Source organism: Ornithorhynchus anatinus, chromosome 3 (genome assembly GCF_004115215.2).
Source record: "Ornithorhynchus anatinus isolate Pmale09 chromosome 3, mOrnAna1.pri.v4, whole genome shotgun sequence".
NCBI classification, from domain to species: Eukaryota; Metazoa; Chordata; class Mammalia; order Monotremata; family Ornithorhynchidae; genus Ornithorhynchus; species Ornithorhynchus anatinus.
The window spans coordinates 18,085,821-18,228,989 of NC_041730.1; the positions used below are offsets into that span (position 1 = coordinate 18,085,821).

The 143,169-nt window shown below is 46.3% G+C and overlaps 4 protein-coding genes and 2 non-coding genes across 11 annotated transcripts; 2 read left to right on the plus strand and 4 right to left on the minus strand.

Annotated features, from left to right (window-relative positions):
• Nucleotides 1-20,458: 20,458 nt before the first annotated feature.
• On the minus strand, nucleotides 20,459-41,964 carry MS4A1 (membrane spanning 4-domains A1). 5 transcript variants are annotated; one of them, XM_039911401.1, is made up of 9 exons: nucleotides 41,799-41,964; nucleotides 30,431-30,603; nucleotides 30,097-30,216; nucleotides 26,818-26,874; nucleotides 25,281-25,292; nucleotides 25,074-25,178; nucleotides 22,558-22,659; nucleotides 21,409-21,466; nucleotides 20,459-20,830 (listed from the first exon to the last, which is right to left on the minus strand). In XM_039911401.1, the coding sequence occupies exons 2-9, from the start codon at nucleotides 30,587-30,589 to the stop codon at nucleotides 20,697-20,699; spliced, it is 747 nt and encodes a 248-aa protein (XP_039767335.1). In that variant the 5' UTR covers nucleotides 30,590-30,603; nucleotides 41,799-41,964; the 3' UTR covers nucleotides 20,459-20,696. The 5 variants fall into 5 exon arrangements, with proteins under 5 accessions (XP_039767335.1, XP_028915193.1, XP_028915195.1 ...); XM_029059360.1 differs by having other exon boundaries at nucleotides 25,074-25,292; XM_029059363.1 differs by having other exon boundaries at nucleotides 20,687-20,852; nucleotides 25,074-25,292.
• Nucleotides 41,965-48,809: 6,845 nt separating this feature from the next.
• LOC100682005 (membrane-spanning 4-domains subfamily A member 4A-like) lies at nucleotides 48,810-65,431 on the minus strand. 2 transcript variants are annotated; one of them, XM_007670605.3, is made up of 7 exons: nucleotides 65,161-65,431; nucleotides 62,567-62,738; nucleotides 60,997-61,110; nucleotides 55,954-56,010; nucleotides 54,514-54,633; nucleotides 53,121-53,222; nucleotides 48,810-49,058 (listed from the first exon to the last, which is right to left on the minus strand). In XM_007670605.3, exons 2-7 carry the CDS (start codon nucleotides 62,720-62,722, stop codon nucleotides 48,942-48,944), a joined length of 666 nt encoding a protein of 221 aa, XP_007668795.2. In that variant the 5' UTR covers nucleotides 62,723-62,738; nucleotides 65,161-65,431; the 3' UTR covers nucleotides 48,810-48,941. The 2 variants fall into 2 exon arrangements, with proteins under 2 accessions (XP_007668795.2, XP_007668796.2); XM_007670606.3 differs by lacking the exon at nucleotides 54,514-54,633.
• A 7,336-nt stretch (nucleotides 65,432-72,767) lies between these two features.
• On the minus strand, nucleotides 72,768-87,611 carry LOC114810187 (membrane-spanning 4-domains subfamily A member 4A-like). Its single transcript, XM_029060844.2, has 6 exons — nucleotides 87,445-87,611; nucleotides 85,848-85,961; nucleotides 83,794-83,847; nucleotides 80,683-80,808; nucleotides 77,251-77,340; nucleotides 72,768-73,057 (listed from the first exon to the last, which is right to left on the minus strand). The coding sequence occupies exons 1-6, from the start codon at nucleotides 87,598-87,600 to the stop codon at nucleotides 72,947-72,949; spliced, it is 651 nt and encodes a 216-aa protein (XP_028916677.1). The 5' UTR covers nucleotides 87,601-87,611; the 3' UTR covers nucleotides 72,768-72,946.
• LOC114810889 lies at nucleotides 73,468-73,600 on the minus strand. Its single transcript, XR_003758579.1, has one exon. It is a non-coding gene; the product is annotated as a small nucleolar RNA SNORA7 (small nucleolar RNA).
• Nucleotides 87,612-94,067: 6,456 nt separating the features above from the next.
• On the plus strand, nucleotides 94,068-94,205 carry LOC114810722. Its single transcript, XR_003758417.1, has one exon. It is a non-coding gene; the product is annotated as a small nucleolar RNA SNORA7 (small nucleolar RNA).
• Nucleotides 94,206-105,628: 11,423 nt separating this feature from the next.
• On the plus strand, nucleotides 105,629-113,919 carry LOC114810186 (membrane-spanning 4-domains subfamily A member 8-like). The gene is made up of 5 exons (XM_029060843.2): nucleotides 105,629-105,713; nucleotides 108,574-108,627; nucleotides 111,480-111,611; nucleotides 112,215-112,316; nucleotides 113,803-113,919. Exons 1-5 carry the CDS (start codon nucleotides 105,648-105,650, stop codon nucleotides 113,917-113,919), a joined length of 471 nt encoding a protein of 156 aa, XP_028916676.2. The 5' UTR covers nucleotides 105,629-105,647.
• The last annotated feature ends 29,250 nt before the right edge of the window (nucleotides 113,920-143,169 follow it).

Sequence of the window (143,169 nt, forward strand, 5' to 3'; positions counted from 1 at the left end):
GGCTTCAGAGGAAAACTGTGCTTTCTGACATGGCCCTTTCAAATACTTTTCTTCTAAAATCTGCACAATCATAAGGAAATTATGATATCTGTCAATTTATTACTGTGTGTAAGCACTGTGCTAAGCATTGGACTGGTCCAACCCGATTACCTTGAATCTATCCTAGCACTCAGAACAGTGCTTGGCGGATAGTAAGCGCTTAACAAATACCATTATTATTATTATTAGTTGAAATTTTCTGCAGCAGGCTAACTGCTGGAAGCAACACTGCCTCAATAGTGGTGGCTCAGCGGAAAGAGCACGGGCTTTGGAGTCAGAGGTCATGGGTTCAAATCCCGGCTCGGCCATTTGTCAGCTGTGTGACTTTGGGCAAGTCACTTCACTTCTCGGTGCCTCAGTTACCTCATCTGTAAAATGAAGATGAAGACCGTGAGCCCCACGTGGGACCACCTGATTCCCTTGTGTCTACCCCAGCGCTTAGAACAGTGCTTGGCACATAGTAAGCGCTTAACAAATACCAACATTATTATAGTGGTTCCTGCAGTGGAGTGTGAATATATGAATGTTTGTTATACCTGCCCAACTTCCCTCACACCTGACCACTTCCTCATACTCTGAGTTTCAGTCCCCGTGAGTGCTTTATGCCTTCATCATACCATCAGAAGACTAGTTTCAATTAAGGCAAAATTGACAGAAACAACATTAAGATCTGACGCTGGTTTTCTCCCACTCACCAACCCTTCATTTCCTGCCACCAGCAACGAGCAGATGAAAAGAAATGCCAAACTCTAAAAGACTGGATAGAATGACGCACAACGACCTGTACGTTTTTAACTTCTTTTTTTATGGCGTTTGTAAAGTGTTTACTATGTATTCATCATAATCAGGGGAAGCGGCATGGCTCGGTGGAAAGAGCCTGGGCTTCGGAGTCAGAGGTCATGGGTTCGAATCCCTGCTCTGCCACTTGTGGCTGTGTGACCGTGGGCAAGTCACTTAACTTCTCTGTGCCTCAGTTACCTCATCTGTCAAATGGGGATTAACTGTGAGCCTCTCGTGGGACAACCTGATGACCCTGTATCTACCCCAGCGCTTAGAACAGTGCTCTGCACATAGTAAGCGCTTAATACCGACATTATTACGTATCAGACAGTGTACTGAGCACTGGTGTAGATACAAGCTAATCGGATTGGACACCGTCTCATAGAGAAATTAAGTGACTTGCCCAGGGTAACACAGCAGATTAATTTCTCTATGTCTCGGTTTCCCCATCTATAAAATGGGGATTAAGACCATGAGCTCCGCATGAGACGGTGTCCAATCCGATTAGCTTGCCCAGGGTAACACAGCAGACAAGTGGCAGAGCCATGATTAGAACCCAGATCCTCTGACTCCCAGTCCTGTGCTTTACTCGCTAGGCCATGATGCTTCTCCAAACATTTAACGATAATGGTATTTTATGATGGTTTTTAAAAAGAGCTTATCTACTGAGTGTGGTGCTGGGGTAGATACAAGTTAGTTAATTTAGTCACAGTTCCCGACCCACAGGAGGCTCACAGCCTAAGAGGGAGGGGGAACAGGGATCTTATCCCCACTGTGCAGATGAGGAAACTGAGGCATAGACAGGTTAACTGTGGCAGAAGAGGAGACATCTCCAGAAGTTAGTGTTTTAATAATCCTGAGATGGATGAAGCGTCATTAAGCTCATCCGCTAAGTGATATGCAGTCAACCATTAGTAGGAAGAATCAGTCAATCAATCGGCGATATTTATTAGAGAAGCAGCGTGGCTCAGTGGAAAGAACACGGGCTTGGGAATCCCAAGTCATGGGTTCTAATCTCGGCTCCGCCACTTGTCATCTATGTGTCTTTGGGCAAGTCGCTTAACTTCTCTGGGCCTCAGTGACCTCATCTGTAAAAAGGGGATGAAGACTGTGAGCCCCACGTGGGACAACCTGATTACTTTCTATCTACCCCAGTGCTTAGAACAGGGTTTGGCACGGAGTAAGTGCTTAAGAAATACCACTATTATTATTATTATTGTTCTTAAGAGCTGACTGTGTGCACAAAACTGTATTAAGTGCTTGGGAGAGTCCAGTACAATAGAGTTGGTAGACATGATCCCCACTACGGGAGCTTACAGCCTAGAGGGGGACTCTAAAAGGAGAGAATAAAAATAATAGTTGTGTGGTATTTGTTAAGCACTTACTATGTGCCAGGCACTGTACTGAGCGCTGGGGTGGATAGAAGCAAATGGGGTTGTTGAAGTCCCCGTCCCTCAAGGGGCTCACAATCTCAATCCCCATTTTAAAGATGAGCTAACTGAAGCCCAGAGAAGTGAAATGACTTGGCCAAGGCTACACAGCAGACAAGTGACAGAGTCTATTTTAGAAGCCAAGGTCTTCTAATTCCCAGGCCTGTGCTCTATCGACAGAGCCATGTCGAGAAGCAGTGTGGCACAGTGGAAAGAGCACGGGCTTTGGAGTCAGGGCTCATGAGTTCAAATCCCAGCTCTGCCACTTGTCAGCTGTGTGACTGCGGGCAAGTCACTTAACTTCTCTGTGCCCCAGTGACCTCATCTGTAAAATGGGGATTAAGACTGTGAGCCCCACGTGGGACAACCTGATTCCCCTGTGTCTACCCCAGTGCTTAGAACAGTGCTCTGCACATAGTAAGCGCTTAACAAATACCAACATTATTATTATTATTATGTTGCCTCCACCTAGGAACCTCACTCCCTTTCCAGGAGCCCAAACACCTGATAATTTCTCTTGGGCAGAGGGAATCCAGTACAGGCAGTGAGAGACCCAGGATTGAGTTCCAAAACCATCCCCGAAGGCAGTTCATCGTGGTGAGAGCGGAAGCCATCCTCTGAGAAAATGGGATTTGGGCTGGAGGTATTGGCTGTACAGAGCCGGGCTTGATTCTTTAGTTAAAGATTTAGTTAAATCTTTAAAGATTTTGTTTAGTTTAACAAAAGGCACCCACCTGGCTGATCCGTGACTTTTGGACCCTGAGGTTCCCAGAGGGGACCACATACATGTATGGGATTTGGGCCACTTGGACCTAAAAAAATAAAAATAAAAGAAACCCTCATCCTCTTCGGATTCCGCTTCCATGGGATGCCATTCATTCATTCAATCCTATTTACTGAGCTCTTACTGTACTAAGCGCTTGGGAGTTGCAAAAATAAACAATGAGCTTACCGTCTTTTTTATGGTATTTGTTAAGTGCTTACTATGTGCAAAGCACTGTTCTAAGCACTGGGGGGCTACAAGGTGATCCACGTGGGGCTCGAAGTCTTAATCCCCATTTAACAGATGAGGTAACTGAGGCACAGAGGCACAGAGAAGTGAAGTGACTTGCCCAAAGTCACACAGCTGACAAGCGGCGGAGCCGGGATTAGAACCCATGCCCTCTGACTCCCAAGTCCGTGCTCCTTCCACTAAGCCATGCTGCAACTCCCAACCAAAGTAACAGAAGGGAAACTCTAGGAACAATCAATCAATCAATTGTATTTAATGAGTACTGAATAATAATGATAATAATAATGATGGTACTTGTTAAATAGTTACTATGGGCCAAGCACTGTTCTGAGCACTGGGTAGATACAAGTTAATCAGGTTGGACACAACCCCTCTCCCACATGGGGCATCCAGTCCTAATTGTATTAAATATTAAACGTAACAGAGTTGGAAGACATGTTTCCTGACCACAGGGACTGAATTCTAGGAGTGAGAAGATTAAGGGTGAAATTCCCTGCTTAGCAAACCGAATCCAGAAGGAAACACATACATATTAGCTCCCAGAAAGACTAGAACATGCCAACTTTAGGGAGAAGCATAAAGAATACTCTGACATTGCATGCCCGTCTAACTCTATTTAAATTATGAATCTCTCTAGCTAAATATATATCAATACAGAAAATAGATATAGATATATATTTGTGGGTGTATATATAAACGTAGCTTATATATAGCCATCTCAGTATTCAGTAAGCAGCTGGTCAAGCATTAACTTTCCAGTCTTCATTCCACATTTGACGACGTTATAGCCTGAAGTGTTTCAGTCTCGGCAGTCCTCAGCTGAGGGGAACTCCTCAGGCTCACCCTGAGGGGTTTGTTAGGGGTAAGGGACGCCAACTTCCTTAAGGATAAGTACCAGACCCCCTGCGTTATTATAACATATCATTTTTCCCCTTTCCCCAAGTACCCTTCCTTTCCAAACTCCTGGAGCGAGTTGTCTTCACTCGCTGCCTTGAATTCCTCTTCTCCACCTCTCTCATGGACCCCCTCCGATCCGCCTTCCGTCCCCCCCCCCACTCCACTGAAACCACCCTCTCAAAGGTCACCGCTGACCTCCTTCTTGCCAAATCCAATGGCTCCTACTCTATCCTAATCCTCCTCAGCTGCCTCTGTCACTGTTGATCATCCCCTTCTCCTCAACACATTATCCAACCTTGGCTACACGGACTCCGTCCTCTCCTGGTTCTCCTCTTATCTCTGACCTTTCTTTCAGTCTCCTTCATGGGCTCCTCCTCCTCTTCCCATCCCCTAGCTGTAAGGGTTCCTCAAGGGTCAGTTCTGGCCCCCCTTCCGTTCTCCATCTATACTCATTCGCTCCCACGGCTTCAACTATCGTCTCTACGTGGTTGACACCCAAATCTCCATCTCCTCCCCTGCTCTCTCCCCCTCCCTCCGGGCTCGCATCTCCTCCTGCTTTCAGGACGTCTCCACCTGGATGTCCTCCTGCCACCTGAAGCTCAACACGTCCGAGACTGAGCTCCTCATCTTCCCTCCCAAACCCTGTCCTCTCCCCGCCACCGTGGATGGCACTACCATCCTTCGCAACCCTGCAGCCTTGGTGTCACCCTTGACTCTGCTTTCTCATTCACCCCACGTATCCTATCCGTCAGGGTTTGGGAGGGAAACTAAGGAGCTCAATGAGCCCGTTGTTGGGCAGGGATTCGTTCAATCATTCAGTCGTATTTATTGAGCGCTTACTGTGTGCAGAGCACTGTACCAAGTGCTTTGAAAATAAAATTCGACAACAGAGACAATCCCTCTTGCCGAATTGTACTGTCCAAGTGCTTAGTACAGTGCTCTGCACACGGTAAGCTCTCAATAAATATGACTGAATGAATGAATGAAAGTGGGTAAGGGAGCAGCAGACGGTGAAGGCAGACGCCCAATCTGGTGACACCCAACGTCCTGTTAGTGGTTGAATCTGAGAGTGAGTTTTGATTCAAGAGGTATTAACCTGCTGGAAAATGGCTGTAGACTTTCCTGGAACCCTATGGGAACCCGGAGAATCCTTGTTCCTGCATCTCAAAGAGTAAGAAGTGTGTAAATTCAGTGGGAATTCCTAGTCCTGCCACTTCCTCCAGATTCATCTCCCGAATCACTGTGGGATTCCTTTTACAGGTTTCCAGAGGACCTGGCCCAGAGACCGGAAACCGCTGAGCATCTATGGGGTGTTTCTAAAGGAACAGTAGTCCCCCCTCACCCCGCCTGCTGGAACCAAAGTCTCAGGAACCCAGGAACGGAACCTTCCATCAGTACACGGAGTTATCGGGAACCGGAACATTGAAAACTGCGGAATAATAATAATGTTGGCATCTGTTAAGCGCTTACTATGTGCAGAACACCGTTCTAAGCGCTGGGGGAGATACAGGGCAATCAGGTTGTCCCGTGTGAGGCTCACAGTTAATCCCCATTTTACAGATGAGGGAACTGAGGCACAGAGAAGTGAAGTGACTTGCCCACAGTCACACAGCTGACAAATGGCAGAGGCGAGAGTCGAACTCAGGACCTCGGACTCCGAAGCCCAGGCTCTTTCCACCGAGCCACGGAATCGATATGGACATTCGCTCCTCTAGACTGTAAGCTCATTGTGGGCAGGGAATGTGTCTGTTCATTGTTTTAGTGGACTCTCCCAAGCAGTTACAGTGCTCTGCACACAGTAAGCACTCAATAGATATGATTGAATGAATGAATAAATGAACCAGGTCATAATAATCCTGTTTCTATCCTGAGTTGCTCTCTTCCGAATTGGCACCTTTTTGTGGAAGGAGAGTTTGCGTACACTGATGAAGTTCAGAGCTACGTCCCTGAGAGATACTCTCATGTTACGGTTACCCATAAAGGAAAGGTCTAAGATGAATAATAATAATAATGTTGGTATTTGTTAAGCGCTTACCATGTGCAGAGCACTGTTCTAAGCGCTGGGGTAGGCACAAGGGAATCAGGTTGTCCCACGTGGGGCTCACAGTCTTAATCCCCGTTTTACAGATGAGGGAACTGAGGCACAGAGAAGTGAAGTGACTTGCCCACAGTCACACAGCTGACAAGTGGCAGAGCCGGAATTCGAACCCATGATCTCATGGGTTCATGACCATGAAGCATCAGGCAAAGCCGATTCACCTGCGCTGGGCAGCAGCGGCATAGGAGAGCCAAAGGCGGATGATCAAGTGATCAAAGCGTTGATCGAATACAATGACAGAGACTCAAATTTTTACTCAGTGGAAGAGGACAATGGTAAACCACTTCCGTATTTCCACCAAGAAAACTCTATGGATACAAATAACAGAATGACTTTATGGCAGAGGACGGGATGTTCCGGAGAGGGTGTGTCCATGGAGTCGCTAAGGATCGGAAAAGACTCGACGGCATGGGAAGAAGGTCCCGATTGAGGGGAGGAGGAGCCTGGAAGGGTTGATGTCCTTTTCACAGGAAGGTTTAGAGCTTATAATAATAATAATGATGTTGGTATTTGTTAAGCGCTTATTATGTGCAGAGCACTGTTCCAAGCGCTGGGGTAGATATAGGGTAATCAGGTCATCCCACGTGAGGCTCACAGTTAATCCCCATTTTCCAGCTGAGGTAACTGAGGCGCAGAGAAGTTAAGTGACTTGCCCACGGTCACACAGCCGACAAGTGGCAGAGCCTGGATTCGAACCCATGACCTCTGACTCCCAAGCCCGAGCTCTTTCCACTGAGCCACGCTGCTTGAGTGGGCCGTCTCCTTTAATCTTCCCTGAGGGTAATTCGCCCTTCTCAGGCCTATCCCTCCACCTGAGACTCTGCCAGACCGTTTTTCTTCAGTAGCATGGGTCCTGGTTGGTAAGACCTCAGTCGAATCTGAGTTCAGTGACATCCCTGAAAGATCTGTAAATAGAGTGATTACTTTTCCTGGGGAGAGCAACCTCCCAAGGGAATGTTCAGATTTCATTCATTCATTCATTCAATAGTATTTATTGAACGCTTACTATGTGCAGAGCACTGTACTAAGCGCTCGGAATGGACAAGTCGGCAACAGATAGAGACGGTCCCTGCCCTTTGACGGACTTAAGGTCTAATCGGGGGAGACGGGCAGACGAGAACGATGGCAGTGAATAGAGTCGAGGGGAAGAACATCTCGTAAAAACAATGGCAACTAAACAGAATCGAGGCGATGTACATTTAACAAAATAAATAGGGTGATGAAAATACATACAGTCGAGCGGACGAGTACGGTGCTGAGGGGATGGGAAGGGAGAGGGGGAGGAGCAGAGGGAGATGGGGGGAGAAGAGGGTTTAGCTGCGGAGAGGTGAAGCGGGGGTGGTAGAGGGAGTAGAGGGAGAAGGGGAGCTCGGTCCGGGAAGGCCTCTCGGAGGAGGTGAGTTTTAAGTAGGGTTTTGAAGAGGGGAAGAGAATCGGTTTGGCGGAGGTGAGGAGGGAGGGCGTTCCGGGACCGCGGGAGGACGCGGCCCGGGGGTCGACGGCGGGACGGGAGAGACCGAGGGAAGGCGAGGAGGTGGGCGGCGGAGGAGCGGAGCGTGCGGGGTGGGCGGTGGAAAGAGGGAAGGGAGGAGAGGTAGGAAGGGGCGAGGTGACGTAGAGCCTCGAAGCCTAGAGTGAGGAGTTTCTGTTTGGAGCGGAGGTCGACGGGCAACCACCGGAGGTGTTCAAGAAGGGGAGTGACAGGCCCAGAGCGTTTCTGCGGGAAGACGAGCCGGGCAGCGGAGGGAAGAATAGACCGGAGCGGGGCGAGAGAGGAGGAAGGGAGATCAGAGAGAAGGCCGACACGGTAGTCTAGCCGGGATATAACGAGAGCCTGTAGCAGTAAGATTTGATGTTGGTAAGAATTATTTAATCTTGCTCTTTTCCCCATTCCACACACATGGCCTAACTGAAAGAGCACGGGCCTGGGAGTCAGAGAAAGTGGGTTCTAATCCCGGTTCCGCCAGGTGTCTGCTGTGTGACCTTGGTCACGTAACTTCACTTCTGTGAGGTGACTAGAGCAGCACAGAGCCCCTAGCACTCCCACCCTGGCTGTAGTTGTCCATGGCAGTGTAGTGCCTAGAGCATGGGCCTGGGAGTCAGAAGGTCCTGGGTTCTAATCCCAGCTCTGCCACTTGTCTGCTGTGTGACCTTGGGCAAGTCGCTTCATTTCTCCGCACCTCAGTTTCCTCCTCTTTCATAATGGGGATTGAGACTGGGAGCCCCCTGTGGGACAGGGACTGTGTCCAACCTAATTTGCCTGTATCCACCCCAGCGCTTAATACAGTGCTTGGCACATAGTAAGCACTTAACAAATACCGCTATTGATATTATTAATGGAGTGGGAAACTGAGCCAAAAGGTAGTCAGATCTGGAGTTGTTTTTGTGAATGAGGACAGTCTGGGGAGAAGAAGTGTAGCCCAGCGGAAAAAGCACAGGCCTGGGAGTCAGACGATCTGATTTCTATTCCTGGTTCTGACAACGTGCAGCCTGGATCAACCTGAGCAAGTCACTTAACTTCCCTGTGCCTCAGTTTCCTCATCTGTGAAATGGGGATTCAAAACCTCATCTCTCTCCTCCTTTGACCGTGAGCCCCATGTCAGTCAGGAACCGGGTCCGATCTGATTATCTGGTACCTACCCCGGCACACGGTACAGTGATCCACACACAGTAAGTGCTCAATAAACACCACCGATTGATTGAAAATGTGAAAACAAGTGAAAGGCGCGTTGACCTGGGAGTGAAGAGGTGAATGTGTTAGGCCCATCTTTGAAACAGGTGATTCATGATGATGAGGAGGGATTCTTTGAAGAGGCCAGATACTGGGAAAGTGACTGTAGTTATAAGAAATAACGTGACTATTAAATTGCCAGAGAAGAAGCCTGGCATTTTTTGAAAGATTTTCTCCCTTCTGCTATCAACACACTCGTGATAGCTAGAGCTATTGCAGGTGTTTCCTGTGAAACAACAAAGCTTGACTTTCCCAGTTTCATTTCCTGCCTGTTGCAAGAACATAAGGGGTTGGGGACGGGGGGGTGCTGGGAAGCTCTGTTCCCTCTGGGGTTAATGCGGGAAGGTACCCCGGACATTGTCCTGTTACTATTTGTCTCTGGGCTGCTGGTCCCCACTCACGCCCTCCCCTGAGCCATTCTAGTAGCATTTATCAAACACTTACTTTGTGCAGAGCCCTGTACTAAGCGTTGGGAAAGAGTATTCAGGTGGGAATAAACAATGGATCGTGGTATTTACTAATAATGTTGGTATTTGTTAAGCGCTTACTATGGGCAGGGCACTGTTCTAAGCACTGGGGTAGACACAGGGGAATCAGGTTGTCCCACGTGGGGCTCACGGTCTTCATCCCCATTTTACAGATGAGGGAACTGAGGCACAGAGAAGTGAAGTGACTTGCCCACAGTCACCCAGCCGACAAGTGGCAGAGCCGGGATTCGAACTCATGAGCCCTGACTCCAAAGCCCGTGCTCTTTCCACTGCGCCACGCTGCTTACTGAGTACTTTACGTGGGCAGAGCACCGTACTAAGCGCCTGGGAGGGTACATTACAGCAGATTTCCTAGGTCATCCTTGGAAGAAATCAGATCATAGCTTGGATATGGGGAACAGGCCACCAAGTCTCTTAAAATAGGCAAGAAAGCATAGTGAGGCTAACAATTGGGATAAGGACAGTAAGCGCTCAGTAAATACACTGATTGATTGAAATCAATCAATAACAAGAGAATGGCATGTAGACCTGGAAGGGGGTGGAGTGAAAGTTTAGTACGGCGAGCGCTCAGTAAATACGACTGATTGAATGAACGAATGAAACCGTCATCAGCGCATGAATTCTGCCTTGAAGATGAGCCTAACATGTTCATTCATTCACTCAATCATATTTCATTCATTCATTCAATTCAATAGTATTTATTGAGCGCTTACTATGTGCAGAGCACTGTACTAAGCACTTGGAATGGACAAATCGGTAACAGATAGACACAGTCCCTGCCCTTTGACGGGCTTACGGTCTAATCGGCTCAATATTTATTGAGCCCTTACTGTGTGCAGAGCACTGTACTGAGTGCTTGGAAAGTACAATTCAGCAATAAAGAGAGCCAATCCCTGCCCACAGCGGGCTTATATAAAGAGCAGTACATCTTAGCGGTGATCTTCTTGCCCCATGTACACACTACCTGAAATCCCTGGAAACTCTAGATCTGTTTGGGGTATTTATTCTAGAGGCTGTTCAATAGTCTGAAAATCCACGGAATGCCTCTGTGTATTGCCACTATAACAATCCAATAAGATTCAAAAGTGACCTTACTGAAAATGGGGTCTCATCAGTAGGGAAGAGTGTGACTGCCAAGACTGAACACGTCTGAGAAGACAAATCCTTACTTCGACCCAGCTGACACACTTTGCCCCTCTCTCCAACCTACTCACTGTACCTCGATCTGGTCTATTTCTTCCCCGACCCTTCGCCCGCATCTTCCTCTGGCCTGGCACTCCCTCCCACTCCGTATCTGACAGACGATCAGTTTCCCCACCTTCAAAGCCTTATAAAAAGCACATCTCCGTCAAGAGGCCTTCCCGGACCGAGCCCTCATTTCCCCTTCTCTTACTCCCTTCTGAATCACCCTTATACCTAGATTTGCACCCTTTATTCACCCCTCCCTCAGCCCCTCAGCACTTTACGCTCATAGCTGTAATTTCTCTATTTCTATTAATGCCCGTCTCCCCCCTCTGGACTGTAAGCTTGATGGATTGATTGATATTGGCACATTTAAAGATTAAACATTATTGCACGATCGCATTCACTGCAGACAGTTTCCAGGGCCAGTTTCCATTCAGCCTCCAGAAGACACAGTGTCCTCCAAAGCTTGACTCCAAGGCAGTCTCCTCATCGAGGAGCAGTGTCGCCTGGCGGTTAGAGCCGGGGCCTGGGAGTCAGAAGGATCTGGATCTTAATCCCGGCTCTGCTACGTGCCTGCCGGTCACTCAAGTTCTCTCTGCCTCAGTTACCTCGTCTGTAAAATGGGGATTTAATACCTGTTTCCCCCTCCTACTCGGACCGTGAGCCCTACGAGAGACAGGGACCGTGTCTGATTTGATTGTCTTGTACCTTTTCCAGCGTTTAGAATCAATCAGTTGTATGTATTGAGCGCTTACTGGGGGCAGAGCACTGTACTAAGAGCGTGGGAGAGTACAACAGGATTGGTAGACAGAGTGCTTGTCGCATAGTAAGCACTTAACAAATACCACAGTTACTTCTAATTGCCACGCAGCGGCCTGCTTTTCCGTCTTCGTTTCCCATCTCCGGTGTCTGGCCTGGGAGTGGGCTCTTGGGGGCTGCGGGGAGGTGGCGGGGTCAATTCCCTTTCAGTTTGAGATGTAGAATGGCCAGACCCCAGGCACTAGGCGGGGCATTTAATAATAATGTTGGTATTTGGTAAGCGCCTACTATGTGCAGAGCACTGTTCTAAGCGCTGGGGTGGATACAGGGTAATCAGGTCGTCCCACGTGAGGCTCACAGTTAATCCCCATTTTACAGATGAGGTACCTGAGGCACAGAGAAGTTAAGTGATTTGCCCACAGTCACACAGCTGACTCCCCAGCCCGGGCTCTTTCCACGCATTTCCAGAGGGACCTTCCATCCCAGCCTCTACGCCCTCCGAATCTGCATCCGCTCAGTTCTCCCCTATCAACGGCGAAGAATCCTCAGCCGGCGCCCGGAGATCTTGCGGCAGAGACCGAGTTCTCCTTCTCCATCTTGAAGTAACTGGTTCGTTGAACAAGACCGGTTTAAGAATTACAGAACACGTGGTTTGAGGTCATGAGTCACTGCTGGAATGACAATGTTTCAGTCCCCGCTAAAATGGAGGGGAAGTATTTGATAATCTGCCGAGAGTCTTGTGGTGAACTGACATTGCTAACTGACATTTCTGTTAGCTGGCCAACAGAGGAGGGGTGAGTCTGGGGCCACCGGCCATAATCGTAACTAATAATTGTGGTATTTAAGCGCTTACACTGTGCCAGGCACTGTACCAGGTCATGCCATCTTGCCCTCCTCCTGCTCTTCGCCAACTGCCCTCTGTGGTGAAGGTCTATTCAAGATGCTCAGCGAGGTGGGTAGGTCCAACAGATTAATCTAATTAACGAGGGTGGTGATGACCACAGGGATTACTAAAGCTGTACAACCTGGCACCGTACTGTCAGTTAATTCATTAACTGTGGTATTTGTTAAGCACCTACTCTGTGCCAGGCACCGTTCTAAGCACTGGGGTAGATACAAGTTGATGGGGTTGGACACAGGCCCTGTCCCATGTGGGGTTCACTGTCTTCATCCCCATTTTCCAGGGGAGGGAACTGAGGCACGGAGAAGTGACGTGACTTGCCCAAAGTCACCCATCAAACGAGTGGCGGAGCCGGGATTAGAACCCATGCCCTTTCAGGTCCTGAACGGGGACCTGAACAGAACCCTGGGGGAGAGATGAAGATTAATAATAGTATTTTCTTGATGGTAATGTTACGTGTTAAGTGCTTACTCTGTGCTGAGCACTCAGTAAGCACTGGGGTAGATACAAAATCACCAGGTTGGACACGGTCCCTGTCCCTCAGGGAGTTCACAATCTAAGGGGGAGAGAGAACACGTAGTGAATCACCATTTTACAGTTGGGGAAACTGAGGCCCAGAGCAGGTGACTTACCCAAGGTTGCACGATAAATCAGTGTCAGAGTCAGGATTAGAATCCACGTCCTCTGACTCCCAGGCCCAGAATCTTTCCGCTAGGTCCATGCTGCAATTCAAAGCACGATCAACACTCCACTTTAGATTCTGAGCCCCCTTAGGGCGAATCAGACGGGATCTAATTCTCACCTGTGGGTTTTTTTTCCCCAGAGCTTCGCACAATGTGCCGAGCACAATAAGTGCTTAATTAATACTCTTACTATAGTGTCACGGTTCTGCCAACCTCTCACACTAGAACCTGGCTCAACCACTCCTGGGGAAGAGGGAGGAAGAGAGAGAGGGGGATTTGGACGCCTCAGGTACGCAGAGTCAACTCTCACGGCATTTCCTGACCACGTACTGTGTGCAGAGCACTGTATTAAGTGCTTGAGAAAGTAGAATAATTACTTGACACATTCTCTGCTCTCCAGAAACTTAGAGTTTACCGTTTGCAGAGCAGTGTATTGGGGGCTTGAGAGAATAAGAGTCGGTAGGCAAAATTTCTGCTGTCAAACTTAAAATCTTATCATTCTCTAGCTCCTTTTGCTCAAGGCCATTCACATCCTTGAGTCGCATCCCTCTCCACAAGGAGGTGTGCGGAAGGTGGAGATAACTTTTACCCATTTGTACATTCCAAGCGCTTAGTACATAGCGCTCTGCACATAGTAAGTGCTCAATAAATACTCTTGAATGAATGAATGAATTTTTCTAGGCAGGATGCTTCTGGGAAAATCTCTAAGAGAAAATCATTAAGACTGACAAATATAACAGTCCTCAAGGCTAAACTGTCGTCGGCAGGGAATGTGTCTGCCGACTTTACTGTATTGTATTCTCCCAAATGCTAGGTCCGGTGCTCTGTGCACCATAAGCACTCGGTAAATACGGCCGATTAATCGACTGAATGATATAAGTCCTTAATATGTTGCGAATTCAACTTTGAACCCGCAGCTGCCTAAATGGAAAGGTGTATTTAAAGCGGATCGACCCTTCTCAACTGAAAGCGTCAGGCTAAAAGCTTAATTCATTCAGTCGTATTTACGGAGCGCTTAACTGTGTGCAGAGAACTGTACCAAGACCTTGGAAAGTACGATTCGGCGTCAAAGAGAGACAATCCCTGCCCACAACGGGCTCACAGTCTAGAAGCGGGGAGTGATACAGAAACTTCACCATTCTGTATTAAGATCACTTGTGCTTCCAGGTTGGAAGCTAAGTTAAATTGTTGATGACTGTGGTACTCGTTACTATGGGCCAGGTATTAAGCACTGGGGTGAATACAAGCAAATCAGGTTGGACACAGTCCTCGTACCACATGGGGCTCACAGTCTTAATCCCCATTTACAGATGAGGTAACTGAGGCACGGGGAAGTGAAGGGACTTGCCCAAAGGTCACACGGCAGGCAAATGGCAGAGACGGAATTAGAACCCAGGTCCTTCTGACTTCCAGACCCGTGTTCTATCCACTAGCCGAGCTGTTTCTGTGTGTGATGCGCTACCAACAGGTCATGACTCGATTTTCGAGCTGCTCTAATGCATCTTCGTCTCTTCTTTAATTTCTGCCTCAAGTGAAACCAAAACTTAGCAGCTGTTGGTAGCAGGTGTTGGTTGTTTAAGTTGACTTTTGCTCAAATTAGAAGGCTGTTTCCAGTCTTGGAGAAAGGAATGCTTGATACTTCATTGGTTCTACTTTTGGAATGTTAACATCAAGTCAAAGGACTCTCTTCTCCTTCCCTTCTCCCCACAAAGTCCCACTTTCTTCCCAACTCACGGAGATCTTCTTTTGTGTGTGTGAACTTAATAAAAGCGTTAGTTTGCAACCAGGAAACAGAATGAAACTACACATTATAGCAAGGGTTTACATAGTCCATTGGCTGCACAGGGAATCCTGACTTTAAACCTCGTGTCTGAGCGAATTTCCCTTCATTTTAATGCAGACCAGTTTAACCGGACTTCCGGGAATCCATTTCACTCTCTTTTCCTTTGGTAATTAGTTGGGTGGGCAATGATGAGGAAGCAATGTGACTGTGGGCAAGTCACTTAACTTCTTGGTGCCTCAGTTACCTCATCTGTAAATTGGGGAAAACGGTGAGCCTCACATGGGACAACCTGATGACCCTGTATCTCCCCCAGCGCTTAGAACAGTGCTCTGCACAGAGTAAGCGCTTAACAAATACCAACATCATCATCATCATCATCAGTGAGGCCGGATGGAAAGAGCCTGGGCCTGGGAATCAGAAGACCTGGGTTCTAATCCCAGCTCTGCCACTCACCTGCTGTGTGACCCTGGGCAAGTTACTTCATTTATCGGCGCCTCAGTTTCCTCATTTTAAAAAAAGGATTCCATATCTGTTTCCCTCCTTCTTAGATTGTAAACCCCATGTGGGACAGGTCCAAAGTGTTTATGTTGTATCAACCCCAGTGCTTAGTAGATTGCCTGGCACATAGTAAGCACTTAAATGCCACAGTTAAGTAGAGTGGATCTGCGGTGAAATCTCGTGAAGCAGAGTAATATCTTCAAAATAATGCAAACCTATTTATTCATTCCCTGGAGTGCACTGGACATGTGTTCTTCTTTGGAAATCCAGAGAGCAAAAGGCAGTTGGCTACCTGCAAGCGATTAGCTAGCCAGATGCCTGTGACTTGTATCTGACTCTCTGGGATGCATCTCACCTGGTTACCTGATACAGTAATAATAATTATGGTCTTTATTAAACGCTTACTATGTACCATGCACTGGACTAAGCGCTGGGGTGGATACAAGCAAATCTGGTTGGACACAGTCCTTGTTGCACGTGGGGCTCACGGTCTTAATCCCCATTTTACAGATGAGGGAACTGAGGCCCAGAGAAGTGACACACAGAAGACAAGTGGCAGAGCCAGGATTAGAACCCATGCCCTTCTGACTCCCAGGCCCACGTTCTATCCACTGTGCCATGCTGCTTCTCTATCTACCCCAGTACCTGGCACATACCTAGCACTTAAATATTATTATTATTATGTGACAAATAAGCGGTAAGCAGCGTGGCTCAGTGGAAAGAGCACGGGCTTAGGAGTCAGAGATCATGAGTTCGAATCCCGGCTCTGCCACCTGTCGGCTGTGTGACTATGGGCAAGTCACTTAACTTCTCTGTGCCTCAGTTACCTCATCTGTAAAATGGGGATTAACTGTGAGCCTCTTGTGGGACAACCTGACAACCTGATCAACGGACTATATCTACCCCAGGGCTTAGAACAGTGCTCTGCACATAGTGAGCGCTTAACAAATACCAACATTAGTACCTGCATCTCAATGGCCCCTGGTAACTCAGAGGATTCAGCAGAACTTGGATTTAAAACAGAGTCAGATTTCCATTTTGGGTACAACTAAAAGATAAATATGGAGGAATCTGACCCTGAACCACCACACCAACTTGTCAAATGGAGCCCCGATGAACTGAAAGAATCAGAGGAATAATAACAATCATCATTATTATGATATTTGTTAAACGCTCGCTATGTGCCAGGCACTGTACTAAGCACCAGGAGGAACGAGCGACTACTGAGATGCTCACAAAGAGGGCTGAACCTGGCCCGACCGCTACTTCAGGACGTTAGCAATGCCAATTTTTTGGTGACTCAGTTTTCTTCATCCTTAAAATGGGTATTACAATATATGAGGAATAACTACAGATTGGCCAATCCATTTCCAAACTATTTTTCCTGAGGTTCTCCCTGTATCGGGAGGGGATGGAGAATTACCGTATATCTGTAAGCGCTGGGATGGATACAAACAAATCGCGTTGGGCACTGTCCCTATCCCACATGGGGCTCACAGTCTTAGGTCCCATTTCCTAAATGAGGCCACCGAGGCACAGAAAAGTAAAGTGACTCGCTCAAGGTCACACGGCAGAGAAGTGGGGGGGCCAGTATTAGAACCCAGATCCTTCTGATTCCCAGTCCTGTGCTCTATCCACTAGGCCACGCTGCTTCTTTTAAATCAAGAAAGAAATTGGCAAGTGGGTGTTTATTAAGAGAAAAAGGGTTCACCCTCTTCCTCCTACCCCCAACCCCCTCCTATTCCCTTTCCCTCCTTCCCTCCTCTCTGCCTGTGGGAATAATTAACGTAGTTTTCTAAATGAACCGGCAGCGCGGTGCAAAGCAGTGTCCAAGCAATCAGCTAACCGACAGTATTTACTGAGCGCTCCCTTGGTACCGAGCACCGTACTAAGCACCAGGAATCAGGCAATCGGTGGTATTTATTAAGCTCTTAGTAGGGGCAGAGCACCCCAGTAAATGCTTGTGAGTGTACAACAGAGTTAGCTGATACATTCCCTGTCCACAGTGAGCTTCCGGACTAGAGGGGGAGACAGATAAATAATCTAGAATATAAATAATATATATAATTTCCAGATACGCAGGAAAAATAACAGTAAAGCGAATAGATACGTCGTCTGCCCTCGAGGAACTTGCTCAAGGAGACAGACTCCGAAATAAATTACAGGTAAGGGAAGCGATGGAGTATAGGGGCCCTAAAGCTGCCGGTCAAGGGTTTGCCATCTGAACTGAACCTGAAAGGACTTCCATTCGAAGTTTCATCGACAGCCATTCCGCAAAGCCGCTACCCAGCAAGGAGACCCCAGGTTGCCTAGCCGATTCTCCTTCTCTCTTTTACTCTCCCCCTTCCCGATCCCACTCATTCTCCTCCCTTTCCCCTGTCCTCCTCCCCAGCTGCACCCAGGGTGTACCGGGCCACGCACGGATAACCTCAAGAAAGAACTGCAGCAAGAAGGCAAACCCGGAGCCCGTGGTTGGGTAGGGGTCGTCTGTATCTGTCGCCGAATCGTGTGCTCCGCGCACAGCATGAGCTCAATAAATTCGACTGATGAATGAAAAGAAGAAATAGGAACTCAGGGGAGTGGCCTTCGGAGAGACATCCGAAACTCTGGGAGGAGTGGCGTCCTCCCCGCCCACGCAGAGCCAAGACAGAGCCATCCGTCCGGCTCTGGTCTCCGTGGGACCGTGCGGGGCCGAGGTGGTGAGGGTGGAGTTGCTAGGTCAGGCCGAGAGGCGTCCAGATGGCCAGATCGGAGACTGGTTCACGAGGTGCTGTTTCGAAAGGGGGGATAGGTGGTGTTGAGCAAGGGGCGCTCCGGGAAGGACGTGGGGACCTGCAGGGGATTTCAGGCCCTCCGCTTCGGTAGAGAACGAGTCCACTTAGGGGGTAGAGACGCGGACGGAAAGAGGGAGTGTGGCGACGTGGTCTGGTCAGGCCCGGCCTGACCCAGGGCAGACGGTGCCCTCCCACCTGGCCCGGAAGGCCCAGCGGCGGCTCGGTGCCGGGCGTCTCCTGCCTTCACGCCCGAGCAGAGCCCAGCTCGGGGCTACCAACCAGAGGCTCGTGGCCTGGCACCTTGTGGGGAGATCTGCCCCGGGGAGGAGAAAGCCCTGGCCCAGCCCTTGCCCCCTCCCTCCCCTCTCCATCCTGCTGGTCTTCCTCTCCCCCCAACATCACACTGCTGGTCCCCTTCCACCCCTACCCACAATGCCCCTGCCCAGCTTTTGCTCAGTAGTTGATAAGGATGAGGTTTTGCTCAGCCGATTCCCCCATTCACTCAGCATGGCATAATGGCAAGGGCTTGGGCGTCAGAGGTCACGGGTTCTAATCCGGGCCCCCCCCCCCCCGCCCACTTGTCCGCTGGGTGACCTTGTGCAAGTCACTTCACTTCTCTGGGTCTCAGTTACCTCATCTGTAAAATGGGGATCGAGACTGTGAGCCCCAAGTGGGACATGGACCGTGTCCAACTTGATTACCTTAGCACAGCGCTTGGCACTTAGTAAGCACTCAACAAATACCATAATTATTATAATTATCGTTATTAGGCTCATGGTACCAGCCATCTCCAGCGGCTAATACGGGGCCGCCCTCCACAGCCTTCCCTTCAGCCCCTCCGCCCCTGGGGAGGAAGAGGAGGGTGACACCATGAGAAGAGGAGAGAAAGATGGAAAGAACAAGACTGGAAGTCAGGGCTCCTGAGTTCGAATCACAACCCCAACGCTTGCCTGCCGTATTACCTTGGGCAAGTCACTTCTCCGGACCTCAATCTCCTCCTCTGCGGAAAGGGGGTCAATTAACTGTTCTCCACCCTAGACTGTGAGCCCCAGGAGGGACAAGGACTGTGTCTGATCTGACCGTACGGTATCTACCCCAGTGCTTGGCACACAGTAAGTGATTAACAAATACTGTTATTATTCTGTGCGTGTGGGTAAGTTGGAGAGCGGAGGAGAAGACCTGAACTTCCATTCCATCAGGGAAGCAGCATGGAACAGTGGATAGAGCACGGACCCGAGAGTCAGAAGGTCGTGGGTTCTAATCCCGGCTCTGCCACTTCTCTGCCGTGTGACCTTGGACCTGGACCTCAGTTACCTCATCTGTAAAATGGGGATTGAGACTGTGAGCCCCACGTGGGACACCCTGATTACCCTGTATCTATCCCAGTGCTTAGAACGGTGCTTGGCACATAATAAGCGCTTAACAAATACCATAATTATTATCCTTTTCTGTGCCCTAGTTATCTCATCTGTGAAACGGGGATTGAGACTGTGAACCCCACGTGGGGCAGGGACTGTATTCGACCCAATTTGTTTGAATCCACCCCTGTTCTTAGTACGGTCTCTGGCACAGAGTAAGCACTTAACAAACACCATTATCATTATTATTAACATTATGATTCTAAGTGACACAGTTCACTGAGCCCCGAACTCCACTTGAGGCAGTCCACACTAGCCTATTCAATCTTCAGATGAGCCTCCCAGCACAGTACTGGCCGTCCAGTAGTCAGGGACAGTGAATCTCACATCACTGTGACACATGATTTAGTGAAATAAAGTGAAAACACCAACTTCCACGAGAGATGCGTTCATCCTCTTCCAAAATAGAGAAAAACAGAACGAGTAGCATTTACCTATTAAGAAAAAACATCCCTCCTCACCCTGAATTCTGGGTTCCAGTTTGGTCAATGTGATGGCGACTCCCAACGTCCACTATTTAGAGAATGACGATCATCGCTAAGGTAACTATCGAACAGCATGAAACAGAATGAGTAGCATTTAGCCCTGAGGAAGACTTATTCCCTCCTAACCCTGAATCTTGGCTTCCCGTTTGGTCAATATGACGGTGACTCCCAATGCCCCACTGTGAAGACAATGATGATCATCACTAAAGTAATAGTAATAACAATATTGGTGTTTGTTAAGTGCTCACTATGTCCCAGGTACTGTACTAAGCCCTGGGTTGGGTAGAAGCAAATCGGGTTGGACCCGATCCCGGTCCCACGTGGGGCTTCACCGTCTCAATCCCCATTTTACAGATGAGGTAAGTGAGGCTCAGAGAAGTGAAGCGACTTGCCCAAGGTCACGCAGCAGACCTCGGCGGAGCCGGGATCAGAAGCCATGACCTTCTGGCCGGGGCTTACGCCATGCTGCTATCCATCGACGGTACGAAACCTCCGCGGTTCTTTTGGCACCCCTTGCCTTTTATTAGAGAAACCGACTCAAGACACCTGCCCTGAAAATACACTTGGCTGCAGGCACTGCTCCCTCTGCTACTGAGAAATGGCTCGGTGGCTCAGTCCCGCCGCTTCTCGGAGGCAGACGGGAGGGCGAAAGGAGAGGGATGAGGAGGGGGGAGCCTCGTCTCCCCGTTAGCAAGCTCCGACGCTAAACCCGAATCGGGGGCGCTGATGTCGTCTTTACTGCGGGGGTTCCGGGAAGCTTATTTCCGTATCTTCTTCCTGGGCCGTCAGGGTCGGCAGGGTTTCGGCCTCGCTTTCACTGTGTTGGGAGGGTAGGTTGTTTAACTGGACCGCCTGCTCCATCTTGTCTGCTGCTGACAGGAGAACCACATTCTGGAACACAAGGCAAATGGTCGCCCTTTGCCCCCCACCTCCCTCCTTCCTCCCCAGACACTACCCGCACACTTCGCTCTTCTGGTGCCATCCCTCTCGGCGCACCTCCATCTCGCTTATCTCACCACGGACCTCTCACCCCCTTCCGGCCTCGGGCCCGGAAGGTCCTCTCGCTTCATATCCGACAGACGATCGCTTTCCTCACCTTCGAAGTCTTAATGAAGGCCCATCTCCTCCAAGAGGCCTCCCCTGACTAAGCCCTCCTTTCCTCGTCTCCTACTCCCTTCCGTGTCGCCTTGGCTCCCTTTATTCATCCCCCACCCCCCGGCCCTTCAGCACTTATATACATATATGTAATTTAATTCCTTTACGTCAATGTCTATCTCCCCCTCTAGACGGTAGGCTCACTGGGGGTAGGGAATGTATCTGTTATATTGTTACATTCTACTCTCCCAAACGCTTAGTACAGTGTCCCGTATACAGTCAGCTCTCAGTAAATACAGTCGACTGACTGACTGCCTTTCTCTCCTGCAGCCTGCCTCCCGCCCCCATCAACCTTGTGGGTTAAACGGCACCGGACCGTGGCGGATCAGAGATCCGTGTCTTTTTTCAACCTGAAAGGGAAAAAGAAAGGCATCCCTTTTGACACGCTTCGCCGAATTCTGGTTTCACCTCCCAGGCTCATGGGAGGAATGAACTCAAAGGACAAATTAGGCCTTTGTCCTCCCTCCCCTCAACGTTCCTATTTTCCTACTCCTGCAATCGGCAATCTGTTCAGCATCACCTGTTTTTAGGACCGAGTCCCCGGCCCAGACTGCTGCCCCTCAGTCGATCAATCATTCAGCTGTATTTATGGAGCACTTAACGTACGTCCAGCATAATGCTAGACACCTGGGAGAGCACTGAGAAGCAGCGTGGCTTAGTGGAAAGAGCGCGGGCTTGGGAGTCAGAGGACTTGGGTTCTAATCCTAGCTCCGTCACTTGCCCGGTCTCTGACCTGGGGCAAGCCACTAACTTCCCTGTGCCTCAGTTACCCCATCTGTCAAAAGGGGGATTTAGACTGTGAGCCTCACGTGGGACAATCTGACTACCTTGTATCTACCCCGGCATTTAGAACAGTGCTTGGCACCTAGTAAGTGCTTAACAAATCCCATAATAATTACTGTTATTACGTAACAGAGTTGCTAGACAGGTGCCCTGCCCACAATCACTCGATCCATCAGGGGCTCTAATCCCTGCTCCACCACGTGTCTGCTGTGTGACCCTGGGCAAGTCACCTCACTTCTCTGTGCCTCAGTTATCTCATCTGTAAAATGGGGATTGAGACCGTGAGCTGCGTGGGGGACAGGGACTGAGTCCAACCCCATTTGCTTCTGTACACCCCAACATTTAATACAATGCCTAGCACATAGTAAGCACTTAACAAATATCACAATTATTATTATAACCAATGGTATTTATTGAGTGCTTACAGTGCACTGTATTAAGAGCCTGGGAGAGGACGATACAACGGAATTGGCGGGCCCGTTCCCTGACCGTAATGAGCTCACGCTCTAGAGGGGAAGACCCACAAGAAGCTTCCAGTCTAGAGAGGAGCTTCTGGTCTAGAAAGGAGCTTCCAATCTAGAGAGGAGCTTCCCGCCTAGAAGTTTCCACCTTCCTCCCTTCTCACTCCCCGCAGCTCTCAGGGCCGGCCGATACTCACCGTTCTAGCCGTGGAGCACAGACCCCTCCATTCGTTCTCGGTGATGCCAGCCACAACAAAGTTCTGAAGGAAGGTAAAGGTCAGCATCACTGACAAAATGCCCTGCATGCCATCAGGAGAAAGAGGAAGAGAAATCAGTGCCCGGGCAACCTTCAAAATACCATTATTTACTAGATGCCTGTTGAGCGCCAAGCTCTCCTGTAAGAGTTTGGTAAAGGACAACGGAATCTGAACACGTGATCTCTGCCTTCAAGGGGTATCACCTAAGTGGCATACAGAAATCTCTCCCCTCCCCGCCAAAAAACCCAAACAATTTCAGGTCATTTTGAAATGCAGGAGTACTGAAGCCTCTAACACTAAAAATCAGAAGGCCTGGATTCCAACTCCATTTTGGACTCGCTGAATCATCTTGGATAAGTCACCAACTTCCCTGTGCCTGAGACAAACTGTATTTTTCTCTGTGATTTTTACGTTTTCCCGTCCTTCAAGCCAAATTCTGAACGAAGTTAGGAATGACTAATTTTTCCATTATCAGAATTCCTTGGAAAAATCCTGGGTTGACTTTCACGAATCCCAAGCCCAGAGGTTGGGAAAACCTTGAACTCCCAAACCATTTGTTGGTGCCAGAACTGGACATGGCTTTCCCCCGCAACCTGCCCCATCTGCCCGCTGGGTCGCTCCATCTTTCCGTTTAAGGTTGGTTTGATCTTGATGTTAGAGAAGCAGCGTGGCCCAGTGGCACGAGCCCGGGCTTGGGAGTCAGGGGTCATGGGTTCTAATCCCCGCTCTGCCACTTGTCAGCTGTGTGACTTTGGGCGTGTCACTTCACTTCTCTGGGCCTCAGTGACCTCATCTGGAAAATGGGGATGAAGACTGGGAGCCCCACGTGGGACCACCTGATCACCTTGTATCCCCCGGCGCGTAGGACAATGCTTTGCACGTAGTAAGCGCTTAACAAATACCATCATCATCATTATTATTATTATTTTTATGTTGGCAGTCACACTGTGGCTGGACTCACAGTGGTTGTGGGCAGGGAATGTATCTGTTCTATTGTACGCTCCCAAGCGCTTAGTGCAGTGCTCTGCACAGAGTAAGCACTCAAGAAATACTATCGGGTGAGTGTCTGACTGGATGGATCCCTGTTGCTGCAGGAGAGAGACCAGGTTGTAACGTTTTCCCAACCAGGTGAAGACCAGATTCAGATATCAAGTTCCTAGGGCTTGGCTGGGGCCAGATCCACCAGTGCCATTCAGCCCCTGACAATCCCGTCACTTCATGAATTCAGATTAATCATGATCTTATTTATTCTGTGCTAAAATCTGTGGTAAAATCATGGCCTAATAGACAGAGCGTGGGCCTGGGAGTCAGAAGGACCTGGGCTCTTATCCCGCCTCCACCACCCGTGACTTTGGGAAAGTTACTTCACTTCTCTGGGCCTCAAGTTGCCTCATCTGTAAAATGGTGATTAATAATAATGTTGGTATTTGTTAAGCGCTCACTACGTGCCGAGCACTGTTCTAAGCGCTGGGGGCGATACAGGGTCATCAGGTTGTCCCACGTGAGGCTCCCGGTCTTCATCCCCATTTTAGAGATGAGGTAACTGAGGCACAGAGCAGTGAAGTGACTTGCCCAGAGTCGCACAGTTGACAAGTGGCGGGGCCGGGATTCGAACCCATGCCCTATGACTCCAAAGCCCGGACTCTTTCCACTGAGCCACGCTGCTTCTCTGAGATTAAGATTGAGAGCCCCATGTGGCCAACCTGATGACCTTGTATCCATCCCAGCACTTAGTGCAGTGCCTAGCACACAGTAAGTGCTTAACAAATATCCCAGTTATTATTATTATTACCCCGGGTCACAGTTCTAAGAGGGAGGGAAGGAAGGTGCTTTTCTTCCCATTTTAGAGAAGAGGAAACTCAGGCCTCAGATGAGGTGACTTATCCGAAGTCACACTGAAGACATGGGGTGGAGCTGGGACTCAAACCTGGGTCTCCTGTCTGTCAAACTGGTGTTCTTTCCACTAGGTCATGCTGTCTTTCTATATAATTATAATGAATAATAATAATAATAGCATTCGTTAAGCGCTTACTATGTGCCAGACACCGTTCTGAGTGCTGGGGTAGATTCGAGATAATCAGATTGGACGCAGTCCCTATCCCACACAGGGCTCACAGTGTGATTATTCACCGTCTAATTCATTCATCGAGGTCACCAGTCCGCAAGTGACAGGTGTCTCACAGTCTTAATCCCCATTTTATGGATGAGGAAACCGAGGCTCAGAGGAGTGAAGTGACTTGCCCCAGCTCACCCGGCAGAGTGGCGGAGCGGGGAGCAGGACCGCGGTCCTTCTGGCTCCCAGGCCCGTGCTCCATCCCCTGGGCCACGCTGCTTCGTCTGCGGTGCCCCAAGCAACCGAAAAGCAAAGCGGTCCATATCAGTCGGGGATCTTCCTCCCACGACGTGATCCCCGGGTGCCCGGGAAACCAGCGGATTCGCACCAACCGGGCACTTACCAAAAAGGCAGCCCTCATGCCAAGGCAGTACTGCTGAGAAATCCCACTCTGCTCACAGCTGTAGATGTTGATGTACGGCATGGAAGTCTTAGCAAGGTACAGGCTCTCCATTTTGAAAAAATGGGAGATGGTAATATTAAATACGTCCATGATCAGAATAATGATCCCAGTAATTGCGCTGAACAGGCTAATGACATTCATTCCCACCTTGGCTTTGGCCTAGAATAAAAACACAGAGAATGGATATCGTCGAGGTCCCTCCCGCGCAGGACGCCTAAACGCCTAGAAGGAGGAGAGGGAGGAAACCTGTCCCCAGGGAGGGCCGCGAATTTAGGGTGTGCAAATCCTGTCTTCCCAGCGAAGATGAGAACGAGAGCAGAAAGGGGAAAGTTGAAGGAGAGAGTCAGGCTTAACAGATCTTAAGAAGAGAAGCAGCGTGGCTCGGTGGAAGGAGCCCGGGCTTGGGGGTCAGAGGTCATGGGTTCAAATCCCCCATCCTCTGCTGTGTGACTTTGGGCAAGTCACTTCACTTCTCCGTGCCTCAGTTACCTCATCTGTAAAATGGGGATTAAAACTGGGAGCCCCACGTGGGACAACCTGATCACCTTGTATCCCCCCTCAGCGCTTAGAACAGTGCTTTGCACATAGTAAGTGCTTAACAAATTCCACCATTATTATAATAAAAATTATAATGTTGGCTTTTGTTATTCTTCTTCTTATTTTGGTACTTGTTAAGCGGTTACTATGTGCCAAGCACTGCTCTAAGCGCTGGCATAGATACAAATTAACCAGGATGGGCACAGTCCCTGTCGCCCGTGGGGCTCACATTCTTCATCCCCGCAGATGAGTTAACTGAGGCCCAGAGAAGTTAAGTGACTTCCCCAAGGTCACACAGCAGACATGTGGCAGAGCCACGATTAGAAGCCAGGACCTTCTGACTCCCAGGCCCGGATAAAAGATAATCAGTTTACGAGAAGCACGCTGGTGTAGCGGATGGAGCACGGACCAGGGAGTCAGATGGACCTGGGTCCTAATCCCGGCTCCACCTCTTGTCCGCCGTGTGACCTTAGGCAAGTCACTTCACTTCTCTGTGCCTCAGTAAACCTCATCTTTAAACGGGGATCGAGACTGTGAGCTACGTGTGGGACAGCGACTGTGTCCAACCCGATTGGCTTGTATCCACCCCAGCGCTTGGTACAGTGCCTGGCACACGGTAAGCACTTAACAAATACCACAGTTATTATTGTTAGGTCAGGCGCCATATTGAATCCCCCATTCTACAGATGAGGAAACTGAGACCCAGAGAAGTTAATTGACTTGTCCGAGGTCACTCAGCAGACAAGAGGCAGAACGGAGATTAGAACCCAGGTCCTGTGACTCCCAGGATGGCGACCTTCCCCCCAGGCCACGTCGTTAACTGATCCTTTTTATGCGTCGGTGCTATTCTTAACGTGCCACGGAGAAGGTGGTGGATAGAAGTGAACTTGGTCCGTTCAATTATCTGAGATCACCTCTCCCTTCGTCAGATTATTCTCCCGACTGGAGTGAACGAATGAAGTCCCAAACCCCTTTGGAGAGTTCTTTCTTCTGGGCTGCGGGGTAATTCAATCTTAGCCATTTCCTGGCTATCAAGACTTCTGCCTTTTCCTCCAGGTGTTCTGTGAGAGAATAGTTCATGGGCATACAGACAGAGCTAATCTGGGGCTATTTCTCAAGAATGGTAAAGAAGAACATTCTAACTTGCCAGAATATTAGAAGGAGAATTCTCAGCTGCCACCAGGAGCGACCCTGAGATGATGAACTGTGAGGAGAAAGCCAAAAAAAAAAAAATTACTCGTTAAATAGTTCAATAATAAACCTTCAAAAAAAATCCCTTTTCCCTTTCCCAACCCAAATACATTGACTTTTTTATGGCACACGCGAAGCACTTTCTATGTGCCGGGCACAGTACAAAGCAGTGAGGTAGATAGAAGCTAATCGGTTTGGACCCGGTCCGCATCCCAGCGTGGCTCAGTGGAAAGAGCGTGGGCTTGGGAGTCAGAGGTCATGGGTTCGAATCACGGCTCTGCCCCCTTGTCAGCTGTGTGACTCTGGGCAAGTCACTTAACTTCTCTGTGCCTCAGTGACCTCATCTGTAAAATGGGGATTAAGACTGTGAGCCTCACGTGGACAACCTGATTCCCCTGTATCTCCCCCAGCGCTTAGAACAGTGCTCTGCACATAGTAAGCGCTTGACAAATACCAACATTATTATCCCACATGGGGCTCATGGTCTTACTCCCCATTTTACAGATGAAGAAAAGTTAGGTGACTTGCCCCAGCTCAAACAGCAGACAATCGGCAGAGCAGGGATTAGAATCCAGGTGGATTAGACCGTAAGCCCGTCAAACGGCAGGGACCGTCTCTATCTGTTGCCGACTTGTTCATTCCAAGCGCTTAGTACAGTGCTCTGCACATAGTAAGCGCTCCATAAATACGACTGAATATTGAATGAAGGTCCTTCTAACACCCAAGCCTGTGCTCTAGCCACAAAACTGTATTGCTTGACTTACCCTAGCTATGCTCAATTCTTCAACCACCTGGTCTAATTCGTTCATTGAGGTCACCAGTTAGCAATATACCCATCTGTCTCTGTCCATTCAACCAAACCTAGAGGCCTTGGTAGAGTGGTTTGACAGGGAGAGTTGAAGCTGCCGTCCTGACCCCTGTCTATTATATTCCTGCCCTGGAATCTTTAGCGGAGTACTTGCCTTCATTTTTGCATTCTATAAAATGGGAGTGGGTGAGTTCTCCGTAGGGAGGACGCTGTGGAAGGTTTGCCAACTCTCCGCGTAAAGTCACCGGAAGGCCAATCCCTCGGTCAATCAATCCGTGGTACTTACTGAGTGTTTACTGTGTGCGGGGCACTGTACTGAGTGCTTGGGAGAGTTTCACACAGTAGAATTGGTAAGACACATTCCCCGCCCACAGCAAGTTTACAGACTAGAGGGATTGTAAGCTAACGCTATCCATCTCTCCTCTGCGATCCAAAAACCTTCTCCCCTCGGGGCTCAGCCACATGTCTGCTGTGTGACCTCGGGCAAGTCACTTTGCTTCTCTGGCCCTCAGTTTCCTCATCTGTAAAATGGGGATTTAGACTGTGAGCTCCATGTGGGACAGGGATTTGCTTGTATCCGTTTAGTACAGTGCCTGGCCCACAGGAAGCGCTTAACAAATACCACAGTTGTTACTATTATTATTACTGTGAGCAGAGAACTGTGTTAAGCACTGGGGAAAGTTTACTACAACAGAGCTGATAGTCACATTTCTTGCCCACGACGAGCTTACAGCCTAGAGGAGTGAGTTTTCTCCCAGATAGAATCTTTCAGAGTTGGGGGAAAGGAGGGAATAATTCCCGACCCAGATTAAGCTCTGCGAGAGATTGTTTAGACTTGGGTTTACTTAGGCTTATTCATTCATTCAATTGTATTTATTAAGCGCTTACTGTGTGCAGAGAACCGTACCAAGTGCTTGGGAAAGTACAATACAACATTAAACAGTGACATTCCCTACCTACAATGAGCTTACAGTCTAGAGACGGGGAGAAACAGCACCACAAATAAATAAAATCACAGATATGAACGTAAGTGCTGTGGGGCTGGAAGAAGGGGAGACAAAAGGGAATAAATCAGGGGGATGCAGAAGGGATTAGGAGATGAGGAAAAGAGGGATTTAGATTGGGAAGGCCTCTTGGAGGAGATGGGCCTTCCATTAGGCTTTGAAGTGGGGGGAGAGTAATTGTCTGTCAGATTTGAGGAGGGAGGGCGTTCCAGGACAGAGGCGGGACGTGGGCGTGGGGTCGGCTTGATTAGAATATACTTTTGGGCAGAGGTGGTTCTTGGTGAACCCGGCACTCTCTCCCTGAATAGTGTCATAGAGGGGAGAAGGTTTTCGAAACGCAGAGGAGAGATGGATAGTGTTAATAATAGTAGTAATTATGGTATTTGTTAAGCACTTACTGTGTACTGAGCACTGTTCTAAGCGCTGGGGTAGATAGAGGGTAATGAAATTGTCCCACGTGGGGCTCACTATTTTTTTGTTTTTTTAGCTTTGTTAGCTTACAATCCCTCTAGACTGTAAACTTGCTGTGGGGGGGGGGGGGGGGGGGAATGTGCGTTACCAATTCTATTGTGTGGAACTCTCCCAAGCACTTAGTTACAGTGCACTGCACAGAGTGAACACTCTGTAAGTACCGTGGATTGATTGACCGAGGGATTGAACTTCCTGCGCCTTTATGTGGAGAGTTGGCAAAATACATTTCCCCACTGGGACTGCCAGTAGGCAGGGAGCCGGGCACACAGCCTCAGTGGTCGCTGTCCAAAGCATCTTCATTCACTTATTCGTTCCATCGTATTTATTGAGCGCTTACTGTGTGCCGAGCACTGTACTAAACGCTTGGGAGAGGACATCGCGACACTCGGCAGACCCATTCCCGGCTCATGGTGAGCTCTGGAGGGCAGGGGAAACTGCAGTTGTCTTTCCCTTTCAGTTGCCCTGCAGAAAAGCAGAGTCCTGCAGAGTGGGGCGGGGTGAGATTCCGTTGCATCTGGGGAAAGGCCGGCAGTTCCGGGAAAATGTTATTGATGATGCTGATGATGGAGAGAAGGGGTATGGAAGTTTAAAACATTGGTCACAGAGGGAATAGCCTATTCTCTACACTTTCCTGAGCACAGATCCTCAGCATCCCTTTTCCGGATGTTAACAATAACAGTAATAATAACCGTGGTATTTGTTACGCGCTTACCGGGTTCCAGGCACTGTACTGAGCACTGAGGTGGATAGAAGCAAATCGGGTTGGACGCAGTCCCTGCCCCATGTGGGGCTCACAGTCTCAATCCTCATTTTACAGCAGAGGGAACTGAGGCACAGAAAAGGGAAGTGACTTGCCCAAGGTCGCACAGCTGACAAGGGGGATTAGAACCCGTGGCCTTCTGACTCCCATTACTCTCTATCCATTACACCCTGCCGCTTTTCAGCTACTCACCATAATGCCTCCCCAGAGAGGGTACCAGATGGTAATACAAATGGGAGCATATACGCCCAAAGGGACCATCAGGATCCCACCGAGAGCGATGTGGATCAGGCCATTCATGATCTGCACGGCCTGTAGACAGAAAATGACCGTATAAGAAAAGAGAAATGTCACCGAGGCAGACACCCTCTGAGTGAAGGAGAAATAGGAAACGTTTGGGGCGGATCAGATTCGCACAATCCACCCGCTTTCTGGCTTGCACGCCGCCTCCGTCTCGATGGTCAGGATTTGAACGCTATTAATCTATTAAAATTGGTTTTTTTGCCACAAACAGGAACAGGCTTACCCCAAGAGGCTTGGCCTCCCTCATGAAAAAGCTCTGAGTTGGACCCACGGACCGTGATGCTCTCCTGGGGACCGTTCTCTGACTTGGCTGCCTGACCTGAGTGCTCTTTACGGAGTCGACAGCTCCGGTTCCTTTGACTGACCCCGTTGGCGTCATCATGATTGTAGAAGATGCTGTAAGAAGATTGGAAGGCAGAGAGTTATAGGAACCACACCTTTAAATTCACTCTGCTCAACATCCACCCCCGAGCCCCGCCATCGCTTAGACTGTGAGCCCCATACATCATCCCCAGCACTTAAAACAGTGCTCTTCTTTAAATTCCGTCCTGCTGTCTCCGACTCATACCGACTCTATTTACATCATCCCCAGCACTTAAAACAGTGCTCTTCTTTAAAGTCCGTCCTGTTGTCTCCGACTCCTACCGACTCTACGGACGCACCCTCTTCAGAAGGTCCCATCTTCTGTCATAAAGTCGTTCTGATATGTGCATCCGTAGAGTTTTCCTCATAAACATATGGAAGTGGTTGACCATTGCCTTCTTCCACAAAGTAATAATAATAATAACGACGATGGTGTTTAAGTGCTTACTATGTGCCAAGCACTGTTCTAAGTGCTGGGGTAGATGCAAGGTAATCAGGTCGTCCCACTCGGGGCTCACAGTCTTAATCCCATTTTACAGATGAGGTAACTGAGGCACAGAGACGTTAAGTGACTTGCCCAAAGTCGCACAGCTGACAAGCGGTTGATCCGGGGTTAGAACCCACGACCTCTGACTCCCAAGCCCGTGCTCTTTCCACTAAGCCGAGCTTGAGGCTCCTCCATTGTCTCTGATCGACGTTTGATCATTCGATCGTCTGTCTTTGACTCTTTCCCATGACGCTGATGCCCAGCGTGGGTGAATTGACTCTGTCTGATGTTTCAGCTTAGACTTATCCATTATGGGTAGCCCTTTATGGGACAACTCTAAGCTTCATCAACATACTCAAACTCTCCTGCTACGAAAAAGGTGCTGAGTCATAGGAGAGAAAACAGGGCTAGACACATATTAATATACCGATCATATTTATTTATTTATCATGGCATTTCTTAAGTGGTTACTATGTGCCAGGCACTGCATTAAACCCTGAGGTAGATACAAGCTAATCAGGTTGGACGTAGTCCCGGTCCCTCAAAGGGCTCGCTATCTTAGAACGGTGCTCCGCACATAGTAAGCGCTTAACAGATACCGACGTTATTATTACCTTAACCCCCATTTTACAGATGAGGTAACTGAGGCACCGAGAAGTTAAGTGACTTGCTCAAGGCCACCCAGCAGACCAGTGGTGGAGCCGGGATTAGAATCCAGGTCATTCTTACTCCCAGGCTCATGCTCTATCCCCTAGGCCATACTGCTTCCCAGCAAAGCACTTACTGAGCACTTACTGTGTGCACAGCGTCGTCTTAAGCACTTGAGAGGGTACAGTATAACAGTATATACAGTATAACAGATTTATAACTGCTCTGCCCACAGTGTGCTTACAGTCTAATAATAATAAGGATGACGATGGTGTTTGTTAAGCATTTACTATGTGCCGAGCACTGTTGTAGATGCAAGGTAATCAGGATGTCCCACGTGGGGCTCGCAGTCTTAATCCCCATTTTACAGATGAGGTTACTGAGGAGCAAAGAAGTGAAGTGACTTTCCCAAAGTCACACAGCTGACAAGTGGCGGAGCCGGAATTAGAGCCCACAGACTCTGACTCCCAAGCCTACGCTCTGTCCACTAAGCCAAACTGCCTCTGGTGCTTAGTCTAGATGACTAAAGCACTGCAGTTTAGTAAATTCTTAATAAATACAGTAATAATAATAATATTAATGATAATAAAGAGTTTGGATGGTTGTTAACCCAGGGTGTAAAGTTACCTCGTATTCCAGGACCAATTTGGCCTCAGTGAGAGTTCCAGAATGGGCCAGAAACAGGACTTCATATTCTGCAGGTTCAACTTCCGCTGTAGCCGTTATTACAGTCAGATAAGAAACCTACCCTGGAGATGAAGAAGCTACGGATTTCAAGGATGTGATTCTCCAGAAGAGAAGTGGGGGAGACCCTCATTTCCTCCACGTTCAAGGACACGTATGCCGCTCCACCCAGTTACTCCTTTTAATTGGTTCCGTGAAAATAATTTTGAGCCACTGAAAGCTGAACAAACTATAGTGCCCCACAGGAAATAATGTAAAGTGTGTTCTTGTGTCTCAAGATCCAAAAACAAAAAAAAAGACTGGAACAATTGAGATACATTTAAAAAACGGATAAAAAGGGTTATATGATCCAATAGAACTGTTAATATGTAGTTCCAATAATGAAAGATTTTTGAGTGAGTTTTTGCATGAAAACATGTAAAACAGTACAGTATTTCATTTTCCAGTATTCCAAGAGCTCCAGCTGGACTTTGCTCTTGGCTGACTCTTTCCTCCTCCATCCCCACGCTCATACTGTTTTGCCACCTTGGGATCCCCTTTTCTTCCTCCCTAACCCGACAGACCAAAGCTCTGCCCACCTTTGGAGCCCCTCTAAAATCCCACCACCTCCAACCAACCTTCCCCCATGAAATCGCAAACTCCAAGTCGCAGCAACTTATCAGCCACCTCAAGAATTCACATATATTTATACCCCCCTTCGGCACTCGTGTATATAGATGTGATCAGTTGGAACGTCACTTTCTTTATTTTGATCATCCCATTTGTAAACGTATTTATGTTTGCCTCCCATGTTAAAGCGTTAAGCTCCTTGTGGACGTGTTTCATGCTTCTCTTGTACTTTCCCAATTGCTTGGTCCAGTGCATTTCAAGTCGTGGGCGCTTAATGAAAAACTTTATTACCACAATGCATCCTATTCCACAGAAAGACTCTTTTCCCTATCATATCATAGATTTGCCATTATCTGGATAAAAAGATCAATGGTATGATAGAAGATACTAACTGAAAATCTTTCATTTTTGGTACCTACTGACATTGCTCTTTGATTACTGTTATTCCCTATACTAAATACATCTGCCATGATCTACTGCCAAATTGAAATCGGCTCTACCCGCTCTAACGAGAAATGCAAAATACTTCAGAGGAGACGAAGAGAAGCACTTTAACAACGGTAAATTTTACAACCTTGTTTCAAAATGAGACAGCGCTGTTTGAAAAATGAATAGTAAAAGATGACAGAGGTTTTCCAAAAGAACACTGCAAAAGGGGATGGAATCATCATCATCATCAACAGTCATATTTACTGAGCACTTACTAAGTGCTCAAGGGGAAGCAGCGTGGCGCAGTGGAAAGAGCCTGGGCTTCGGAGACAGAGGTCATGGGTTCGACTCCCGGCTCTGCCACTTGTCAGCTGTGTGACTGTGGGCGAGTCACTTCACTTCTCTGTGCCTCAGTTCCCTCACCTGTAAAATGGGGATTAAAACTGCGAGCCCCACGTGGGACAATCTGATCACCCTGTATCCCCCCCAGCGCTTAGAACAGTGCTTTGCACATAGTAAGCGCTTAACAGATACCACCATTATTATTATTAAGTGCAGAGCACTAAACTAAGCACTTGGGAGAATACAATATGACGGAGTTGGTAGATAAGTTCCCTGCCCGCAATGAGCTTACAGTCTAGGGAGGGAATAACAGTAGCGAGTGGAATTTACAAGGGGGAAAATACAACTGTATTTTGAGATGATATATTGGCTGCATCAGGGAAACCACACACACTACTAAAAATGTATATTGGCAACACGGAGCTAAATGCTATCACAGAATTCTGTTACCTGGGCAGCACACTGACCAGTGAGCCAGTAATATATAAGGCAGTAGAAAATCAAATCAAGAAGGGCAACACGTCCTTCAGGAGATGCTCAGAAGAACGCTGCAGTAACATGATATCGAGATCTAGACCAAATAAAAGGTCTGCGGAGAATAGTGTTCTCTAATCTCTGTGGTTGTGAGAAAACCCCGAGAAGGAGTCATTCTATCTCCTTGATCACTTCCTTCAGGGTCATTTATGGACCATACTCAATATCAAATAGCGAGACAAGATCACGAATAAGGAAGATCCGGAATGTAATTAGTCTCCTAGCGTTGGAGCTGTGCTCAATTTTACACTGGTTGGGGCATGTGAGGAAATGAGCAATAGCAGGATATTTGAGCTGAAATCGGGACCCTGAAAACAAGGAGGGTAGAGAATCGTTCTTAGGGCACAATAAAACAAAGCCTCCAACGATGCTATGTCCCAGATGGAAACTGAGAGTCCTTTGCTAAGGAGAGACCAGCTTGGCACATTGCTATCAAGAAGGAAGGGGTTCTTTATGAGCAAAATCTTCACGAGAAATGAGAAGGCAGAAGAGAAAGCTATTTCCAGGGTAAACTGAGCACAGCTCCAATGCTAGGAGACTAATTACATTCCAGAACTTCCTCATTCGTGATCTCGTCTCGCTATTTGATAATGAGTATGATCCATAAATGACCCTGAAGGAACTGGTCAAGGAGACAGAATGACTCCTTCTTGGGGTTGAGTTCTCACAACCACAGCTACAAACATTAAGCATAAACAGCATTTTTGTGTGTACATAATTTGGCCAGAACTGTGGATCATTCATTCACCTTTTTAGGCACACACACACACTCAGGTCAGTTTCACTGTCAGCGCATCCTCTCCAAATACCGAGGATGACTATACAATTTTGACCTCTACTTTCTAAGACACCCATCTAAAATTGGCCACATATCGAATTTCATGCCCACAGCAATAGTGAGATTGAAAATGAAAAGGAACAAATTTTTTTTTTTCCTGCTGTGCCAATCTCATGCTCATGCTTTTTTTTATTTCCCTAGGTAGTGTGATTGTTCTTGAAATGCTATCCAAATAACCTCCCTCAACTACCTGTGTGTCTGAGGGAGAGGAGAGGGCTCTAACAGTAGAAAAATATTTAATTGACAGATATATTCATTCAATCGTACTTATTGAGCGCTTACTGTGTGCAAAGCACTGTACTAAGCGCTTCAGAGAGTACAATATAACAACAGACACATTCCTGTCCACAGCCAGCTCACGCTCTAGCGCAGCTCATATTCTGTCCTGGTTACTGAAACAGAAATATCTGATGACTAGGATGAAACAGTGGAAAACCTCTAAGGAAAGATCAATGGGCAGACAAACTTACATTCTGAAAATCATCTTCGATTCAATATTGAATCCGTGTTTGCATGAGAATACGGTAATTGTAATAATAATAATGATAAAAATAATAATAATGGCATTTGTTAAGTGCCTATTATGTGCAAAGACTAGACTTCTCTAGACGATGTGCTCGTTCTGGGCAGGGAACTCGTTTGCGAATTCCGTTGTACTGTAGCCTCTCAAACGCTTAGTACAGTGCTCTTCACATAGTAAGTGCTCAATAAATACCATTGATTGATTGAATGATGGATTACCAAGCCCTGGGGTAGATACAAGATCATCATTTTGGACACAGTCCCTCTCCCACCTGGGGCTCACAGTCTAATGGTAATGGATTCCATTTTACAGATGAGGAAACAGAAGAAAGAAGAGGTATCCCCATTTTACAGGTGTGGGAATTGAGACACGGAGGAGTTAAATAACTTGCCCAAGTTCACAACAGAAGGCATGTGGGAGAACAGCGATTAGAACTCAGGTCCTCTGACTCCCAGATTAATGTTCTTTCCAGTAGGCCATGCTGTTTCCCCAGTTTAAAATTGACTGGTCAAATTGATTCAAAGTCAACCTCCCAGGATTTATAAAGGAATACGGATGGAGTTATTTTTGTTGGCCCACAGGCTTCGTAGTGGATCTAGGTATTGGTCAGAGGGGTATAGGATCCATTTATTCAAAATTTTTCTAGTTGATGTTTTGTTTCTATTTTGTTCTGAGCTGATCATCAAGCACTGATGGATTGCAACTTTCTTTCTTGAATATCACCCTTAGAGAGCTATAAACTCAAAATGGCTAAAACTGAACTCATCTTCCTTTCTTAAACCCTCACCTCCTCACAACTTCCCCATCCTAGTTGGCAATACCACTACCTTCTCTGTGCAACAAGATCAGAACCTCTGCTTCATCTTTGACTTCTCACTCCCTTCCAACCTTCACAATCAGTCTGGGGCAAAATTCTGTGAGTTCTTCTTCCACAGTATTTCACAAATCTGTCCCTTTCTCTCAAATCTCTCCTGCCAAAAGGCCACCACTCTGATATAAGGTTTTACCATCTCCTGGATGAATTAATGCATCAGTTTTTTCAACAGGTCTCCCTGCTTCCGGACTCTCCTTTTTCAATTTATTCCACATTTTGTTGCGTAGATCATTTCCTCTAACGTTACTGAGCACTCATCACGTCTGTTCCTCAAAAACTGCCAATGGCTTCCCATTTATTTCAACGTGAAACAAAAATTCCTGATCACTAGCTTCGAGTCTTTCTCCCTTTTACGTATCAACTCTCTTCGCCCCTTCCAAGCCAAGCTTTTATTTGTAACTTGCTCTCGACTCTTTCATGTCAGTTCTCGTACTCTTCCTCCAGCTTGAAATCTCCCTGCTTCGCATCCACCAGCCCGCTTCCTTCTCCAGTCCACACTTCACTATGCTACCCAGGTCATTTTGCTAAAATTAATTAATTAATTCATTCATTCATTCAATCGTCTTTATTGAGTGTTACTGTGTATAGATCACTGTAATTAGGGCTTGGGAGAGTATGATATAGCGAACACTTAGTACAGTGCTCTGCACACAGTAAGCACTCAATAAAGACGATTGAATGCGTATAACAATAAACAGACATTCCCTGCCTACAGTGAGCTTTCAGTCTAGGGGAGGAGACAGGCGTCAATATAAATAGGGAAATTATATTAAAAAAATAAACAACTCGCAGTCCAAAAAGAATTTCTTTACCAAAGCTTTAAGGCCCTTAATCAGCTCTCTTAGTCCTACCTTACCTCGCTGATCTCCTATCCCAATCCAACCCAAGCACTTCACTTCTCAATGCCACCCTACTCTCTGTACCTCTGTCTCGTCTATCTTACCTCCCACCCCTTGTCCATGTCCTACCTACAGAAAAGCAGCACGGCCTAATGGCAAGAGCACGGCCCTGGAAGTCAGAGGACGTGGGTTCGTCACTTGCCTGCTGTGTGACCTTGGGCAAGTCACTTCACTTCTCTGTGCCTCAGTTACCTCATCTATAAAATGGGGATTAAGCCGGTGAGCCCCACGTAGGACAACCTGATTACCTCGTATCTACCCCAGGGCTTAGAACTGTGCTTGGCACATAGTAAATGCTTAACAAATACCATAATTACTATTATTATTAACTCTGGCCTGGAACTCCCCGTTCATATCCAACAGGCCATCACTTTCCCATCTTCAAAGCCCTACTAAAATTGAATATCCTCCAAGAGACCTTCCCTGCCTAAATCCTCACTCCCCCTATTTGCTCTCCTTTCTGTGTTGCCTGAGCACTTGGGGCTGAACCTCAAGCAAAAACTCCTCACTATTGGTTTCAAAGGTCTCCATCACCTGGCCCCCTCCTACCTCACCTCCCTTCTCTCCTACAGCCCAGCCCACACACTCCGCTCCTCTGCCGCCGCTAACCTCCTCACTGGCCCTCGTTCCCGCCCGTCCCGCCGTCGGCCCCTGGACCACATCCTACCAGTGGCCTGGAATGCCCTCCCTCCTCACCTCCACTAAAGTAGCTCTCTTCCCCCCTCTTCAAAGCTCTACTGAAAGCTCACCTCCTCCAGGAAGCCTTCCCAGACTAAACCCCCTTTTTCCTCTGCTCCTCCTCCTGTCCCTGACTCCCTCCCTCTGCTCTACCTACCTTGCGTATATATGTACATAGTTATTATTCTATTTATCTTATTAATGATGAGTATATATCTATAATTCTATTTATATTGATGCTATCGATGACTGTTTACTTGTTTTGTTTTCCGTCTCCCCCACTTCTAGACTGTCAGCCCATTGTTGGGTAGGGATTGTCTCTATCTGTTGCCAAAGTGTACTCTCCAAGTGCTTAGTACAGTGCTCTGCACACAGTAAGCGCTCAATAAATACGACCGAATGAAACACTTTGATTTCACTCCACCTTCGCAGCATTTGTGTACATCGCCATTTGTCATTTTTTTCAATATCTGTCTCCCCCTCTAGTCTGTAAGCTCCTTGTGCCTAGAGAAGCAGCGTGGCTCAGTGGAAAGAGCACGGGCTTTGGAGTCAGGGCTCATGAGTTCGAATCTCAGCTCTGCCACTTGTCAGCTGTGTGACTGTGGGCGAGTCACTTAACTTCTCTGTGCCTCAGTTCCCTCACCTGTAAAATGGGGAGTAAGACTGTGAGCCCCACGTGGGACAACCTGATTCCCCTGTGTCTACCCCAGCGCTTAGAACAGTGCTCGGCACGTAGTGAGCGCTTAACAAATACCAACATTATTATTAAGGATCGTGTCTACCATCTCTTTTGTATTGTACTCTCCCAAGTGTTTAGTACGATGCTTTCTACAGAGTATGTGGTCAATAAATACCCTGGATTGATTCCCCATCTCAAAAAGCCTCTTGAGAACCCACTTTCTCCAGGAAGCGTTCCTCACCTAAATACCGCCCTTCTCATCTTCAAAGTCACCCTTAGCGCTTGCATATATATTGATTTATCGATCAGTTTATTTAGTCTTTTCTGCACCATTTTATTTATTTTTGCCTACTTGAATTCTTACAAATTTTATCTCTGTTTTTTTCCTCCTGCTTCCACTGCATACATACAGTTTGCGTCTGCCTGTCTCCCCTGTTAGGTCGTGAGATCCTCCCAGGTAGAGACTGTGTCTTTGACCTTATCTGGCTTGGATGATGATGAGGAGGATGGTATTTTGTTAAGCGCTTCCTATGTGCCAAGTACTGTTCTAAACGCTGGAATAGATGCAAGGTAATCAGGCTGTCCCACTTGGGGCTCACAGTCTTGATGCCCATTTTACAGATGAGGGAACTGAGGCACAGAGAAGTGAAGTGACTTGCCCAAAGTCACACAACTCACAAAGGCGGAGCCGGGATTAGAACCCATGACCTTGACTCCCGAGCCCGGGATCTTTCCATTGAGCCGAGCTGCTTCTCTACTTTCTCTACTTTGCCATCCAGTAGAGACTTCCGCATGCAGTGTTCGGTTCCTTCTACCTACCATTAATAAAAATGATGATGTTGGTATTTGTTAAGCGCTTACTGTGTGCTGAGCACTGTTCTAAGTGCTGGGATAGATACAGGGTAATCAGGTTGTCCCATTACTATAAGCACTACTTGCCCAGATACTGCAATACAGTTTTGTAGCTCGTCTTTTCTTGTCATCAGCTGCCATCGGATGAAATTTTTCCCTTTGCATTCATTTGCGTATGCAAGCACATCTGAATATTATTCAGAGGCACATTACAGTTGGGCAGTTTATAAAGCTATGACCCTTTTGAGAAATGAGAGGCTCCTAGTTAACTCTTACCATTCAGTTTCGATCTTTAAAAACATTGCTTTAGGATCTTTACGGGATTGTAGGGAGACTTTGTTTAAAAATAATAATAATAATAATGGTGGTATTTGTTAAGCGCTTATTATGTACAGAGCACTGTTCTAAGCGCTGGGGTAGATACAGGGTAATCAGGTCGTCCCACGTGAGGCTCACAGTTAATCCCCATTTTATAGATGAGGTAACTGAGGCACAGAGAAGTGAGGTAACTGAGGCACAGTCACACAGCTGACAAGTGGCAGAGCCGGGATTCGAACCCATGACGTCTGACTCCCAAGCCCAAGCTCTTTCCACTGAGCCACGCTGCTAACCTCTACTTATTCCTGAATTCCTGAAGCACTTGGAAAGTACAATTGGGCAACAGATAGAGACAATCCCTACCCAACGACGGGCTCACGGTCTAGAAGGGTGAGGCACACCATAAAACCAAACCAGTAGACAGGCATCAATAGCATCAGAATAGATAGAATTATAGGTATATACGCATCATTAATAAAATGAATAGAGTAATATTTATGTATAAATATACACGGTGTTGTGGAGCGGGGAAGGGGGTAGGGCAGAGGGAGGGAGTCGGGGCGATGGGGAGGGGAGGAGGAGCAGAGGAAAAGGGAGGCTCAGTCTGGGAGCAGATCCTTTGAATAATTAATTAATGGTGGTATTTGTGAAGCGCTTACTATGTGCAAAGCACTGTTCTAAGCGCTGGGGGATACAAGGTAATCAGGCTGTCCCACGTGGGGCTCACAGTTTTAATCCCCATTTTACAGATGAGGGAACTGAGGCACAGAGAAGTTAAGTGACTTGCCCAATACCAATCCCACGCTCCTTTGCTAGGTCACGCCGTGTCCCCTAATTACCAACTTTTGACTTTTAATGCTGTGTGGACCTGAAATTGTGTTTAAGACATCATTTCACACATTTTCTAAAACGCCCCTTTTAAAACAAAGTCAAATTGGACGCGTGCCAAAATGCAAACTTTTTTTTAATCCAAGAGATAACCAGATATGGAAGTAGCAGCGTAAGATTTGGTCTTATTCAAATCACGATGCTTACCGTGTTCACATTTTTATAACAGGTAGGCACATATAGCGATTTTACTAAAAGGGAAACTTAGGTCTAAAGTGACCGAACCTGAAGTTACAAAGTTCATGGGAACTTTCTGGCCTTCTCAACTGTTGAATCTTTCCATTTCAGCATTATTTTCCCATCATGAACAATGCTGTTATTGAGGTCTCGTTACCCGTTCTAAAATGGGGTAATATTTTTAATGGTATTTGTTAAATGTTTACTGATCGCTGAGGTAGATGGAAGCTAATCAGGTTGGACACAGTCCATGTCTCACATGGGGCACACAGTCTTAATCTCCATTTCGCAGACGAGATAGCTAAGGAACAGAGAAGTTAAGTGAATTGCCCAAGGTCGCACAACAGATAAGTGGAGGGTCAAGAATTAGAACGCAGATGATCATATCACAATAATGGAATTTGTTAAGCACACACTACGTGCCAGGCACTGTACTAAGCACTGGGGTGGATACAAGCAAATCAAGTTGGACACAGTTCCTGTCCCACCCAAATCAAGTTGGACACAGTTCCTGTCCCACCTGGGGCTCTCAGTCTCATTCCCCATTTTACTGATGAGGTAACTGAGGCACAGATAAGTGCAGGGATTTGCCCGAGGTCTCACAGCAGACAAGGGGTGGAGTCGGGATTAGACCCAAGAACTTCTGACTCCTAGGCCCAGATTCCAACCACCTCGCCATGCGGCTCCTATCTTATGCCACGCTGCTTCTCACTACGCCAAGCAGATCCTTCTGACTCCTGGGTAAACTGAGGCGAAATATAAATGGTACCTGTCTCTTCAGGAAATCCGCTGTCCAGTTGGTGAAGCCCACGGGGAGAGGTGCTGCCTGCAGATTTCAGATTCCACCGCTGCTGCTGCTGCTGCTGCTGCTTCGAGTATTAACTGACGGAGGAGCAGGGCCAGAGCCGGGCCCGGGCCGGGTGCTACCAGATGGCCGGAAATACCCAGCTACCGTCAACTTGGTCTTTACCCCCTCAACCCCTGTTTTTACCCACAATCACTGGAGCAGAAGGGGCTTAAAGAGCTCTGAAACACCAATCAGTTTCACTTCCTGAAAAAGGATTCCTAAGGGATGTGTAGGGGGATGGGGCTACCTTAATTAGAAGAACTTTGAAGCTCCCACCCAGAGGGCAGGTGTAGATCTGGGAGTGGTAGGGTGGCCTTGGAACTTCAGGGGAACCCCACCGATGGGAGTTACTGGGCCCGCTGCAAGCCCCGTTGGCTTTTCCTTTATTTTGAATCTTGGGAGACTCTCTAAAGCCACCTTGGAGTTAGGACCAGTAATGTTCAGCCCCCATGGCCTGCAAACATCTCCCCTGCCCTTCTGATCCTTCCTCAGCTAAGCATCAGATTCATTCGATCATTCAATCTAGTTACTGAGTGCTTACTGTGTGCAGAGAACTGTACTAAGCGCTTGGGAAAGTACAATACAGCATTAGAGACAGTTCCTGTCCACATGAGCTCGCAGTCTAAAGGCGGGGAGGCAGACATCAGTACACATAAACAGACATCAATACAAATAAATACAATTACAGATAGAATCATAAGTGTTGTTCGGGGGGGGGGAGGGCGGAGGAGCAAAAGGAGCAAGTCTGGGCCACAAAGAAGGGAGTGGGAGATGAGGAAAAGTGGGGCTTAGTCTGGGAAGGCCTCTTGCGGGGGACGTGCCTTCAGTAAGGCTTCGAAGCAGGGGACAGCAATTTTCCGGCGGCTGCAAGGAGGGAGGGCATTCCAGGCCAGAGGTAGGACGTCGGCCAGGGATCGGCGGAGAGACGGGTGAGATGGAGGCCCAGTGAGAAGGTTAGCACCAGAGGAGCAAAGTGTGCTGGCTGGGTTGTAGAAGGAGAGAAGGGAGGTGAAGTAAGCGGGGACGAGGTGATGGACTGCTTTAAAGTCAACAGTGAGGAGTTTTTGTTTGATACAGAGGTAGATAGGTAAACCCTGGAGCTTTTTGAGGAAGGTGGTGTCATGTCCTGAACGTTTCTGAAGAAAGGGAATCCCATGGCAGAAGGCAACTGCAGTCTCAAAAAGACAGTATCCGTGCTGCAGATTGTATTTTTCACTTTCATGATAACTTTTACTTGTTCAAACTCGTTTCTTTTTGACCACTTGTACTTGCACAGCAAACAAAAATTCCTCACCTTTGACTTTTAGACACTCCACACCTTGCCCCCTACTTCAACTCGCTACTGTCCTTCTACAACCCAGCCCTCCCACTTCACTCTTCTAGTGCTAACCTTCTCATTGGGACTCGATCGCCTATTCTGCTGCCAACCCTTAGCCCATATCCTGTCTCCGGCCTGGAATGCCCTCCCTCCTCCAATCCAACTGACAATTACACTCCCCCACTTCATAGCCTTATTGAAGGCACATCTCCTTCAAGAGGCCTTCCCAGACCAGGATCCACTCCCCAACACCTTCTTCCACTCCCTCTGCATAGCCCTGACTTGCTCCCTTTGTTCTTTCCTCCTCCCAGTCCCATAGCACTTATTTACAGATCTGTAATTTATTTACTTATATTGAGGTCTGTCTCCTCCCTCTAGACTGTAAGCTCCTTGTGGACAAGGAACTGTCTGTTTATGGTTGTATTGTATTCTCCCAAGTGCTTAATACAGTGCTCTGCACATAGCAAACATTCAATAATAATAATAATGATGATGATGATGGCATTTTTTAAGTGCTTTCTCTGTGCCAAGCACTGTTCTAAGTGCTGGGGTTTTTCATCATCATCATTATTATTATTATTATTAAGTGTCGTCAAGTCGTTTCTGAATCATAGTGACTCCATGGATATACTTTCTCTAAAACGTTCTGTCCTCTGCCATAAGATTCAAGGTAATCAGGTCATCCCATGGCTCACATCTCCATCCCCCTGTTACAGACAAGGGAACTGAGGAAGAGAGAAATGAAATGGCATGCCCAAGGTCACCCAGCAGATAAGAGGTGGAGCCAGGATTAGAACCCACTTCTTCTGACTCCCAGGCCCGGGCTCTTTCCACTAAGGCACACTGCTTCTCAATTAATATGATTGAATGAATAAACTTGAATGTGCGATCTTTGATATTCCAATTTGATATTTGCCCCACCCCCAAACCCACAGCACTTATGTACATATCTTTAAATGATATATTATGAATTTCTTAATTATTCATATTAATGTCTTTCTCCCCCTCTAGTCATTCATTCAATAGTATTTATTGAGTGCTTACTATGTGCAGAGCACTGTACTAAGTGCTTGGAATGGACAATTCGGCAACAGATAGAGACAATCGCTGCCCATTGACGGGCTTACGGTCTAATCAGGGGAGATAGACAAAACTGTAAGCTCATTATGGGCAGGGGTCATGTCTGCTTATTCCATTGTATCATACTCTCCCAAGCACCTGACATAGTGCTCTGCACATAGTAAGCTCTCAATAAATAACCACTAATTAATTGCTTGACTGACCCTGGAAAAGTTAATTGACAACTGAAAGGAGGTTTTTTTTTTTCGTGGTACTTGTTAAGCGCTTACTATGTGCTCGATTAGACTGTAAGCCCGTCACTGGGCAGGGATGATCTCTATCTGTTGCCGAATTGTACATTCCAAGCGCTTAGTCCGGTGCTCTGCACGTAGTAAGTGCTCAGTAAATACTATTGAATGAAGTACTTTACTAAGCACTGAAGTAGACACAAGCTAATCCGTTTGGATGCAGTCCTTGTCCATATAGTGCTCACGGTCTTAATTCCCATTTTCCAGATGAAGTAACTAAGGCACAGAGAAGGGATATGCCCAAGGTCACACAGCAGACAAGGTCACACAGCAGACAAGACAACTCAATTATCTTGTGTCTACTCCAGTGCTTAGTGGAGAGTCATGGACATAGAAAGAGCTTGAAGGCACATCTCTAAGAGGCCTTCCCTGACTAAGCCCACTTCTCCCACTCCCTTTTGCGTCACCCTAACTTGCTCCCTTTATTTATCCCCTCTCTACCAGCCCCACAGCAATGGAGTACATATCTGTAATGTATTTATTTACATTAACATCTGTCTCCCTCTCTGGACTGTAAGCTCATCGTGGGCAGGGAATGTGTCTGTCTTGTTGCTATACTGTCCTCTCCCGAGTGCTTAGTAAGCGTTCAGAGTAAGCGTTCAAGGAATAAATGAATGCTTAACAGGTACCATAAAAAAATCTCATCCGAAAATCTATGAAATTATTTCTTCTACCTCCCCCTCCCCCTGCCTCTCCGTTTCCCCTTTCTTGTACTTTCACTTCTTTGTTTTTGGCTAAGTTGGCCCTGGCTACACCTTGGGCAATTTAGGTCCACTTGTTTCCCTGTTCAGATTGAAGCTATTTGAGGATGTGGACAAGGTTCCCCAGGTGTCTAATACTGTGGTCTGCCCCTAATAAAGTGCTCTGCCTCCGCAGGCCCTCAGATGTGTCGATGATAACGACGCCTTCAGCACTCAGGGAAGTATTTCAGTACTTAGGGAAGCAGCATGGCCTAGTGGATAGAGCCCAGGCCTGGGAGTCAGAAGGTCTTGGGTTCTAATCGATGGCTCCGCCACTCGTCTGCTATGTGAACTTAGGCAAGTCACTTCACTTCTCTGGGCCTCAGTTACCTCATCTGTAAAATGGGGTTTGAGACTATGAGCCTATGTGGGACGGGGCTGTGTCCAATCCGAACTGCTTGCACTCACCCCAGCGCTTAGTACAGTGCCTGGTACATAGAAAGAGCTTAACAAATACTATAATTATTATTACTATCATTACTCACTGTACACGAGCCAAGGAGATGGGAGAGGAGCACGGAGATCCTGGTTAGGTCCCAGAATTGGCGGAATTGGCGTTTGGTGGCAGACGGATGCTGAGGCTACAGATACCCAGGCTAAAAACATACTAACCACCTTTACTGAACTCTCACTGAAGGTAACATACTTCACTAAGTGCCTGGGAACCTCAAAGTAAGCACAGGACCACATTCTCTGCCCATGAGAAGCTTGCACTCTGATGGGGGCGGCAAACGCTATTTACAAACTGATTTACAAACAAGAAATTAAAAAAAATGAATGAACAATCGAATCGTTGTGTATGCCTAAGCGCTGAGGTTGAGTATAAGTCAGTACATATGTGCTGGTGATGGATGATGGTTTTATGCGGCTTCGGATTCTGGGAAAAACTTGGGGCTAGTTTGTTTAAGATAGTGGATATTTTAGGAGGGTTTTGTTGTCATCTGTTGGACTGGGGGAGAGAGGGAGTTCTAAACTGAGGGACAGGGAGAGTGAGGGACTGAGGTGGGAGAGTCCAGGACGAGGAACAAATAGGAGGTACATTTAGAAGGTTAACTTGAAAAGAAGAGAGAGAAAGGGTTAATAATAATAATTATTGTGGTATTTGTTAAGCACTTGCTATGTGCCAGGGACTATACTGAGCACTGAGGTGGATACAGGAAAATCGAAGCAGCATGGCTCAGTGGAAAGAGCCCGGGCTTGGGAGTCAGAGATCATGGGTTCGAATCCCAGCTCTGCCATTTGTCAGCTGTGTGACTTTGGGCAAGTCACTTCACTTCTCTGTGCCTCAGTTCCCTCATCTGTAAAATGGGGATTAAGACTGTGAGCCCCACGTGGGACAACCTGATTCCCTTGTGTCTACCCCAGCGCTTAGAACAGTGCTCTGCACATAGTAAGCGCTTAACAAATACCAACATTATTATTATTACACTCCCCGTCCCACAGAGGCCTCACAGTCTCAATCCCCATTTTACAGATGAGGTAACTGAGGCCCAGAGAAGTGAAGGGCCTAGCCTAAGGTTACCGGGCCGACAAGGGGCGGAACTGAGACCAGGTCCAGGATTTCTTCTGACTCCTAGACCTGAACTCCATCCACTAGGCAACGCTGCTTCTCTGGGGAGTAGGCCCCACTCTACTGGACAGCCAGGTTTCCTCCCTGGGTTTCCACCCTGAGTCTTCTCCATCTGCCCAAGGAACCTCCCTGTTGACCTGTCTCACATCTCCCCAGCGGGCAGAGAACAGCAGCTGCAGCCCGGCGCCATCTTCACACGTCTTGAGGAAGGCTGTGGCGGACGCTGCTGGAGCACTCACTGAGGCCATGATTGGGGCCATGGATGCTGAGCTATGAGACGCCTGAAATAGAGAAGTGCTGTGGACTAGTGGTTAGAGCACGGTCCAGGAAGTAGGACGGTACCTGGCTTCTAATTCCAAGTCCGCTACTTAATAATAATAATGGCATTTTTAAGTACTTATTGTGTGTCAAGCACTTTTCTAAACTCTGGGAGAGATACAAGATATTCAAGTTGGAGACAGTCCCTATCCCGCATGGGACTCGCAGTCTTAATCCCCATTTTACAGATGAGGTCAATGAGGCGCAGAGAAGTGAAGTGACTTGTCCAAGGTCACACGCCAGACAAGTAGCGGAACGGGGATTAGAACCCCTGTCCTTCTGAGTCCCGGACCTGTGCTCTATCCACTGGGCCATGCTGCTTGACTGCTGTGTGACCTTGGGGGACTCCCTTAATTTCTCTAAACCTCAATTACTCATCTGTAAAGGAGGGATTAAGACTGTTAACCCCCTGTGGCACAGGGATTATGTCTAACCTGAGTAAACTGTATCTACTTCAGGACTTAGTACAATGCCTGGCACATAGTAAGTGCTTAATAAATACCATTAAAAAAAGAAATTTGCTTCTCTAGCCACAAAACACCTTATGTTGTCTTAGTGTTATGTTTTGTAATAATAATAATGATTACGGTATTTGTTAAGGGTTTGCTATGTTCCAAACATATATTTTTATTACCCTATTTATTTTGTTACTGAGATGTACATCCCCTTGATTCTATTTAGTGCTATTGTTTTGTCCGTCTGTCTCCCCCGATTAGACTGTGAGCCCGTCAATGGGCAGGGATTGTCTCTATCTGTTGCCGAATTGTACATTCCAAGCGCTTAGTATAGCGCTCTGCACATAGTAAGCGCTCAATAAGTACTATGGAATGAATGAATAAATACGAGGTAATCAGGTTGTCCCACGTGGGGCTCACAGTCTTAATCTCCATTTTACACGAGGTAACGGAGGCATAGAGAAGTTAAGCGGCTTGCCCGAGGTCACATGGCAGACAAGTGGCGGAGCTGGGATTAGGATCCACGTCCTCTGAGTTCCAAGCCCGTGATCTTGCCACTAAGCCACGCCGCTTCTCCCCTCTTTTTGTATCCGTCTCCAGTCCCCTTTCCCCTGCTTTTGTTTTTAGATTGGAAGCCCCTCAAGGGACAGGGATTTGGCACGCACACTGATCTAACTCTCTGGCCTACCAAGGATACTGTCCTTCTTGAATGGCACAGCCTACACGCGCAAGGACAATGCATAGTTCACTGCTTTGCACACAGTCAGTGCTCAAGAAATCCGAGGGTACGCATTACTTCGTGGGCTTGAAGCAATATGCCCATCCCAGAACCTTTCTGTATTGCCATTAACAACTTCCAAAATTCCTCAGCTTTCAATAATTTAACTTCCACCTGTGAGTGGTAAACATATGAAATTGGTTCACAGGAAGTTATGCAACTCTGGGATATCGGCAGATCTAAGGGGGATTTGGCTCGCCTCTGGCCCACAGTGGGTGGCTAGAAGAAAAGTGAGGTAAATTTCTCTAAACATTCTGTAGTTACTGTCGCAGGCAGAAGATTGGGTTGACTGGATTGTTGTGGTGATCGAACAATAGCAGTTCCTATGTTATCATGTCACTGAACTGATTAGTTCATTGAGAAAGACCACAGCAATTCACACGAGAAACACATTTGCAGAATTCATTCATTTTTTAGTACAGACCTCATCTGTTGTAGACTTATTAATCGGGTGTTAAGGGGAAGGGGCTTTCGGATGGATTTGACCGTTGACCAGGTCACGTTGCAGTCAGGAGAATGTCATTTCTTGGATGTTAAATCCTCATAATTCGGGGGATGACTTGTCAGCCGTTCATAGTCACTTTCTTGGGTTGTCAATCCTGGCCCTTGGGAATTAGCAGTCAGGTAAATCACAATCTGTAAACCCAACAAAAACAGGACCATTTAGTTCTAGGTAGCATCAATATCACTTTCAGAGTTTTTTACGCAGTCACTCGAGCAATGGTAGTTATTGAGTGTTTAATGTGTGCAGAATATTCATTCATTCAATTGTACTAATTAAGCGTTCACTGTGTGCAGAGCACTGTTCTAGGTGTTTGATAACAATGACGGTATTTGTTAAGCGCTTACTATGTGCCAAGCACTGTTCTAAGCGCTTCGGGGGGGGGGGTATACAAAGTAATCGGATTGTCCCACACGGGGCTCACACTCTTAATCCCCATTTTACAGATGAAATCACTCAGGCCCAGATGAGTAAAGTGACTTGCCCAAGATCGCACAGCAGACAAATGGCAGAGTGGAGATTAGAACCCCTGACCTTCTGACTCCCAGGCCTGTGCTCTATCCACTAGGCCACGCTGCTTCCCTTCTGTACTAAGCACTTGAGACAGCACAGTACAATAAAGTAGGTAGATGATTCCTGTCCCAAAACAGTTTACAGACCAGAGCGGGAGAGAGACATTAAATATACATACACAAATACATTTTAGATGGATCTGTTCATAAATGCTGTGGGGCTAGAGATGGGGTGAATACTAAAGTGCTTAATAGGCAAAGACCCAAATGAATTGGTGACTGCAAGAAGGGAGGGCAAATAGAGGAAGAGAAGATTTAGTTAAAGAAAGCCTCTTGGAGGAGATTCATTCATTCATTCATTCAATAGTATATATTGAGCGCTTACTACGTGCAGAGCACTGTACTAAGTGCTTTTCTGATTTTAGTAGGGCTTTGAAGAGGGCGAGAGTGATGTTCTGTCAGATATGAAAGGAAAGGGAGTTCCAGGCTAGAAGCAGGTTGCAAGCGCCTTGTGGGCAGTGAATGGCCTTACCAACTGTTTGTATTGTACTCTCCCAAGTGCTTAATAATAATAATAATAATAATGTTGGTATTTGTTAAGGGCTTACTATATGCAGAGCACTGTTCTAAGCGCTGGGGTAGATGCAGGGTAATCAGGTTGTCCCACGTGAGGCTCACAGAGAAGTGAAGTGACTTGCCCGCAGTCACACAGCTGACGAGTGGCAGAGCTGGGATTCGAACCTATGACCTCTGACTCCCAAGCCTGCGCTCTTTCCACTGAGCCACGCTGCTTCTCTTAGTAAAATGCTCTGCACACAGAGTAAGCCCTCAGTAAATACCATTGATTAATTGATGTGGGCAGGGGATAGTGGCTAAACAGACATTTAGTTGCCATTGTTTTTACGAGATGTTCTTCCCCTTGTCTCTATTGCCATTGTTCTCGTCTGTCCGTCTCCCCCGATTAGACCGTAAGCCCGTCAGAGGGCAGGGACTGTCTCTATCTGTTGCCGACTTGTTCATTCCAAGCGCTTAGTACAGTGCTCTGGACATAGTAAGCGCTCAATAAATACTATTGAATGAATGAATGAATGAACAGACAAGATGGAGGTATAGTGCGTAGGTTGGAGACAGAGGAGCAAAGTGCTTGGGTTAAGATGTAGTACATCAATGAGGTAAGATAGGAGGGGGAACACTGCTATGGGGATAGATATTATTGGAAGTTTTTGAGGAGTGGGAGATGTGGACTGAACTTTTTTTAGGAAAATGATCTGAACAGCAGAATGAAGTATGAATTGGAGAGGGAAGAGGCCGAAGGCAGGGAGATGAGGCAAGGAGGCTGTCGTAAGAAGCCAGAGATGAGGGTTTGGATCGGCATGGTAGCAGTCGGGATGGAGAGGAAGGGATGGATTCTAGAGATGTCCTGAAGGTAGAACCAACATGATATAGTGGCACAATGTATATGTGGGTTAAATGAAAGAGATGAGTTGAGGATAAGGCCAAGGCAGGCAAAACAGGGAGGGTGGCCTACAGGGATAGGAAAATCAGGGGGAAGATGGGGTTTGAGTGGGAAGATGGGAAGTTCTGTTTTGGATATGTTAAGTTTGAGGTGGTGGGGGGAAATTCAAGTAGAGACGTCCTGAAGGCAAGAGGAAACGTGACGCTGCAGAGAAGGCGAGAGGTCGGTGCTGAAGAGGTAGATTTGGAAATCATCTTTGTAGAGATGGCTGTTCTCCAAGGATGTCCCAGTCCCCATACCATTCTTCAATACAACACAATCACCTCTCGTCCTTCCTTCCACAAGGTCCAGACACCTCTAAAAGTAAGCGCTTAACAAATGCTATCATTATTATTATCATGATTATTATTGTCTGCTCCAACCACACCATCCTTTCCCCTCTCAATGACATTGAAATGATTAGAGGCATAATTTACCATACTCATTTCTCACATCCATCCTGATGGGATACAGTCTGTTTTAAGAAGGAAGCTGGTTTGGGTATGTGACGCTTGGGTATTCCTATGACTGCAGAATTTGAGCAGATGCCCAGAAACTAGGTTCCTTTTTTTTCCCCCCACGTATTCAAGCTGGTGAGGCCAAAATGCCAGTCCCATAAGGACTCATAATCTGAGGTGGGACGTTGTAAGGAAATGTTAATTGGGATTTCTTCAGCTGATGAGGTGAGGTATCCCCTTTGAGCCCGCTTTAAAAACTCCAACATCTGTGACAGAATTTTAAACGTTCCTGTCTTCCATCTCCTCCTAATAATAATAATAATAATAACTGTGGTACTTAAGTGCTTGCTATGTGTGCTTAACACTGTACAAGTGTACAAGTGTTGTGGTAGATATAAATTAATCAGGTTGGGCATATTCTCTGTCCCACATTATTATTATTATTATTATGGTATTTATTAAGAGCTTACTATGTGCCCAGCACTGTTCTTAATGTTGGGGTAGATACAGGGTAATCAGGTTGTTCCACATGGGGCTCACAGTTTTAATCCCTATTTTCCAGTTGAGGTAACTGAGGCACGGAGAAGTTAAGTGACTTGCCCAAGTTCACACAGCAGACAAGTGGCAGAGCCGGGATTAGAACCCATGTCCTCAGAATCCCAAGCCCCTGCTCTTTCCACTAAGCCATGCTGCTTCAGATGAAGTAACTGAGGCATAGAGAAGTTAAGAAGGCATAGAGAATTGCCCAAGGTCACAACACAGCAGGTAAGTGGCAGAACCGGGATTAGAAATCATGTCCTCTGACTCCCAGGTCCGTACTCTTTCAGCTATTCATTCATTCATTCAATGGTATTTATTGAGCGCTTATTATGTGCAGAGCACTGTACTAAGTGCTTGGAATGTACAAATCGGCAACAGATAGAGACAGTCCCTGCCCACTGAACTAGGCCATGCTGCTTTTCTCAGCATGTTCCCCCAACCCCACCAGTGGCCATCCTGGGCTCCTCCCGACTGTTCCCAGAGTCCAGACGGTATAGACAAATGTGCAGAGCCTTCATGATCCCTGGACAGCAGAGAAAATTAGCCTGGCCAATAAGAACTCAGCTGTATGGAAAGAACCCCACCTATTTTACAGCATCCTTTTGCTCTCCAACCCCTTCCCTGATAGACCACAAGGACTAGTAGCCAATTGTCTTACCACTACCTGGCAAAGAGGCAGGTTTCATGGGATCATTAGCTTTAGATTCCACAAAATTAAATCTGCCACTTGGTTTTCTTGTTTGCAGACTCAGCCTATGTATAGTAGAAGAAGGATGTGAGGCGAAGGGGTGTGAGATTCGCCTTCTTTGATAAAGTCATCACCATCCAAGTCCCAAACTTGACCAGTTTTTTTTTTGATGGTGTTTGTTAAGCAACTACTATATGCTAGGCACTGTTCTAAGCACTGGCGTAGATATGAGTTAATCTGATCGGTCACAGTTCCTGACCCACATGTCTTAATCCCCATTTTACAGTTGAGGTAAGTGAGGCACAGAGAAGTGGAGTGTTTTGCCAAGGTCACACAGCCGACAAGTGGTGAAGGAGGGATTAGGACCCAGATCCTTCTGACTCACGGGCCAGTGCTCTAACCAACTAGGCTACGCTGTTTCTCACTGTTCCATACTGGAATCTGGGCCACTGACGATTTCAAGAAACAATAAAAAAACAGATTCCTGACAGGACTGAACATACCTGATTAGAGTCATCACAAACTGCCTTGCACCCATAGATTGAGAGGGACATCGTGATGCAGAATTCCAGAATAGTTAAGATGAGCTCTATAGAGAAAAGGCCCTGAAAAACATGAAGGGAATCACACAGGAATAAAATCTCAATCGTATCAGTGCCTGGGAGTTAACTGAGAACCGATCAATATGAAGATATTTATCGACTACATTGAATTAAGGAACTGGAAGCATCCACCAGAAGGAAAGGATGGAGTCCCTAATTAACAATCGACCAGTCAATCAGTGGTATTTATTGAGTGCTTAGTGAGAGTAGATCACTGTATTAAGCGCTTAGGAGAGTACAACACAAGACTCGGCAGACACATTCACAGGATCTTACAATTTAATTAGGTAAAACATAATTGTATTCAAACAGTGGGAGCGATAACTGTGTGTTAACTGAGAAGATGCGCTTGGAAAGAATGAGGGTGCAAAGTTAGCGGATATTTAAGATGGAGAAAGTTAGAAGCCAGGGGTAGAGCGTTGATGTGGAGGGAGGTTGGTGGTGAAGAGGTGTCTGGCGAACTATGTTTTAGGAAGATGGCCTGGGCAACGAGGTGTATTATCAACTGCAAGAAAGAGAGGCTGGAGGCTTGGGAGGCCAGTGAGGAGGTTGATATAGTAGTCCAGTTAGGAAGTGCTGAGAGCTCGAACCGGAGAGATGGCTGTTTGAGGGTTGAGGAATAGAGGCTTCCAGAAATGTTGTAGAGAAGTGGCCGGCAAGATTTAGGAATCAAATGTGAGAAATGAAAGGCAGCGAAGAATCAAGGATGACACCAAAGTTCAGGGCTTGCGAGACAGGGTGGATATTGATGGGGTCAAGAGATGGGAATGTTAAGAGGAAAGGTGAGTTAGGAAAGGAGACATGTTCAGTTTTGCCTCGTTCTGGAGGCGAGAGAAAATGCCAGATTATATAAGAAAAAGCAAAGTTGGGTTTAGAAAGAGGCAGACTCCGATGAAGACTAAAACTTCTCAGAGAATCTTATAAAATGAATAGTTCCCCCTCTAGACTGTAAACTCCCTGGGGGTAGGGGATGTGCTGACCAACTCTATTATGGTACTCTCCCAAGTGCTTAGTATACTGCTCTGCCCTCAGTAAGCACTCAATAAACAACTGATTGATCAATCAACTGATTGACTAGGAAGAGTCGCTTCTTCAGGATTTACCAAGCAAACCTCTGATCGGGAGAAAATTCCAGAGAAGTAGCATTTAGTCTGTAAAAAAACACCTGGGAAAGCCTCCTCCCACCCTGGGTAATCGCGGTTATTGATTGCAGCTCCCCAAAACTTGAACCGTGACCGCACGCAGGTTTGAGATCACACCTTGATGTCTAAAAATCCAAACCAGAACCACTTACATAGATAAAGGGGGCATGGTACAACGAGTATGGATTGATGGCCAGACATATTGAGATGATAATAATCCCGCTCCCGGAGATTACGATGCTTATTATATTCATTGCCAGGCTGCCATGAATCTGAAAGAGAACAACGGCTCTCAGAAAAGGCATCTGATCGTTCAATCAATAGTATTTACTGAGCGCTTTATATGTAATGATTCATTCATTCAGTCAGTCGTATTTATTGAGCGCTTACTGTGTTCAATTCGGCAACAGATAGAGATAATCCCTACCCAACAAAGGGCTCACAGTCTAGAAGTGGGGAGATATTTCTTGGCTTTTTACAAGTCTGGACTAACCAGCTCACCCGCCATGTTTTAGAGGCGGGTGAAAAGCGGAGTCCGAAATCTGCAGGATTAGATAGGAACTCAGTCTAGAGGGACACCAAGAACACATCCTTTGGAAGGTCCAGATTTCCCAGAATCCTTCTCCACGTTCACCAAACTCATCCTCTCATCCAACCAAATAAGAATAATAAGAACCCACGCCGCTGAGTCCTCCTCCTCTGAGAGAAAAGTCTGAGCAGGCCTGGCGTCAGAAGGCAAACCAGTGAGGCAGCCTGCCTCAGGATGCAGGGTGCAGGGTGCGAAGAAGGAGGCGTGGATGACAGTGCTTAGTACGGTGCTCCGCACATAGTAAACGCTCAATAAATACGATTGAATGAATGAATGAAATGGTAACTTAAACGTTCCTGCCCTCTCTCCCCCAGAGTTGGAAACAGCACCATCGTGACTAAGGACCCAGGCAGGGCATCGCAGTGACTTTGGTATCAGAGATTAGAGTCAGGAGATCCTCTGGAGAAATGCTCTAGATTTAACCATTTGGGCAGGCTTCTCTATGCTGTCATTTTATTGTGTGCTATGCTTGATGGAGCATTCAAAGAGTCACATGTGACAAAGTGCTCTCCCTGGAGAGAGGGTGGTAGCAATCTCTTTCCCTCCTTAGGGCAGCTAAATGAAGCTGGCCCTGCCCTTCGGGAGATTACATTTGCACTGTTTTTAGTTTGATATCTGTTCCATAGATAGGAAATTACAAAATGAGATGATGAAACTGGAGAAAGAGATTACAGACTGTGCCTAGCAGTCCGAAAAAGAAACAAAACAGAGTGAATTTATCACGATTCGGAAGTGGGTGACAAAAACGGTTTCGCTTTTCAATGCCACTTTGGGCTCTTATGAGACTCTGCATTTGGGGAAATGCTAAGATAAAACTTGCTGCAAACAAATGTCTGTTAACCTGGGGAAGAGAGGCTGTGATATGAATAGCTTTGGGTGGAGAGAAAGCTAATGTTAGGCACTGAATTCCAGCTTGGTGGCCTTAGCGATTTGAGGAAATGCTCCGTCGGTCTTGATTGACCTGTGCTATCTCGAGGAAGAAAGAGGAAGTATTTTCACTCACCAGACTTTTTGTGGGTTTTTTTTCAGCTGCAACCGAGAGGGATCCTGAAACGATGAACTGGTCAAGAGAGAATAAACCGGTCAGTGATGGGCATTTGAAGTCAAGGCTGATAGGCAGACACTCATTCATTCCCCAGCCCACATCCCCTCAAATGCTGTGTTAGAGAGAGACCCAGATGATCCTAGTTTCTTTGTGGTGGTTCTGTGACCTGACACAGGACTGCAGTGACAGTGCGGCACTCAGGGAGGTGAGAGAATGCAGCCTCCCGCCCTCTGAGACGCAGAGTGGCCTAGTGGATAGGGAGTGGGCCTGGGAGTCAGAAGGACCTGGGTTCTAATCTTGCACCCCCCACATGTCTGCTGTGTGACCTTGGGTAAGTCACTTCACTTCTCTGTGCCTCAGTTACCTCATCTGCAAAATGGGATTAAGACTGTGACCCCCATATGGGACATGGACTGTGTCCAACCTGATTAGCCTGTATCTCCCCCAGAGCTTAATACAGTGCCTGGCCATCATAATTTCTCAATAAATACCATTAAAAAACAAAAAAAACCCTCCAATTTGGAATGCTGAGCAGATATCACGTGACCATTCCTTGTTAAGAATCACTGGATTCAAATATGCCATTAGAATAACTTTGGGAAATCAAAGAAAATGAGTTTACCACTCCGTATTAGTAAAAGATTTTTTTTTCTACTTTTATTTCTTCCTAAATGAATAATTACTGTCTATGGCAATGCCAATATGCACAATATCAACATTATCTTGGCCGCAAGAGATGAACTCACGAGCTCTAGGGTCCTCATTGTATATGGAAGTCTTCTATAGTCATGTAATGGACATCAATTTATATATCTTGTCTATTTATACCCCTCTAAGAATTAACACACACATGCATCAGCATCCTCTCTTTATGAAATGAAATTTATGCCACCCAAATGCATTGCCACTTGTAAGGGCAGAAGAGTTTTTCTAACAAGAAATGCTCCAAATGTTGATTTCAGGGTATTAGCCTGGTTTGATACAGAGGTAGAAGTAAGATTCCTTAACAACGGTGACCCCAGGGACAGGAGCTGAGGGACTGTGAATGGTGTTCGGAGGAGGCAGGGGCAGAGTCTGCCTCCTGCCTCCACTTATCCTTTTCTAGTCCTGGGGTTCGCTGTCCTGCTCGTGTTAGCGTTTATGGAGCAAACACTCCTGGCTGCATCTGTATGGGGTGAGAGATTTGGGGGAGTGTTTTTTATGAGTATAGTATAGCTCTTATTGGGCAAATCTCAGGCTCATTGACAATCCAGTGTCCGCAGAGTGAGCCGGGTGAATGTTCCTGAAGTCCAGACCACCAGACACATTGCTAGACATAATGTTGGATTTTTGTTAAGCACTTACTATGTGCCAAGCACTGTTCTAAGTGCCGGGAGACACACTAGGTCATCAGGTTGTCTCTCGTGGGGCTCACAGTTTTCATCCCCATTTTACAGATGAGGTAACCGAGGCACAGAGAAGTGAAGCGACTTGTCCAAATTCACACAGCTGACAAGTGGTGGAGCCGGGATTAGAACCCACGACCTCTGACTCCCAAGCCCGGGATCTTTCCACTGAGCCACGCTGCTTCTCTTAGACATCTCCTGGGGAGGGTGGCATCAACTCTTGGAGCAAATCTCCTTCCATGACTTTTACCTTTGAGCTGGGTCCAACCGATTTGTTTTGGGGGACGGAAGTGCGACATTTTGTTCTTTGACTTTTAATCTCCCCCTGCTGTCACTGGGGCAGAGGAGAGAACAAAAACCATGTACCCCTGAGCCACTGGACAATACCAAGAGTTAAAACCTGCACCAGCTACATTTACAGGGAACGGCCAAGAAAATGGAAGGTGAAGAGCTCACATTTGGTTTAATCAAACCAGGACCAGCACGCAGGTGGGGACGGGAAGATATATTTTCCCTTTAAAAAAAACGGATTAATCATGCGGTCGGAGGAAAGAGAACTGGTATAAAAGCAAAGAAATAAAAGAAGAGGGGAGGGGGAAGCAATACGGCCTTGTGGAAAGAGCGCAGGCCTAAGAGTCAGAGGATTTCAATTCTAACATTGGCTCTGCCACTTGCCTGTTGTGTGACTTGGGGCCAGTCATTTAATTTCTCTCTGCCTCTATCCTCACCTCCTCCCTCTGACTTGGACTGTGAGCACCTTGTCGGACAGGGTCTCTGATTATCTTGTATCTTATCCCCGTGTCTGGTACATAATATGTCTTTCACAATTACCGTTTTTTTAAAAGGAGATTTCAAAGATATAAAACATTAAAACTAGGGATGACGGTGATAAGATCAACATTATCTAACAGATGGCGGTAAGCATTTGGAATTTATTTCTAAAGGAAATAGGCATTCCAAAATTGTCGATAAATTCAAGAGGTGTTCACATAAATTAACGGATCAGTTTTGCACCCTATATTGACCCCACCCTCAGCCCCGCAGCACTCTTGTACACATCTGTGGAAAGAGCCTGGGCTTGGGAGTCAGAGGTCATGGGTTCGAATCCTGGCTCTGCCACTTGTCAGCTGTGTGACTGTGGGCAAGTCACTTAACTTCTCTGGGCCTCAGTTACCTCATCTGTAAAACGGGGATTAACTGTGAGCCTCACGTGGGACAACCTGATTACCCTGTCTCTACCCCGGTGCTTAGAACAGTGCTCTGCACACAGTAAGCTCTTAACAAATACCAACATTATTATCTGTAATTTATTTTAATGTTTTTCTCTCCCTCTAGACCGTAAGCTCTTGGGGGACAGGGAATACGTCTACCAGCTCTGTTATTTTATACCCTCCCAAGCTCTTAATACAGGGCTCTGAACACAGTAAGTTCTCAATAAATATGATTGATTGAATATATCTGAACAATTGCTTTTCAGGATTTAGAGGTGAAACTAGTTTGGTTTAGGTGACTCAAAAGAGGGATTTTTCAGTGAATAATAATTATTTTGGTATTTACTGAGCACTAATTACGTGTGTCAGGTACTGTGCTAAGCGCTGGGGTTGATGAGAGGACCATAGTATGGGAGCTACTGCTAGAGATCTCAGTGTCGGTATTGGCCTTCCAATTAAGACATTGATCCAGTGCGTGACAGCTGCCACCCAGGGAGAGGAAAAAAGACAACAATTCACCTGTGTCTGCAATCCCATTGCCACTTTCGATCCCTACATCTCAACAACAACATATCTGAGTTGTAAAAAGGAGAGAGAATGGCAAGAAAATGGACCAGAAGCAAGGAGAAGCTTTCAAATGAAGACTAGGGTGTCATCTGTGTAGTTTTCCCCCAGACAGACTGTTTTTCAGCTGGACTGCCCCCACTCCGCTACCAGTGTCAGGTTTCATGGTTTGTTATATAAACCCGGGAGGAGATTATAAAAGCTCTGAAGCAAGTGGGGAAGTTAGTGCTTCCCATGGTGAAATGCCCTAGGATGGGACAAAATCAGCCTTCTTTTGCAAAATGGGGTATGTGCCCATCACAGGAGTTGGGTCTGTCAATTTATATTGTATCAGACTCTCCCAAGTTTGTAGTACAGTGTTCTGCACACAGAAAGCGCTCAAGGAACACCCAGTGATGGTTGAATGATTGATGCCACATGCCCGGTGTTAAGGGTGCGATGACACATGCATCTCCAGGCTCAATAATGCCGAGGGGCACCGGTGACCACCCTAGCAGAGACGGACGTAAAGAGTTAGGACTCTTCTGTCTGAAAGGTCACAGGCTGAGAAGTTGACAAGATCATTAAGGGTATAGACTGGATAGACATGGAATTGTTACGCTCCAAGCCCAATAAGACCAGGAAGAGGGGAAACGAATGGAAATCTGAGGGTGGTAAGTTGCAAGCAAACAAAAGGAAGCTTTCTTCAGACAGCGGATGATAAGAATAGGTATTCGGTACCACAGGTAGTTTTGCATGCCGAAAATATTGGGAGACTCGAGAGGGGTTGTGATAGATTAATCGATAAAAATGATAGGTTACTCAAGGGAAATTTAGGGATCTAGTAGGGAACAGTTAGGATTGTTAGACGATATATCCCTAACCATTCGGATCAATATCAAGGAGGGCAAATATGATGTCAGTCCTCTCAGAGACCTGTTCCCTCTGGGGCCTGTGGATACTTGATCGACAAAAGCTATACTTGGGATATTGAGCTCCAAAGGAGATCTATCCTAAACCCATGACGTTTCAGGCTTTTCTACGTTTCAGTCCCTCCATCAGTTGCATTTAATGCTCACTTACCATGTGAGATAAGCGGTCAGTTTAAGCGCTTAATAAGCTCTCCTTTCCTAAAGAGGGTGGGTGAGCGAGAAGAAGCGGGCATGAAGTCTCACTAAGGCAGGGAGTTGGAGACCACAATCACACACACCAGAAAGCTCACCTGTACCCTCCACAAAGTCAACAGATTCCAAATTCTGAATACTTTTTAGAAACATTTGCTGTTGTACAATCCCAAACTGGACAGGGGGAAACCACAACAAAACTCATGTACACTGTTATAAACTCTCAGGGTTTTCTGAGGCAAGTTTGACTGATGCTGAAACAGACATTGTGTCCTTTTCAACACTGCCCCTAAGAGAGATAAACTCTGTCCAGTTGTCATTTCTTCAGACGAAGAGGTCCATTAGTTCAAGGAATAGGACTGATCTACAAAGTGCTTAATTAATGCTAATGAGAAGTGAGAAGCAGCGTGGCCTAATGGTTAAAGCAGGGGCCTGCGAGTCAGAAGGATCTGGCTTCCAATTCCGGCTCTGTCACTTGCCTCCTGTGTGACTTTGGGTAAGTCACTTCACTTCTCTGTGCCTCAGTTTCCTCATCTGTAAAATGGGGATTAAGTCTGAGAGCCCTATGTGAGACAGGAACTTTGTCTAACCTGATTAAACTGTATTTACCCCAGCACTTAGAGCAGTGCCTGGCACATTGTAAGAGCTTACCCAATACTTCAATTATTATAGTTATTAATGTCCTTAAGACCATTTTTCATCTGACAGTTTCAACAGTAATTCAATAGATCTACTCACAAATATGCTTCCACATATCGAATACCCTGAAAACCCCACATAGGGAATATAGATGCTTGTTAACATAACTATTCCACAGATGAGGGTCACCAGAGCAATCAGGATCTGGAAGGCCTAGGAAAAGAAAAATAGAAAACAATGAGCAGAGAGAAAGGCTGATTCTATCCCGATTCATCGTGGCTCAGTGGAAAGAGCACGGGCTTTGGAGTCAGAGGTCATGAGTTCGAATCCCAGCTCTGCCACTTGTCAGCTGTGTGACTGTGGGCAAGTCACTTAACTTCTCTGTGCCTCAGTTCCCTCGTCTGTAAAATGGGGATGAAGACTGTGAGCCCCGCGTGGGACAACCTGATTCCCCTGTGTCTACCTCAGCGCTTAGAACAGTGCTCGGCACATAGTAAGCGCTTAACAAATACCAACATTTTTTTTTTTGAATTCTCCCTTCTGGTCTCAGAAGGACTCTAACTGAGGCCCCAGCCCCCATGACTATTTTTTTAATGGTTTCTATTAAACGCTTAATATTTGGCAAGCATTATTCAAAGCACTGGGCTAGATAGGAGTCAATCACATCAGTTCCTGTTCCACGTGAGGCTCCCAGTGTAAATATTGAATCCTCATTTTACAGATGAGGAACTGAGACCCAGAGAAGTTAAGTGTTTTGCCCAAGGTCACACAGCAGACAAGTGACAGAGCCAGGATGAGAATCCAGGTCCTCTGATTCCTAGGCCAGGGCTTTATTCACTAGGCCCCGCTTGCTTCCCAGGCGTTCCTGTCCCCCGCACGTGCATTTCTGATGGCAGGGAGACTGTTCTAATAATAATAAAATATGGTATTTGTTAAGTGCTTACTCTGTGGCAGGCACTAAAGCCCAGGCTCTGTGGTTAGAGGAGGGTAGAGCTTCCTTATTCTGGCACCCCTGGGCCCCAGGGCAGCACTGGCCTGCTCTGTCCAGGCCTTGCCCCTCTGAATGGGAGCGAGCAGGAGAGTCTTGAGCCTGCTGGGACCTCTCTGAGGACCAGGGCAAGCAGCTGTCAATGCTCAGGACCAGATTTCTACACAGTGAAAATGCCCGGAAGGAAGCCCTGTGGTTTGGATATCTTCCTCTTGATTAGACCCCTGGAGAACTCAGGGTGAAGTTTCCTTCCTGGCCGAGACTGCACTTCCCAAATTGAGGGATTCTGAACTTTTATCATTAGGGCTGAAATGACTCTTCGCTTCACCATGTCTCCCATTCTCCAGGGTTTGAAGAGTGCTTATCGCTCTCCAGGCACAGCCTCTCTACTTCCCTCAGATCAAATGGGTACTGACAAGAAAGTGACTAAATCTTCTCCCTAACGAAGAGTGGCCAAGATAAGCTGAAATAACTCTCAGCTTCACCCTGTTTCCCATCCTCTAGGGTTGAGGAGAATGCCTATGGCTCTCCAGATAGCATCCTCTCTGCTCACCTGAGTTAGCTTGGGGAGTTACGGGGGAAGGAACTAAATCCCCTTCCTAACAAAGTGTGGCCCGCCACTCTCTGCAAGATAAATGGTAGGTTTCAAAATGGCTCTAACGTGGATCGAGTTCTACTTACCCCTAGGACTTTTGGCTCTCCCTTAAGGAATTTCTGTAGGGTGCCATTCGGTTGGTTGGAAGAATTGGAAGCCACTGCTTGACCTGGTTGTGTAATGTGAACACCGGGTTGGGTAAAGCTTATGAACACCCCATTGGGCGTAGGCTGTGACTCCATGACGTTATGGTCAGTGCTGAAAAAGAGAAATATTAATGGGAGAGGAAAACAAGTTCATTTTCTGCTCTGTTAGCCAATATCCCCAGAGTCACCAGAAAGTAAATCAAGACTCTTTCCTTACATCATAAATGTTCCTGTTTTCTTGAAGCCCCAAAGCGCACAGCTTCAAGCCCTAGACACTGGATTGCTTTTCATTTTGTAAAAACCTGGTCCGAAATGCCGTTCCATTCAGATGTTCACACTTATTTCACATCAGCCTCCCTTGCAATCCTCCTGGACATTAGTTGTGAGCAGCCCTGAATGTAAACGGGAGGTGCAATCCCTGCAGGGAAAACTCTTCTACTGCTACTGGCCAGAGGATGTCTATCTTGCCCGAATTATCCCTCTCTGAGGGAACAACAGCCAGGACCGATGGATTCTTCACTAGCAGAGAAATCCATGATGAGCCAACTTGCATTCGTCTTAATCCCTCCAAGGGAATCAGCTGCAGTGACCAATGGGAGAGTCATCCTCGCTCCGCTGAGATTGGCTCTTCCTCGGAGATGCGAAGGGTGAAGTCTCTGTTAGGGCTGGGTGGCCCCAAGAGCAGCTACGAGACGCTACAGCTGACCGGAATGGAGTTTCATTCTCTATTCCCATAGCGGGGCAGGTTCGGATATGCGACTCCTTATGGGTCTGCCCCCTCATGGATCGGTCCTCTCAATCAATCGGGTGAGGATTTCAGAAATGATTCGAGCCGCAAAAGTCATTTTCACCAAAACCGTTCTTGTTCCCGTGCATCCTGGCCGATGTGACCATATATAGCATTTTGGGGTTCAGAAAACCGGTGGTCAGTGGCCCCAGGCTATTGTGATTGGCTCAACTGAGTCACCCCCATCTGCAGCAACAAAGCTGTTTCCCCTACCCACCCCCAGACAGCTCTGACCTTGGGGCCCCCCTGCCCTTTGTCACTAAGACCTCATGACTTAGAAGCAGCATGGCGTAGTAGATAGAACACGGGCCTGAGAGTCAGAAAGTCATGGGTTCTAATCCCAGCTCCACTCTGCTGTGTGACCTTAGGTAAGTCACTACCCTTCCCTGTGCCTCAGTTATTTCATGTGGAAAATGGAGATCGAGAACGTGAGCCCCACGTGGGACAGGGACTTTTTCCAACCCCATTTGCTTATACCCACCCCAGCGCTTAATAGAGTGTCTGGCACATAGAAAGCGCTTAACAAATATCATAATTATTATTAGTATGATTATTATGTCACAGAGAAAAACTGTAGGATACATTCAAAAGCTTCAGCCACACTCATCTACTAAGGCAGATGTTCAGAGTCAGTTCATTCAATAGTATTTATTGAGCGCTTACTATGTGCAGAGCACGGTACTAAGCGCTTGGAATGTACAATTCGGCAACAGATAGAGACAGTCCCTGCCCATTGACGGGCTTACAGTCTAATCGGGGGAGACAGACAGACAAAAACAATAGCGATAAATAGAATCCAGGGGATGTAAGTAGCAGTAACGGATAGTATCTGTTAAGCACTTGTGTATGCCAAACAGTGACATATTCATTCAACGGTATTTATCGAGCACTTACTATGTGCAGAGCACTGTACTGATTGCTTGGGAGAATACAAAACAACAGTAAACAGATAGATACAATAAAGCATATAGGACACAACCCTGTCGCCCAGGGGGCTAAAAATCTAAGGGAGAGGGAGAACAGGTATCTTAGCCTTATTTTACAGATGAAGAAACTGAGGCACAGATAAGTGAAGTGACTTGCCCAACGTCATACAGCAGACAAGTGACAGAGCCCGGATTAGAACCCAGGTCATCTGACTTCCAGGCCTGTGCTTTTTCCATTAGGCGACGCTGCTTTGCAATCCTCCTTCATCTAGGGAGCGATGTTTACAGTGATGCTAGAAGCAGGTGCTTTTCCTCTTTGTTGTTCCAGGACAGGAAAGATTTGGGAACATGACGAGGGTCTATTACCGCGAAGCCCTGGGGGCATTCATGGTCTTCAGCCAATCGCATCTATTGAGTGCTTACTGTACGTAGAGCACTTCATTAGCGCTTGAAAGAGTATAATATAAGAATAAATGCAGACATTCCAGAATTTGGGGGGATTAAGACTGTGAGTTCCCTGTGGGACAGAAACTGTGTCCAACCTGATTAACCTGTTTGAATTTTCAAACTGTGAGCTCCACTTGGGACAACTTGATTGTCTTGTATCTACCCCAACGCTTAGAACAGTGCTTGGCATATAGTAAGCGCTTAATAAATACCATCATTATTATTATTATCCAGGAGAGGAGGGACCAAATCCAGTAGCAGAGGTCACCCCCAGTGCTCAGGGAAGTTTGACAGAGCAACTCACCCAAGCTCCGTGTCCCCGGAATTTCTCCCTAGGTTCATTCTCCGGCCCCCATCGCCCTCCTCCAACTCACCTCAGAAACCGTAGTCCTTCAGTGTGTGATCATGGGTCACTGGAGAAAGTCAGCGGCTCCTCCTATTCCCTCACACCAGTTGGCAGGACTTTCCTGAGTTGCCCGTCTTTCCAGTCAGTACCTCTCCTCACCTTCCTCGCTTCCGTGGGCGTTTTTGTTTTTATTGAGGTTTCCTCCTGGCTCTGGCAGCTCTCCACTCTGTATTCTCCTTTCCTTAATCAGCAGCGGCTGGTCAAAGTGGAGGAGCTACTGGAAGATAGTTCCTTACGAGAGGTTTATATGGTTTGCTCTGGAAAGGAGAACTACGTGACCTTTCTGATTACAGAGCGTTGTGCAATTCTAAGTGTGAGAGCATCAAATTCCCACCATCTTTCGTAGTCTCTCAGGACAATTTTCAAGAGCAACGTAAGTCCATTCTAAGGGGCCCCCTATTTATTGGCTCCTAGCCGGGATCCCCAAAGTGGTGGAGCTGGGATAAACTCTACTCTTTTCTGTAGCTGGATTTCCCTCCATCTGATGGCATCATGAGGAGATGTGACCTTCTTTCACTGAGGGTGGGGTAATAATAATAATGATGATGATAATGGGCTTTTTTAGGTGCTTACTAGGTTCCAGGCACTGTACTAAGCACTGGGGTGAATACAAACAAATCAGGTTGGGTACAGTGCCTGTCCAACATAGAGCTTACAGTCTCAATCCTTATTTCACAGATGAGGTAACTGAAGCACAGAGAAATGAAGTGACTTGCCCAAGTCCACATGGCAGACAAGTAAGTGGCAGAGCCGGGCTTAATAATAATAATAATAATGTTGGTTTTTGTTAAGCGCTTATTATGTGCAGAGCACTGTTCTAAGCGCTGGGGTAGACACAGGGGAATCAGGTCGTCCCATGTGGGGCTCACAGTCTTAATCCCCATTTTACAGATGAGGTAACCGAGGCACAGAGAAGTGAAGTGACTTGCCCACAGTCACACAGCTGACAAGTGGCAGAGCTGGGAAGTGGCAGAGCTTAGAAACCCAGGCCTGTGCTCTATTCACTACACTATGCTGCTTCCCCAATACAAGAAGGGCACTTTGATTCACCCCAGAGGCCTACAAAGTGAGTTGAAACTGACCGTCAGCCTGATTCATCCAGACTGCCTGCAATTCCCTGAAAAATTTGCTTTTCAAAAAGGTTTGTTTTGTCTTATCAACTCTTTTCACCTGAACCTTGCAACATACCCATACATGGTGATTCATCAAGTGTCCTATCTTTATTAAGAATGACGACGAGTGTTTTAATGCAGCATCCCAGGCAAATACCAGGTTTTGAAACCCCGGATCGGGAAAGCGACAGGACCCAAGCCAATAATTGTGCAACTAATCAACTTCCATCCAATAAGCTCCTCGCACTAGCTACTGAAACCACTAGTAAATCCTTAGACTAATTTCCCATCATGATAAGCAAGAGGAGGCAGCATGGTGGTCTGAGTGATGCAGTGATGAGCACAGCAGTGTTTTGCCAGGATTTTCTCAGTTTCCAACTCCAATCCTTACCGTGTCAGTTTCTGGGCAGAAGAAAGGTTTCGCTTCCATATTTTTCTGGCCACAATTTCCCTATTTGAAGGAAATGTCATCACAGTTGTTCACTTGGCTGAATTTCAAAACCAAAATGACCCAAGCCTTGGGTGAAAATTTCCTTGGAAGGAAAACAATTCTCAAAAATCTAATTGAATATGAAAGACCAGACTAATGCTGCTAAATATCTGACCCCCATTTGCAAGCCATACATACGTTGAGGGAATTGTTCAACAAACACACCCATCTTGTAAGTAATATCAAAACGTCTTCATGATTACAAATGCTTTTATGAATTTATAAATTTTGCTAGACACGTATTTACTAATTTTAGTCCCTCTCCTTCCCAAGCATCTCTTCATCTTCTTTCTCCTAAATTTCTTCATGCATCACACGTACTACTGAGTTCCTCATAAAAAACTAAGAATAAGATAATAGAGATGAGAGGCTAGTGACACTCGTTCCTTCCTAATGCTATCTTTTAAGTCCAGGAATCTGGTCTTATGCTAATTTTTATGGATTAAATTCATAGGTCTTTCCCGGAGCTAAATCTATGCTATTGGCAACCAGAGGAATAATCAGTGAATCAATTAATCAATGGTATTAGAAGCCGCATGGTGTAGTGGAAAGAGCGTAGGCCTGGGAGTCAGAAGGTCGTGAGTTCTAATCCTGGTTCTGCCACTTGTCTGCTGTGTGACCTTGGGTAAAGTCACTTTGCTTCTCTGGGCCTCAGCTATCTCATCTGAAAAATGGGAATTGAGGCTGTGAGCCCCATGTGGAACAGGGATTGCATCCAACTCGATTTGGTTGTATCCACCCAACTGCTCAGCACAGTGCCTAATACATAGTAAGCACTTAACAAGTACCACAGTTATTTTCCTCTAGACTGTAAGTTCACTGTGAGCAGGGAATCTGTCTCTTTATTGTTACAGTGTACTTTCCCAAGTGTTTAGTACGGTGCTCTGCACACAGTACGTGCTCAATAAATAAGATCGAATGAATATTTACTGAACATTTACTGTGTGCAGAGCACCGTACTAAGCACTTGGGAGAGTACAATACTACAGAGTTGGTAGACACTTTCCTTGCCCACAGTGAGCTTACAGTCTAGAGAGTGCAATGGGAAAAAATAGGATTGATTTATGGATATGTATATAAGTACTGTGGGGTTGAGTTGGGGGTGAATACCAGATGCCTTCAGGTCTTGGATCCACGTGCATAGATGATACAGGAGGAAGAGGGAGTCCGGAAAAAAGAGGACTTAATCAGAGAAGGCCTCTTGGAGGAGATGTGACCTAAATAAAACTTTGAAGGTGAAGAGGGTCTGGCATATATAGTGGGGGAGGGAGTTCCAGGCCAGAGGAAGGTCGTAGGAAAGGGACTGGTGTTGAGATAGACAAGACTGGGGCACAGTGAGTCAACTGGTGCTAGAGGAGAGAAGCGTGTGAGCAGGGCTGCAGTAGGAGAACAGCATGGTAAGGTAGGAGGGGACAAGCCGATTGAGTACTATAAAGCTGATGGTAGGGAGTTTCTGTTTAACGAATGGGAAACCACTGGAGGTTCTTGAGGCGTGGGGAGATGGGGCCTGAACGTCCTTTTAGAAAAATGATCCAGGAAGCACGGTGAAGTATGGACTGGAGTGGGGAGAGACAGGATGTTGGGAGGTCAGTGAGGAGGCAGATGCTGTAGTCAAGGTGGGATAGAAAAAGTGCTTGGTCAGAGTAGCAACAGGTTGGATGAAGAGAAAAGGATGGATTTTAATGATGTTGTGAAGGTAGACCTGACAGGATTTCGTGACAGATTGAATATGTCTCCTCAAAGATCTCCAGTGGTTGCCTATCAACCTTCGCATGAAGCAAAAACTCCTCACTCTTGGCTTCAAAGCTGTCCGTCACCTTGCCCCCTCCTACCTCAACTCCCTTCTCTCCTTCTCCAGCCCAGCCCGCACACTCCGCTCCTCTGCTGCTAACCTCCTCACTGGGCCTCCTTCTCCCCTGTTCCGCCGTCGACCCCTGGCCCACGTCCTAGTTCTGGCCTGGAATGCCCTCCCTCCTCACATCTGCCAAACTAGCTCTCTTCCCTCCTTCAAAGCCCTAGTGAGAGCTCATCTCCTCCAGGAGGCCTTCCCGGACCGAGCCCCCCTTTTCCTCTGCTCCTCCTCCCCTCCCCATCACCCCTACTCCCTCCCTCTGCTTCTCCTCCCCTCCCCATTGCCCTTACTCCCTCCCTCTGCTCTACCCTCTTCCCCGCAACACAGCACTTGTGTATATTTGTACATATTTATTATTCTATTTATTTTATTAATGGTAGATATATATCTATAATTCTGTTTATCTATTTTGATGGCATTAATGCCTGTCTTCTGGTTTTGTTTTGTTGTCTGTCTCCCCCTTCTAGACTGTGAGCCCACTGTTGGTTAGGGATTGTCTCTATCTGTTGCCAAATTGTACTTTCCAAGCGCTTAGTACAGTGCTCTGCACACAGTAAGTGCTCAACAAGTGCAATTGAATGAATGAATGAATGAAAAGCAGAAGACCTTCCTGTAGATGGCTGGGGCAGACCAACTAAGGCAGCTCCCACCCAGAATTCCTGAAGTAAAATCCTCTGCTTACTTCCTGGAGAAATTACTCTGGGCCTGTGCTAAAAGTGTAAGCAATAGGCTGGGGGATCCCTGGGAAAAGGGGAGGCTTCTGCTCCCTGGATCCCTGGTTTCAGTGGACGGGGAATAACAGGGAAGGGGGCTTTAGTCCCTGTTTCTCCCCAATCCTGAGTTTTCTGGTTTGGTGAGGCAGGATGATGGCTACCCTGATCCTATTTCTTCTATTTCAGGTCACACTGGAGAGTGGAGATCTGACTGAGATTTTACAAACTCTTAGGCATCTGGACTGGGCCCTCTACATGGGACGTGGAGAGGTGATTCATCTGACATGTGAGAATTCTCTTCTGGACCCTCTCCAATCAGGATTCTGCTCCATGAAAGGTCGCCAGCACAGAGTGAGACAAATAAGGTTTAATGGCCACTTGGAGATGCTGCCAGCTGGAAGGGAACAAAGAGGCCTGTCCAAGCTGGAGACCTTTCCCACTCAAGCAGCTCTGTCAGAGATGGAACTGCCAGATCCACCCTGCCAGCACGAGGTAATGTGTGATGGAGAAATCCAGAGAAATGGATAAATCTGGCCTCATCAGTGAATATAGAAGGCACAGTTGGGAACCAATCAGTTGGTTTTCTGAATTTCTGGTTAGGGAATAAGCAACTATGTAAACCAAGGCTAGTTCAGAGAGACCTGTTCGAGGAGTCAGACTCAACTATATTTGAGTACTGGAGCACACCTTGCCCCATACTGATTCAGATTCTCAGCTTCCTGCTTTGTGTGGAAGGGTCAATGGGATTTCCGCTCAGCCCGAAGGAGTTGGGTGGGGAAGGGGGAAGATTGGGGACAGAACCTACCAAGTTCTCTCTTCTTTTGGTGAAGTGCCCCAACACAGGTTTCCCATGCTCATAGCAGCTGTTTCAGACTTTTTAACTCCATTTTTACCTCCCTGTCCTCCACCACCCCATCTTTTGGCCCTAATGACCTTGCTATGTAATTCATCAGTAAAATTAAAACCATCGGGCGTGATTCTCCTAAAAACTCCACCACCACCATCCTCCTCCTGCCACTTCTTTGATTCTTCCATCCTTCCCAGGGTTATCTCAGGAGGAGATCTCCCGCCTCTTCTCGAAATCTACTCTCTGCCCCCCGTGCCTCTGAACTCTTTCCTTTTTTCTCTCCCTGACTTCCTTCTTCAACCATTCACTCTGCAATGGCTCCTCCACTGCTTTCAAACATGCCCATGCATCCTTATCCTAAAAAGACCCTTCCCTAATCCCAGGGCACCTTCCAGTTATTGCACCATCTCTCTCATACCTTTCCTTTCTAAACTCCTCGAGCAAGTTGGTTACACCCACTGTCTCCACTTTCAGACTTTTCCATAACTACAGACAACACCACTATCCTCCCTGTCTCACAACCTGCAACTTGGGCATTATCCTTGGGAAACAGCAAGGCCTAATGAATATAGCGTGGGCCTGGGAGTCAGAAGGTCATGGGTTCTAATCCCAGCTTTGTCACTAGTCAGCTGTGTGATCTTGGGCATGTCCCTTCACTTCTCTTTGCCTCAGTTACCTCATCTGTAAAATGGGGATTGAAACTGTAAACCTCACTGTGGGACAGGGACTGTGTCCCACCTAACTTGCTTGTATCCATCCAGGCTTTTTGTACAGTGCCTGGCACATAGTAAGAACATAATAAATACCATTATTATTATTATTATCCTTGACTCCTCTCTTTTTCAACAGCAGATTCAGTCTCTTTGTTACCAAATCCTTCCTTCATAGCATCTCTAGAATCTGACCCTTCTTCTCCATCCAAACTGATATCAAACTGTTCTAAGCACCTCTCAACCTCCCACCTTGACTACTGCATCCTCCTCCTCATCAACCATCCTGCCTCCCAACTCTCCCAAGAGGTAGAGGGACAGCAGAAGGGTTGGGGCAGAGAACCTTACACCTTGGAGTCAGAGGACCTGGGTTCTAATCCTGACTCTGCCACTAATGTGTTGTGTGATCTCGGTCAAGACACTTAACCCTTCTGCTGTTCCTCTCTCTGGTTCCAAGTTCCAATTGCACAGGTTCTTGCTGTGTGATTTGGGGCAACTCACTTCATTTTCAGTTTCCTCATCTGAAAATGGGGATTCAATACCTGGTCTCCTTCCCCCTTAGACTGCAAGCCCCATGAGGGACAGGAACAGTGGGTGATCCGAATGTATTCTCCCAACCCAGCACTTAGCACTTTGCTTAGCATATAATAAGCACTTTTAAAAAAAGTACTTGTAAAATGCTTACTATGTGCCAGGCACTGTATTAAGAATTGGGTTAGATACAAGAAAAGTCAGGTTGGACTCGGTCCTTGTCCCACATAGAGCTCAGAGTCTTAATCTTCCTTTTACAGGTGAGATAAATGAGGCACAGAGAATTTAAGTTACTTGCCGTAGGTCACACAGCAAACAGGTTGTGGAGTCGAAATTAGAACCCAGATCCTCTGACTCATGGTCTTATACTCTTTCCACTAAGCCATGCTGCCGTTCTGCCCATCCTTAATTTTTTCAGGTCCTTTTCATATATTCATTGATTCATTTTCACAGTTTAATTTTCCCAGAATTGAATTGACTATTTTTGCAATCCGGGCTATTCCGCAAGAACCTCTCCTAAGAAAAGTCAATAATGAAACTTAACCATTGCCAGACACCAATTCATCATAGCCTAGTGGAAAAAGGATGGGCCTGGAGTTGGGAGGAGCTGAGTCCTAATCCTGGCTCTTCCTCTTGTCTGCTGGATGACCTTGGGAAAGTCATTTAGCTTCTCTGTGTATTAATTTCCATATTTTCAAAATCCATACTAAATACCTGTTCTTCCTTCTACTTAGACTACGCATCCTGTGTTGGGACAGGGACTGTGTCCAGCTGATTCTCTTGTCTCTACCCCAGGACTTAATATAGTGCTTGGCATATAGTGAGCACTTAACAAATACCACAACTATACATTCATTCATTCAATCGTATTTATTGAGCGCTTACTATATGCAGAGCACTGTACTAAGCGCTTGGAATGTTCAATTCGGCAACAGATAGAGACAATCCCTGTTGATTCCCTCTTTGAGTCCTTCAGCTTTTTAGCATGTGGAGTTCTGAGCAGAAGAAACTCTGCTAGTGGTTAGTACAGGAAAAGTTAGGACTACTGATGAGAAAGGTAAGGGATATCAGAAGGGACATCCTTGAAAATCACAGTCAGTGTTCCACGCTTCCTACCAGGTTTTGTTTTATGGTATTTGTTAAATGCTTACTATGAGCCAGTCATTATATTAAGCACCTGCTAGACAAAAGATAATCAGGTTGGACACAATCCATGTCCCATACGGGGCTCACAGTTTCAGTCCCCATTTTACAGAGACAGAATATGGATTGAATGAATTATCGGTGACACTTAGAAAAGACATTTTTCGTGTGGTTACATCATTTATTGGATTTGCTCTTTCCAACAATGGTAAGGGCAAAGGAGCTTAAGCAGAAAACCCATTCACAGAGTGCATTTATCCAAATTACATGGTGCATTTGATGCAGCTTCCTGATGCATAAGCTTAGGGAGGGGTATCGCTGCCTCTTGAATATTTTATGGCAGAGTAAATCAAATTTCAATTAAAAAGTCTTATTTCTTCATAGTCCGGGGAATGATATCTCAAGCCTTGATAGACCTGGGGCGCTGCCTCTGACTTTTTAGAATCAGCAGGCTTATTAGTGACATCCTGTAAAATGCACAAAAGACACCTTTCAGTTCTTTGTAGCATTAGAAACACCTGCAGTGTTAGTCTTCCAGTCCTCAAACCTCTCTTCATCACAATTATCTTTCTATTGCCATTACAGTCCTGGCACCCATCACCATCCGAACTGACTTCCTTTCCCCTCTTGACACGATTGATTCAGTATTATTGTTGTTGTCTCATGCTGTCGAGTTGTTTCCAAACCATAGCGACGCCATGGATACATCTCTCCCAGAACGGCCCACCTCCACCTGCAATCGTTCTGGTAGTGAATCCATAGAGTTTTCTTGGTAAAAATATGAAAGTAGTTTACCATCGCCTCCTGCTGCGAAGTAAACGAGTCTCTGCCCTCGACTGTCTCCCGTGCCGCTGCTGCCCAGCCCAGGTGAGTTTTGACCTGTAGCGGATTGCCTTCCACTCGCTAGCCACCGGCCAAGCTAGGAATGGAATTGGCTCTGCTTGACTCTCCCTTCCGTAGTCGAGACTGGTAGAGTACTGGAAACTCTGCAGGTGCGACCCTGAGAGGAGACTCGGTAATGCAGCCCCAGTTAACTCCACTGATTTCTCCCATCCAACCCAGACATCCCTGTGAGATGGGATCCAGAGGCATTGAAAGGGGGAAACTGGCTTGGGTGAGCCACGCCTGGGCATTTATATCTCTGCAGACCCTGATTAGAGGCAAGGAAACTAGATCCTTCTTTTCATCTCTGCCCAGGCTAAGATGAGGCAGAAATACCAGCAGGGGTTGTTCACTGTGACCAAACTGCTGTGGGACTGAGGAAGGGAAGGAAAAGGTGGGCACGATAGGAAAAATGGGAGTTGGAGAGTATCATTATTACTAGTCTTACTGTATGGGCCTTAGTCTACGAGTATAAGGAAGTTGGGTCCAGCAAAAATGGAAGTGGAGAAGAGGCAGAGAAGGGAATTTAATATTGGGTGATCCTGTATGTTTCTGTCTATGACCAAGCTTGTATGGGGCAAAGGCTGGTTTTTCAGAGGAATTTTTCAAGCACAGATTTCCTCTTTGGGGCTGACTCTCCAGGGGGAAAGTTGTCTTCTCCACCAGTATAGCATTTCTATACTTCATTCCGCTGCCTGGATTATCTTTCTGCAGAGCCACTCTGGGCATGTCCCTCGTCTCCTCAAAAACCTCCAGTGGTTGCCTATCAACCTTTGCATGAAACAAAAACTCCTCACTCTTGGCTTCAAAGCTCTCCATCAGTTGGGCCCCTCCTACCTCACCTCCCTTCTCTCCTACTACAGCCCACCCCGTACACTCCGCTCTTCTGCCGCTAACCTCTTCACGGTGCCTCGTTCTCACCCGTCCCGCCATCGACCCCTGGCCCACGTCCTACCACTGATCTGGAATGCCCTCCCTCCTTACATCTGCCCAACAACTCTCTCCCCCTCTTCAAAGCTCTAGTGAGAGTTCATCTCCTCCAGGAGGCCTTCCGAGGCTGAGCCCTCCCTCTCCCTCTGCCCCTCTTCCCCTCCCCATTCCCCCTACTCTGTCCCTCTGCTCTACCCCCTTCCCCTCCCCATGGGACTTGTACATATTTGTATATATTATTTCTCTATTTTATTCATGATATATACATATCTATGATTCTATTCATCTATTTGATGGTATTGATGCCTGACTACTTGTTTTGTTTTGCTGTCTGTCTCCCCCTTTTAGACAGTGAGCCCGTCGTTGGTCAGGGATTGTCTCTATCTATTGCCAAATTGTACATTCCGAGCTCTTAGTTCAGTGCTCTGCACCAAGTAAGAGCTCAATAAATACGCTGAATGCGTGAATGAATAACCAACGCTGTCCCAAGAAGACTGACAGTATGGGAGATACTTTCCAATAACCCTTCTTTGAATTCCTCCTGATGTCAACACCATGAGGCTGTGAAGAAGGGGCTGGATTTGGGTTTTTTCCTCCCCAAACTAAGGCTGGCTCTGACTCATGCAGACTTTCCCTGACTCTCTTTACCTCGATTCTGAAGAGGACTGATGCTCTCCCACAGAAAGCTAGGGGGCTGGGGAGGAGCATGTCTTGGGCCTCCAGGGGGCGATTGAGGACATGATTTCAGCACCAGGCAGTGCTAATCCCACTTGGGGAGACAGAGATCCTCATCCTTGGAGAATTCTCCAAAATTGATTCATCGCTTAACAAAGCCACTGTTCCCTTCCTCAACTCTACTAAGACTAAGTAATTTTGGTATTGCTAGTGAAGAGGGGACAGGATGGGGGAGGAGGGAGGGTGGGGCAGGGTCCTACTCCCCTCCACCCCCCCTCCCCCCAGGGCTATTCCCCTCACAGCCTCCCTGGAGATCACCCAGTTACCCCCATTTCTTGTGGGACCCCGGGCGTGTCAACTCCCCTGCGGGCCCACCCCACCTCTCACCTTACTTCTCCGGAAGCCACTCATCTATCCCAAATTCTCCTGAAGCTGGAAGTCTGGAAAGGCTGTTCATCTCCCCCAGCCCTATTTTCAACAGGAAGAAACCCAGCGGGTGGATGTGGCAGGGTAAAGTCACCAGAAGAAACCCAGGGGCTGGAGGTGGCAAGGAAAAGTCACCAGAAGAAACCCAGGGGCTGGAGGTGGCAGGGAAAAATCACCAGAAGGGCTCTCCTAGGTCCCCACCCCGGGTAAGAACAGGGGCAGTCCCCCCACTTGCCTCTCCAGATTTTACCCCCAGTTTTCCTGGGGCTAGAAGCCTGAGTCCTGAGCAAGTGTGACTCAGGTTAGACTTTTCCCGCTGCTCTGAGAAGCCGGCTACCGTGGGTGCTGAGTACCCTAGAGAACTGATGGGGAATAAGTCCGGGTAGGTGTGTTTTAGGGAGAAGCTTGGCAGATGGTCTTGGTGGGGGGATATTCTGCGACAGTGGACATGAGAGCATATAAGAAAAGGGAGTGCACAGGGCCTGCAATTACCATCTCTCTCGGGCCTGCTTGGGCTGCACCATGGAGATGAAATCACTGGCTTCAAAGACTCAACAGGCAGATTCTCCCACCAATCAAATCCAGTTGAAGTGTGGCTATTCCTCGATAAGCAGAATTATCCACCAATCAGACCCTGCCTGGGGGAGCCAATCAGGAGGGGACAGTGGGGGCTGGATCACAAACCAATGTTGTAATTGTACAAATCTGGTAAACAGAGGTTTCCAGGAAACGTTTCTTATCTCGTGAATCTAGATTCAAAAACCTCTCTATTTCTAGTAAAGAACCCCATATACAATTTCCTGGAAATTGAAGGAATTAAAGCATCTTTTTTTCTGCGTCCAGATTGCTACGAGAAAGCAAGTTAGGCTGGGCCGTTCATCGGTTCCTGTTCATCAATGAAGTTATTTGCAGGGATATTTGCTTAGAGGTGCTTGGATCAAGAAAGGGATTTCTAGAAGAAAATTCATTTTTTAAGCAGAATGTGTACAAACCCAGGATATGTTAACCATATTTGTCCCAGGAAACAAGGATTCCAGCCAGAGCCAGCCAAAGGGATTCTGATTTCTGCCGGGCAGGGAACAATTTGAACTTTCCCATCCCCCATCTCCTTCTGACTCCCTCTGCATCAATCGATCAGTGGTATTTACTCAGTGCTTACTATGTGCAAAACACTGTAAAAAGCACTTGGGAGAGCCCAGTACAACATAATTAGCTTCCTGAGGATTGGCCCCAATGTCTACTCATTGAGGGCAGCAGGACAGAGCCACCAGATGGGTTTGGACCATGAGGACTGGGCCATAAGTAAATTATTATGGTATTTGGGAAGCACTTAATTTGTGTCAAGCACTGTTCTAAGTGCTGGGGTAGATAGAAGTTACTCAGAAAAACCCTCTTGGCTCAAAATAACATTTTGCTTTCCACCTGGCCTTAATCAATTTGCACCTAAGGACAAATCCCCCGACTACTTGTGAGCTATCAAGGCAGATCTCTTTAGGGCCATTAAGAAACAAGAAGATCCTGCAAAATCCTCATAAACTGCAGCTACGTTTGCCTTTTTGCAGAGCCAACCTTTATATAGTAGAAGGAGGATGAGGAGAAGAAATACGAATGGTATTCATCTTCCCTGCCAAAGCCATCACTGTCCTCTGCTGCCTCATCACCACAACCAATTCCATGTAGGAATTTGGGCCACAAACCATCTTTTGCGACAATCCAAACAGCAATCTCCAGATGACATTGGGCATACCTGATCCAAGTCACTGCAAGATGCTTTCCAAACAAAGATTGTGAAAGAAAGCGCAGTGCAGAATTCCAGAATGCTTAAGATCACCAGCCCCTGCAAGAGAGGAAGAGAATCCCATGGGGATAAAATCTTAGTAGCGCTAATGCTTGCAAGTTCACCAGAAATGCAGGGAACCTGTGAAACTTAGAATTACCTAATACAAAGTCAAGAGGTCAGACCTTAAAGAAGAGCTGTGTCTGACTTTTTACATGTCATATAACTCTACCCCTCCTCAAAGCAGCCAATCAATCAATCAATCAGTCGGTGGTATTTATTGAGCACCTATAGAATGCAGAGGATTGAACTGAGAGTATAATGAAGAAAGAAGATGTGATCCTTGCCTGCAAGGGGCTTACAGCCTAGCAGGGGAGACTGAAAGTCACAAATTATTTAGAAATGACCCTATGACCCAAGAATGACCCTATAACTGTTGAAAACAGGATCGTAGCAGGATAATCAATCTATCAATCATATTTATTGAGCACTTACTGTGTGTAGAGCACTATACTAAGTGCTTGGGAGAGTACAATATAATAGAGTTGGTGGTCATGTTCCCTGCCCACAAGTTTACAGTCTAGAGGGACTATATAAACATGTAGATATAAATATATCTGTCAGGTAGATATGAGACTCTGTGTCCAATTTTGCCTGGAAACCTCATTTTGTTTCCTGGGACAATATGTTAGCATGTTTTTATATGCTAAGGTGATAAATATTAAGGCTGATGGTTGAATTGAGATGCCTAAGAGAGAGGGAAATCAACTGTGGAATGTCCAAAGCTCTATCTTTTGCCTGCTGTGTAACCTTGGGCAAATCACTTAACTCTTCTATGCCTCAGCTTCCTTATCTGAAAAATGGGGATTCAATTCAAGTGCACTTGACAAATACCGTAATTATTACGATGGTGACGATGGAGGAGGTGGGTTTCCAGGATAACTTTGAAGATGGGGAGAGCTATGAGCTACCAGATTTGAAGAAGGAAGAAATTCCAGGCAGCAGGAAGGATGCGAGCAAGGGGTTGAAGGTGGAGAATCAAGAGTGAGGATTAGTAAGATGATTGGCTTGAGAGGAATAAATACTGCAGGCTTGAATGTGGCAGAAGAAGAGAAGTGATGTGTCAGGGGAAGAGAGGAATACCTTGAAACCAGTGTTCAGAAGTTCTGTGAATGTGGAGAGAAAGGGGTAGTCATTGGAGGTGTTTTTTAGAAATGGGGAGACATTAGGGAAGAACATTTGAGAAAGTTGATTTGGACAGCAGAGTGTGATATAGACTGAAGAAGCGAAGGCTGGAGGGAGGGAGATTAGCGAGAGGGCTCACACGGTAGCCTAGTCGAGACATGATGAAAGCCTGAACCACAGAGGTGGCCGTTTGGGTGAAAGGAAGGAACAGAGGAGGGAAATGGGAGCCCCAAGTGGGACAGGGACTGTGTCCAGCCTGAATATCTTCTATCTACCCCAGAGTTTAGAACGGTGCTCGATACACAGCGAGCACTTCACAAATGCCATAATTACTACTGAATGCTGTGGAGGTTGAGAGGGCAGGCTCTCAAAGAACACCTGCTTAGGTCTTCTAGACCGTGAGCCCATTGTTGGGTTGGGAATGTCCCTATTTGTTGCTGAATTGTACTTTCCAAGTGGTTAATATAGTGCTCTGCACACTGTAAGTGCTCAATAAATACGATTGAATGAATGAATATTCTACTATCAGTCACTGCCTAATCCATTAGTCCTAGCAAAGCCGAGAAGTGGAGAGCTTAGCTTTGATGCTTTTGTCTTAGTTACAATACTTTGTTGTTTCGTGACCCTGCATTGCCTCTTAATATTGAAATCAGCACATAAGTACAGGCTAGTAGAACTAATCTGGTAAACTGTGCATCGCTGGTCCCTGTCGCACCGTCTCGAACAGACCCAGCGAGGTACGATACAGCGAGATATCAGAATTCTGTGACTTCGGAACTTTGGAGCCTCTTTTGGAGACCACGTTTTGGGGCAGATGGGTCATTCATTGTCTGAACCAGTAAAGCGCCCATTAAGTTCTATTCTGATATCTTTGGGGAGCATGTGGCACCTGTGTTTCCCTCCCCACTCCCTAATTGTGGTTACAGAAGCGGCGTGGGCTCATGAAAAGAATACGGGCCTGGGAGTCAGAAAGACCCGGGTTCCAATCCCGGCTCCGCTCCTGCCTGTTATTTGACCTCGGACAAGTCACTTCACTTCTCTGTGCCTCAATTACCTCCTGTGAAAAATGGAGATTAGCACTGTGAGCCCCAAGTGGGACATAGACCGTGTCCAACCTGATTAGGTTGTATCTTCCCCAGTGCTTAGTACAGTGCCTAGCACTGTATTTAGAGAAGCATCATGGCTTAATGGAAAGATCGCAGGTTGGGAGTCAGAGAGCGTGGGTTCTAATCCCGGCTCCGCCACCGGTCAGCTGTGTGACTTTGGGCAAGTCACTTAAATGCTCTGTGACTCAGTTACCTCATCTGTAAAATGGGGATTATGACTCTGAGCCCCACGTGGGACAACCTGATTATCTTGTATCTGCTCCAGTGCTTAGAACAGTGCTTGGCACATAGGAAGCGCTTAACAAATACCATCATCATTATTATAGTAAGCACTAAAAAGATAACCCCCCCCCCAAATTAATCAGATTGTATACAGTCCCTGCTCCATTTGGGGCTCACAGTCAAAGGAGGAGAGAGAACAAGTTTTGAATTTCCATTTTACAGATGAGGAAACTGAGAAAGAGAAGTTAAGTGAATTGCCCAAGGTCACATAACAGACAATAGGTAGATCTGGGATTAGAGCCCAGGTCTTCTGACTTCCAGGCTTGTGCTCTTTCCAGTAGGTCACGCTGCTGGGGCTGCAGATCACTGACCTGTAATCTCATCCTCCTATCACTGGAAATTCAGTCTTGAATTATCCCAGACAATCATGGCCTTGGGAACGGTGACCTTCACATTCTCATCTCTAGGCACTGACATTCTCCACTGCGGACGGCAGCTTTACACAGAACTAGATAAAGTGAAGCAGTGTGGCTCAGTGGAAAGAGCCCAGGCTTGGGAGTCAGAGGTCATGGGTTCTAATCCCGGCTCAGTCGCTTGTGTGACTTTGGGCATGTCACTTCACTTCTCTGGGCCGCAGTGACCTCATCTGTAAAATGGGGATGAAGACTGTGAGCCCCACGTGGGACTACCTGATCACCTTGTATCCCTCCAGTGCTTAGAACAGAGCTTTGCACATAGTAAGCGCTTAACAAATGCCCTCACTATTATTATTATTATTACTCCTTGAAGAATTGCCCTGCAGAACCCCTGCCCTAGGGAAAATTCTTGAAAAGCCCCTAGATTTCAGCTCACACCCTGTTACGTTCACTTACGAACTATAACCACTTACAATTCTCCAAAAGGAATTCAAAACATTGCTCCAATATCTTGTATAGATAATACAGATTGAGAGGAGGATAATCCCGGCTCCGGAGAATATGGAGCTAACAAAATTCGTGGCCAGGCTGCCTTGTACCTGTAAGAGAATGACAACCTTCAGCAAAGAAATCTCACAGTGATATTTTCAAGCTCTTCACGAGGCTGGATTGACCAACCCAACTCTCACGTCAGAGGAAGATCAGGACCAGAGTCACTGTTTAGTGGGATTAGAAATGAATCTAGCCTTGAAGCCTTGTGGCCTGGGGGATAGAGCACCGGCCTGGGAGTCAGAAGGACCTAACTTCTAATCCCAGCTCCGCCGCTTGTCTCCTGTGTGACCTTGGGCAAATTACTTAATTTTTCTGTGCCTCAGTTACCTCATTTATGAAGTGGGGATTAAGACTGTGAGCCTCATGTGGGATGTTGACTGTGCCCAACCTGATCACCTTGTAATGTTGGTATTTGTTAAACGCTTACTATGTGCCAAGCACCGTTCTAAGCACTGGGGTAGTTACAAGGTAATCAGGTGGTCCCACGTGGGGCTCACAGTCTTAATCCCCATTTTACAGACTAAGGCACAGAGAAGTTAAGTGACTTGCCCAAAGTCCCACAGCAGACAAGTGAGGGAGCCTGGATTAGAACCATTACCCCTGACTCCCAAGCCTGGGCTCTTACCACTAAGCCACGTTCCAGCACTTAGTAGAGTGCCTGGCACAGAGTAAGCACTTAACAGTGCAATTTAAAGGAAAAAAAAAAACAGTTCAGAGGATAGTTTAAAGCAGCATGGCTTAGTGGAAAGAGCACGGGCTTGGGAGTCAGAGGTCCTGGGTTCTAATCCAGGCTCTGCCACTTGTCTGCAGTGGGACTTTGGCCAAGTCACTTAACTTCTCTGGGCCTCAGTTACCTTACCTGTAAAATGGAGATTAAGACTGTGAGCCCCACATGGGACCAACTGACTACCTTGTATCTATTCCAGCGCTTAGAACAGTGCTTGGCACATAGTAGGTGCTCAACAAATACCATTATCAAGTGCTTAGTATAGTGCTCTGTGCACAATAAGCACTCATTAAATACGATTGGATGGAGAAGCAGCGTGGCTCAGTGGAAAGAGCACGGGCTTTGGAGTCAGGGCTCATGAGTTCGAATCCCAGCTCTGCCACTTGTCGGCTGTGTGGCTATGGGCAAGTCACTTAACTTCTCTGTGCCTCAGTTCCCTCATCTCTAAAATGGGGATGAAGACTGTGAGCCCCACGTGGGACAACCTGATTCCCCTGTGTCTACCCCAGCGCTTAGAACAGTGCTCGGCACATAGTAAGCGCTTAACAAATACCAACATTATTATTATTATGAATGAATGAATGAACGAGTCCCAGAACACACTCATGGGAGGATTCACCATTCCCAGAATCCCTCTCCATGTTGGCCAAACTCTTACTCTCATCCAACCCAGCTCCTCTGACACTACCCCCTGTCTCCACTGCCTTCTCTCAGGGAACAGAATGGAAAAGGTTTGAGGCTCTGTGGCAATACCGGGGAGACATGTTTCTAATAAGAACAATTGAAAGAATGATTGTGGTATTTAAGTGCTTTTTATGGGACGAGAATTGTACTAAGAACTGGAGAAAACACAGTCCAATTAGATCAGACATAGCCCCTGGTCCTTTAGGAACTCTCGATCAAGAATGGGTAACCTTTTCCTTTAGACTGTTAACTCCTTCTGGGCAGGGATCATGTCTACAAACTCTATTGTATTGTACTTTTTCAGGGGCTTAGCCCGGTACTCTGCACATAGTAAGCACTCAGTAAATACCACTAGTTGATTTTATAGTTGAGGAAACTGAGGAACAGGGCAGTTAAGTGACTCATCCAAGGTCACACAGCAGGCAGTGGCAGAGCTGTGATAAGCTCCCAGGTCTCGTGACCTCTAGATCAATGGTAAGGCACGCTGTTTCTTCTGATTTGAATATGAGTCTTTCTCCAAAGGTAGAAAAAGACAAAATGAGTCGTGAAACTCAGTAAGCAATGATGTGCTCCAGAACCTGAAGGAAATAAGGGCGATTTTATGGGAAAATGATCAAGAGACCTAAAATAACTCTGCTCTGGTTTGTTACCACTTCGATTTGTTGTGGGAAACACTAGATTTACTTACATCCTGCCTCTGGCCTGGAGCTCCCTCCCACTTCATGTCCAGCGGATGATCACTCCCCATACCTTCACCCTTAGTAAAAGCACACCTCCTACAAGAGGCCCTTCCCAACTAAGCCCTCATTTCCCCTACTCCCTTTTTCTTCTGTGACATCCAAGCATTTGGATTTGCACCCTTTACCTCCCACTTTCCCTCCTCCCCCTTTCCCTCTGCTCCTCCCCTTCCCTTCCCCCCATGCCCTCTGCTCTTCCCCCTTCCCCTCCCCTCAGCACTGTGCATATTTGTATATATTATTTATTACCCTATTTATTTTGTTAATGAGGTATATCTCTCCATGATTCTATTTATCTTAATGATGTTGTCTTGTTTTGTTTTGTTCTGTTTTGCTTTGCTGTCTGTCTCCCCTGCTTAGACTGTGAGCCCGTAATTGGGCAGGGATTGTCTCTATCTGATGCCGAATTGTATATTCCAAGCGCTTAGTACAGTGCTCTGCACATAGCAGGCACTCAATAAATACTATTGAATGAATGAACGAACGCAGCCCCACATAATTTATATACATAACCACAATTTGTTTATATTTATTTCTGGGTCCCTCTCTAGACTGTAAGCTCCTTGTGGGCAGGGAATGTATTTACTATTTCTGTTGTATTAAACTTTTCCAAGCACTTAGTTCATTTCCCTAAACTCAGCAAGCCCCCCAGTAAATACAATTGATTGATTCTGCAAGCAGATGACTTTTCCCTGGGATAAGGAGAGAGAGGGGAGATGGAGAAGGGAAAGTTCTATGACAGTAGTAGCTGGGAGGAGGCAAAGTTAACGTGGAGCCCTGAATTCTGGTTTGGTGACTTTAATACTTCATGTCGGCTCTCTGCCTCCTTCGATTAAACTGCACCAATCTCTAGGGTTTATTAGGAGAGAGAAAATGTCACTCACCAGACATGTGGATTTTTGTCCAGCTGCAATTGAGAGGGATCCTGAAATAATGAACTGGTCATAGGAGATTAATAAAGTCAGTGATGAACATTTTTAGCCGAAGGTCATTTATATGCCCTTGGTCCCTTGGGTCCCATCTCCCCACTACAATCCTTGTTCCCGAAAGCGGTCTAGAACGTCCAGGTTACTCTCAGTTAATGTCAGACTTGCAGGGACTATGGAGTGTCCAGTGAGATAGGAGAGAGCAGGCCCTTGTAATGTTTGACTGCTCCTCGAGACTATAAGCTCTCTGTGGGCAGGGAACGTGTCTTACCAACTCTGTTACATCGCATTCTCTTGAGGGCATAGTACAGCGCTCCCCACATGGTGAGCACTCAATAAATCTGATTGATGGATTGCTCCAATCTTGGGGTGATGAGCCTTGCAATAATGCCAAACACGGTCCTTGTCAGGAATCACATCTCCATTAAATAGAAAAACCAACAACACATTTTCTCTTTTTTTTAAATGCTATTTGTTAAGTCTTTACTATGTGCCAAGCACTGTGCTCAGAACTGCGTAAGGTACAAAATAATCAGGTTGGATTTCGTCTCTTTCTTACACCGGGATCACTACCTAATCACATGCTTATTTGTGTTCGTACGTATTTGCATAGTTGAATTGACACAACAAGGAGAGCCATTCTCATTCTGTTCCTTTGAACATCCTCTTGTCACTTTCAGAGTCAGAACACTGGGCCAGATGAACTAGTGGTCCATTTGAGCGTAAGCTCATTTTGGGGAGGGAATGTGTCATGCTTCTGAGAAGCAGCGTGGCTCAGTGGAAAGAGCACGGGCTTTGGAGTCAGAGTTCATGGGTTCGAATCCCGGCTCGGCCACTTGTCAGCTGAGTGACTTTGGGCAAGTCACTTAACTTCTCTGTGCCTCAGTTCCCTCATCTGTAAAATGGGGATTAAGACTGTGAGCCCCACGTGGGACAACCTGATTCCCCTGTGTCTACCCCAGCGCTTAGAACGGTGCTCGGCACATAGTAAGCGCTTAACAAATACCAACATTATTATTATTATTCTGGTTTTCTCCACCCCCCACTTAATTCCCTATGTTGCACCCAGTGGCTGCTCAATAAATACTGTTAGTTCTACTACCCAGTGATCAATCAGTGCTACTTATTGAGTGCTTACTAGGTGCAGAGCACTTTACTAAATGCTCGGGAGAGTACAATGAAAGAGATTGATGACAGTGCTCCTTTCCTTATTTAGTTGAATCGCATGGATTCTTATTTTTCTCTAAGTCAGTAGTATTTACTGAGCACATACTTCCTGCAGAGCACTGTATTAAGCACGTGGGAGAGTACAGTAGAGTTAATAAGGTACAATTATTTGAGGAAAACTACTCCTTAGATATACAGGACAAAACCAGATTCATTTTGAATTTAGAATAATGAAGGAAACATATTTCAGGTTTTGCACTGTTTCCTTTTCTAAAGGGACAGGAAGAAGCTGATCTAAGATTTTAAAAGGGTGGTGAGCTGGAGACCACAATCACACACTCCAAAGACCTCGTTCGCACCCCGAAAAGCTAACAGTTAAAGCCCGGTGGTGAATTCTAAGAGAAATATTCGCTTTTGCACTTGTTCGGACCCTTTTCCTTCTGAGCGAAGATGCAGCACAACTCATCTGTGCCATTTAAAATCATTAGATTGGAATTTGGAGATTGAAACTGGGGGGAAAGTTTGCCTCACTCTGATCCAGCCACTCTGTGGCTTTTATCTCTTCCAATCAATCAGTCAAACAATCAGTGGGATTTTTTGAGCACTTACTGTGTGTAGAGAACCACGCTAAACCCCTGGGAGAAACCAGTATAAAAGTGTTGGGAGACCCATTCACTACCCACAAGGATCTTACAGTCTAGTGGGGAGACTCCTCCATTAGCAGAGATGCAGAAGTTCTGTTCCGACGTCATATACGCCCTCGTGGATAAAATATTGAAACTCTCAGTGATGAAGAATGATCTCAAGAACATAAATTCATCGGTAACACAATCGACTCTACTCACAGATATGCTTCCGCAGAAAGAATACGCTAAATATAAAAGATAGAGCTCATCTCTCTCGAACATCATAGCTATTCCACAGAAAAAGTTCATTTGAGCAATCACGACCTGTATAACCTAGAAGCAGAACAGTGGAGGATGGTGAGCAGAGAGAAAGGCTGATTCTTTCCTAATTCAGTCATCGGGCCAGTCGGTTTTAGTATTAGTATTATTGCATTTGTTAAGCATTTAATATGTGTCAAACACAAGTTAACCAGGTTGGACACAGTCCCTATCCCACATGGGGCTCACAGTATAAGTAGGAGAGAGAGCTGGCATGGAATCTCTATTTTTAATTTGAGGAAACTAAGGAACAGAGAAGTTTAGTGAATTGCCCAAGGTCACGCAGCAAGCACCCGCAGCAAAAAGCAGCGAGACCAATGTGGTAGCTTTTAGGATACTGAAGAAGGGGCAGATCAGAAGAATATTATGGAGGGAATAGCAGTAGGAGTTAGCAAGCAGCTGAATACAAGCATGGAGAGAGAGAAAGAAGTAAGCCAAGGTTTCAGTCTTCAGAGACAGGGAGGATCAGAAGTAGCATGTTCTAGTGGAAAGAGCACAGGCCTGGGAGTCAGAGATCCTGGGTTCCAATCCTGGCTCTGCCACTTGTCAGTTGCATGAGCTTGGACAAGTCACTTAAATTCTCTGTGTCTCACCTCTTCCGTAAAATGGGACTAAAAGTGTGAGCCCCATGTAGGACAGGGACTCTGTCCAACCGGATTAGCTTTTATTTACCTCAGTGCTTAGTACGTTGCCTGATCCTGTCCCTGAAGCTCGAAACCTCGGCGTAATCCTTTCTCTCTCTCTCAATGCTTGGATTCGGCTGGTTGCTAAATCCTACCGCTTTTACCTCCATAGTATTCATCTGATCTGTCCCTTCTTCTATATCCTAAAAGCTATCATGTTGGCTCCAGTCCATTGTTTATCCCAACTAGACCACACTATCAGTCTCCTCATTGGTCTCCCTACCAGCTGTCTCTCCCCTCTACAGATCATTCTTCATTCTGCTGCCCTGAGTCATTTTCTAAAACACCGATTTTTCTCCCATCACCACATGCCTCAAAACCTTTATTTAGTTAACCTTACCTCTCTGCGTAGAGCAGAAACTTCTGACATTGGTTTTACATCACTCAATCAGCTATCTTCATCTCATTTATCCACTCTCTTCTCCCACTCTGCCCCAGCTCACACGCTTTTGTTCCTTCAAGCTAATTTGCTCACTGCACCTTGTTCTTTCCTCTCATCCATGACCCCTCACTCACACCCTTCCTGTGTCTCCAGATCCCTCCCCATCAAAATCACCATTCCCAAGCCATCCCTTTCTTCAAAGCCCAACTGAAATCTACCTCCTCTTGGAACTCTTACCTGAATATTTTTTCTAATCCCCAAATCATATCCCCCTCTGCAACAGTTAGGATCTTGGAGTAAACCCTCTCAACTCTCAACTTGAATTGTTGACAAGAAGTGACTAAATCCTTTCCCTAAGCCTTTGTTGCCCCCTCTTCTCAAAGATATATGGTTTGTTCTTTTGGCATCCCATAGGGGACTGAATTCTACTTACCCCCAGGGCTTTGGCCGTCCCCTTCATGAATTTCTTCAGCTTGTCATTCTTTTGGTGAGAGGACCCTGCCTGCACCTTGTGACTTGACTTCTGCATTTTGGTGTCAGGCTGGTTAAAGTCACCATACACCTCATCGGATCTCATCTTTGATGGCATGATGATTTGGCTGATGCTTAAAGAGAGAAATATTAATGGATCTGCAAACAAAATCATAGCCTTTTGTAGTTTCAGTCTTCTTTGTGGAATGTGATCAGAAGCAAAATCTGGAAGCCTTCTTTTCATTATCACTGTCTTGGTCTTCTTATTGCCCTCTGACAAATGGACACAGGGCCTAACAGCTGGGTTGTTTGCCATTTTGCAAATGCTGAACCACTCTAATGTTTGCACCATGTTCACTAATTCTATCTCAATCAATCAACCAATGAGTGATATTTATTGAGCAGAGCACTGTATTAAGTTCTTGGGAAAGTACGTTACAATAAAGTTGGGAGACATGCTCCCTCCCCACAATGAGCTTACAATCCCCATCTGTCTCCACATCAAACATAAGCTCCTTACCATTGGGTTTAAACATTTAAGCCGTTCAATCTATTTTCCCCCTCCTACCTTACCTTGCTGATCTCCTACTACAATTCCACCTGCAAACTTCACTCCTCCAACACCAACCTTCTCACTGTACCTCAATCTCGCCTTTCTTGCCTCTGATCCCTTAGTCATGTCATCCTTCCGGCTTGGACTTCCTTCCTCCTTCATACCCAACAGACCATCGCTCTCCTCATCTTCGAAGCCCTGCTAAAGTTATATTTCCTTCAAGAGACTTTTCCTGACTAATCTGTCGATTCCCTGTCTTAGCCCTTCTTTCTGCATTGTCTAAGCACTTGAATCCGTTCTCCTTAAGCATTTGACGTTCACTTCTCACCCAGCACTTATGTATATATCCGTCTGTAATTTATTTTAATATCCGCCTCTTCTTTTAGTCTGTCAGGGTAGGGGTTGGGTATACCTATTCTTCTGTATCGTATTCCCCAAAGCACCTAATACAGTGTAAGTGCTCAGTAAATACCATTTTGATTAATCGATTCTACCTAGGGTTACCCTTGAGCTTCCCTAGAGTGCTACAGCTCCCTATGGGCAGCCTGAGTGTGGAAAGAAAGAGAGGCTCCTCTGGTCAGATTCCCCCCAGTCCTGCCATCCAGTATGTGTAGTACAGTGCTCTACACATAATAGGTGCTCAGTAAGTACAGTTGATTGATGGATTGCTTTGAGGTGAAGAACAACTCTACTATGACTTCTATGTTCCCTACTAGCTTGGGCAGTGGCCAAGGAGGCTTCTGCAGCAGGGGAATCTAGTAAGTCCACTATTAAGAGCAGCATCTCCCCTGCAGAGAAGGAAGCTGGAGTGACTGACATGGTTTCCTCCTTTAGGATGCAATGGGCAACGTCCTTTTTAGGGCTAGGTGGTCCATGCAAGCCCCACGAGGAAGAGGGACTGTGTGTGATCTGATATAATAATAATAATAATAATAATGATGATGGTATTTGTTAAGTGCGTACTATGTTCCAAGCACTGTTCTAAGCCCTGGGGTAGATACAAGGTTATCAGCTTGTCCCACAAGGGCCTCACAGTCCTAATCCCCGTTTTACAGATGAGGTAACTGAGGCCCAGAGAAGTTAAGTGACCTGCCCAAAGTCACACAGCTGACAAGTGGTGGAGCCGGGATTAGAACCCATGACCTCTGACTCCCAAGCCCGTGTTTTTTCCATAATCTTTTTTCTAAACAAGCTCATAACACAATTCTTGGTGCAGAGTAAGGACCAAACTCCTCATCTTGCCACCTAGCCATAACCTCTATGCCTCTTAATTGTTCAGATCAGTCATCAACACCATCATCCTCCCCACCCCAGAAGCCAGCAGCCTTGGGATGACCCCCGACCCGTTGCTATTGCTCAGTTTTCACCGCCAGTCTACTGCCAAATCCTTCCAATTTTATCTGGCCTTTTCCCCATTCTACCCCTTTCCCTCCATCCAAACTATTAGGAGCCTGGAACAAGCTCTGGTCTTGCCACCACTAGATCGTGGCATTAGCTTCCTCATTGGTCTCCCATCCTCTCTCACTCCAATCTATGCTAAATGCTGCTGCCCAGATGATCTTCACTGGCTCCACCGCAAAAAAAAATTCTTCACAGTCAGCTTCACAGTTCCCCACCATCCGGCCCCACACTGCCATTCTGCCCTCTTTTTTTTCTATTGTTCCCCGATTCACCGTCTTTGTTTCTCCCAAGCCAATCTTCTAACTGTACCTCATTCTCGACTGTCCCACCCCTATTCCCTCACTCATGCTGTTCCCCTGGCCTGGAACTCCCTCACTCTCCACATCAGGCAGAACACAGCTCTCCCCACATTTAAAGCCCCACTAAAATACCACTTTCTCCAAAAAGCTTTCCCCAATTACTCTCCCCTCATCCTGAACCAGATCAGCTCTTCGGTCAACACTAGAATTTAAGAACACATTTACACCTTACTTAGGACTCAAGTACATAGGTCCACTTCAGTCTTTTATTTTTGACTTCTCTAATTGTAAAACTTCTCTTTGTTTCCCCCACTAGCATGCAAATCCTCGGGGGCAAGGGATGGATATCACTTTGCAATTCTGCACTTCCCAAGCACTTAGGATAGTGAACCGTCCCAAGTGAGTGCTTAATGAATGCGACTGCAACTACTTCTAATAATGATATTGATAACAATAATAATATAGAAAGTAACTTATAAATCATTATGCCTTTCCCTTGCGCTCTTCTTCTTCACCCAGAGGCAAACTAGGCTGTGCACATTTCCAGCGATGGAAATTGTGCTGACTTCCAAAATTCTTTCAAGCCACAGGGAGAGATTCATTTTCACCCAGATGGTTCTTGTTCCCGTATTCCCTGGCTAGATATCCGACTCTTCCTGATTCAGAAAACTGTGGTCAGTGGCTCCCGGCTATTGTGAATGGCTCAACTGGGTCACTCTCATCTACAGCTACAAACCTGCAACCCCTCCCCAAGCCCAGATGACTCAGAGCCGAGGCCCCACGTTGTCTCTAAGAGGAAACTCCATCATACATTCACATGCTTCATCCACTGCCACCCTGTTAAGGGTAAGGGACGTGGGGCTTCACTTGGTGGCCAAGGTCGCCCACAGCGCCAAGAAAGATGTGATAAGTCACTCGCACAAACCCTAGTATGTGCCTGGAGTTTCCCTGTAGGTTCGTGTCCCCGCTCGTACCCCAACTCACCCTGGAAGCGGGAGCCCTTCACAGTGAGAGCAGCAGTCAGAGCGTCGCTGATAATAAATCAACTGCTCCGACCCTTTCCCTCTCACCGTCTGACAGAGCTTTTTCTGAACCGTTGGTCCTTCTCAGCACCTCTCCTCTCTCGTCTGTGGGATCACCCTTTTATTTTGAACATGGGGATGGACTTTAGGTATGGTGTCGGGGGGTGGAGCATTATGGGGGCAGGACACTGTGAGGACTTGCTTTTTGAGGGAACGAGGAGAGAAGATGGGGTGGAAATGGAGGCAAAGGGGAGAAGGAGAAAAGGAAGTGGAAAATAAGCAGGGGAAAAGGAAGAGACAGAGGTGACGAAGAAGAAAGGGAAAGGGAGTGGGAAGACAGAAGGTGAAGTTCTACCTTCCTTGTCACGCTGTCGTTGCTTCCACCATTGACATTCGCTTCACCCTCCCTGAGTTCCTGGCTCTGACCAAAGGTTCCTCTCGCCCTGAGCCCCAGAGTTCTGTAAGCCCGAGCTGCCCGCCGGGCCCATCTTGGGGGCTCACCCGGGTATCCCCTGGTGGACATGAACCTTGGCATAAGCCCCACAATACTGCACATCACCTCACTGCTTTCCAGCCTGGAGGCTGCGGCCGAGCAGGAATGAAAATGAGGCCAGAGTTACTGTTGTTAGTGTAATGGCAGCAACCAAAGCTACAGCCGGGGTCTCCACCATCTGGCCCCTCTTTCAGCCGGGATCTCCATCACCTGGCCCCTCCTTACAGCTGCGGGGGTCTCCACCATCTGGACTCTCCCATCAGCCAGTTTCTCTGGGTGGGAGACTGGGGTTTTCTATGCGGTTGATGCTGCCACAGTGTTCTCAGAGCTCCGACACCCTCTTGGTCTGCAGAGGGGGCCCCAGGTCCCCACCCAGACCGAGGCGGGCAGACGCTCACCCTCATGGAGCAACGTGGCTAGGGGCAGGAGGAGCCCGTGAGCTAACTCTACAGCCAGCATGCCGGCGGAGGGTGGAGAAAGCCCAGACCAAATTCCTGATTCCTCCTTTGTTTGTTTTTTTTTAATGGTACTTTTTATGTGCTTACTATGTACAAGGCACTGTCCTAAGCACTGGAGTAGACCCAAGATAATCAGATCGGACACAGTCCATGTCCCACGTGGGGCTCACCGTCTTAATCCCCATTTTATAAATGAGGAAACTGAGATACAGAGAGGTTAGTGACTTGCTCGATGTTACACGGCAGATGAGTGACAGAGCAGGGATTAAAACGTAAATCCGTCCTACTCCCAGGCCCGTGCTCCTTCCACTATGACACACTGCCTCTCCTCAATTCCATTCCATTTTCCGAGAGCTGGGATATGCCCGCTATGCCCAGAAAGCTGCAGGGGTGAAGTTAGTGGTTCAGTCCTCTCACGGAGGCGATGGTCCCCAGTCCCCTACGCCTTGTGTGTGTTTGTGTGTGTGTGTATATGTGGGTCTCTGTGCTTATTCCAAATAAGCTCCCTCCAAGTAGTGCTCTCTCCCCGTAACTCTGCATACTCCCTTCCCCAGGCTGTAGGTGTTGGTCATAAAGGAGGGGCTTTCTGACAGGTGGAAACATTTGAGGGGTTTGTGCGGTTTCTTGCTCAGCCAAGCCTCAGGACCTCATAGCAATTTTACAATTGCAATGCGAAAGCCTCTACCCTCACCTCTCAAAGCTTCTGGGGAGTTTCCTCTCAGGACAACATTTCAAGAGCCAAGTCATTCCAGCCTCTTGAAACCCTAACTACCCATTCCCTGAAACGTTTCTGAAATCCCACTCAGTATCTAATCCTGTCCTTTTTGATGCACTTTAAAATTCACTTCATTTAAAAAATTCAGCTTCAAAGTGTCTTCATGGCATCATGTAAAATTGTTTAATGCTTGTTTACCACTGTGCTTCAAGATTTTATGTTCTTTCCGGTATTATTTCTTCAGGACATTTAAGATGCGAACACACTTCTGCACCACCAAGATGGTGAGGGATTTAAGCGGGAGCAGCAAATGGGGCTAAAATGATGCAGGAGATTTAGGGGCCGCAGCCCAACACCTTGGGCTGTGGAGAGGAGGCAGGCGTAAGAGACTTGAAATAATAAGTAATAAAAATAATAATGGCATTTATTAAGCATTTATTACGTGCTAGGCACCGTACTGAGCACTGGGGTCTGTACAAGGTAGAATACAGTCCTTGTTCCACATGGGCTCACAGTCTTAATATCCACTTTACAGATGAGGTAACTGAGGCACAGAGAACTGAAATGATTTGCCCAAGGTCACCCACCGGACGCATGGCAGAGCCGGGATTAGAACCCAGATCCTTCTGAATCCCAGGCTCGTGCTGTATCCACTAGCCCACACTGCTTCTCTCAACGTGTAGGGGGCTCCCAAAAATCTAATAGCCCCAAGGCCCAAGGTGGGTTAATCCGGCCCTGGCAGCATGCCTTGAATTTTGAGAAGGCTTCAGTGGGGGAGTGGGCTCTTGACAACTTGAGCGCTCTGAGGTCCCTGCTGGTCCCCTTTATTATCAGATTGTTGAGTCCTGTAGCAAGAGTGAGAGTCTGACTTGCCTCCGCCCCATCGAGGCTTCCTGCTGGGCCCCTGCCTCCAGCTCAGCAAAGACAAAGACACACTAGCAGTGTGAGGCCACGACAAGTCGCCTTTACCTCCGAGGCCCTCAGGTAGGAGAGAGGTTGCCTTGCCCACATCAGCCTTCTCATCAACCCCCCGCTCCAATCTGTGAAGGGTGAAGAGTTAGTAGCAGCGTGAAGCCCTCTCAACCTTTACAGCCTTGGGAAGCTGCAATCCTCCAAGGCCCAGAACCCCGCCACGTGGCTGGGACTGTGGATGTAGCTATGACTGTTGGTATTTGTTAAGCACTCACTATGTGCAGAGCACTGTTCTAAGCGCTGGGGTAGACACAGGGGAATCAGGTTGTCCCACGAGGGGCTCCCAGTCTTCATCCCCATTTTACAGATGAGGTCACTGGGGCACAGAGAAGTTAAGTGACTTGCCCACAGTCACACAGCTGACAAGTGGCAGAGCTGGGATTCGAACTCATGACCTCTGACTCCAAAGCCCGTGCTCTTTCCACTGAGCCACGCTGCTTCTCTATGTTGGACTCTTAGCGGCAAGTTGCCTGAAATTCTGCTCTTTCAGGCACAGTAGCACTCTTATTGTGTTTACCATTATACTGGTCTTTCTATGATATTATTGAGTTTTTATTATTTCAACTTTTCTTGGAATTCTGTTGCCAAGACCCTGCCTACTTCCTTATTCCTTGATGGTTAGCTCCTTGAGACCAGGCACCATTTCCAATTATCACCCAAGTATTTTTGCCTCATCTCTCAGGGTGGCACCTGGAGAGTTTCCAGTCCTCTACCAGTCTCGGCTATGGGAGGGAGGATCAAGCAGAGGCCTGCCCATTCCATTCCTAGCTTGGGCAGAGGCTAGCGAGTGGAAGGCAATCTGCTACAAGTCAAAACTCACCTGTGCTGGGCAGCAGCGGCACGGGAGAGAGTCGAGGGAGGAGACTCGAGTTTACTGAGGGGAAGGAAGCAGTGGTGAATCACTTCCATATTTTTACTAAGGAAACCCTGTGGATCCACTACCAAAACGACTGCAGATGGAGAGCGGGGCGTTCTGGAAGAGATGTGTCTCTGTGGATCGGCGACGACTCGACACCATGACAAGACAATTTTTGCCCGGTGTTTACTACAGTGCTTTGCATACACTAGGCGTTGAACAAATACCATTACCACCATTGTGGGCAGGGAACGTGTCTGTTATTATATTGTACTCTCCCAAGTGCGTAATATACTGCTTTGCAAATAGTAAGCACTCAATGCATAGGATTGACCGACTGACACTAATTCTACTTTTAGTGAATCTTCCTTTAGAGTATTTTTGAGCTTTTTCTAGTGTCACAGTTCATACACGTTATTTATCCCACTAGATTTCCTTAATAAACAGGAACCTACAAATCTTTGTCCAAGAAAGTTTACTATTTTTTTATTCACAAATTGTTACATCTATAAAAATAATCATTTTTATGTAGAGATGCACAATTCACTGAGGCACCACGTCACGGTGGTGATGAGAACTAAGTACTGTACTGACCAGGGATAATTTTCTTGAACAGGATCTTGGTCATTCCTAATGGGAGAGTCCCATCATCCCATTTCCCCTCTGACTTACATGATGCAAATTAGGATTCTTTCCACAACCTCTGGTAAAAGCACCGTGAAATGCCTTCATATGCCCTATATTGTAATGGTAATACAATGATACAATATTATTGTACAATAATACAGTATCGTAATGACAGGTGCTCAATAAACACAGTGGAGCGAATAAATGATAACTGTTGCTATAGTTTAATGTTTATTGAAGCAATTCCAAGTATAACATTGTAATATCATATGAATTTAGTGATGTAGCATTATCGTCAATCTATCGCATTTATTGAGCACTTACTGTATGCAGACCAATGTACCGAGAACTTGGGAGAGTACAATGTGATAGAGTTAATAGATACATTCCCTGACCCTAATGAGCTTAGAGGGGAGCTTAAGGTCTAGAGGGTCCTATTATGAATCTAAGGGTCTATTACGAATCTTAGCAGGGAGGCTAGGGAACTGGATGCTTGTTCTGCTGACTATGGTAAAGGTTTTTCAAATTTTGTGAACAATATTCCTTACTTAGGTAGAACAGCTGCCTTCTTTTTTCAAGTATTTAGCAGCAAGTGAAGCCTGTGAATTCCTCTGGGTCCCTTCGAATCCTCTTTTCAATAGGGTCTTCTTTCAATCGTGTCTATAAATTCATCCGCCTTTTTTTTCCATGGACTCAAGACTTTTAAATCCCCTGATTTTCAAGTTCCTGGCTCTTCAGTCAATCATGGCTCTCTGTGGGGTCCATTTCTGTTCTAAGTGTCTTTAATTGGTCCAGGAAGAAAATGTAGGTAGACTCCTCTTACCTGGTGGAAGTCCAAAAACCACTCATATTACCCTCTCTTTGAGGCGGGGGGAGGGGAGCGTGAATAGTGTAGAATCATCCGAATGTACCACCCACGAAAATTCCCTGAAAGGCTGCCTGAATGCCTTTTCTGAAAGAAAAATCAGAATTTTCTGTCTACCTACCTCCAGCCCAGAGTCAAATGTCAAGAATAGGGCTTGCGGATAGCATGGGGTATAGAGCATGGGCCTGGGAGTCAGAGGTCATGGGATCTAATTCTGGCTTTGACACTTGTCTGCTGTGTGACTTTGGATAAGTCACTTCGCTTCTCTGTGCCTCATTTACTTCATCTTTAAAATGGGGATTGAGACTGTGAGCCCCATATGGGACAGGGATTACTTCTAACCTGATTAACTTACATCCATCCCTGTGCTTATTTGGAGCCTGGCATGTAGTATGCGCTTAACAAATACCATAATTATTATTAAACGCTTAACAAATATTGTTTTAATTGTTATATTACCATTGTTATTAGGCTCCTCCCTACCCCTCTCTCTAGCGCTCTCAGGAATAAGAGCAGAGGCAAAGGGATGGGGAGGAGGAAAAGAAGTTCAATTGCTAATGTTGCTAATGTTGACTTCATTGTTATCACGGCTTCTCCTGTCCACAAAATGCAGATGAAGGTGTTGGCAGGGCTAATAATAATAATAATAGTCATTTGTGAAGTGCTTATTTTCTGCCAGGCACTGTTCTAAGCACTAGGGTACTACCCACTACCTAATAGGCAATGGTGCTTCTCAGGCCATATCTGTAATTTTATTTATTTGTATTGATGTTTGTCTCCCCAACCCTAGACTGGAAGCTCATCGTGGGCAGGGAATGTCACTGTTTATTGTTGTACTGTACTTTCCCAAGCACTTAGTACAGTGCTCTGCACTCACTAAGCGCTCAATAAACACAATTGAATTGAATTAAATTTAACAAGGGTAAATACAAGATAATCAGATTGGGCACAGTCCATGTCCCTCATAGGGTTCCCTGTCTTAATTCCCATTTTACAGATGAAGTAGCTGAGACACAGAGAAGTTAAATGACTTGTCAAGGTCACACAGCAAGCAAGTGGTGGAGCCGGAATTAGAACCCGGTCCTCAGACTCCCAGGCCTTGTGCTCTTTCCACTAGGCCATACTTCTCCTAAAAAATTTAAATCAGTCAAATACTGCAAAAAGAAGTCTTGCCCTATATCCTCGACATTTATGATTAAAATAAGGTTTATCAAAGACATCTTTTTCTATTACAATGAAAGTGTTTTCATGATTTGATGATGATGATGATGGTGGCATTTAAGCGCTTACTATGTGCAAAGCACTGTTCTAAGTGCTGGGGAGGATACAGGGTGATCAGATTGTCCCACGTGGGGCTCACAATCTTAATGCCCATTTTACAGATGAGGTAACTGAGGCACAGAGAAGTTAAGTGACTTGCCCAAAATCACACAGCTGACAAGCGGCAGAGCCGGGATTTGAACCCATGATCTCTGACTCCCCAGCCCGTGCTCTTTCCACTGAGCCACGTGTTTTATTTTATCATAGTGTAGGAACAGCACTATTCGAAGAAGCCAGTGTTGATTTAAAATAGAAGTCACGTTCAGATATGAGAGTGGTTAGTCAATAAAATGAACAAATCTGAAAACAAAAAAATCTTTTCTTGTCTTATGCCGTCGAGTCGTCTCTGACCCGCAGTGTCGCCGTGAAAATTTCTCTCCCAGAACGCCCCACCCCTGTCTGCAATCGTTCTGGTAGTGTATCTGTAGAGTTTTCTTGGTAAAAATACGGAAGTGGTTTACCACTGCCTCCTGTGCAATAAACTTGAGTCTCCGTTCTCAACCCAATCATAGGTGATTCAGTTCATTAGAGGATCATAGTTCAACCCCATCTACTAGGGGTTGGGGGATCTTGTAGGGTGCCAAGGTACATTCATAATCCAATCAGATCCCTATTAAGCAACCACAACCTCATCTTGTAACTCTTAGAGCTATGTTAAAGCTCTTCTGACCTCTGGGCTTCTCTGGCAATTGGTGGTGTCTTGGCTAAGAATCCACCGTTCAAACAGGCCCTTGCAGAAAAACACCTTAGGCTTCCAACCTTCTGGGCTCCTTGGTCCACCCCAGGCACAAGGAAAACAAAACAGAACAATTCTCCTAGGTTTGCATTTCAATTCCAGGCCTCAAATGAGCAAACAGAGAAAACCATTTGTTAATTGCTTACTTTTACCCAAATCTCTAACTTGACAATCATTCATTTCCCTGCTTCCCCCTATCACCCCACTCCTTTGTACACACTTATGGGACAGAACAGTGATAATCTTCATGATACTACCTCTGTCATCTCTACCAATACCTCGACCACCAGGTCACATTAGCTCCACGCATTCCTAATCCAATAGTCTCACCTCCAGCCTGTCGGGACCCAAAAGGATTTGGAGCGGAAATAGTTACTCATCTGTTTGAATGGGAAAATACCAATCAGATATGTTGTACCATAGGAGAAGAAATGAGGTCTATTAGTACTCCAGGGAGTAATTGACTTTCATCTATTTGTGACTGTGGAGACCAAATCAAGACTAAGTCCCAATTTATTACCACAAACTCAGTTATTTATGATAATGAAGAGAAGATCTCTGACAAGATGTTCCTGGGCAGCAGTGAACTTGGGAGGTCAGGGCCACAGCATTATGTAATAATAATAATAATGGTATTTGTTAAGCTCTTACTATGTGCCAAGCAGTGTTCTAAATGCCGGGGAAGATACAAGATAATCAGATTGTACCACTTGGGGCTCACAGTCTTAATCCCCATGAAATGTTTTTGTAGGTTAAAGGAATTTCTCAGGGATTTTCGCTGAGGATTTTTCCAGGGCTAGTGGTTCTGCCTGGAAAATCCCCAAGAATGAACTGTAAAGTTACTAAAGCCCTGCAGAAATAATTAATTATGGAATTTGTTAAAGCACTTACTATGTGCCACGCACTGTTCTAAACACTGGGATAAAAACAAGGTTATCAGTTATGACACAATCCCTGTCTCACATGAGGTTTACAGTTTAGGTAGGAGGGAGTAGGATTTAATCCCAATTTTACAGATGAGGAACCTGAGGCCCAGAGAAGTTAAGTGACTTCCCAAGGTCACACAGCAGGCTAGTGGAGGAGCTGGGATTGGAGGCCAGGTCCCCTGACTCCCAGGCCTATGCTCCTTCCACTACGCCAGGCTGCTTCTCAAGGCACAGCTCTTTCCCCTCTTCCTGAATACCCCTCTCCCTACCATTCTTCTCCAACTCTCGCAGTTGTTCCCACCCAAAGAAGCTGGTGAGGCCGTCTGTGGATCCTCTAGTGACAAATTGTGATGGCCTTAGGGATGAGAAATTGCACAGATTATTTAAATCTGAAAATCTCAGTTAATGAATTTTCAACTTCTAGAATTGTTAACAGAAAACAAAATAGGCTAATTGGATTTTCATCTCCCTTCATTTCACCTACCCATTTCTGGTGGGAGTGCTAATGAGCAACAAAATGGCTAAAAGTCAGGCCACTTGAGGGCAAAGAGTGGTGTGGATATCTTACACTGGAGAATCAGAGCATAACCTGGATAATGGAAAGTTGATGAAATAGCTAGGGTGGCCATTCAGTGACTTTCTATCAGAAAGTCCGGTTTTCAGCTGACCTGTCCTCACTCTGATTCGGAAATGGTAACGGAAACTTTTATGTGCATTGGTTTTTTGGGCTTTTTTTTTTTCATTTCCTGTGCTGGATCCCCCATAGTTCAGACATCGAGGCACAGTTCATCCAGACCTGAAAGGGAAATGCAAAGACCTAGGGCATCAGGGTTGATAGAGGGAGGGGCTGAGCCTTATGTCCAGGCCTGTGCCCCTAAAGTAATTTGATCCTCTAGAGTGTAAGCTCAGTGTGGCCAAGGAATGTATCTGTTATATTGTGTTGTACTTTCAAGCACTTAGTACAGTGTCCTGTATGCAGTAAGAGATCAATAAATCCATAATTTTGTTTATTTGCATTGATGTCTGTCTAGACTGTGTCTGTGACTGTGTCTAGACTGATGTCACTCTAGACTGTGAGCTTGTAGTGGGCAGGGAATGTCACCATTTATTGTATTGTATTATTTATTGTATTGTACTTTCCCAAGCACTTAGTTCAGTGCTCTGCACACAGTAAGCGCTCAATAAATATGATTGAATAAATGAATAAATACAACGGATTGACTGACTGGTTGTCCGTCAAATCCCTCACTTCAAAGAGGTGGACAGTCAAATCCCAGAAACTGCTCTCCCTCAAGATAATTTTATTCCAAAGAGCTGCCAGACTTGGCCAAAATGGTTCCCTCGCAAGAGCCAAGGAAGTGCCAATCAAGAAAGTTTGGCTCTTCGGCTTCCTGAAGAAAAATACCAGAAATAGGTCGTAAGCCCAGGCATTATTGTAAATGAGGATGAAGAAATTTTACGTGAACACCCAGCTCAACATTGAACCTACATGCTAAAGTGATCTAGTCCTCCAGAAGAGAGATGGGGTATGGTCAAAGAGGTCGAAGAGTAGAAACCATATGAGAAGAGTTCGGGGAGAGTCAGTGTTGAGGGTTGAGATTCAATGGGCTGAGCTCCCTTTGCTCTTGAAATGTTGTCCTGAGAAGCAGCTCTGCAGAGATTGTTGGAGTTAGAGGTTGAGGCACTGAGAATGCCAAAATTATAGTGAGGTCATGTGGTTCTTACACAAGAAAGAAACCCCGTAAATGCAGCAGAAATTCTTCCAGATGCCAGAAGGCCCTCTTCAATGATCAAAAACTAGAGATTGGTTAAGGGAAGGTGCAGAGTGCTAAACTAGCAGTGCCTGGAGGAAATCTTAATAGGAATATATACACGATATATAGATCTCAACTCCATATGGGTGTAGCGGACCCCACGAAAGTGGCATTAAATAATGATAATAATGATGGTATTTGTTAAGCGCTTACTATATGCCAAGCACTGTTCTAAGCGCTGTGGTAATTACAAGACAATTACAAGACAGGTTGTACCATGTAGGGCTCACAGTAATAATCCCCATTTCACAGATGAGGTAACTGAGGCACAGAGAAGTAAAGTGGCTTGCCCAAGGTCACACAGCAGACAAGTAGCAGAGCCGGGATTAGAACCCACGTCCTCCGACGCCCAAGCCCCGGCTCTTTCCACTAAGCCATGCTGCTTCTCGTCAAGCTTGCTCCCACTGTTATATTGTCCTTTCCCAAGTGCTTAGTACAGAGCTGTGTATGTAGTAAGCACTCAATAAATACTACTGAATGATTGATTGACTGATTCCCCCAGATTTTGAGGCAGGAGTGGCCGCCATAGCCACCTGGCCCCTTGGATCTGCAAGTGGACTGGCAGTGGAGCCAAAATGCTAGGTTCAACTCTCACCCCTTGTCCCAGGCCGTGGTCCCTCTTGCCTTCAGGTGGGCTCTGGAACGGAGCCAGAGGTCCCTCTCATCCCCGGCTTGGGAGCCCCGTGATGATGCTTGTCTGCCCGCCTCGGCCTGCCCAGTCTGCCCAAGGGACCGGGCCGGGGTTAGAGCTCCGGACACACTTCACTGAGGTGAGTACGACAGGGCTACACAATCTCCTGGTGGCTGTCCAGCCTGAAGAACCCTGTCGTGGACGCATCTCCTGCTGCCCCTCAGTTGCCACACCGCTGGCTCTGTGACCAGGCCTCTGGGTCCAGAGCTCAGGAGCGGAGAACCGTGAGGACACCGTGCGACCTTCGGCGCTCTCCTGGCTGCAGCAGCTCTGGAGTTCTGACTGCCTCCTCATCCCCGGAAGATTCACCCAAGTCGCCTAGGCAGACAGGACAGGGGTGAGGCAGGTGGGTGGCACTATTTCAAAGGACGCCAAGGGCGAGAGGAATCATTGGCTAAACTCCAGAGCTCAGCGAGAATGGGCAAAATAGTGGCAACAGCATAATAACTTTCCTCTCCTTCCTGTCCCCTTCCCCCTCTTCCTCTTCTCTTCCTCTGACTCCCCTTCCTCTCCCACTTTTCCCCATTCTCTCTTCTTTGTTCTCTTGCTCTCATCCAATTCCCTGCTGTTTTCTTACACTTCCTCCTCCTCACGCTCTTTACCTCTACAGTCCGTGTAACGTTCCGCCTCTTACAGTGACACATCCCATCAATGGTCCGCCCCTCAACACTCCACCTCAAATTAGCCTCCAAGCTCAAAATAAAAAGCAACCTCGGTGACTGGGGTTTATGTAAGGAGAAGTGTTGATGTAGACGGACAGCTCAGGGAAAGTCCTGTCAGACCGTGTGAGGGATCAGACAGGAGTGTCTTACTGTCAGCGACGCTTTGAAGGGCTGGTCACATAGTGAAGGTCTCTGGCTTCCAGGGTGAGTTGAGGGATGGTGAGGAGGGTGGGGGGCATAATAATAATTATTATTGTGGTATTTGTTAAGCGCTTACTATATGCCAAGCACTGTTCTAAGCACTGGGGCAATCGGGCAAGGCAATCGGGTTGTCCCACGTGGGGCTCACCGTCTTTATCCCCATTTTACAGATGAGACAACCGAGGCACAGAGACGTTAAGTGGCTTGCCCATGATCACACAGCAGACAAGTGGCAGAAGTGGGATTAGAGCCCATGCCCTCTGACTCCCAAGCCCGTGCTCTTGCCACTAAACCACGCTACTGCACTGGGCATGAGCCCAGGCAGACATTGGGATTTGGGAGAGTGATACTGTCAAACTTCCCTGACCACTGGGGTTACCTTAGCTACTAAGTTTTGTTCCTCTGAATATCTGCCGACCGCAGGATGAGACCGGTTGAACCAAACACAGAGTTTATCTCCGGGAGGTGAGGTCTCAGTGTCGACACGGAGCTCCAACTCAAAGCTGCCTGGGCGAGGGTAGGGGGTGCAGGTTCGTGTCTGCGGATGGGGACGAGCTATCTGAACCATTCACAATATACTGGAGTGACTGACTGGTTTTGTGAACCAGAAAGAGTTGGATAGTGCCAGGCAAAGTACATGGGAACAAGAGCGACTTGGTGAAAATGAATCTCGCCTTTTCTTCTGGAATTAGTTTTTAATGTTGAGTGGAAGCTCACTGAGGGCAGGGATCATATCAACAACCTATATTAGACTCCTGGAAGCACTTAGAAAAGTGCCTTGCACAAAGTGCTCAATAAATAGCACTGTTTGACCAAGATGATCCACTGTGTTATTTCCCACACTGGAAACAGATCCAGTCTAATTCTCCTGTGGGAGTATGATGGGGGAAGATCTATAAGGAGGCCAGGTTTTCATGCCTGCTTCTTTATGGAAATAGAGAACGAATCTCCATTCGGGTCACCTGTAGTGTTCTACACACAGTTGTGCTCTAGGGACCACCCACCCCTCATAGGGACACTGCCAATCGTATCCCAAAGGAAAAGCCAACCTTAGTGGAGTGAGAGCAACCCAGAGCACCTCCCTGTGGGCAAGGATCGTGTCTACCAATCTTTTGTACTGTACTCTCTCCAGTGTTTAGTGCAGTGCTCTGCACACGCTAAGTGCTCAATAAATGCCACTGATTCATTGTTACTTTTGATGGTAATTGGTTAAGCTCTACTAAGAGCCAGGCACAGTACTAAGTGCTGGGGTAGCTAAAAGATAAGCTGGTTGGACACAATCCTTATCCCACATGGGGGTCACAGTCTAATCCCCATTTTGTAGATGAGGTAACTGAGTTACAGCGAAGCGAAGGGCCTTACCCAAGGTCACACTGCTGACAAATGGCGGAGACGAGTTTAGAACCAGGTCCTCTGACTCCAAGGCCCGTGCTCTTTCCACTAGTCCATGCTGTTTCTCACTAATTGATTGATCGATTCATTGCAGCTGATTCCCCAGCAGGGCATTTGCTGAATCCAAGTTGGGTTTATGGAATCCCCTGCTGCTGAAGCCTCTGTTGGCAGCCAGATGCTGTCCTCTCCAGTCAAACCCAGGGCTGGTGGGAAGGAAAAAATAGCCAGGGATAGGAGGAATAATAATTAAGTTACTTAGTAAGTGCTTATTATGTACTAAGCACTAGGGTAGATACAAGATACTCACATCAGACACAGTCTGTCCCACAAGGGGCTCACAATCTAAAGAGAGGAAGTAACTTTTTCCCATTTTACACAGGAGAAAACTGAGGCCCAGAAAGGTGACCTGACTTGCCAAAGGTCACAAAGCAGGCTGGGACAAAACCCTGGATCTTCCCATTCCTGAAGCTTTGAAGAGTTTCACCTCCCATTCAGCGTTGGTGTAGAGTTGACAGGATCATTCTTGGGGGGTTGAAAGAGAGCCTCAACTGAATGAGGAATGGAGATCGCAGTGGATCAGTGAAGGTTTAGCCAAATAGCAAGCAATCCACAGATTTTCCCCTCAGATCTTCAAAGGGACACAATCATTTCTGCTGAAAGGAGAGATTCCCGTTAAGGAAGAGACATTGGCATCCCAGTAGACTCTGCTCTTGATTACAGTCCCACTAATATTTCTCTTTTCAAGCATCAGCCACAGCATCATGGCATCCCACACCTTGTCTAATGAGGCGTCAGAATCATTTGTCCACCCTGGCACCGGTAAACCCCATCCAGGTCCATCTACGCAGTCTGGCATTTCCTCTCGGTCCAAAGGCATTCTGCAAAAATCCATTAAAAGGAAGGCAAAGATCCTGGGGGTAAGTACAACTCGGTCGACATTAAAATCTATATGGGCAAAAAAACATTTTCCTTGGTGAGGACAGCAGACAACTCTTGGTGAAGGAGATGATTGAATCACTCTTTGCAAGGTCCCCATTAGGGCTGAGGGGAGCAGAAAGGTTGTATCTAGAGAGGCAACGTCACCCTCTTCAAACTGTGGAGGGTGGGAAATGGGGTGAAGCTGAGAGTCACGTTAGCGTTACTGATGAAAGGTACAGAATACCCTGCCCTGAGAAGTGCAGTCTTCCCCATAAAAGAGTCCTCACTCCTAGCTCCAATCAAGGGGCAGGTACCCAAACCACGGGGCTGCTTCCTTCTGGACATTTGGGGGTTAAGATATTCCATCCTGAGTATTTGCAGCAAAATGAGCCACTCTGCAGCCGGGAGAAGCCCACATGAAGGCTCCCGGGCAGAGTGGTTTAGCGTTTACAGCTCGGATCAGGGAGTCAGAATAATAATAATAATAATGTTGGTATTTGTTAAGCGCTTACTATGTGCAGAGCACCGTTCTAAGCGCTGGGGTAGACACAGGGGAATCAGGTTGTCCCACGTGGGGCTCACAGTCTTAAACCCCATTTTACAGATGAGGTAACTGAGGCACAGAGAAGTGACTTGCCCACAGCCACACAGCTGACAAGTGGCAGAACTGGGATTCGAACTCATGATCTCTGACTCCAAAACCCATGTTCTTTCCACTGAACCACGATGGGTTCCAATCCTGGCTCTGTCGCTTGCTGTGTGACCTCGGGCAAGTCACTTCACTTCTCTGTGCCTCAGTTACCTCATTTATAAAACGGGAATTAAGACTGTGAGGCCCATGTGGGGCAGGGACTGTGTCCAACCCAGCATTTAGAACAGTGCTTGGCATATAATAATTGCTTAACAAATACCATTAAAAAACGCTGATTTGTTTGTATTCTCTCCCCTCTTTCGGAGCTTAGTGCAATTCCTGGCACAGAGTAAGTGCTTAACAAACACCACAGTTATTATTACTATTATTATTATTGTTACCATGACAAGAAGGCCAAAGCTGACCTTCTCAAAGCGATCTTCGGCCTGGCTAGAAGTCTTTCATTTTCAAGGAGGTTGTAACTTTGCAAACTGCCCAGTTGTTATTGTACCTGAAAGAACCAACCCTTCTCTCCATTCATTATTCTCCCTCCTTCACTTCCTAGGTTTTCCAGATTTTATTTGCTCTGTTGATCCTTGCCTGTGGAATAGCCATGTTAATCAGTCGACATCCTCCCTTTATTGTTTACTCAGGGTACTCCTTCTGGGGAAGCATATTTGTGAGTATATCAATTGTGTCACAGTTGAATGAATGTTCTCAGGATCATTCTTCTTCCCTGGCAGTTTCAATTATTCTCTGGTTATTCTCTGGTTTCTGGACCTTCTGTTTGTAGGAATGACAGCTGAGCAGAATTACTGTGTCTCTGTTAACCGAAGAATGAAAAACACGCAGTGGCATTTTCTGCACAAGGCAAACTTTCCTGGAAAAATCCCCAATGCCGACACTCCTTAAGAGGGCAGATGCATTCTGCTGCACGTTCACTCAGTCTGATAGACAAACGAGCCATAGCAAATGTTTCTATAACAGTTCACTACTGGGCTTAATCTGCTGGGTTTTCACAATGCAGATGAGGTTTTTGGAGTGAGTCATTGTGGTCTCCAATTTGCCACCTTTATGAGAGTTTCAACCTGTTTCTTCTGGTCCCTCCCTCATTCTCTTTAGAAAAGAAAATGGAGCAAAGCCTGAAATGTTTCTGCTACCAGTCCCTGTGAAGATGGTAGATCTCTGCATAGAAAAATGAGAAGCCCCAAGTTCAAAGCCCAGGGAAGTCTCTTTTAGACTGTGGGATGGGGCTGTGTCCAACCTCATTAGCTTATATCTACCCCAGTGCTTAATACATTAATAGCCCCACTGTGAGGGCTTAGCAATTAGCATCATGGTAACAATTATTATCATTATTTCAATCCCTCCTCTCCTCCCGAGAGGGTCATTCTCAATGCAAGAAGCAGAACAGTAGCAGCAGAAATGACAGCTTCCTTTATAAAGCTTCATGTTTTGTATTTGCTAACTCTGTTGTGTTGTACTTTCCCAAGTGCTTAGTGCAGATCTCTGCACATAGTAATCACTCAACAAATACCACTGACTGATTGACACTGTACCCCCTATACCTTCATTTCTTCTCTAAGTAATTCCCTCTTCCTGGCTCCTCTCCCATTATGTAACTCCTGCTTCCAACCTCTAAGTCAAGCACTCCAAACCCTTGCTCCCCTTCATCATCCTCCACGCACCCAATCCACTTCCCCCTTCCCCAGGGAGCTGGTGCAGTTAAATCTCTCCAGCTGTGTCTGCACCGAGTTAGTGCATGCGAATGCCAGTGAGCAGCTGCTTAATCTTGTTCCTTTTCTGGTTTGTTTCCCAGTCGCCAGAACTCCTGGCTTCTTCTCTTTATCAGCAGCGTGACCTTGTATTTGCAACCTGTAACTCCGACATTACCCAGAGTTCAGGAATGTCCCTTAACCCCCTGTTTGCATCAGCCTGGGCAACAGTTTTTGTTTTTTTTTTTTTTAAAAGGTCCAAATACATTTATCTGTATTACATGTATCCAATACATTTATGTATTTGTCCTCTACAGGCAAAAAGTATATTTTTCTGAAAGAAGAATCAATGGATATCACCAACATAACATAGAAGAAATGTATTTCTGTGTCAGATCAGTGGTCCATCTAGACCAAGATTCAAAAATTATGCCAATGAATACACAGGTTAACCAAAAATGGTTTTTTTCTCCTATTTTATGGAGTTCCTCTTGTGTATTTATATCAGCGTCTCTAAGCAACAGGCTTGTGAGCTCCCTGTATTGTATTTTCCTACTGTACTAAGTGCTTGGAAGGGTACAATAAAACAATAAACAGACACATTCCCTGCCCACATGAGCTTTCAGTCTATAGGTTATGGGCAGGGAACTTGTCTATTAATTCTGTTGCAGTGTATTCTCCAGAGTGCTTAGTACAGAGCTGTGCACACAGTGAGTGCTTAATAAATATGATTGAATGAATGAATGTCCCATCTGCCTAGTCACCAGTAAATGATATTCACTGAATGCTTACTGTCGACAGAGCACTGTACTAAGATCTTGGGAGAGTATATTATAGCAGAGTTGGTAGACACATTCCCTGCCCGCAAGGAGCTTCCAGTTAATAATGTTGGTATTTGTTAAGCGCTTACTATGTGCAGAGCACTGTTCTAAGCGCTGGAGGAGATACAGGCTAATCGGGTCGTCCCACGTGAGGCTCACAGTTAATCCTCATTTTACAGATGAGGTAACTGAGGCACAGAGAAGTTAAGTGACTTGCCCACAGTCACACAGCTGACAAGTGGCAGAGCCGGGAGTCGAACTCATGACCTCTGACTCCAGAGCCCAGGCTCTTTTCCACTGAGCCACGCTGCGGTCTGACACCTGCCTTTCCCAAACTCCTTGAATGCCACACTGCCACTGCAGCCCTGTGGTGGAGGGGTGGAGCCTAGAATCACCTCACAATAAATAGATCCCTCTGGATCGCGATCTGGCACAGGGATGTGAGGGGATATGCCAGGATCGGGGTGGTGAATTAGTGTCTAGACATCAGGGGTGGCTGTTCAGCCGGTGCTAACCCTCCCCTCTCACCTGCAAACTAAATATGAGCCGGGAATATATCTGATAACTCTGTTTTATTGTACTCTCCCAAACACTCGTGTACTCATGAGAAGCAGTTTGGCTTAGTGGGTAGAGCACGGGCCTGGGAGTCAGATGGAGCTGGGTCCTAATCCCAGATCTGCCTCTTCTCTGCTGTGAGACCTCGGACAAGTCACTTAACTTCCCTGTGCCCCAGTGACCTCATCTGTAAAATGGGGATTAAGATTGTGAGTCCTATGTGGGACAGGAACTGAGTCCAACCGGATTAGCTTGTATCTACTCCAGCTCTTAGTACAGTGCTTAGCACGTAGTAAGCGCTCAGTAAATGTGATTGAGTGAATGAAAGCGATTAAAAAATACCATAAAAAAAGCTTAGTACAGTGCTGTGCACATAGTAAATGCTCAATAAATCCATTGATTGATTGAATGCTATCCATCACTGACCTATTTAATCTCCCATGATCAGTTCATTGTTTCAGGATCCTTCTCAATTGCAGCTGAAAGGAAACCCATATGCCAGGTATGTGACAACTTTCCTTTTCATAATAAGCTCGAGGGGTTGGAACAGTTTCATCAAGACTGGTAGAAAGCTTACACAAGCCAATTACTCTCCCTCCCTTCAAAGCCTTACTGAAGTCACATCTCCAAGAGGCCTTCCCAGACTAAATCCCACTTTTCCTCATCTCTCACTTCCTTCTGCGTCATCCAGACTTGCTCCCTTTGCCCTTCCCCCCTCCCTGCCCCACAACACTTAAGTATATATCTGTAATTTTATTTATTGATATTGATGTCTGTTTATTTGTTCTGATGTCTGTCTCCCGCCCTCTAGATTGTAAACTCATTGTGGGCAGGGATTGTCAATCTTTATTGCTGTATTGCACTTTCCCAAGCACTTAGTACAGTGCTCTGCACACAGTAAGTGCTTAATAAACACAATTGAATGAATGAATGTTGTACTGAACAATTATAGCCATCAACCCGGAATTCAGTGACTGTGTGCAGAGCACTGGTATTGATGGTATTGCTCAATTCAGTATCTACATCGATGACACTGCTCCATCAATGAAAGTTGTTGGTTGATTGACTGACCATACCAAGTGCTTGGGAGAGTCCTATAGAGTTGGTAGACAGGTTCATTTGGGCCTGTTGATGAATTTTTCATTTATTCACCTCGATTCCTTTCAGTTTTCTGGGCGTCAGCAAGAGCTTATTTTTTGCCCCTCTCTGACCCTGGAGGAGGACTCATTTAAAGTGAGAGAAACTCTATCTCACTCTATCTCCCAGTGGAATGTTAAACATGGAGCCTGAAGCCCTTTCATTCACTTCCGGGCAGAGATTGTGTCTTCTGCCTATTGTACTTACAATGTTTGGTTCAGTGCATTCCATTCCATGGGTGCTCAGTACATACCCTTGCTAGGACCATTATGGAGATGGCAACAGCAGTCCTGGAGTCCTGTAAGAAGAGCAGGGTTGGGCGAGATGAAGAGTTTGGGGAACACAGAGAGGATTCTGGGAATGAGGGATCCGCACAGGGCTCAGTTTTTGGTCTCATTAAATTATCCTCTGGATTGGGTTCATTTCTAGTACCGCTAATGACCCCAGGCTTTATCTGCCTCTAAAACGGAAATTCTCTTCTTCCTCCCCAAATCCCCCTTTCCGCCATCATCTTTTCCCATCACTGTATGCAACACCAACATCCTCCCTGTCTCACGACCTCATAACCTTGGCATTATCCCTAACTCATTTTTTTCATTCAAAACACATATTCAGTTTGTCACCATATCCTGTCAGTTCTTCCTTCAAAACACCTCTAGAATCTGTCTCTCCCTCTTCACCCAAACTGTGACTATGTTGATCCATGTAATTATATCCCACCTTGACTCCTTCAAAGTGGGATCAGCCTCCTTTGCTGATCTCCCTAACTCCTGTCTCTCCCCACTTCAGGCCATACTTCACTCTGCTGCCCAAATCATTTCTCGAAAAAAAAGTTCAGTACACGTTTCCCCACTCCTCAAGAACCACAGTGGTTGCCCAACTACCTCCCAGCAAACAGAAACTCCTTACGACACAATTAGCTTGCCCCTTCCTACTTACTTTGCTGATCTCCTACTACTAGCTAACCTGCACCCTGAGATTGTGAGCCCATTGTTGGGTAAGGATTGTCTCTATCTGTTGCCGAATTGTACTTTCCAAGCGCTTAGTACAGTGTTCTTAACACAGTTAAGTTCTACTCTTTTGACACCAACTTACCGTACCTTGATCTCACCTTTCTCACTGCCAACGGCTTGCCCATGTCCTACTTCAGGCCTGCAACTCCCTCCCCTTTCATATTTGACAGATTACCACTCTTCTCATCTTCAAAGTCTTACTAAAATTGCATCTCCTCCAAGAGCCCTTCCCTGACTAAATCTTCATTTCTTTTATTTACTTTCTCTTGTGCATCACCTATGCCCTTGCGTCTGTATCCATTTAAGCATTTTAATACTCACCCAACCCCATGCCCACAGCACATAACCTCATACTCTGTTATTTCCCCTATCTACAATTTATCTACCCCAATGCTTAGAACAGTGCTTGACATACAGTAAGCACTTAACAAATACCATCATTATTGTTATTATTATTTATTTTAATGTTTGTGTCCCCATCTAGACTGTAAGCTCTCTGTTGGTAGGAATCATGTCTACCAACCGTATGGCTTAATGGCCAGAAGGACCTGGGTTCTAATCCCGGCTCTGGCCCCTGTCTGCCCTGTGACCTTGAACAAGTCACTTCACTTCTCTGGATCTCAGTTCCCTCATTTGCAAAATGGAGATTAAGACCGTGAGCACCATGTAGGACAGGGACTGTGTCCAACCTGATCAACTTTTATCTACCTCAGCATTTAGAACAGTGCTTGACACATAGTCCGCATTTAACAAATACTTTCATTATTAGTATTACTTTCCCAAGTGCTTAGTGGATGTTCTGAGATTTTGAGTAGTTGTTGGGTAGGGATCTGTTGCCAAATTGTGCTTTCCAAGCACTTAGTACAGTGTTCCGAACACAGTTAGTGCTCAATAAATACGAGTGATTGATTGTTCTAAAGAATAGTGGATTGATTCTGTTAAGAAATAAGCTCAGACATGTTGATTTTAGGTGAATGTCTTGTGTATTATTTTGGGTTTTTGCCACAGCACTTATGTATAGATCTGTATTTTATTTATTCATATTGATGTTTGTCTCCCCATCTAGGCTGTAAGCTCATTGTGGTCAGGGAATGTGTTTGTTTTATTATTATATTGCACACTTGGGAGAGTGCTTTTAGAGTACAGTACTCTGCATACAGTAAGCTCTCAAGAAATACAATCAATTGACTGATTGTTTCAACAGCAAAGCAGCCTGGAAACAAATATTATCAGCACCATACTTGCAGGGATTGGGATAATCACCGCTTCAAGCAATTTATCCATCACTGCAATGGGTATCTACCATCAAGAGAAATATGACTCTGCAGAGAACGCTGTAAGTGGTTACGCTCTGTACATCCATATAACAGGACTCAAGTTCAATATATCGGGACTTTGTATTTCCCCAGAACTGTCTCCAAGGCAATGGTTCTGAAGAGAAAATTCCCAAGATGGAACTTTCACTTTACATAATTCTGTGCAAAAACTGAAAGCTCCAGGGGAGTGTCAAGATACCTGTGCTCAAGGAGTTTACATTCCAGTTGGGAAGAGTCATTAGAACAAATTAGAGGTAGGGGAAGTGGTAGAGTTTAAGGATATGTATGTGAATGCTGAGGGGGTGGGTGAGGTCGAAGCGCTTAGGGGTTAGGGACCTCAAGCACATAGGTGATGCCAAAGGGAAGGAGAACAGGACGGGGAAAATTAGAGTTTAGGCAAGAAAGGCTTTCTGGAGAAGATGTGACTTTAGTAGCCGCGAAATCGGGGAGATTGGTGATCTATCAGGAATGAGGTAGGAGGGATCCCTCTACATTTTGCTTCTTATGTATCTATAAAGTTTATTGTTTCACTGTCCCAGGCACTGATTTCTCTGCTAATTCACAAGCGATAGTACTGTACTAGAGTGATTTCACTCCTCTGCGATTCCCTTCTTGTCTTGCAGTTCCTGCTGTCTGTGTTGCTGATCTTAATAATCCTGGAATTTTGCATTGCGATAGCCCTCACCAATTTTAAGTGTAAAATGTCATGTGTTAACTTCAGTGAGGTATGTTAGATGTTTTTATGTGGTGTTTGTCTCATAGGATGATCCACATCCCAGGCTGGGACAATGGTCATGGTGGTTAGAAGTAGCAGTGGCTGGTGATGCTTTTATCATGGTAGATGAATCCCACTCCCTGAATTCCATCCCCACCCTTCCTCTTGGCTTGACTGGATTCCAAGAGTTAAACTCAAAAATGCAGCAGGTTCCATAGAGGGGGCGAACATATTAGTGCAACAGGGGTCTAGCCTTTAGTATAAACTATATGGCAGGGGATACTGGCCTCAGACAGTCTTTTTAGCTTCACTTGCATAGATGGACCAGATCCATTAGTTGTGGCACCATCATAAATGAAGGCCATCTTTCCTTCATTCATTCAATGGAATTTATTGAGCGCTCACTGTGTGCAGAGCTCTGTGCTAAGCACTTGGAAAGTACAATTCAACAGGTAGAGACAATCCCCACCCACATTAGGCTCATAGTCTAGAAAGGGGGAGACGGACATCAAAACAAGTAAACAGGCATCAATGGCATCAATATAAATAAATAGAATTAGAGATATATACACATCATTAATAAAAATAAGTAGCCCATACACGTATACACACACACACACACACACACACAAACACAGCAAGCCTTGCAGGAGAGACAAGTGCAGCGTGACTTCAATATTGGTTCACTTCTCTGACCTGGGCCATCCATGGCTACTGTGCAGAGTGATGCTATTTACGGAGCATCTGCTGAATGCAGTACATTCCATTAAGCACTTGGGAAGTACAACAAAAGCATAAGATAATTTGCCACCCACATGGAATTTACTTTTTAACGAGGGTTAGCTTGAGGGAGAATGATTTATTTTCCCATAGAAGTTGAGTTTTGTGCCTGGAAATTCTTCTGAAAAATAGCCTTGGCACCATAAGCCTTGGCCAGAGACAAAATCACCTGTGAGCATCCAGTATCCACCTCCCTTCCCTGCCTATTCCTGCCTTTCTCCTTCACCAGCCCCACTTGCTGTACCTTCACATTCCCCAAATCCTTTTATTTTCCTTCCCAACTCTTCCTTCCCTTCTAAAGCCCCAAAGCTCTCTGGTCTCCATGTATAATCTCTGCCAGAGTTTCTGCTTCGACACAATGTGGAGAGAGATGGAAAAAAAGGATCTAGGCTCCCGGCCTCTGCCAGATATCTGAGAAAATAAATATGTCCAGGTGTCACGGCCTAAACAGCTTCCTTCTCTTTGCCAAGGGATGACAGAAAGGGCTGTGAGAAAAGAGTACGATGGATCGGGCCTGTAACACTTGAGTAGGCCTTGTTCAGGATCCAGGGAAGAAGGCTGGTGTGGATTTGGTGACAGTGTGCATGGAAGGGCCTTAAATTACAGCAAAAAAGAAGGATGATTGTGATGAGGCATGGTAGGGGAATTGGGTGATTTATCTCAAGGTGAAACTGATACCATGTGAAACTGAATCATGGATTTTCTTGGCTTTACAGAGTGAAGGTTATCTGCCCTCTAATTCCAATGAGCCAGAGATAGCTCTCCATGAACGTGTCTATGAACACTTGACCAGCGGTTCTCTGGATTATGACCAGTTAAACTTCCAGAAATGACCTCCTGCATTATGAAAAATTCAAGATTCATATCTGTCTGAAGCTTGCAAGTTAGAAAATTCCACAACAAATGAGTTTAGTGAATGAGTTTTGGAAATGTGTCTTCTGCTTGAGCTTTTGTGCCCTCCTCATTTTTTGCTATGAGCTAATCCAATAAATGATGTAAGAATTGAGCCCCTACTGTGAGGAAGTGTGGCCTAATGGAAATAGCATGGGCTTGGGAGTCAGAAGACCTGTGTTCTAATCTCAGCTCCATCACTTGCCTGCTGCGTTACCTTGAGTAAGTCGCCTAATTTTTCTGTGACTCAGTTTCCTCATGTGTAAATTGGGGATTCAATCTCTCCCTTCTACTTATACTGTGAGCCCCATGAAGGGCAGGGACTGTGTCTTATATGATTACCTTGTATCTACCCCAGCACATAGAACAGTGCTTGACACATGATAAGTGCAAATACCACAATTATTATGATTATTATTACCATCAATCAGTGACATTTATTGAGCACCAACTTAGGACTAGAAACTAAGCTAAATTCCTAGGAGATTTCAACAGTAACAAGACCCAAGTTTCCTGCTCTCAAGTTTACAATATAAGTGAGGAAGTCAGAGAAAAATGATTTAAAGAGAGTGAAAGTGGGAGGAAGAAGAGTAAAAGAACAGAAAGCAGTAAAAACACATCAGGAGGAAACAGCTTAAAAACAATTGAAGGTTCAAATAAGTACATTAAAGATAAGTAAATAAAAATCTATATGTCCATGACTACTGTAGCGAGGATTAGAATTTATTTATTTAAATGTCAGGAGTGGGTTTTGTTCTGACGCAACTAGGATGTTGTGACTGATGTCAGCGACAGAGGAAAGCGGAATGAGCATTTTTTTGCTCGAGCCCCCTGTGAGCTGCCTTGGTGAGGGAATGAGAAGGGGTCTTCTTTCCCATTCATTAAATATGACATCCCCAAGTGGCAAAGGGAAACTGTACAGAATAAAAAAAGAAAGAGTGGAATACCCTGGATGTGAGCCATTACTCTACAATTCTGAGGTCAACGACTCAGCGGCCGAACCAATTGGAAATGGAAGATGGTGGTGGTGTAAGCTGTCACGAGCCCCACCCGGAGATCACTCCTCTACAGTATCAGGTGTTCGGCCTACGAGCCCTTAACTAGGGATTCGCCTCCCTCATTAATTTGGGTACTCAAATGACATGCCAAAAAAATAAAACCAATCATCACTGCTACAGTGGAAAGCTTGATTTTACCAAAACAGGGGTTAGGTGCATATGTATACACGCATGCGTGCACACACACACACAGCCCAATAGCTATAGTTACCAATCCAGCTGGTTTGTCCCAAATCTAGGTGAAGATGATCTCAAGTTGGAAAAGGTTCAAGGAGTCGGACAGCCCGCAGCCCATAGTCGTCATGGTTCAAGTCTTAGATGCTAGGTTGCGGCAGCCATAGGTGTCTTAGTGCGTGGCTTAGGTGGTTCCACGCCACCGGGGCAAACCGGGAGAAGAAGGCCAGTTTTTTCCCCCTTTTATCCATTGTTCTTGGGGGATTGCAGCCGGGGAGGGGCTCATTAGCTTGTTACCAGGTAAACCAGAGAGGAAGGCGACCCCTCCACCTGGGCTTCTTCCCCCACCCCCGTGGCATAGCCCCATCAGGCAGTTCTTTTCCTGCCCAGCTGAGCAATTTAGCCCCTCTTTAAGCCCTCAGAAAGACAATTCAGTTCTTCTCCTCAAAACTCCTTAGAGAGATAATACTGTTTCTCCTCTAAATCATCCTTTGGCCTTGCTGTTCTTGCTCTGCACACAGCAAGCGCTCAATTAATACGATTGAATGAATGAAATACCAGTTGGAGTTACTTTTGTCTTGTTGCTCCTGGGGTCACATAATACAAGATGGAATCACTCTCGCTCACCACATTAGTAATTATGGAACTGTTAGGAGGAGGAGAGAAGATGAGATCCTGGAGTTTTACAGCTGGGGTCTTCACCATCTGGCCCCTCCTCCTCAGTTCACTCTGCCACACCCCCTTCACCTCCAGGGCAACAAGACTGACAGAGATGAGTGAGTGTGGGTGGTTCTTTGAGAGCTTCAGCCCTGAAATCAAGCCCTCTCTGTAGGTTTTCTGTCATTCCTAATGAGACTCTGACAACATCACAGTTTCCCACTGACTTACATGTTGCAAATTAGGACTCCTTCTACAACCACTGGCAAAAGTACTGGGAAATCTCTCTACCAGCCCTATATTGTAATGACAGATGTTACAATATTTCAATTTTTATTAAAGTAATTCCAAGTATAACTTCTCAGTATATAAATAAAATATAATGTCACCCCTCTCAGGGTCACACCTGAAGAGTTTCCAGTACTCTACTAGTCTAGACTATAAGAAAGAGAATCAGGCAGAGGCAATTCCATTCCATACTTAGCTTGGGCAGTGGCTAGCGAGTGGAAGACAATCTGCTACAAGTCAAAACTCTCCTGCGCTGGGCAGCAGAGGCATGAGAGACAGTCGAGGGCGAAGACTTGAGTTTCCTGTGCAGAAGGAGGTGATGGAAAATCACTTCTGTATTTTTATCAAGAAAACTCTCTGGCTCCACTACCAGAATGATTGCACATGGAGGTGGCGTGTTCTGGGGAGTTGCATCCATGGAGTCACTATGGGTGAGAAACGACTCAACAGCGATAGACAAGACCCCATCACTTAGTACAGTATTTGGTGCATAGTAAGTGCGTAACAAATAGCACAGTTATGATGGTTAAATTTAATTATTATTATTATCATCATTATTATTATTATTTGCGTGGAATAGCCGCCTTCTTCTGTTCTTAACTCACAGCAAGTGAATTCTATGAATTCTTCTGGTTCCCTTTGAATCCTCTCTCAATTAGCGTCTTCTTCAATCATGTTTATAAATTCATCCACCTTCTTTACAATGGATGCAATAATTTTCAATCACAAGATCTTACCTGGTGGTGGAGAAACTATAATTTCTACATTTGCTCCAGGATCCTGCAATGATGTGTGGGATTGGCCATACTTGAGGAGCTCCTCATTGGACAGGATTTCCTCGGAATAAGACTGTTAACTCATCTACATCTACCTCATCTGTTTCTCAATTTAGTTGGCACCCTGATTCAACTACCTCTTTGGTTAGCAGCTCGGGGATCTCTTCAGTGCCTTGAAAACCAGACACAAACACTGGATCTTCATCCAAGCTTCATTCGTTGCTGATTCCGTGGTCTCAATCCAGGTGATGAAGCGACAGGGAAGGACTTCCTTACCTACAGCAAGAACATTAGGGATAATGCTGCTTTTATGGTATTTTTTAAGCACTTACTATGTTCCAGGCACTGTAATAAGTTCCGGGATAGATACTAGTTGGTCAGGCTGAACGCAGTCCCTGTCCCACGTAGGGCTCACAGTCTTAATCAGGCTTAATCACGCTTGAAGCAACATAGCTCAGTGGAAAGAGCACGGGTTTGGCAATCAGAGGTCATGGGTTCTAATCCTGGCTCCACCTCTTTGCAGCTGTGTGACCTTGGGCAAGTCACTTTACTTCTCCGTGTCTCAGTTACCTAGTCTGTAAGAGGGGGATTAAGACTGTGAGCCAACTTGATTACCTTGTACCCCCCCAGTCCTTAGAACAGTGCTTGGCACATAGTAAGCACTTAACAAATGCCATCATTATTATTACTAATCCCCATTTTAAAGATGAAGCAACTGGGGCATAGCAAAGTGACTTGCTCAAGGTCACGCAGCAGACAAGCGGCAGAGCCAGGATTAGAACCCGCTTCCTCTGACACCCAGGCCCATGCTCTATCTACTAGGCCACGCTGCTTCTCCCAGACAACTTTCTGTTGTCTAAAAGTATCTCACTCAATTGGCTACAGAACATGATGGTGAACCTCACACCGGAATTTCTGCACCGCTTCAGACCACACTGACATTCAGAGAAACCATCATCGTTAGCATGACGACCACTTCTGATCTTCGTAGCAAAGCAGACACAGGCAGAGCAAAGGCAAACAACTGTACATCCATACCCCATTATATGAAGTTAGTCTTCTTTTTGAAGATGTTGCTATTAAGGGCGAAATAAATCTACACGTGAGAGCAGAGAAGACAGAGAGACAATCCCCTCCACATCTTGTCCCCACAAAGTCTGTCCCCTGTTTTGCTGACGTGTTTCCTGTGGCAGCATTCGGCGCAGTGGTCCACTTTGCCTCTTGCTTTCAAGATTCTTGACACTTCTGTGGAAAAAAAAGCGATTCTTGACACTTCTGTGGAAAAAAAGCCCCTCCTTCCTTGATTGCAACATGCTAGGCTGGTCTGTCTGTTGCAGTTTTCTCTAACGCTCATTTAACACTGAGGCTGTGTTTTATCAATGTCAACGCCCCAAAGACACTGGGTGGGTACTTGCTGAGGGCCCAGCTCTAGACTAAGCGATCAAGAAGGTAGAACAGAAACAAAACCCACGTCCCCGTTCTACAAAACTTACCCTCGGTTCGGCCTGAAACTCCCTCCCCTTTGACATTCATTAATCTCTTCAATGACGTTCTGAAGTCACATCTCCTCGAGGAAGACTTCCCTGACTAATCTCTCACCTTCCCTGAATCCTCCACAATTTCCACTTTGGCACATAAGCGCTTGGGTGAATAATAATAGTAGTAATTGTGGTATTTACTAAGTGCTTACTATGTGCCAGGCACTGTGCTTACAGCAAGTCGGGTTGGACCTGTCCCTGTCCCATGTGGGGCTCACAGTCTCAATCCCCATTTTACAGATGAGGTAACTGAGGCACAGAGAAATGAAGTGACTTGCCCAAGATCACCCAGCAGACAAGTGGAATTAGAACCCATGACCTCTGATTCCCAGGTCTGTGCTCTAACCACTACATCATACTGCTTCCCCAGACTCCTCCCGTCACAGCATTTATGTCCATATCTTTAAGCTCTGCTGCTCCCTACTACCTGTATTTTATTTTAGTGTCTGCTTGCCCTTGAGGACAGGGATCATGCCTTCTAATTCTATTGCACTTTCCCAGCGGTCTAGTACAATTCTCTCAACTCATTGATTAATTGATGGATCAAATGCGAAAGAGATAGACACCCAAAAAGGAGCAGTAGGAAGAACAAGGATCCAACTGGCAATAGGGTGACTATGCCAGAATAAATCAGAATAAGTACTTAATCATAATAATTGTATCTGTTAAATGCTTATTTTGGGCCAAGCACTGTCCTCAGCACAAAGGTAGAATGAAGATAATCAGGTCCCACATGGGGATCACTTTTGAAATAGGAGGAAGGACAGGTATTGACTCCACATTTTGCAGACGAGGGAACTGAGGCACAGAGAAATGGAGTGACCTGTCCCAGGTCACACGGCAGACAAGTGGTAGAGCCGGGATTAGAAGCCAGGTCCTCTGACTCCCAGGACCATGATCTTTTAACTGGGCCAAGCTGCTTCTCAACTCGAATCTACGACTGAATAAGTGCTAAGAGTGTCTCATGACATCCTTAAACAGCTTCCTCTGTCCTCCCTGCTTCAGTTCGCCTCATTTCAGCTCAACAAACACCACCTGTTGGCGTCTTGTAGTCCTTTATCCTAAACCTGCCTTCACCCTAGCAAAGTGGTGTTGAGGTAAGCTTAGCTCTGATGCTGACAGACTGATTTCATTCCAGAACCTTTTTGCTTCTGATCGTATACTGTGCTTGTTGTTGAATGTGACAAATCGGTGATGCAGATAGAATTGCTCAGGAAACAGGATGTGGCAAACTTTCTAGACCCAGGTCTTAGCCATAAAACAGACACACCTAGATATAGCTAAAAAACAAATTTCTGTGACATCACATTCTGGAACCATTGCCAGAGACAAAATACTGAACTGGATGGGCTATTTTCTCACCCGATAGGGCATTTCTTCAGTACTTATGGTGATTATGATATGATGATTATGGTTAGAGAAGCAGCATGGCCCAGTGGATAGAGCAGGGGCCTGGGAATAGTAATAATGATAATGATGGCATTTATTAAGTGCTTACTATGTGCCAAGCACTGTTCTAAGCACTGGAGTAGATACAGGGTAATCAGGTTGTCCCACGTGAGGCTCACAGCTAATCCCCATTTTACAGATGAGGGAACCGAGGCACAGAGAAGTGAAGTGACTCGCCCACAGTCACACAGCTGACAAGTGGCAGAGCCGGGAGTCGAACTCATGACCTCTGACTCCGAAGCCCAGGCTTCTTCCACTGAGCCACGCTGCTTCCCCAAAAGATATGGGGCAGCACCTGGAATCTGAGGTCACCTTCCCTAGCACTCAGAGAGGTCCTCCCCAAACTGTGTCTGGAATTGACCTCTAGGTTCCTTAGAACCCGGGCCCGGGAGTCAGAAGGACCTGGGTTCTAATCCCAGCTCCATCACTTGTCTGCCGTGTGACTTTGGGGAAGTCACTTCTCTTCCCCCGATTAGACTGTGCGCCCATCATCGGGCAGGGATCGTCTCTATCTGTTGCCGAATTGTACATTCCAACCGCTTAATACAGTGCTCCACACATAGTGGGCACTCAATAAATCCTACTGAATTGTATTCTATGGGCCTCAGTTTCCTCATCTGTAAAATGGGGATTCAGAGTGTGAGCTCCATATGGGACAGGGACTGTGTCCAATCTGTTAACCTAGAATCTACCCCAGTACTTAGAACAGAGCTTGGCATCTAGTAAGTGCTTAACAAGTACCATAATTATTATGTCCCCTTAAGTCCCCAACTCACCCTGGAAGCAGGAGCCCTTCACTGTATAACCAGTCCATCGCTGACAGTAAATAGCTGCTCCAACCTGCCCTGGCACACAACTGGACAGAGCTTTTCCTGAGCTGCTAGTTCGTCAGCATCTCTCCTCACGTTCTGAACTCTTGTGTGTGTATTTGTTCCTCCTGTGGCTTCTTCCAGCTCTGCTGACTCCACTCCGAATTCTCCCTTCCCCAGGCTGTTATTTCTGGTCACAGAGGAGGGGCTTCTGGCAACTGGGAAAATTCTGAGAAGTATATGTGGTTTGTCTCTTGGGAAAGACAATCACATGACCTGACTACAATTTCAGGGCTTTGTGCAGTTGTCAGTATAAAAGCATCAACCCCCCATCACTCACAGTTATCTGAGGGGCTATCTCTCAAGGTAGCATTTCCATCAAAGTACTGAACTAACTGTTCGGAAAGGAACAATGAACGTAGAAGACTTGGGATCTTACCTCGAGGAGATTATAATCCATTCGCGACTGAAAGGCACAAATTATTCACGAAGAGTTGGAGCAGGAGAAAGAGAAATGCTTCAGGAGTCCTTAACGGGCATATGCCCTGATAAATAAATGCAAATAAATATAAATCAAAATTGACACAAGGGCTAAGGATAGGTGTCCAAGCAGTAGGAATTAAAGGCAGTCGTTGGATTAATGTGACCTGTGAAGATTAGGGAAAGTCTGCTGGTTGTGGTGAATTACTTGTTCTAATGCGGCGTGGCTCAGTGGAACGAGCCCGGGCTTCGGAGTCAGAGGTCATGGGTTCGATTCCCAGCTCTGCCACTTGTCAGCTGGGTGACTGTGGGCAAGTCACTTCACTTCTCTGGGCCTCAGTTCCCTCATCTGTAAAATGGAGATTAACTGTGAGCCTCACGTGGGACGACCTGATTACCCTGCATCTACCCTAGTGCTTAGAACAGTGCTCTGCACAGAGTAAGCGCTTAACAAATACCAACATTATTATTTGAAAGGATAATTTAGCCTGATATAGCCTGAAAGGATATATTTAGCCTGATGCTTCACCAGTTCCATAGGCTGTTCCATTACGGTTTAATTGACCAAGTTTATATACGCAGATTTACACATGTATATTTATATTTAAATATTATGAATTGTTTATATATTTATATGTGTGTGTGTGTACCCATTTACATTGCCTTCATACTCTGACACCCTAGCGGTGAAATTTACATGCATTTGTGTGCACATGTGCATTTGTGTGCATGTATGTGTGTGAAGGCATGTGTCCATGTATGTCACAAAAAAGGCCAGTACTGGACACCCAATCCTGACCACACCAGACACAAAGGCTGTTGGATGTTTGCAGTGTTTTCACTTTTGCTTTCTTGTTTCTCAATTGTTTTTTTTTTTAATGGTATATGTTCAGCACTGTTCTAAACACTGGGGTAGTTACAGGATAAAAGGAAGGACAGAGTCCCCATCCCACATGAGTTTCACAGTCTTAATGAGGTAATTGAGGCTGAAAGAAGTTAAATAACTTGCCCAAGGTCACACAGCAGACCAGTGTGTGGTTTAGTGGATAGAGCACAGGGTTGGGAGTCAGAGGTCATAGGTTCTAATTCCAGTTCCACCACTTATCAGCTATGTGACTTTGGGCAAGTAGGAGGGAATTGTTTAATCCTCATCCCAGGATGAGGACCTTGTATGGAAACAGAGCTTCCTCTGCTCCCTCTTGACACTCAGCAGGTTTATCCAAAGCAGTGTCTCCTGTCCTCTCTGTCCTCTCTGCACAAATGTAGCTGGATTCAGTTTTCAACGTGTTACTAGTGTCTCCTAGAGCAGATAGTCACCTGCACATCCAGTCAGAAGACCTTTGTCTAGAAAATTGCCAGGAAATTAAATGTTTGGAAAGAAAGGGGAAAACAGAAATGAATGAAAGGTAAAACAGCTCTCACACAACTCTTTCGAGATGGTGAGAATCATGCGGGATGGGAATTGTGTCTAACTCGATTTGCTTGTATCCACCCCAGGGCTTAGTACAGTGGCTGGCATTTAGTGGCACTTAACAAATACCATGACTTTTTTTCTCTCTCCTTTTGAGTTGTCTTTTCACCACCACCTCGCTTGCTTATTTCCTGCTCAGATGTCTGCTTGCTGGTGCTTAGCCCCAACCAAAAATATTACTACGTGAATCATCCGCTCTGGAGTTGAACACCACTGGACTCTGCCTGCCCCTCTCTGACTCTGCCTACCCTTCTCCTGGGGCTCCCTTCTTCCCCTTGCTCCTCTCTCTTCTGGTGTGCAGTGCCAGGATTCCATGGGTGTTACAACATTCACAGCCTGTATCTCCCGTGGGGATCAGGAAGCATTTCCCACAGCATCAAACGATGATGGAGTCGGCACTGTCTGTTTCCATTCCCAGAACTAAGGAGTGAAACCACAGGGGAAATGTGGGAATCAGACTTGGGGTATCCTGATCCAGAGGACATTGCCCCTTCCTTTATACAGGTTTTTCTGTGGAGTGACTGGTTTGCCAAGAGGAATTTTAAGTCCCAGAATTGAGCAGAAACAGAGCAGGAAATGAGGATAGGTTTGTAGGTGAGAAGCAATCGGACAGATTGCTCCAAGACTGGATCTGGCTGTCCTAAGACTGACACTCTCTCGGTGACTCTGGCTAATGAAGGTAAGTATATCAATCAATAGTATGTATTGAGCGTTAACTGGGTGCAGAGCACTGTACTAAGTGCTTGGGAGAATACAATATAACAATATAACAGAGTTGGTAGACATATTCCCTGCCCACAATGAACTTACAGTCTAGAGGTAACATGTTATATTTCTATATTTATAAAAGTATACTTATTTGAATCAATCCAGCTCATTTATTAAGCACTTACTGTGTGCAGGGCACTGTATTAAATACTTGGATAGTATAACACAACAATATAGCAGTCACATTCCCTGTCCACAACAATTTATTTATTCATTTATTCATAACCTTTGTTAATAGATCTATCTATATTTTTCCTACTGCTCTTGGATCACATTTGATCTATGGCTGTCTATCTTTCCCCATTATACTGTAATCTCTCCAAAGGCAAGAAACTTTCCTTCCAAGCTTTTAGCCCAGTGTTCTGCACACAGTAAGCACTCAATGCTTATCATTGATTCTCCTTTTATTGAATTTCCACTTCAGATGGATGAAAACATTTTTCCACTTCTTATTTCAGACCCTTTCTCCTTTTCTACAGCCTGACATCCACACCTGCAACTTGGACATCTCTATCTGGATGGTCCACCAGCACCTTATGCTCGACATGTTCGTCTTCCCTCTGAAATCCTCTCCTCCAGCCCAATTCATTGCCATCCTGCCTGATAGTAATGTTCACAAGAAGAAGATATTCATTCACTCATTCATTCAATCGCATTTACTGAGCACTTACTGTGTGCAGAGCACTGTACTAAGCACTTGCAAAGTACAATTCGGCAACAGATACAGTCCCTATTCAACAACGGGCTCACAGTCCAGAAGGGGGAGACAGACAACAAAACAAAACATGTAGACAGGCATCATTAGCATCGAAATAGATAAATAGAAATACAGATACATACACATCATTGATAAAATAAATAGAATAATAAATATGTACAAATATACACAAGTGCTGTGGGGCGGGGAAGGGGGTAGAGCAGAGGGAAGGAGTAAGGACAATGGGGAGGGGAGGAGGAGCAGAGGAAAGGGGGGGCTCAGTCTGGGAAGTCCTCCTGGATGAGGTGGGGTCTCAGTAGGGCACTGAAGGTGGGGAGGGAGATAGTTTGGCAGATGTGAGGAGAGAGAGCATTCCAGGCCAGAGGTAGGACATGGGCCAGGGGTTGATGGCGGGGCAGGCGAGAACGAGGCACCATGAGGAGGTTAGCTGCAGAGGAGCGGAGTGTGTGGGCTGGGCTGGAGAAGGAGAGAAGGGAGGTGAAGTAGGAGGGGGCAAGGTGATGGAGAGCTTTGAAGCCAAGAGTGAGGAGTTTCTGCTTCGTGTGACGGTTGATAGGCAACCACTGGAGATTTTTGAGGAGGGCGACATGCCCAGAGCATTTATGTAGAAAGATAATCTGGGCAGCAGAGTGAAGTGTAGAATGAAGCTGGGAGAGACAGGAGGATGGGAGATCAGAAAGGAGGCTGATGCAGTAATCCAGTCAGGATATGATGAGAGATTGTACTAACAAGGTAGTGGTTTGGATGGAGAGGAAAGGGTGGATCTTGGAAATGTTGTGAAGGTGAGACTGGCAGGTTTTAGTAACGGATTGGATGTGTGGGGTGAATAAGACAGCAGAGTCAAGGATGACACCAAGGTTGCGAGCCTGTGAGAAGGGAAGGATGGTAGTGCCGTCCACAGGGAGAGGACAGAGTTTGGGAGGGAAGTCTTGGAAATGTTGAGTTTTAGATGGCGGGTGGACAACCAGGTGGAGATGTCCTGAAGGCAGGAGGAGATACGAGCCTGGAGGGAGGGAATGAGAGAAAACAGGGGAGGAGATGTAATTTTGGGTGTCGTCTGCATAGAGATGATAGTGGAAGCTGTGGGAGCGAATGAGTTCACCAAGAGAGTGAGTGTAGATGGAGAACAGAAGGGGACCGAGAACTGACCCTTGAGGAACCTCGACAGTTAGGGCATGGAAGGGGGAGGAGAAGCCCACGAAGGAGAACGGGAATGAACGGCCAGAGAGATAAGAGGATTACCGGAAGAGCTCCGATCCCCTCAAATCCCTTTCTGTATCCTGGGAATGGAGAGAAACCGGCATCCCGATGCCATCACGGCTTGACACTGAGGGAAATGTTTTCTACTCCCCATGGGAGCTGCAGGCTGTGAATACTGTAACAACCATGAAATCCTGGCATCACGCAGAAGAAGGGAGCAGAATTGGTGGCCCGTACTCCTCCCTATCGCACAGAGGCCTCTCTGTCCTCCTGCCAGGAGGCACAGCTTCAGAAAACACGAGAACCGAGGAGCAAATCTTAATGGAGGTTGAAGCATTTTTTGAACCGGGGCCCCACACTTCCTCAGGGAGGGCCCCGGGTGACCTTTGCCCTCTGCCCCCTCTGCCCCCTCTAGACTGTAAGCTTGTTGTGGGCTTGGAATGTGTTTGCTTATTGTTACATTGTAGTCTCCCAAGGGCTTAGTACAGTGCTCTGTACATAGTAAGCACTCAGTAAATACAACTGACTGCTTATTATCTGAGCTGGAAATAAAGTGAGGGGGTTGTTTAAAATATATATTTTTTTTTGAGTCAGAGTTGCTGGAGGGGCAAGGGGCTCCATTCTCATGGAAACTGCATTGGCCCAGTGAGTCCACTCCTGAAGAAACTCCAGTGGTTGCCCATCCACCTCGGCATCAAACAAAAACTCCTCACCACTGGCTTTAAGGCACTCAATCACCTTGTCCCCTCCTACCTCACCTCACTACTCTCCTACTACAACGCAGCCGGCACACTTCGCTCCTCTAACGCTAACCTTAGACTGTGAGCCCGTCACTGGGCAGGGATCGTCTCTATCTGTTGCTGAATTGTACATTCCAAGTGCTTAGTACAGTGCTCTGCACATAGTAAGCACTCAATAAATACTACTGAATGAACCGCCTCACTGTGCCTCCATCTTATCTACCTCTCCGCCGACCCCTCGCCCACATCCTGCCTCTGGCCAAGAACGCCTTCCCTCCTCATATCCGAAAAACAATTATTCTCCCCCGCTTCAAAGTCTTTTCGAAGGCCCATCTCCTCCAAGAGGCCAACCCTGACTAAACCCCCCTTTCCTCTTCCCCAACTCCCTTCTGCATCACCTTGACTTGCTCCCTTTGTTCATCCCCCCTCCCAGCCACACAACATTTATATTAATATCTGTCTCCCCCGACCCCAGGCTGTAAACTCATAGTGAGCAGAGAATGTGTCTGTTCATTGTTGTATTGAACGCTCCCAAGCGCTTATTACAGTGCTCCGTACACAATAAGCACTCAATAAATATGACTGTACCAATGAGGTCACGGCCAAAAACTACACTGTGGAGGGGGAGAGGGGTGGGGAGAGGGGCTGAGGGAAAAAACCCTGAATGAAGGAAGAGGTTGGCGGGAGATGAGAGGAAGAAGGTTTCTAACACTCCCTCCAACTCTCCTTGGTTTGACACCTCCTGCAAATACAAGCCAGCTGCCTGTTGAAAGTTTTAGAGCTCCACCAATATTTTCTAAGTCACCGGCTAAGCAGATCAATCAATAAATGAATGATATTTTAATAAGCGCTTACCGGGTGCAGAGCACTGCACTAATTGCTTGGGAAAGTGTGGTGAGAGTGGGGTGGCTTAGCAGGGGTGTAGTGACTTGAAGTAAGAAACAAGTCACCTCTGTGTGCTTCAGTTTCCTCATAACAGGACAATTGATGCTGGGAGTCATTCACTGCATTAACTGATTAAAAGCTAAAATCAGATTTAATACTCCATGCAAAAAGAACTCTTAAAATTTTGTTTCCTAATCTCCTCCCTCTACCCTCAAAAATTATTGATTAAAGTCAGTTTACCAAAGATATCTTTTTCTGTTTAAAAAGCATTCTAATGGTTCTTTTTTTTCCCTCCCATTTTTCCACAGTGTAGGAACAAATCTATTTATAGAAGCCAAAGTCAATTTAAAACAGAAATTAGGTTCAGGCATGAGAGTGAAGGGTTAAAATAATGAACAGAGCTGAAAAAAATGACCTACTATAATTCATATTGATTAATTAGGATGATACGATTTGCAATCATCTTCTTCAGCTCCCGGGACATGACTTAGCACATAGCGGGAACTCAATAAAAAATAATGATTGACCGACTCATGTTCGGAGAAATATGAAAGAAAGAGTCAAAAGGAAGCTGGCTTCCTATAAATTAATTCCTAACCAATTGACAATGGGAGACAAGCACAAATTAAGTATTCTTAAATCCTCTTCCCTGCCCTTCCTCTACCCATCTCACCTTCAATTCTTTCTAGGTGATATAAGGTGAGTTTCAGAGGCCCCAGTGCAGGGAAATTCCTCTTATGGTTCAATAAGCACCTCCACGGATTCACATATGTGGCATTTTTGACATCTCTGTGGCTCCCTGCTTGGGATAGAGAAAAACCTGCTTTGGAAGAAAAATGCAAACTCAGCCTCCGGGTCTTCTCAGGCCTCCTGTCTGTTCCTTGCCCTTCCTCCACCCACCCTGTCCTCAATTCACCCTGGGCCTCCGCCGGGTCCACGCATCCAAAGCAGAGGTTTTTAGAGTCAGTCTGAAGGTGACCCCTTGGAGAGTCTATCTAGGGAGGCCATGAGGTACAAGCTTGAGGCACCATCTCTAGCATACAGTTGGGCTGCATGTGAACTACGTCATCTGATCGGCTCCCGGGACAAGGGGCAGATCAGAGGGACGGGAAGTCAGCTTGGCGCAAATCCTCCGTGGCCTTCCATCGGTTGCCGGGCCATCAATCTACTCCCACACGCTGCTGTGGAGTCCACTCCTATTGGTTGGGCACACAGGGACCCACCGTCCTGGGTTCGTTTCCACCTTGCGGCAGCGGTCCGAGGCTTGAGTGCTGGGTGAAGGTGGGGCACTGGGGTCAGACCTCCGCCAGACTCGAGAGCGCAGGGGGAGAGAGCTCATATCCCCACAGGTGCAGAGCTGAGAGCTGGGGAATAGGAGGAGGAGAAGGAGGAGGCACCATGGGGGATAATCAGGCCGAACTCCATCAGCCTCTTGACTCCGGAATGCTTGGGAAAACCAGGAATCCAATTTCCAAAGAAAAAGGGCTGGAGATGTCAGCCCTACAGCACCGGCAACCCAAACTCTCCATGTGGTGTGCACACCCACACTCAAACAATTAATGCTATTCATTATTATTATGAGTAATAATAATAATACTAATTGTGGTATTTGTTAAGCACTCATTACGTGCCAAGCACCGTTCTAAGAGCTGGGATAGATACAAGGTAATCACGTTGGACGCAATCCCTGTCCCACATGGGACTCACAATCTTAATCCCCATTTTATAGATGAGGTCACTGAGGCAGAGACAAATTAAGAGACTTGTCACATGTCACATAGCAGACATGTGGTGGAGCCAGGATTAGAACCCACATCCTCTGACTTCCAGGCCCATGCTCTTTCTATTAGGCCACTCTGCTTCTCTGCTAGGCCACACAGTACTTCCTGTGGGCAGAGCCCCATACTTGAGAGAGTACTATATAACAGAGTTAGAGAAGCGGCGTGACTCAGTGGAAAGAGCACGGGGTTACGAGTCAGAGGTCAAGGGTTCTAATCCCGGCCCCGCCACCTGTCAGCTGTGTGACTTTGGGCAAGTCACTTCACTTCTCGGTGCCTCAGTTACTTCATCTGTAAAATGGGGATGAAGACTGTGAGCCTCACGTGGGACAAGCTGATTCCCCTGTATCTACCCCAGCGCTTAGAACAGTGCTCAGCACATAGTAAGCGCTTAACAAATATCAACAATATTATTATTATTATTAAACATGTTTCCTGCTCACAGGGAGTTTACAGTCTAGAGAGGGAGACAGACATTAAAATAAATTACAGATTTGTACATAAATGCCTTGGGACTGAGGGTGGGGTGAATATCAAGTGCTTTCTTTAAAAAATGGTATTCATTAAGCACTTAGTAGGTGCCAGGCACTGTACTAAGCACTGAGGTAGATTTAAGATAATCAAGTGGAGAAGCAGCGTGGCTTAGTGGAAAGAGCACAGAGTCAGAGGTCATGGATTCTAATCCCAGCTCCACCACTTGTCAACTGGGTGACTCTGGGCAAGGCACTTAATTTCTCTGTGCCTCAGTTACCTCATCTGTACAATGGGGATTCAGACTGTGAGCCCCACCTGGGACAACCTGTGAGCCCACTGTGGGCTGGGATTGTCTCTCTTTATTGCTGAATTGTACTTGTCAAGCACTTAGTACAGTGCTCTGCACACAGTAAACGCTCAGTAAATCAGATGGAAAGAATGAATAACCTCGTATCTCCCCCAACGCTTAGAACAGGGCTTGGCACATAGTAAGCGCTTAACAAATACCACCATTATTATTACGTTGGACACAATCCATGTCCCACATGGGGCTCATACTCTTAATCCCCATTTTCCAGATGAGGTAACTGAGGCACAGAGAAGTTAAGGAACTTGCACAAGATCACACAGCAGACAAGTGGTGCAGTCGGGATTAGAAATGAAGTCCTTTGACTCCCAGGCCTGGGATCATCCCACTAGACTACGCTGCTGCTTACAGGAAAAACCCCCAAGTTCAAAGTTCAGATACACAAGGAAGAGAGAATAGGGGAAATGAGGACTTAGTTGGGGAAGGTCTCATAATAAGGCTTTGAAGGTGGAAATAGTGAATCTGTCAATATGAACTGGAGGGAATTCCCAGTTAGAGGCAGGACGATTAGACTGTAAGCCCTTCAATGGGCAGGGATCGTCTCTATCTGTTGCTGAATCGTACCTTCCAAGCGCTTAGTACAGTGCTCTGCACATAGTAAGCGCTCCATAAATACTACTGAATGAATGTGGGCGAGGAGTTGACAGCAAGACAGAGGAGATGGAGGTAGAGTGAGTCGGTCGGCATTAGAGGAGCAAACTGTGCAGGCTGGCGTACCGTAGAAAATGCGAGGTAAAATAGGAATGATTGAATGTTTTAAAATCAAAGTTGAGAAATTTCAGATTGATGTGGAGGGGCAACCACCGGAGGTTCTCGAGGAGTGGGGAAACGTGTCCTGAACTTATTTCGGAAAAATGATCTGGGTAGCGAAGTATGGGTTGAGTTGGTGAGACACCGGAGGCAGGGAGGTCAGCATGGAGGCCGGTGCGGTAATCAAGGTGGGAGAAGTGCTTGGATGAATGAGGTAGCAGGCCGGGTGAGAGGAAAGGGCGGATTTTAGCGATGCTGTGAAGGCAGAACTGACAGGATTTGGTGACAGACTGAACACGTGGGTTGAATGAGAGAGATGAGTCAAGGATAATGCCTTGGTTATGGGCTTGTGAGGCAGGGACGACACTGGTTCTGTCCACAGTGATGGGAAAGTTAGGGGGAGGACAGGGTTTGGGTGGAAATTCGAGGAGCTCCATTATGGGCATGTTCATTTTGAGGTGTCAGCAGGACATTCAAGTAGAGATGCCCTGAAGGCAAGAGGAAATAAAAGACTGCGGAGAAGAGAAAAGATCAGGGCTGGAGTTGTAAATTTAGGAATCATTCGTATAGAGGTGGTAGCTGAAGCCATGGGAGCGAATGAGTTCTCTAAGGGTGTGGGTGTGGATGAAAAATCGAGGGGAGGACCCAGACTCAGCCACGGTGGACGTCCACAGGAGGTGACAGGCCGAGGAGGAGTCCGAGAAGGGGTGGCCAGAGGCATTGGAGAACCAGAAGAGGACTGTGTCAGTGAAGCCACGTTTGGATAATGTTTCCAGGAGAAGGGGGTGGTCCACAGTGTCAAAGTCAGCTGAGAGGCAGAGGACGACGGGATACGGTAGAGGCCGACAGATTTGGCAAGAAGGATATCGCAAGCCCCCGCCCCGGTCCGTACCAACCGGGAACTTTCCTGGACCGGGGAAGCCTCGGTGACATGTAGTAAAGTCAGACCAAACCTCTGATCACCTGCACGTTGGTAAAACTAAGTAAAAAACTTTACACATGGCTTAGCAGAGGGATCATAGGCCAAGGAGGCCGACGGTCACGGGTTCTAATCCCAGCTCCACCACTTGCAGCTCCACCACTTGATTGCTGTGAGACCTTGAGCGAGTCACTTCACTTCTCTAGGCCTCAATTACCTCATCTGTAAAATGGGGATGGAGACCTTGAGCACAAAGTGGGACAGGGACTATGTCCAACCTGATTAACTTGTATCTACCTCAACACACACGGTAAGCGCGTAACAAGTACCATAATTATTATTATCATTATCATTCACCTCATCACCGGCCCAGGGGAGAGGGGCAGAGGGAAACCTGGAGACATTTTGGCAGTGACCAAATGCCTCGTTCAGGGAGGGGCAAGACCTTTCCTACCAACCTGGGCAGGAGGTGGGGGAGTACAGTCATACTGTGTCTTAACCAACAGGAAAACCAAATGAATGAATGTGGTTCTGAAAGTTTTATTCTAGAACAAGTCTCGGCAGCTGGTGGACCACTGGGTAGGCATAAAAAAGAAATGACATGAGCATGACGAATGAAAAGGTAAACAGACCAACATAGCTACATATTAATCTATTCATCAGTGGTACTTACTGCGCACTGTACTAACTGCTTGAGAGAGTTGGTATTAAATATATGAAAAGTGTTGGTATAAACATATAAACGGATTACAAAAATAGTCCCCTGAGTTAAAGTTAGCATTTAGTATTATTCTTTCTACATATAGAGTTATATGACATCGATTTAGAAAGTGCTTAGAGGGTCGGGGTTTGGCATATTAATAATAATAATGATAATAATGGTACTCGTTAAGCGCTTACTATGTGCAAAGCACTGTTCTAAGTGCTGGGGGGGGAGATACAAGGTGATCAGGTTGTTCCACGTGGGGCTCAGAGTCTTAATCCCCATTTTACAGATGAGGTAACTGAGGCACTTAGAAGTGAAGTGACTTGCCCAAAGTCACCCAGCTGGCAGGTGGCGGAGCCAGAATTAGAACCCATGACTTCCGACTCCCAAGCCCGTGCTCTTTCCACTGAGCCAAGGGGGTGCTTCTAAACATGGGGAATGGCTTTTGCAATGACGTGGGGTTTGAGTAGAGGGCAAGGAGCAGTAGGAAGGCTGGCCGGTGAGGGTCTGGTATGGGCAGAATGAGCTAGCTGGTCGAGGCAGGTGAGGGGGTTAGGGAAGTTGGGGGAGACTGTTGATGGAGGAGGCTGATGGGTGGGAGATGGACTGAAGAAGAGAGGCTGGAAACCTAGAGGAGGAAGGAAGCTGTGGCCATAATGCAATCGATGATAAATAATAATTAATAATTATAGTATTTGTTTAGCATTTACTATGTGTGAAACACTGTTCTAAGCTCTGGAGTAGATACAGAGTAATCAGGTTGTCCCACTTGGGGTTCACAGTCTTAATCCCTATTTTTACAGATGAGGTAACTGAGGTTCAGAGAAGGGAAGCGGTTTGCCCAAGGTCACACAGCAGAGAAGTGGCAGAGTTGGGATTAGAGCCCGTGTCCTCTGACTCCCAAGGCTGGGCTCTTTCCACTAAGGCACGCCGCTTGAATGCTTTCTGCTGGCACAGCAACCAACTAAGAACTTCGGGGAAGCCGATGCAGTGATTTAGGCGGGATAGGATGAGTGATTGCATTAACGTGGTAGCAATTCGGATGGAGAGGAAAGGGCGCATTTTAGCGATGTCATGAAGGTGAAACCGACGGCATTTGGTGACGGATTGAATGCGTGGGTTGGACGAGAGAGCGGAGTCAAGGATAACGCCAAGGTTACGGGCTTGTGAGAAGGGAAGGATAATAATAATGTTGGTATTTGTTAAGCGCTTACTATGTGCAGAGCACTGTTCTAAGCGCTGGGGGAGATGCAGGGTCATCAGGTCGTCCCTCGTGAGGCTCACAGTTAATCCCCATTTTACAGATGAGGTAACTGAGGCACAGAGAAGTGAAGTGACTTGCCCACAGTCACACAGCTGAGAAGTGGCAGAGTCGGGATGGAGGTGCCATCTACAGTGAGGGGAAAGTCTGGGAGAGGTCAGGGTTGGGGTGGGAAGACAAGGAGCTCTGTTTTGGACATGTTAAGTCTGAGGTGATGGGAGGACTTTCAAGTAGAGATGTCTTGAAGGCAGAAGGAGTTGCGAGCCTGGGGAGAGGGAGAGAGAGCAGGGGAAGAGATGTAGATTTGGACCTTGGGAAAATCACTTCACTTAACTGTGCTTCAGTTACCTGAAAAATGTATCTGCAAAATGTAATGTCTCTGTAAAATGGAGATTAAGACTGAGAGCCCCATGTGGGTCATGGACTGTGTCCAACCTGATTAGCTTCTATCCACTCCGGTGCTTAGTAGTGTCTCTATCACGTAGTAAGCTACTGACAAATACCGTGAAAAAAGTGGCCACCTTGAGGGGGAAGGGGAAGAAAGGATTAAAACTTGGTTCTAACATCTATGAATCTTCTGAAGAAAAATCTCCCAACTTTCTCCTTCAAAAAAAAAAAAAAAGAAAAAAATCCCATTTCACATCACACACTGTATAACACTTTGCTGTGTCTCCTCTTTTAGTAGCTCTTCTTTCTGGATCTGCTATTTCAAGATCTGCTACTTCTGGATCTGCTATTTCTGGCAATGATATTTTCTATTTTCTTTTTCACCTCTCAGGCTACCAAAGTTGCCTTCATGGCAATCCTTGCTGGTGGTGCCATTAAAAATGCTACTCCTGCAGCTTCCGCCATCGTAAGCCATCCTCCAAATTTGTTGGCCTACAAACAAGAGTCAATCAATCAAACATAAGTTTTGAGCATATACTGTGCGCAGAACACTGTACTAAGCCTTTGGGAGAGTATAATATGACAGCTGGTAGACATGTTTCCTGCTTTCGTGGAGCTTAGAGGGAGAGACAGACATTAAAATGAATTATGGAGTATATCGTACGGTGACTAGAGATGATGAGATAGCGTGTGTCCAAGCTGATGAGTGGGTGAGGTGAGGTGCCCTTCTATAAATTGGAATCAGCACCACGGTCTGAACCTCCTTTCTGCTCTTGCACAGGATCCCACCATGTCCAGCAATGTACATCGGGTCCAATTTAGGATTAAGACCAAACTGCTTCTCACCTGGCGGCTCTCAGGTTTGCCATATCTAAGGTCGGTGATGAGGAGTTCGCCCTTCCCGCTGATTCTGCTGCACTCCGTTTCTTGCTCAAGCACGGTATCGATGTTTTCCCGGATAATGGACCATAGTTGTGGCTGGAATTCTTCATTGTACTTATTGCGAACACGGTAGTGTGGCTCAGTGGAAAGAGCCTGGGCTTGGGATTTAGAGGTCATGGGTTCGAATCCCAGCTCTGCCACTTGTCAGCTGTGTGACTGTGGGCAAGTCACTTCACTTCTCTGGGCCTCAGTGACCTCACCTGTAAAATGGGGATTAACTGTGAGCCTCACGTGGGACGACCTGATTAGCCTGTATCTACCCCAGCGCTTAGAACAGTGCTCTGCACCTAGTAAGCGCTTAACAAATACCAACATTATTATTATTACTCATCGTCTCCTAACACATCCCAAAGCCGTGCTCATTTAACTCTTGCTTTTCTGAAGGGAACCAAACCATCTGTCTCACTTGTCAATAAGAAAACACACACAGATGTACCCACAAGGGACATCAATCCAACAAAGACTGGTCCACACTGTCTCCAGTGAGGCGAGGCCCAGGGATAACATTGGCTCTTGACTCTCACCATCCTCTATGGGAAACTCTGGGCAGTCAAGCTCCATGCCCCCAGGTTGATCATCCAGTTCATGGTGTACCGGGAATGTTAACTTTCCTCACTTCTCTCTTCTGAAGTCCAGGGTTCCTGAATCCCTTCATATTAATGAATACAGTCACTGCCCTAAATCTTCTCTTCAGCCACCCATTCCAATTTCTCACATCTTTCCTCACTGGCTCACTGGTCTTGAATCCTTGAAATCATTTCTGTTGGGGGTTTTTTTGTTTGTTTTTTAGGCCTGCCCCTGGTTTCTCCCCATCATTTCTAAAATACAGAGGTTCAAATGGTGTTTTTAGCAAGGGGCTTGGGTCCCTGAGGCACAATAGGTCTCTCTGAGAGACATTACCTGGAGGAGCAAGATGGATCACCTTCCTGTCTCCCTCATAGAGGGTCCAGTGCTCGAAGCCATGTTGAAAAATCTCAATCAGGTCTCCAGGTGGAGGCTTGATCTGCAGAGAACAGACAGGATCATTATGGTTGAATGCCCTTGGGAAAACCAGAGGCTATGGGGTTGGGGAGAGTGGGAAGGGAATGTGTCTGTTCATTATTGTATTGGAGTCTCCCAAGAGCTTAGTAGAGTGCTCTGCACATAGTAAGTGCTCAATAAATGGTTGACTGAATGAAGATATGAAATCCAATGCTTGATCGCTCTCTGCCGAGCCGGGACCCAGGGATCCAGGGAAAAGAAACTCTTCTTCACCTACCAAGTCCCTGACCTCCCTCCCTCAGCCTTTGAGTTGCACTCCTAGTGCAGCAGCAATCACAATCACGCCTGGTGGAGTTCTCTCAGAGTCCGTAGGGAAATTTAACCTCAGAAAATGGATGTGTACCTGTCTTCAGCCAAAGGATCCTCAATACTCCCCCTGCACCAACTCCAAGGGGTTAATCAGAGTGATTGTCTCCCAAGGTTTCCAGAGGGGGAGAGCGGGGAGTCACTTATAGCAATAACTGTGATATCTGATATGTGCTTCTTATGTGCTAAGTGTTGGGGTAGGGAGAAGATAGAAATGATAAAAAGCAGAGAGGCTGGGAATGACCAGCCAGTGGCTGTGGGCAGAATCTCTCTCTCCCCGGGTCTAGCCAGAAAAACAGTTCTTGTCTACTCCCTCCACACCCTCCCTGCCCTGATCAACAAAATGACTACAATAGCAATCCTTCCCCTTCTGCAAATTAGAGTCAGCACCACGATCTAACTTTCTCTCTGCTCTTCCATAGGATTCCACCATGCCCAGCACTGTACACTAGGGCCAATTCAGCATTAAGACCAAACTGCTTCTCACCTGGAGGCTCTTAGGCTTGCCGTATCTAAGGTTGGTGACGAGGCACTCGCTCTTCCCACTGCTTATGCTGTACTCCATTTCTTGGTCAAGCATTTTGCTGGATTTCAGCTCACGATTTCGGTTGGAATTTTTCATCGGACTTACTGTTAACCCAATACTTGGATTCTCCTATCACATTCCGAAGCTCCTCTCGCTTAACTGTCACTTTTCCAACCGGAACCCAACCAACCAACTTAACCGTGAATAAGAAAACACACAAACGCAGATGCATGCATCCATATGGGACACCAATCCAGGAAAGATTGGTCCACACTGCCCTCAGCCAAGTGAGGCCCAGTGATAACTTGGGTGCTTGGTTCTCACCATCTTCTGTGAGAAACTCAAAGGAGTCAAGCTCTATTCCCTACGGGATGATTATCCAGTTTATGGATTATCCAGGCCCTTTATATTTCACCCTTCTCCCTTCTGCAGTCCATGGCTGCTAAATCTCTTCATGGCCATTAATATAGTCTCTGCTCTCAGTCTTCTCTTCATCACCTGGCCCAATTTCTCACATCTTTCCTCATGGCTTACCGGTCTTACTATGAATCCTTGAAATAATTTCTGATTGTTTTGTCTAGGCCTACCCCTGGTTTCTCCCCATCATTTCTAAAATACAGATTAGACTGTAAACCCATCAAAGGGCAGGGACTGTCTCTATCTGTTACCAACGTGATTGTTACCACAATGTGGTTGTCTCTATCTGTTACCAGTTTGTACATTCCAAGCACTTAGTACAGTGCTCTGCACATAGTAAGCGCTCAATAAATACTATTGAATGAGTGAATGGAGGTTCAAATGGTGTGTTTAGAAAGGGGCCCGGGTCCCTGAGCACAGTGGGTCTCTCTGAGAGTCATTACCTGGGGAGAGAGCAAAATGGATCACCTTCCTGCTTCCTTCATGGATAAAAACAAATCAGTCTGGACACAGTCCATATTCCATATGGGGCTCACAGTCTTAATCTCCATTTTCCAGATGAGGTAACTTGCTTAAGGTCACACAGCAGAGAACTGGCAGAACTGGGATTAAAACCCAGGTCCTCTGACTCCCAGGCCCATGCTTTATCCAGTAGGCTAAGTTGTTTCCCAATTAAAGATTAAATCAAGAACTCTTCCTTATCCTCTCAGTTTGTGCTGGGGTTGATTTGGGGCTGATGGCTCTTCATACCGGCAGCAGCATAAATCCATTTCTGTAACCAAATGGCAGCTTCCTCTATATTCCTGCACCTGACTTCACCCCTCCCACAACTTCAGAGTAAGGCACAAGTAGCCACCAAAGAAAATGGCTTCAAACCTGCGAATATGTAGCATCACAGTATCTGAGGTCCACAATGAATTTCCTGCAGAGAGGACGGCCGGTTGAGTTGTTGGCCGAGCTTTTCCATTGCATTTCTGATGAGTGTGGCCTCAGGCAGAGGTTGATATCTCTTGTCGTGCTTGTTGCTGACCCAATAAGAAGAGCCTTTGACCCTATGCTTAAGTTTATTTTTTTCCACCTTTGGGGCAATGCCACCCAGATCACCTGAGGAGGAGGCAATGGAACTCACCGGTAAAGACGATGAGCTTTGAACTGGTTTCTCATCTGTAAAAACAGTAATAACAATAACAAAAATAATCATAACAACGATGAAACGAGCATTCAGTCCACATCTCTCCACCCCTCAAGAAGTTCCAGTGGTTGCCCATCCAACTCCTCATCAAACAGAAACTCCTTACAGAGATGTTAATATAAATAAATAAATTACAGACGTCTATAAGTGCTGTGGGGCTGAGGGGGGATGAATATTGGGAGCAAGTCGGGGTGACGCAAAAGGGGAGTGGGAGAAGAGGAAAGAAAGGTTTATTTAGGGAAGGCCTCTTGGAGGAGATGTGCCTTCAATAAAGCTTTGAGGAGGGGAGACCATCATTCTCCCCACCTTCAAAGCCTTATTAAAATCACATTTACTCCGAGAGGCCTTCGGCAACTAAGCCCTCATTCCCTCTACTCCGTCTCTATATTCCCTCTCTTCTATGTCGCCTATGCATTCAAATCTGTGCCTTTTATTCACCTCCCTCTCAGCCCCACAGTACATATGTACATACCAATAATTGATTTTAATGTCTGTCTCCCTGCCTAGACTGTTGGTTCCTTGTAAGCAAGGAACGTGTCAACCAACTCTGCTATACTGTACTCTCCAAAGCAACTATTACAGTGCTCTGCATTCAGTAAGCATTCAATAAATACTATTGACCGATTGATTGACTTTCTCAAGCATTTAGTATACTGCTCTGCATACAGTAAGCACTCTGTAAATACTACTGATCAGTTGACTTTCTCAAGCATTTTGTATAGTACTCTGCATACAGTAAACCCTCAATAGGACCACTGATTCATTAATAATAAGTGTTATGTTCTTAGTGTAAGCCAAGTATTATCCTAAACTACAGGGTAGCTGCAGTCCCTGTCCCATATGGGACTCACAATCTAAGTAGGAGGGGGGACAGGTATTGATTACCTGTTTTAAAGATAACAAAACTGAAGGCCAGAGAAGTGAAGTGACTTACCCAAGGTCACAGAGCTGGCATGTGGGGGAGCCAGGAGCAGAACCCGAGTCCTCTGATTCCCAAGCCTGATTCCTTGATTCCCAACGGTGCCTTTTACACTCACTGATGAGACCAGATTTATCCATTTCTCTGGATTTCTCCATCACACATTTCCCCCTGCTGGCAGGGCGGATTTGTCACTACCAATCTGATCTTTGACAGAGCTGCTTGAGGGGGAAAGGTCTCAGCTGGGACAGGCCACTTCACCCTCTGCCAGCTGGCAGTGCCTCCATGTGGCCCCTAACCCTCCTTTGTCTCACGCTGTGCTGGAAACCTTTGATGGGGCAGAAGCCAGATTGGAGGGGGTTGAGGAGATAACTACTAGTTTACCTCCCTCCCACGGATGCTCCCCTGGTCAGAGCTGAAGGTTCTACAAGGAGTCTCACATGTCGGATGAATCACTTCTCCATTTCCCACGTAGTGGACCCAGTCCTCTCATAGCCAGTATGAAAAATCTCAATCAGATCTCCAGGAGGTAGGGAGGAAAATGGCAGTGGACCATTATTCCTCAAACCAACACCCCGTGTGTGTTGCGTGTCTGTGTCAGTACTTTATAATTTCCTTTTGCGGTATCTGTTTTAAAATCCAAACCAGCATGGCTTAGTGGCAAGGGCACGGGCATCAGAGGACGTGTGTTCTAATCCCACCTCCACCACTTGACTGCCGAGTGACCTTGGGCAAGTCACTTAACTTCTTTGTGCCTCAGTTACCTCACCTGTAAAAAGGGGATTAAGACTGTGAGCCCCACGTGGGACAACTTGATTACCCTGTATCTACCCCAGGGCTTAGAACAGTGTTTGGCACGTGGTAAGCGCTTAACAAATTCCATTATTATTAGCATTATAAAGGAAATTAGAAGAGGACAGTGTACCTCTAAATACCCAAACACCTCATCTTCCTCAGCTAACTCTATAAGCATTGTGCTCTGCTCCCCATTTTTAAGTGATTCATTAACCACAAAGCAGGAAAGATTGCTCTTAGCACCACAGAGAAAGGGCTGCTGGAGTGGATGATATCAACTGAAATCCCAACCCTACCTCTTCTCCAGCCCTGTCCCCACCGACAAAGCAATTTTCAAATCTGCTTATAAATGGCTCAGAAAAGAAATGGGCCAATAAAATAATGCAGCATGGAATTAACATTATTTTGGAGGAGGTTGCTAATTAGCAGGATCGCTGTCCATGAAGAAACCTATTCACTAATCTATGTGAAAAATGCCCCCAACCCACCCCAAATTGAAGAGAATCCAATAGATTTGCGAGAGGAAAATGGCAGGGGAAGGAATGACACTCCCAGTGACTCAAAACAAATTAAGCATAAAAAGAAACTCCTTCCTCGAGCCAGTCCTAGAACTATCTTGACTATCTACAGTGTGAGCTCCATGTCAGACACAGAATCTGTTGGAACTCATTCACTCATTCAATCGTATTTATTGAGCACTTACTGTGTGCACAGCACTGTACTAAATGCTTGGAAAGTACAATTCAGCAACAAATAGACAATCCCTACCCAACGACGGGCTCACAGTCTTAACTTGTATCTACTCCAGTGCTTAGAACTGTGCTTGATTCATAACAAGCACAAAACAAATACCAAAATAATAAACTGGGAATCAGACCCTTCCCAGATGGCAGCTATAGGAACAGACACAGTCTACTGTTTTTCAAAAGGACTCAGATAGTGGGAGAGGGAACCAATCCTAGGGTCACGATCAACCTACAGGCCTTAGTTGTTCAGAAAAATGATTTTAGAAATGTTTTTGGTACTTACAGAAGTCATCTTCAGATTGAGGAAGTTCTACTATTAGATCGCTCTTGTGTGCTTCCTTTAATTGTCTGTGTGAGTTTTCACTCTCTTTGAACTTTTGAAAAGTAAAAATAAAAGTAAAAGTAGGTAGTGTGGACAAACTAGTTCTATAATTCTTGGAAGAGTTGTTCAGGATTCTAGGAAACAAATATTTTCTGTCTAAATCCGTTGGATTCCTAATTAGATCTGAAGTTTAGAGCCAACCTGATGGACTTAACAATGGTAAAAATTTCCCTTGAAAGCAAACTTGATCTGCCTAAAAAAAAAATCAATCAATCAATCATATTTATTGAGTGCTTACTGTGTGCAGAGCACTGTACTTAAAGCGAGGGACAGTACAACACATTATAACAGAGCCATTCCCTCCCCACAATGACCTTACAGTCTAGAGGGGGAGACAGACAATAATGTATAAATTACAGATATATACATGAGTGCTGTGCAGCTGGAGAGCATGGAGGGAGAGAGTGAATAAAGGGAGAGAGCCAGGGTGATGCAGAAGGGAGTGGGAAAAGAGGAAATGAGGGCTTAGTCAGAAAAGTCCTCTTAAAGGAGATGCAACTTTGATTAGGCTTGAAGGTGGAGAGAGTAATTGTCTGTCTGATATGACAAGGGAGGGTGTTCCAGGCCAGAGGCAGGACATGGGTGAGGGATCAGTGTACATAAATGCTATGGGGCTGGGAAGGGGGAAATAAAGGGAGCAAGTCAGGGCGACACAGTTAGGACGAGGGCAGGAAGCTGGGAGGCCAGCAAAGAGGCCGATAAAGTAATCAAGGTGAAGATAGGACAAGTGCTTGGATTAATGTGGTAGCAATTTGGGTGGAGAGGGAATGGTGGATTTTATAGGCCAAAGACATTTGGGTACTCCTCCCTGAAGGGCCTGTTCCCTACTTCTCTGTAGGTGTCCCGGAATCCTATTCCTCTGGTCCTTCCCCTCTTCCTTTGGAATGACCCAGGTTTCAGTCTCCCTCTCTGATTTCCTTGGATTTACAGTCTCCAAGAGTCCTTTCTCCCCTTCGTGGGCAGTCCTAACTGCTGGATCCTGAACCTCCAAGTCATCCTAACCCTTTTCTGGGAGCATCTCTGATGCTTACCTTGTCTGTTGTCCACCTGTGGTCACGGCATGAGGTGACCTGCTCTCCGAGATGTACAGCTTGAAAGTCACACTTCAAGATGGCTGATGGCTTTTTTTCCCACCAACTTGGCTCCTCCTACTTCCTCCGCAATCTTTCTCTCTCATTGGCTTGACAGGGGCAACATGATCTCTCTGACCAACCTTTGAAGCGAAAGGGCTCTCCTGACTTCCTTCTGCCTCTCCCAAGTGGGGGAGACAGTTGTGTAATAGTATGAATGAAAACTGTTACCTAGCACATCACCCCAACTGTAACCTATCCCTAATGCTTCTCTAAACACCCAAACCCTGTCCTCTCCCACTGGGATGGCATCGTCATCCTTCCTGTTCATTCAGTTGTATTTCTTGAGCGCTTAATGTTTGCAAAGCACTGTACTAAGCACTTGGGAGAGTACAACACAACAAACAGATACATTCCCTGCCTACAGTTAGCTCACCGTTTAGAAGGGGAGCCAGACATTAATATAAATTAATATCAATAAATTAATTTCAGAGGTACGTGCTGTGGGGATGGGAGAGAAGATGACTGAAGGGAGCAAGTCAGGGTGACGTAGAAAGGAGTGGGAGAAGAGAAAAAGGAGGGCTCCACCAGGGAGGGCCTCTTTGGAGGAGATGTGCCTTCAATAAGGCTTTGAAGGTGGAGAGAGAAATTGTCTGTCAGATTTGAGGACAGAGGGTGTTCCAGGACAGAGGCAGGAGGTGGGCGAGGGGTCGGCGGCAAGATAGATGAGATCGAGGTACAGTGAAAAGGTTAGTATTTAGAGGAGTGAAGTATGCTTTTGGGTTATAATAGGAGAGTGGAGAGGTGAGGAAGGAGGGGGCAAGGTGATTGACTGCTTTAAAGCCAAAGGTGAGCAGTTTTTGTTGATGCGGAAGTGGATGGGCACCACTGGAGTTTCTTGAGGATTGGGGAAACATGTCCTGAACGTTTTGAAGGAAAAGGATCTGGGCAGCGGAGTTGAGAATAAACTGGAGTGGGGAGAGACAGGAGACTGGGATGAATACCAGTAAGGAGGCTGATAGGATAATCAAGGGGGGACAGGATAAATGCTTGCATTAATGTGGCAGCAGTTAGGACGAAGAAGAAAGGGGCAGGTTTTAGTGATGTTGTGAAGGTAGAACTAACAGGATTTAGTGACGGCTTCAGTGTGTGGATTGAATGAGAGAGCAGAGTCAAGAGTAATGCCAAAGTTACAAACTGGTG

Bases quoted from the DNA above. Each gene is read 5' to 3' on its own strand.
- MS4A1 (XM_029059360.1), bottom strand. From the start codon at position 30,589: ATGATGACGCCAACGGGGTCAGTCAAAGGAACCGGAGCTGTCGACTCC. The intron at 26,875-30,096 runs GTGAGTAGCTGA...TTCTCCTCACAG, and splicing joins CTCTCTGGGGAGGCATTATG to TTCATCATCTCAGGGTCGCT. The intron at 21,467-22,557 runs GTGAGTATCGGC...TTTCCCTTTCAG, and splicing joins TGTGCTCCACGGCTAGAACG to GTTGAAAAAAGACACGGATC.
- LOC100682005 (XM_007670605.3), bottom strand. From the start codon at position 62,722: ATGGAGTCACAGCCTACGCCCAATGGGGTGTTCATAAGCTTTACCCAA. The intron at 61,111-62,566 runs GTAAGTAGAACT...TTCTTTTCCTAG, and splicing joins GAGAGCCAAAAGTCCTAGGG to GCCTTCCAGATCCTGATTGC. The intron at 49,059-53,120 runs GTATGTTCAGTC...TTGGGTTTACAG, and splicing joins TTTGTGATGACTCTAATCAG to ATTGTGATTTACCTGACTGC.
- LOC114810187 (XM_029060844.2), bottom strand. From the start codon at position 87,600: ATGCCATCAAAGATGAGATCCGATGAGGTGTATGGTGACTTTAACCAG. The intron at 80,809-83,793 runs GTGAGTGACATT...ATTCTCTTACAG, and splicing joins GACAAAAATCCACATGTCTG to GTACAAGGCAGCCTGGCCAC. The intron at 73,058-77,250 runs GTATGCCCAATG...TGCATTTTACAG, and splicing joins CTTGCAGTGACTTGGATCAG to GATGTCACTAATAAGCCTGC.
- LOC114810186 (XM_029060843.2), top strand. From the start codon at position 105,648: ATGTTAATCAGTCGACATCCTCCCTTTATTGTTTACTCAGGGTACTCC. The intron at 105,714-108,573 runs GTGAGTATATCA...TCCCATGATCAG, and splicing joins CCTTCTGGGGAAGCATATTT to TTCATTGTTTCAGGATCCTT. The intron at 108,628-111,479 runs GTATGTGACAAC...TTGTTTCAACAG, and splicing joins AAAGGAAACCCATATGCCAG to CAAAGCAGCCTGGAAACAAA.